Raw genomic sequence first — 144,179 nt, forward strand, 5'->3', positions numbered from 1 at the left:
TCAAGGAACTCTGTTGATTCTTCCTCCAAATATATATTTGTCTTACCGCTGTATTTACCTTATCATAATCTTAATTTTAGGATTGATTATAGTCAACCTGGATTTCCATGCAAGTTTCTTTTACCAACTTAAACTTCAGAAGCCACTGCCTACTTTCCAGTCTCCTCTGTATATTCATTGCCAGAACAACCTTGCAATAAAACACAAGAATGAATTATGTTGTCCTCGTGCTTAAAAATCTACAATGGCTTTCCAGTGCCTAAAATATCAAGTTTTATTCCTGTTCTTTACACTCTAGTTGCAGTTTATCTATCCAGATAGCTCTTTTCTCTACAGCACACATCATTTACAACAGACAGGACCAGGTTAACATTATTCTACTCTGTGTGACACGTTAATTTCTGTTACCAAAAATAGTAACGGCTACCATTTGTTGACAATTTATCATATGCCAACCATGAAACTAAGTTCTTTTTACCTAAGTTCTATTTTCCTTAATGCACAGAAAATCAATGTAAAGTATGAATTCTCATCTCTGTGTTAATAAGTGAATACCTGGATATTAGAGTGTTAAGTAACTTGCTTAGGGTTAACCAGCTAGTAAAAGAGTGAAGATTTAGATCCCTTTTGGTATAAACCCAAAACCTGGGCTGTTTTTTCTCTGTGACACCGAAGTCGGTGCTCACATTCTTACTTTCCACCAATATTTTAAGCTTTTCCATACTTCTTTGCACCTACCAAAATTTATACTTCTGGTCACTATACACTTCTCTCACTCCACCATCAAGGTAATCACTAACCTGACTTCTAAAAATGCAGATTAGTTTTTTAAACTCTATATTAATAAAATAACACAATATGTAATCTTTTGTGCCTAGATTCTTTTACATAGTATTATGTTTATAAGATTCAACCATATTTTTGTGTGTAGTTGCAATTTGTTCATTCTCCTTGCTTGATAACATTCCGTTTTGTGAACATACTATAATCCATTTATCTACTGCTTGCTTATTATGAATGCTATCGAGACACATTTCAAGAGCTACTAGAACTCTCATAAACTGTGGGAAGGCAAGTTGGTATGAACACTGGAAAACAGTTTGGAAATTTATACAAAAAATAACATATGTGTACTTTTGAGACAGTCTTTACACTAATAAGTGTATACCCAACAGATAAATTGTGTATTTCCACCAAATTAGTAGAATAAGAATGTTTACAACACCATCATTTTTATTTTTCAATTTAGCCATTCCACAGGGTATGTAGTGTTATAAAGTTCTGGTTTTAATTTTAATTTCTCTTGATGACTAATGAAGCTCAGCACCCACTCCCAATTTAAATATTTCTATAAGGTACTTATTTGAGTTGTTTGCTCATTTAAAAAAATTTTTTTTTCTTTTCCTATTTATTTGATAAAAGCTCTTTATATATTCTGGATCTAAACCTTTTTTGAGGGGAATATGTTTTGTGAATACCTATTCCCACTTTGTGGGTTGTCTATTCATTCTTCTTATTGGCATCTTCTGATGAACAGAAGTTTTAAGTCATAATATAGTCCAATTTATCAATTTTCTATTTATCATTGGTAATCTTAGTGTCTTGTTTGAAAATATGTGTCTACTTCAAGGTCATAAAGGTGTCTTTTTTCTATTTTTATGGAAATTCTTTGATATTTAGGTCTTCTGTTTATCTGGCCTTCTTATGATGTCATGTAAGAGCAAAAATTAATCCCTATGTTGGATATCATATTGACCCTGTAAATCATTAACTGAAAAACCATACTTTCCACAGTGCTATGTAGTTTCAACTTTATCATATACTAGATGATCGATACAGGTATGCATCTATTTGTGGACCCTCTTAGATTGTCCGTTGTTCTATTTGTTTATTCTTGTGTCAATATTAAACTTTATTAAATTTCGATAAGAGGCCATGACTTTTGTAGTATAAATTCTCCAGCTTTGTTCTTTCAGATTGTCTTGGTTATTCTTTGCCATTTGAATTTCTATATAAATTTTAAAATCAGCTTACTGGACACAATAAAAAGCCTGTTGAGATTTTGATTGGACTCTATAGATAAATTTTTGGAGAACTGACATTATAACAATATCAAGTCCTCTTATTCATGACCTTGGATTTATTCAGGTTGTTATCAGTTTTTCTTGGTGATATTTTGTAGTTTTTAGTGTAGAATTCTTGTGTATCTTTCTGTAGAACTATTAACAAGACATTTAATATTTTATATTTTAAATGGCATTTTAAAAATATAATTTCCTATTTATTTTGCCAATATATGGAAAAACTGATATTTTGTATTAATCTTGTACTCTTTGACTTGACTTTATTATTTTATTAATTCTAATAATTTCCAGATTTTTAAAGATTTCATACGTATACTGACAAGTTATCTGTGATTCTTTTATTACTTTTTTCAATATCGTATTGCATTGACTACAATCTCTATTCAATAATAAATAGAAGGGATAATGGTTGGCATCGTTGATTAGTAGTAACCTCAAGTAGTTTTAACATTTTACCACTAAAATGGATAATATCTTTAAATTTTATTGTACATTACTTACCACATTAAAAAAAATGTCTTTCTTCTAATTTTCTGAGGATTTTACCATAAATAGCTGTCCAATGTTCTCAATATTTTATCTGCATCTATGGAGATAATCTTATGTTTTCTCCTTTATTATGTTAATGTGCAGAATTACAGTGATTGATTTTCAAATGTTAAACCAACCTAGCATTCTCTGAATAAATTTTACTTGGTCATGATGCACTATGCTGTACATGTACTGCTGGATTATATTTGCTAATATTTTGAATTTTTACATCCAAGTTTAATATGGCCAATAGTCTTCCTTTCTTGAAATATCTTTGTCAGGTTTTCATATTATGGTTATACTAGCTTCATACAAACTGTTGGAAAGTATTTATTTTTAATTTCTATTGTCTGTAAGAATTTGTGTAAGATTCTTATTATTCTTTCTTGCATGTTTGGAAGAGTTTACTAGTGAAACCATTCAGGATTAGAATTTTCTTTGTCTAACTGCAGATTTAATTTCTTTAGTAAATCATCTTACTATTTAAACTATTTCTTTTTGTATTCATTTTAGCAAATTATCTCTTTAATTTTTTTCATTTTATTTAATGTGTCAACTTTATTAACGTAAAGTTGCTTATAATGTGCTCTTTTTATCCTTTAATGTATTCAGGATCCTATAGATGAATCTTATTTCATTTCCGCTTTGGTGATCCATGCATTGCCTTTTTTGTGGTCAATCTTTCTTTTGATTTATTAATTTTATTAATATTATAAAATAATAAATGTTTGCTTTTGTTGAATTTTCTCTATTGTATATCTGTTTTACATTTCTGATATTACAATTACATTACTTTTTCCTTTCTTTTTCTTTTTTTTAATTATTTATTATTATTATTATACTTTAAGTTCTAGGGTACATGTGCATAACGTGCAGGTTTGTTACATATGTCTACTTGTGCCATGTTGGTGTGCTGCACCCATCAACTCGTCAGCACCCATCAACTCGTCATTTACATCAGGTATCACTCCCAATGCAATCACTCCCCCCTCCCCCCTCCCCCCTCCCCATGATAGGCCCTGGTGTATAATGTTCCCCTTCCCGAGTCAAAGTGATCTCATTGTGCAGTTCCCACCTATGAGTGAGAACATGCGGTGTTTGGTTTTCAGTTCTTGTGATAGTTTGCTGAGAATGATGGTTTCCAGCTGCATCCATGTCCCTACAAAGGACACAAACTCATCCTTTTTTATGGCTGCATAGTATTCCATGGTGTATATGTGCCACATTTTCTTAATCCAGTCTGTCACTGATGGACATTTGGGTTGATTCCAAGTCTTTGCTATTGTGAATAGTGTTGCAATAAACATACGTGTGCATGTGTCTTTATAGCAGCATGATTTATAATCCTTTGGGTATATACCCAGTAATGGGATGGCTGGGTCACATGGTACTTCTAGTTCCAGATCCTTGAGGAATCACCATACTGTTTTCCATAATGGTTGAACTAGTTTACAATCCCACCAACAGTGTAAAAGTGTTCCTATTTCTCCACATCCTCTCCAGCACCTGTTGTTTCCTGATTTTTTAATGATTGCCATTCTAACTGGTGTGAGATGGTATCTCATTGTGGTTTTGATTTTCATTTCTCTGATGGCCAGTGATGATGAGCATTTTTTCATGTGTCTGCTGGCTGTATGAATGTCTTCTTTTGAGAAATGTCTGTTCATATCCTTTGCCCATTTTTTGATGGGGTGGTTTTTTTTTCTTATAAATTTGTTTGAGTTCTTTGTAGGTTCTGGATATTAGCCCTTTGTCAGATGAGTAGACTGCAAAAATTTTCTCCCATTCCCTAGGTTGCCTGTTCACTCTGATGGTAGTTTCTTTTGCTGTGCAGAAGCTCTATAGTTTAATTAGATCCCATTTGTCAATTTTGGCTTTTGTTGCCATTGCTTTTGGTGTTTTAGACATGAAGTCCTTGCCCATGCCTATGTCCTGAATGGTATTACCTAGGTTTTCTTCTAAGGTTTTTATGGTATTAGGTCTAACATTTAAGTCTCTAATCCATCTTGAATTAATTTATGTATAAGGAGTAAGGAAGGGATCCAGTTTCAGCTTTCTACTTGTGGCTAGCCAATTTTCCCAGGACCATTTATTAAATAGGGAATCCTTTCCCCATTTCTTGTTTCTCTCAGGTTTGTCAAAGATCAGATGGCTGTAGATGTGTGGTATTATTTCTGAGGACTCTGTTCTGTTCCATTGGTCTATATCTCTGTTTTGGTACCAGTACCATGCTGTTTTGGTTACTGTAGCCTTGTAGTATAGTTTGAAGTCAGGTAGCGTGATGCCTCCAGCTTTGTTCTTTTGACTTAGGATTGTCTTGGCAATGCAGGCTCTTTTTTGGTTCCATATGAACTTTAAAACAGTTTTTTCCAATTCTGTGAAGAAACTCATTGGTAGCTTGATGGGGATGGCATTGAATCTATAAATTACCTTGGGCAGTATGGCCATTTTCACGATATTGATTCTTCCTATCCATGAGCATGGTATGTTCTTCCATTTGTTTGTGTCCTCTTTTACTTCACTGAGCAGTGGTTTGTAGTTCTCCTTGAAGAAGTCCTTTACATCCCTTGTAAGTTGGATTCCTAGTATTTTATTCTCTTTGCAGCAATTGTGAATGGAAGTTCATTCATGATTTGGCTCTCTGTTTGTCTGTTACTGGTGTATAAGAATGCTTGTGATTTTTGCACATTAATTTTGTATCCTGAGACTTTGCTGAAGTTGCTTATCAGCTTAAGGAGATTTTGGGCTGAGACAATGGGGTTTTCTAAGTATGCAATCATGTCATCTGCAAACAGGGACAATTTGACTTCTTCTTTTCCTAACTGAATACCCTTGATTTCTTTCTCTTGCCTGATTGCCCTAGCCAGAACTTCCAACACTATGTTGAATAGGAGTGGTGAGAGAGGGCATCCCTGTCTTGTGCCAGTTTTCAAAGGGAATTTTTCCAGTTTTTGCCCATTCAGTATGATATTGGCTGTGGGTTTGTCATAAATAGCTCTTATTATTTTGAGATACGTTCCATCAATACCGAATTTATTGAGCGTTTTTAGCATGAAGGACTGTTGAATTTTGTCAAAGGCCTTTTCTGCATCTATTGAGATAATCATATGGTTTTTGTCTTTGGTTTTGTTTATATGCTGGATTACCTTCATTGATTTGTGTATGTTGAACCAGCCTTGCATCCCAGGGATGAAGCCCCACTTGATCATGGTGGATAAGCTTTCTGATGTGCTGCTGGATCCGGTTTGCCAGTATTTTATTGAGGATTTTTGCATCGATGTTCATCAGGGATATTGGTCTAAAATTCTCATTTTTGTTGTGTCTCTGCCAGGCTTTGTTATCAGGATGATGTTGGCCTCATAAAATGAGTTAGGGAGGATTCCCTCTTTTTCTATTGATTGGAATAGTTTCAGAAGGAATGGTACCAGCTCCTCCTTGTACCTCTGGTGGAATTCAGCTGTGAATCCATCTGGTCCTGGCCTTTTTTTGGTTGGTAGGCTATTAATTATTGCCTCAATTTCAGAGCCTGCTATTGGTCTATTCAGGGATTCAACTTCTTCCTGGTTTAGTCTTGGAAGAGTGTAAGTGTCCAGGAAATTATCCATTTCTTCTAGATTTTCTAGTTTGTTTGCATAGAGGTGTTTATAGTATTCTCTGATGGTAGTTTGTATTTCTGTGGGGTCGGTGGTGATATCCCCTTTATCATTTTTTATTGCATCTATTTGATTCTTCTCTCTTTTCTTGTTTATTAGTCTTGCTAGCAGTCTATCAATTTTGTTGATCTTTTGAAAAAAACAACTCCTGGATTCATTGATTTTTTGGAGGGTGTTTTGTGTCTCTATCTCCTTCAGTTCTGCTCTGATCTTAGTTATTTCTTACCTTCTGCTAGCTTTTGAATGTGTTTGCTCTTGCTTCTCTAGTTCTTTTAATTGTGATTTTATAGTGTCAATTTTAGATCTTTGCAGCTTTCTCTTGTGGGCATTTAGTGCTATAAATTTCCCTCTACACATTGCTTTAAATGTGTCCCAGAGGTTCTGGTATGTTGTATCTTTGTTCTTATTGGTTCCAAAGAACATCTTTATTTCTGCCTTCATTTTGTTATGTACCCAGTAGTCATTCAGGAGCAGGTTGTTCAGTTTCCATGTAGTTGAGCGGTTTTGATTGAGTTTCTTAGTCTCCTTTATTTTTCTTAAGTTTTATTTGCCGTGCTTTTTCTGCTGTTTTTAGTTTGGAAACAGAGATAATTTTTTTTTTCTAAACTATACATTAAAAGCTATAAATAATCTCTCAGCTTTTGTTACATCTCACACATTGTGACCTGTCATATTTTTATAATCATTTACTTTAAAATATTTTAAGATTTATGTTAATTTATTGATTAACTTATGAATTGACTAGAATTGTGTTGCTTAATTTCCATAAATTTGGACACTCTTTAGCTAATTTTTTAATTGAATTCTTATTTAATCACGCTGTGTCATGCTCTGTGCAATATCAAATCTGCAGTTATGTTTTGTTATTGTTAAAATACACATAACATAAAATTAACAATTTTTACTATTTTAAGTGTGGTGTTCAATGAATGGCATTAAGTACATTCACATTTTTGTGCAACCATGAACACCATATAGTAGGGTTCTCTAGAGGGACAGAACTAATAGGATATATGTATATATGAACGGGACCTTATTAAGGATAGCTGAGTCACATGATCACAAGGTAAAGTCCCACAGTAGGCCATCTGCAAGTTGAGGAAGAAGGAAGCCAGTGGTGGATCAGTCCAAGCCCTAAAACCTCAAAAGTAGCGAACCCAACAGTGCAGCCTTCAGTCTGTGGCCAAAGGCCCAAGAGCCACTGGCAAACCACTGGCGTAAGTCCAAGAGTCCACAAGCTGGAGGACTTGGAATCTGATGTTTGACAGTAGAAAGCAAATAGTATGGGAGAATGATGAAGGCCAGAAGACAGCAAGTCTGCTCTTTTTCAACTTCTTCTGCTTGCTTTATTCTAGCTGCACTAGCAGATGATTAGATGGTGCCCACCCTGATAGAGGGTGGGTCTGCCTCTCCCAGTAAACTGACTCAAATGTTAATCCCTTTGGCAACACCCTCACAGACACACCTAGAAACAATGCTTTGTATCCTTCAATCCAATCAAGTTAACACTTTATATTAACCATTACACCATCCAACTCTAGAACCTTTTCATCTTCTCAAACTGAAACTCTGTGCCAATTAAACAATAACTTTTCATTCCCCCTTCTTGGCTCTTGGGAACACCATTCTGTTTTCTGGTTCTATGAATTTGCCTACTTTGGGAACTTTATATTAAACTAGAATCATAAAATATATATCCTTTTTTGTCTGGTTTATTTCACTTTGCATAATGTCTTCAAGATCCATCCATGTAGTAGCAATTGTCCAGATTTCCTTCCTTGTTAAGGTTCAATAATGTTCTATTGTATGGATAGGCCATAATTTGCTTATCCAATCATCCATTTATAGGCATTTGGGTTGATTCCCTTTCTTTACTATTGTGAATAATACTGTCATAAACATAAGTGTGCCAGTATTTACTCAAGTCACTGCTTTTATGTCTTTTGCTTATATAGACAGAAGTGAAATTACTGTTGTCTATGTTAATTTTATGTTTAATTATTTGAGGAACTGTTTTCCACAGTAACAGTACCATTTAACATCCCCACAAGCATTTCATGAGTTCCAGTTTCTCCTCATCTTTGCCAACACTTATTATTTTCTTTGGTTTTGATAATAGACATTCTAATGGATGCAAAGTGCTATATCATTGTAGTTTTAATTTGTATTTTGCTGATAGGTAGTTATGTAGAGCATCTTTCCATATGCTTATTGGTCATCTGTATATCTTATTTAGAGAAATGTCTATTAAAGTCATTTGCCCATTTTTGAATTGGGTTGCTTGCTTTATTACTGTTGACTTGTAGGAGTCCTTTATATATCCTGAATGTTAAGCCTTTACCAGATATATGATTTGCAAATATTGTCTTCTATTCTGTGCATTGACATTTTACTCTCTTGATAGTATCATTTGATGCACAAATGTATTTTATTTTGATGAAATCCAACTTACCTGTTTTTGTTGTGTTATTGCTTATGCTTTTGGTGTCATAGCCAAGAAATTGTTGCCAAACACAATGTCATGAAGGTTTCCCATATTATTTCCTTCTAGGAGTTTCATAGTTTTTGCTTTTAAATGTAGGTCTTTGATCAATTTTCTTTGTCTGTGGTGTAAGTTAAGGGTCTAACTTAATTATTTTTAATGTGGATATCCAGTTTTCCCACACACAATTTGTTGAAAAACTTATTATTTCCCCATTGAACGGTCTTAGAATTATTGTCAAAAATCATGTGACTATATATGCAAGGGTGTATGTCTGGGCTCTCTATATTATTCTGGTGTTTTGTATATCTGTTTTTATGCTGGTAACACACTGTTTTGATTACTGTCATTTATAGTAATATTTGAAATCAGGAAGTATGAGACCTCCAACTTTGTTCTTTTTCAACATTGTTTCGGCTATTCCAGGTCCCTTAAGCATCCATATGAATTTTAGGATTATTTTTCTATTTCTGCAACAATGTCTTTGGGATTTTGAGAAGGATTACATTGATTACTCACCTCTCTTTGGATGGTATCAACATCTTTACAAGAATATACCCTCAAATTAATAAACTTGAATTTTTAAATTTTTTTATGTTTTTATTTTTTTCCACAATATTTTCTGGTTTTCAGTGTACAAGACCTTCATGTCTGTTGTTAAATTTATTCCTAAGAATATTATTATTTTTGATGCTGTTGTAAATGGAATTGTTTTTATAACTTTCTAATCAGATTATTTTTAATGTATGGAAAAGCAACTAATTTTGTGTACTACAAATTTGCCTAATTGTTTTATTAGTGCAAAACATTTTTGTGGAATGTTTAGGGTATGTAGACATAGAGGATCATGTCATTTTTAATCAGAGATTACACAACTTTTTGTATGCCTTTTATTTTCTTGCCTAATTACTCTGCCTAGAAATCTCAATACTACGTTGAATAGAAGTGACAAAATCAGGCTTGTCTTTTTCCTGATCTTAGAAGAAAGGCTTCCAGTCTTTTACATTTGAGCAAAATGTTAGCTGTGGAGTTTTCATATATGACCTTTATTGTGTCAATGTAGTTTCTTTCAATTTCAAGTATGTTGAGTGTTTTTATCATGAAAATGTGTTAAATTTTGTCAAATTTTTTTATATATTAATTAAGATGACCATTTTGTTTTTCTTCATTCTGTTAATGTGGTATAAGATTTATGTATGTTGAACCATCATTGCATTACAGTAATAAATTACTTGAATGTGCTGTTGAATTTGGTTTACAAAATTTTTTTAGAGTTTTTGAATAAACATTCATAAGGATTGTTGGTCTGTGGTTTTCTTTTACAGTCTTTGCCTTGATTTGGTATCAGGTAAGGTTGCCCTCATAGAATGAGTTAAGAAGTATTCTTTCTTGTTCAATTTTGAGGAAGATTTTACGACATATTGGTGTTAATTCTTTAAATGTTTGATAAAATTGACCAGTGAAGCCATCAGATTTTAGACTTTTTTTTGTTAGAAGGTTTTTCTTTGTCACTGATTTGATCTCATTATTAGTTACAGGTGCATTCAGATTTCCTATCTTTTACAAAAATATGTAGTTTTGGTAGGCCATGTTTATCTAGAAATTTGTCGCTTTCATTTAGGTAATCCAATTTGTTGATATACAATTCTTCATAACACTCTTTTATAATCATTTTTATTTATGTAAAATTAGTAGTAATGACCCAAGTTTCATTTCTGATTTTAGTTATTTGACAATTGTTTCTTTTTATCACTTAATCTGTCTATAGATTTGTCATATTATTATTTTTTCTCAAAGAACATAGTGATTAATTTACTCTATTGGCTTCATATTGTCTATTTTATTTATATAAGTTTTTTATGTTCTGTGTTCTCTTAACCTTGTGTTTAATTTGTCCTCTTTTTCTAGTACCTTGGGGAACTAGAGGTTGTTTATTTGAGATATTTCTTCTTTTTTAATCTAAGTATTTACAGCCATAAATATTTTCATAGCACTGCTTTTACTGCATCCAATAAATTTTGATATGATGTGTTTTCATTTTTAATTTTCTCAATGTATTTTCCAATTTCCCTTGTGAATTTTTCTTTTATCCATTTGCTATTTAAGACTGTGCTGCTTAACTTTCACATATTTGTGAATTTCTCAGTTTTCTTTCTGTTATGGGTTTCTGGTTTTAATTCATAGTGATTGGGAAAAATACTTTGTATGATTTAAATCTTTTAAAATTTAGAAAGACTTGTTTTGTGGCCTAACATGATCTATACTAGAGAGTTTTTCATGTACAGTTGAGAAAAATCTGTACTCTGTTGCCATTGCATGAAGTGTTCTGTATAAGTTTGTTAGATCTAAGTGGTCTATAGTGCTGTTCAAGTCCTGTATTCTCTTACTGATTTTCTCTCCACTTGTTCTACCTATTATTGAAGGTGAGAATTAAAGGATTTTACCATTATTGCAGAGCTATCTGTTTCTTGCTTCAATTTTGTTAATTTCACTTTATTTTTTGAGCTTTAATGTTTGATGCCTATGTATTTATATTCTTATATCTTCTTAAAAATGAACACTTTTATTAATGTTCTTTATCTTGTAAAAGTTTTTGACATAAAGTCTATTTTGTCTGATATTAGTGTAGCCATCTCTTTTGTTTATAATTTGCATGGAATATCTTTGTTTTCACTTTTAACCTATTTGTGTCTTTATATTTTAGCTAGGTTTCCCCTAAAACCTGTCAGAGACACAATGAAAGAAGAAAATTTCAGATCAATACACCTGTTGAACATAGATGCAAAATTTCGCAACAAAATACTAGAAACCAAATCCAGCAGCACATCAAAAAGCTAATCTACCACAATCAGATAGGCATTATTTCTGGGAAGCAAGGTTGGTTAAACATATGCAAATCAATAAATGTGATTCATCAAATGAGCAGAACTAAAAACAATAGCCATGTGACCATCTCAACAGATGCAGAAAAGGCATTTGATAAAAATTCAAAATTTCTTCATGTTAAAAGCTCTCAAAAAACTAGGAATTGAAGGATCATATCTCAAAATAATAAGAGATGTCCTTGACAAACCCACATCCAATGTCATACTGAACAGGTGAAACGTGGAAGCATTTCCCTTAAGTACTGGGACAAGACAAGGATGCCAATTCTCACCACTCCTATTCAACATAGTACCAGAAGTCATAACCAAATCAATCAAGCAAGAGAATGAAATAAAAGTCATCAAAATAGAAAGTAAAAATATGTCTTCACAGATGGTATGATTCTATACCTAGAATACGCCATTCTCTGCCCAAATGATCCTTGAATTGATAAAATTCAGTAAAGTTTCAGGATACAAATCAATGTACAAAAATCAGTGAATTTCTATACACCAATATAGTTCAAGCTGAGGGCCAAATCAGGAATGCAGTCCCATTCACAATTGCTACAAAAACATAAAAATCAAAAAACAAAAAAAAAAAACAAAAACAAAAAATCAGGAATACAACTAACCCAGGAGGTGAAAGGTCCCTACAAGGAGAGTTACAAAACATTACTTGAAGAAATCAAAGATGACAAAAATAAAATGGAAAAACATTTCATGCTAACGGATAGGAAGAATCAATATTGTTAAAATGGCCATGCTGCTATTCCTTTCTAACTACCAATGTCATTTTTCACAGAATTAGAAAAAACTATTCTAATATTTACATGAAACCCAGTAAAAGCCTGAATAGACAGAGCAATTCTAAGCAAAAAGAACAAAGTGTAGGCATCACATTACCCAACTTCAAACTATTCGTCAAGGCTACAGTTATCAAAATGGCATAATACTCATACAAAAACAGACTTATAAACCAATGGAGCAGGTTAGAGAAACATAGAAGTAAAGCCACACACCTGTAGCCTTCCGATCTTTGACAAAGTTGACAATAATAAGCAATGGGAACAGGATTCTGATATGGTTTGGTTTTGTGTCCCCACCAAAATCTCATGTTGAATTGTAAACCCCAGGTGTTGGAGTAGTGGCCTACTGTGAGGTGGTTGAAAAATGGGGCAGACTTCCCCCTTGCTGTTCTTATGACAGTGACTGAGATCTTATGAAATCTGGTTGTTTAAAAGTGTGTAGCACTTCCTCCTTCACTCTCTCTCTCTCCTGCCACCATCTGAGGATTTGTCCCCAGCCATACCTCCTGTACAGTCTATGAAACTTTGAGTCAATTAAACCTCTTTTCTTTATAAATTACCCAGTCTCAGGTAGCTCTTTATAGCAGTGTGAAAACCGACTAATACAGAAAAGTGATACCAGAGAAGTGGGACATTACTATAAAGATATCTGAAAATGTGGAAGTGATTTTGGAATTGTGTAGTGGGCAGAGTTTGGAACAGTTTGGAGGGCTCATAAGAAGAAGGAAGATGGGGGAAAGTTTGGAGCTTCCTAGAGACTTGTTGAAAGGTTGTGACAAAAATGCTGTTAGTGACATGGACAGCAAAGTCCAGGATGAGTTGGTCTTAGATGGAGATGAAGAACTTATTGGGAACTGGAATAAAGGTCACTCTTGCTATGCTTTATCAAAGAGCCTGGGGGCATTATGTCTCTTCTCTAAAGATCTGTAGAACTTTGAACTTGAGAGAGATGATTTAGGGTATCTGTCAGAAGAAATTTCTAAGCTGCAAAGCATTCAAGGTGTGACCAGGCTGCTTCTCACGGTCATATACATGAACAGAGATTATCTGAAACTGGAACTTGTATTTAAATGGAGAGGAGAGCATAAAAGTTTGGAAAGTTTGAAGCCTGACCATGTGGTAAAAAAGGAAAAAAACAAAAACAAAAAACAAAAAAAAAACACAACATTTTCCAGGGAGAAATTCAAGCCGGCTGCAGAAGTTTGCATAAGTAAAGAGGAGTCAAATGTTAATGGCCAAGATAATGAGAAAAATGCATCCAGGACATTTCAGATAGCCCCTTCCATCACAGACCCAGTGGTCTAAGAGGAAAAAGTGGTTTCATGGGCCCTGCTGCTCTGTGCACCCTTGGGACGTGGCATCCTGTGTCCCAGCAACTCCAGCTCCAGCTGTGGCTAAAAGGGGCCAAGGTACAGCTTGGATCATTGCTTCAGAGGGTGCAAGCCCCAAGTCTTCATGGCTTCCATGTGGTGCTGAGCCTGCAGGTGCACAGAAAGCAGGAGTTGAGGTTTGGGAGCCTCCACCTGGATTTCAGAGAATGTACGAAAACATCTGGATGTCCAGGCAGAGGTCTGCTGCAGGGCTCAAGCCCTCATGGAGAACCTTCACTAGGGCAGTGCCGAATGGAAATGTGTGGTTGGAGCTCCCACATAGAGTCCTCACTGAGGCACTGCCTAGTGAAGCTGTGAGAAGAAGAATGGTAGATCCACAAACAGCTTGCACTTTGCACCTGGTAAAGCCACTAGCACTCAACGCCAGTCAATGAAGGTAGCCACAGGGGCTGTATGCTGCAGAGCCACAGGGACTATGCTCCCCATGACCTTGGGAGCCCACCCCTCGCATCAGTGTGACCTGGATGTGAGACATGGGATCAAAGGAGATTATTTTGGGACTTTAAGATTTAATGACTGCCCTGCTGGCTTCAGACTTGCATGTGGCCTGTAACCCCTTTGTGTTGGAAAATTTCTCCCTTTTGGAATAGGACCATTTCCCAGTGCCCGTATCCCCATTGTATCTTGAAAGTAACTAACTTGTTTTTTATTTTACAGTCTCATAGGCAGAAAGGACTTGCCTTGTCTCAGATAAGACTTTGGACATGGATTTTTGAGTTAATGCCGGAATGAGTTAAGACTTTGGGGGTTTGATGGGAAGGCATAATTGTGTTTCAAAGTGTAAGAAAGACATGAGATTTGTGATAGGCCAGTGCTGGAATAATATGGTTTGGCTTTGTGTCCCCACTCAAATTACATGTTGAGTTGCAACCCCATGCTTTGGAGGAGGGGCCTGAAAGAAGCTGATTGAATCATGGGGCAGACTTCCCCCTCCCTATTCTTGTGATAGTGAATGAATTCTCATAAGATCATGTAGTTTAAAAGTGCGTAGTGCTTTCCCCTTCTATCTCTCTCTCTCCTGTCACCATGTGAAGATATGGTTGCTTCCCATTTGCCCTTCTTCCATGACTGTAAGTTTCCTGAGGCCCCGACAACCATTCCTCCTTTATAGCCTGTGGAACTGTGAATCAATTTAACCTCTTTATAAATTACCCATATCGCGTTCTATAAAACTTCTACTAGAATCAATTTGTCCATGTGTACAAAATAGCTTGGGATTTTGATTTGTATTGCACTAAATCTGTATATACAGTTGGGAAAAGGTGACATTTAACAATATCAAATTTCTCACTCTTATAACAATAAATAGTTTTCTATTTATGTAGACCTTCTTTAATTTCCTTCATCAAAGATGAAATCATGAGTAAGTGTTGGATTTTGTCATATGTGTTTTCTACATTTATTTATATGATCATATGACTTTTATTCCTTTGGCCTATTGATATGGTAGAATATATTGATTTACTTTTGGATGTTTAACCAGTCTTGCATACTTAAAATAAGTCCCAGTCTCGCATACTTAAAATAAATCCCAGTCTTGCATATTTAAAATAAATCCCACTTACTCATGATGTCTAATTATTTTGATACATTGTGGGATTTAATTCACTAATACTTTGTTGGGGATTTTTGCTTTTATGTATTTATGTTCATGAGAAATTCATCTTATAATTTTTCTTTCCTGTAATATCATTATCTGGTTTTGGTATTACAGTAATGATAGCAAAGAATAAATTAGAAATGTTCCCTCTGCTTCTACTATCTGAAAGACATACTAGAGAATTATTATAATTATTTCCGTAGCTGAATAGTATTTCCCTTTTTACATCCTTGAGGAATCACCACACTGTCTTCCACAATGGTTGAATTCATTTACACTTCCACCAGCAGTGTATAAGTGTTCCTTTTTCTCCACTGCCTCAACAGTTATTTTTTGACTTTTTAATAAAAGCCTTTCTGACTGGTGTGAGATGGTATCTCATTGTGGTATTGATTTGAATTTCTCTAATGGTCAGTGATGTTGAGCATTTTTTCATATGATTGTTAGCCACATTTATGTCTTCTTTTGAAAAGTGTTTGTTCATGTCCTTTGGCCAATTTTTAATTTTTTTTTGTTTTGTTTTCTTGTAAATTTGTTTAAGTTCCTTATAGATGCTGAATATTAGATCTTTTTCAGATGCATAGTTTGCAAACATTTTCTCCCTCCTGTAGGTTCTCTATTTAATCTGTTGATAGCTTCCTTTGCTGTGCAGTAGCTCCTTAATTTAATGATACCTAATTTGTCAATCTTTGTTTTTGTTGCAATTGCCTTTTGTGTCTTCATCATGAAATCTGCACCAATTCTTATGTCCAGAATGGCATTACCTAGATTTTCCTCCAGGGTTTTTTTTTTAATTTATTTATTATTATTATTATACTTTAAGTTCTAGGGTACATGTGCATAACGTGCAGGTTTGTTACATATGTCTACTTGTGCCATGTTGGTGTGCTGCACCCATCAACTCGTCAGCACCCATCAACTCGTCATTTACATCAGGTATCACTCCCAATGCAATCCCTCCCCCCTCCCCCCTCCCCATGATAGGCCCCGGTGTGTGATGTTCCCCTTCCCGAGTCCAAGTGATCTCATTGTTCAGTTCCCACCTATGAGTGAGAACATGTGGTGTTTGGTTTTCTGTTCTTGTGATAGTTTGCTAAGAATGATGGTTTCCAGCTGCATCCATGTCCCTACAAAGGACACAAACTCATCCTTTTTTATGGCTGCATAGTATTCCATGGTGTATATGTGCCACATTTTCTTAATCCAGTCTGTCACTGATGGACATTTGGGTTGATTCCAAGTCTTTGCTATTGTGAATAGTGCCGCAATAAACATACATGTGCTGCATGTGTCTTTATAGCAGCATGATTTATAATCCTTTGGGTATATACCCAGTAATGGGATGGCTGGGTCATATGGTACATCTAGTTCTAGATCCTTGAGGAATCGCCATACTGTCTTCCATAATGGTTGAACTAGTTTACAATCCCACCAACAGTGTAAAAGTGTTCCTATTTCTCCACATCCTCTCCAGCACCTATTGTTTCCTGACTTTTTAATGATTGCCATTCTAACTGGTGTGAGATGGTATCTCATTGTGGTTTTGATTTGCATTTCTCTGATGGCCATTGATGATGAGCATTTTTTCATGTGTCTGTTGGCTGTATGAATGTCTTCTTTTGAGAAATGTCTGTTCATATCCTTTGCCCACTTTTTGATGGGGTTGTTTGTTTTTTTTCTTGTAAATTTGTTTGAATTCTTTGTAGGTTCTGGATATTAGCCCTTTGTCAGATGAGTAGATTGCAAAAATTTTCTCCCATTCTGTAGGTTGCCTGTTCACTCTGATGGTAGTTTCTTTTGCTGTGCAGAAGCTCTTTAGTTTAATTGATCCCATTTGTCAATTTTGGCTTTTGCTGCCGTTGCTTTTGGTGTTTTAGACATGAAGTCTTTGCCCATGCCTATGTCCTGAATGGTACTACCTAGGTTTTCTTCTAGGGTTTTTATGGTATTAGGTCTAACATTTAAGTCTCTAATCTATCTTGAATTAATTTATGTATAAGGAGTAAGGAAGGGATCCAGTTTCAGCTTTCTACTTGTGGCTAGCCAATTTTCCCAGCACCATTTATTAAATAGGGAATCCTTTCCCCATTTCTTGTTTCTCTCAGGTTTGTCAAAGATAAGATGGCTGTAGATGTGTGGTATTATTTCTGAGGACTCTGTTCTGTTCCATTGGTCTATATCTCTGTTTTGGTACCAGTACCATGCTGTTTTGGTTACTGTAGCCTTGTAGTATAGTTTGAAGTCAGGTAGCGTGATGCCTCCAGCTTTGTTCTTTTGACTTAGGATTGTCTTGGCAATGCAGGCTCTTTTTTGGTTCCATATGAACTTTAAAGCAGTTTTTCCCAATTCTGTGAAGAAACTCATTGGTAACTTGATGGGGATGGCATTGAATCTATAAATAACCTTGGGCAGTATGGCCATTTTCACAATATTGATTCTTCCTATCCATGAGCATGGTATGTTCTTCCATTTAAGTCTTTCATCCATCTTGAGTTAGTCTTTGTATATGGCTTAAGGAAGGGATCTAGTTTCAGTCTTCCACATATGGCTAGCCAGTTTTCCCAGCATCATTTATTACACAGAGATTCCTTTCCCCAGTGCTTGGTTTTGTCAGGTTTGTTGAAGATCAGATAGCTCTAGGTGTTTGGTCTTCTTTCTGGGTTCTCTATTGTGTTCCATTGGTCTATGTGTCTGTTCTTGTGCCAGCACCATGCTGTTTTGGTTACTGCCCTGTAGTATAGTTTGAAGTTGGGTAGTGGGATAGCATGATGCCTCCAGCTTCCCCCCCCACCACCGCCTTCAGCCTTTCTTTGGTTCCACATAAATTTTAAAATAATTTTCTTTTTCTAGTTCTGTGAAGAATATCAGTGGTAATTTAATAGGCATAGCATTGAATCTATACATTGCTTTGGGCAGTATAGCCATTTTAACAATATTGATTTCTTCTATCCATGAGCATGGAATGTTTTTCCATTCATTTATGTCATCTCTTATTTCTTTGAGAAATGATTTGTAGTTCTCCTTGTAGAAATCTTTCACGTCCCTCGTTAGCTGTATTCCTAGTTATTTTATTTTATTCTGTGTGTGGCAATTTTGAATAGGATTGAATTTGTGATTTGGCTCTTGGCTTGACTGTTGTTGGTATATATGAATGTTTGTGATTTTTGTACATTCATCTTGTATTCTGAGATTTTGCTGAAGTTGTTTATCAGATTAAGGAGCTTTTGGACTGAGACTATGAAATTTCCTAGATATAGGATCATGTGGTCTGAAAACAGGGATAATTTGACTTCCTCTTGAGTTTTCTAAGGTGGAAGCTTAGATTATTGATTCTATATCTTTCTTCTTTTCTATTATATCAATTTAGTGACATACACTTCCATTTAAGCAGTATTTTTACTTCATCTCTCAAATTTTGTTAGTCTATAATTTTATGTTAATGTCACTCAAAATATTTTATTTTCTTCTTCAGTTTTCTTCTTTGGTCTTTGTGTTATTTAGAAATGTGTTGTTAAATCTCCAGATACTTGCAGATTTTTCAGCTATCTTTATGGTATTTATTTCTAGCTTAATTCCATTGTGGTCTGAAAACATAATTTTATGATTTTTATTTTAAAAAAATTGTTAAGAGGTGTTTTATTACCAAGAATGTTGTGTTTTTTGGTGAGTGTTCTGTGCAAACCTGAGAAGAATGTGCTTTCTACTGTTGTTGGATGGAGTATGTCTTTGTGTCTATTATGTCAAATTGTTTGATACTTCCGTTTAGGTCAATTCCTGTTTTCTTTCTGTTTGATGTATCAATTACTGAGAGAGGATGTTGATGTTTCCAAGCAACTATAATAGTACATTTATTTATTTCTTCTTGCATTTCTAACAGTTTTTTGGCATCACATATTTTGACACTGTTTTTAGGTGCATACACATAGCATGTTTAGACTTTTTGGATAATTGGCCCCTTTTTCATTATAAAATGGCACTTTGTATTCCTGTTTATCATCCTTGTTCTCATGTCTGCTTTATATGAAATTAATATAGCTATCCAGGCTTTCCTTTGATTAGTATTAACATAGTATATAGTTCTCCATTTCTTCACTTTCAACCTATTTGTGGCTTTATATTAAGCTGAGATTCTTGTGGACGATATATACATGATCCTTGTTTTTTATTCACCCTGATTGTGTCTGTCTTTTAATTGGTATATTTTAGTCTGTTCACATTTAAAGTTATCATTGATAGATTCGTATTAATAAGTACTATATGTATAACTATTTTCTATTTATTGCATTTTTTTTCTTATTTTCTGCCTTCTATGGTTCAAATTAAAAATCTTAGATGAACTCATTTTATCTCCCTGTTCGCATATCAGTTTCAACTTTAAAAAAAAACTGTTTTCAGTGGTTGCCCTAGAGTTAGCAATATGTAGTTTTAACTAAATTCAATATCACATAACACTTTATCATTTTATAAGTACTTTAGATACTTTCTAACAGAGTATCGCCAAGTCCTCCCTCCCATCCCTTGCAATGTTGCTGTCATTCATTTCACTTATCCATATACTATAATCATCCAGTACATTATTATTACTGCTTTCAAGAAAGTTGTGTTATATATTATTCTCCTTCATTCATTTTCTGATGTTTTCCTTTCTTTTGTGGATTAACCTTTCTGATCTATATCATTTTCATGCTCTCTGAATAGCTACTTTTAACATTTATTGCTGGACAGATCTGTTAGTGATGAAGTTCCTCATTTTTGTTTGCCTGAAGAAGTTTTTATTTCTCCTTCACTTTGGAAGAACAACTTCACTGAGTAAATAATTCTGGGTTGCTGTTTCTTTTTTTTTCATTATATTAAATATTTTATTTCACTCTTTCATTGCTTGCATGATTTCAGATGAGAAATCCATTGGATTAGCTTTATTTGTCCATCTATTGGCAAGGCATTTTATTTATTTTGCTTTCATCAAGATTTTCTCTTTTTTGTGTGTGTGTGTGTGTGTGTGTGTTTGAATATGATTTCCCTTTTTTTGCTATTTATTTTTTCTGTTTTATATTCTCTGGCCTCCTGGATCTGTGGTTTGGTGTCTGGAAAATTCTCAGTTATTATTAATTATTATTTTCCTTTCTGCTTTTGATATTCCCATTATAGAAAAATTATATCTATTGTTATTGTCCCATAGTTAATGTTCTGAGTTTTTTTTTGTTTTTTTTTTTTTGAGATGGAGTCTCGCCCTGTTGCCTAGGCTAGAGTGCAGTGGTGCGATCTCGGCTAACTGCCAGTTCTGCCTCCCGGATTCAGGCCATTCTCCTGCCTCAGCCTCCTGAGTAGCTGGGACTACAGGAGCTCGCCACCATGCCGAGCTAATTTTTTGTATTTTTAGTAGAGATGGGGTTTCACCTTGTTAGCCAGGATGGTCTGGATCTCCTGATCTCGTGATCTGCCCACCTCGGCCTCCCAAAGTGCTGGGATTACAGGCCTGAGCCACCGTGCCCGGCCCTGAGTTTGTTTTTAGTTATTTTTTCTCTTTGAGTTTAAGTTTTGGGAGTTTTTATTGACCTGTTTCAACTCACTGATTCTATCCTCAGCAGTGTCTATTCTACTAACTAGTTTATCCAATACGTTCTTCATTTCTGTAACAGTGTTTATTTTCAATACTTCCTTAAGATTATTTTGTAGAGTTTTAATCTCTCTGCTTATGGTACCCATCTGTTCTTCCAAATTATCTACTTTTTCCATTATAATTTTTAACTTATTAATCATTGTTAATTTAAACTGTCTGATAATCCCATCTTTGCAATATTTGAGTTTATTTCTAATGAATCCTTTGTGTCTTCAGACTTTGTTTTGTGCTTGTATTTTGGCGTGCCTTGAAATTTTCTGTTTAAAGCCAGACATGTGTCAGGTAATAGGATCTGAGATAAATGCCTTCTAGTGTTTGGATTTATGTTAACCTGGCTAGTAGCTGAACTTTTTAGAATGTTTGCTGTAGCTGTAGGTGGCAAAGTCTTCAAAATCCTCTGGTGTCTTTGTTTTTATATACCTTCTTACTTTGGACTTCCCTAGGTACTTCTCCTCAGACAATCTGTATCTTGCAGTTCTTTCAGCTATAATCCATTGTTACTATACTGGATCCCTGTTGTGTGGTAGTAAGACGTAGAGTAGCAGAAGTATTCTATAATATTATGGTTAAATCTCAGTCTCTTAGTAAGCCTGTGACTTTAGGCTGTGACTTTCCAAATATTCCTTGGCTTTTTCTTCCTTTAGATAAAACAGGAAGACTAGGTGGTTCTGGATTGAAAGAAATACCCTTCTCCCAGGTGGCCTAATGCTCTGCTAAAGTTTGGTAGGATTTTATCATGAAAAAATTCATAAATTGTTACCTATGTGACAAACCTGCACGTTCTGCACATGTATCCCAGAACTTAAAGCATAAGTTAAAAAAAATTATATGGGTGTATTTCAAGGTGGTTACTCTTTCCCTCTTTTACCAGAATGAAGATTAGTCTTTCTTGTCTTCTGGCTATGAAAACCTCATCAAATTCCTGGAGGCAAAATCTACAATAGTCTGGATGCACCCTAAAGATTACATCCCCAGGAGTTTGTCACTCTTAATGGTGGTCCACACTCAGCCTCTTGCAGTTCATCAAAATTACTTTTTTTTTCAATGTGTTCAGCTTTTTCTTGTAAGGACAAGAGTGACAACTTCTAAGTATTTCATATGTCAGAGTTTAAAGCAAAATTTATTTATTTTTACATAGTTCTTAATGAGCTACATTTTTCCTAAGATAAGTTTATTTAGAAAACCTGCATGAGGGTGGGAGAAATATGATAATCTATACTCTCAGATATTTTCCTGATGCCAAAGGGTTATGAGTGTGATATCTTCAGAGTCAATAAACTAGAATCAGGGTAGGCAGAATCTTTCCTTTTGTTCCCTGAATTATTGGTAGTCAATTTCCTGTAAATGTTGCATATTTACATTATATCTTCACAGCTTCTCAAGACTTTATGTTTAATGTGGCCCAGAAAAGCTTCAGTTACTACCATCACCCAATCTTTCTGATGTGACAAACAAGTGAACATTGATTTTGTATTTCAGGCTATGCCATTGACTTGCCAGATTTTACTAAGGTCTGCATTCTGTCTCCTTGAATCCCCTCAATTTTGCTTGCCCATTAATACTTTTGCAGACTTTCTCTTATTTTTGCCTTTGAAATTTGAGGTACCTTTTAGTTACTTTGCAGATATAGTTTGTATTTTTTTCTTCCATACTGTTTGCTTTTCAGTGATTTATGAGAAAAAATAGAGAAAATGCCAAGTTAACTTCATCATTTTCAACTATAAATCTTTCCATACACTTTTCATTGAAACCTGAGAATGTTATGGGAACCTGTGTTAGAATTAAAGGGTTGAAGAGGATGTAGTGATAATTGTGTGTGTGTGTGTGTGTGTGTGTGTGTGTGTGTGTGTGTGTGTGTTTCTATTTGGGTTTCAGTTGAAGTAATTATAAATGCTCAACACACAGAAGGATAAAATGTTTCTGCTACATCAATAAGTTTCTTTACATCAATAACCTCACTTAAATCATGAGGCAATGTACAGTAATTTAGTAACTTGAAAAGGTCTATGTATTTCTGGATTCATATATCCTTCTGACAATTAAACATCAAAGCAGTAAGAGTGAGTAAGTAGAGAAGTAGCACAGAGCAATGCTCAGATGTAAACAGGTAAGGGAAGCAGCATATTTGTAAGTTAGTCTCCATTATAGCCTTATATTGATGTTCACAAGAGTCAAAAGTGTAAAATAATCAAATGGGGCATATCCAAGATGCTTAGATTGCTTTTTCTAGGTGTTTTTGTTATAAGGTTGCATTTGATTTCCTGTACCCTTTGAATTCATTATGAATTACTAAGATGTATAAAATATATTTAAAAGTAAATTTTGAAAAATCAAGTAATTGAGTTTTCTGTTGTCCACTTTTAGAGAAAAATAACGAGGTAATACATTTTAGCTTTAAAGAAGAATTTATTGCATTTAAAGGTAAATTTTCATGAGAGAATTCTGAGAAGTATGTTTGTCAGACTAAAATTATTTAAACAATTGCAAATGTCATACTACCCTTCTTGAGTACCAGACGTTTTTCCTAATGAAATAAATTATTCAAAGTTGTAACTTAGTTTTTCCTATAAAAACCTTCAAGATGAAATAATTTAAGCACAATATTGTTTTCTCTGAGAAACAATTTCATACTAGGCGATTACAGTTAGTAAAGGGCACAGTAACAGTACATTTAAAAATGAAAATGATTACCAACATATTAAATCAATTATCAATGATGTTTGTATAATGTAGAGTTTAAACTTTTTGAATAATTTATATATCCATTCAGTAGTTCATTATAATATATATTACATTTATTTTTGTTTATGTGATCCCCCTAAATATAATGATTATTTTAGAATGTTCATGTACTTTTCATCTATCAGAAGTTTTTCATACAATTTACTACTCTTTATGTGAACTACTTTATTTTGTTCTATGACATTTTATTTTTCTGCTTTTTCTCCTGTCCCCTTGGCTACTTCTTCTAAGTCTACTTTTCTAGTCCTACTTTCTCTGTAAAATCATAGAATATTAAAGTCATTTAGGGTTTCTTGTCATTTAGCACATTCATTCCATTGTCCTCTGATCCATTCTACCACCCAAATATATGCATCAAAATTTGTCTCAATTTTTCTCCAATTTATTCATCTAACTGCATGTTTTTCTTCAGTTTCACCTTGGTTGACTGCTCCAGCTAGCTATTGCTATTTAGCAAACTATTCCAAAGTTTATTGCCGTAAAACACACCAAATTACTATTACTTAAAAACTAGTGAGCTGACTATTCTGGTTTTTTTTCATCCATCTTATTTGTATGGTTAGGTGGCAGCTATAATGGCTGTAGGGGTCAAGGTGGTATCACTCATACATTTTGCAGTTGGTGCCAGCATTGGCTGTGCCAACTCAGTTCTTCATGTGGTCTCTCATTCTCCAATAGCCTAAGCCAGCTTCTTCACATGGAAGTCTCAGAAGAGCATTCTAAGTGGGCAAGAGCAAAATTGCAATGCCTCAAACTAGCACCATGGCATTATGAAGTTCAACCATTTTAGAAGCCATCGATATTCTGATAAATTTATATCCCTATTCCTGACCTCTTCCTGACCTTCATACCTGTAGATCCACTGCCTACTCATGATCTCTACTTAAATGTGTAATAGCTCAAACTTCAAATAATGAAAACTTTGATTTTCTTCTAACTTATACCTCCATTAGTATTCTATATATTCAGAAAATGTATCCACTCAGCAAAACTTTATTGTACATATATTATGCCAGATATCATTTTAGGTGATGGGTATAACATTGAATGAAATGGACAATGTTCATGATTTTATGGAGTATGTCTACTACTGATGAAAGTGTCAACAAATAAAAAACAAAATGTCAGGTTATAAATGGTAAGAAGGAAAATGAAAAGGGTAAGGAGATAAAGAGTGATGGAAATTGTTAATATTATAGATAGAGAAGTCAAGAACAGACTCTCTGATTAGGTGACATCTGAATAGATACCTAAATGAAGTAAGAGAGTGATCCAGTTATATATAGGTGAGAATTACATAATGGGCACCATCCAGCTATTTAAGTACCAAACAAGTGTCAATCAAAGATGACTGATTCCCTCACCACTTTTTAAGATGGGAACTAATTCAGTTCACTTTAACTTTAAAATATATTCCATATTAATCTACTTATTTTTTATGTTTAAATATTTAATCTTTGTGGGTACATAGTGTATATATTTATGGTGTATATGAGATTTTTTGATACAGACATGCAATGTGAAATACTCACATCATGGAGAATGGGGTTTCTATCCCCTCAATCATTTATCCTTGTGTTACAAACAATCCAATTAGACCCTTTTAGTCATTTAAAAATGTACATAATTTATTATTGACTATAGTCACCTTGTTGTGCTATCAAGCAGTAGGTCTTATTCATTTTTTCAACTACTTGTTGTATTTATTAACCATCCCCACCTCCCCCCAGTTTCCCACTATCAATTTCAGCCTCTGGTAACCATTTTCCCAGTCCAATTGCTATCATTTTGTCCCAAGTTATCATCTATCCTGGTGAACTACAATAGTGTAACCGCTATCTAGCTATGTATTGTTTTCACCTTGCAGCCAGAATGATATTTTAAGACTGTAAATTATATTTTGTGACCCCTGTTCTTAAAATTTGGTTTTCCATTGCACTTAGAATAAAATACAAGTTCGTGAACTAGGTCCCCAAGGCCTAATGATAGGGTTCTTGATGACCACTGTACCCCATTCTGCTGTATTTTCCCCTTGGTCTTCAAGTTTCAGTGATTCTCTTTAAACTTAGCTTCAGAGTTTCAGAGAATTAAATTTGTTTAGAAACATACACATCTTTCTCTATTCTCTATCTAACTACTACCTCGTGCTTCAGATCTCAGCTCGTATTCTTCTTTTCTGCAGTCTCCAGACTAGCATAGTGCACTTTATTTTAGAGTGTATACCTTTATCACATTTTGTTGAAATTAGCAGTTTAATGGTCTAGTTTTTCTAGTGAACAATAAACTCAGTGAAGTTAGGCACCATATTTGTCATGTTTATTATAACACTGATATTTTATTATTTTATTATGTAAATACTTATTGTCTGCTTGTCTATTTTCTCTAAATAAAAGGTAAGCTCTCTGAGAGCAGGAACCACATCAGATTGTTCATCTTTATGTGCCTCTACAATTTAAAAAATCCTAGAGCATAGGAGGTGCTCAAAACAACATTTTCAAATTTTTGTTTACATTTTAAATATACATACAGAAAACTGAACATAATGTAAGTATATGGGTTAATAAATAATCGCTGACTTATCACTATAATGTAAACCAGTATCCAGATAAAACATAAAAGAGTACCAGCACTCTAGAAACTAACTTATGCTTCCTTTTCATCATTACTCATGGCCTAAGGGTAACCACTATCATAAGATCTACTAATATAGATGAATTTTGTCTGTTTTACTACATTATATTATTGAAAAATACAGTAGGGTTTTTTTGTTTTGTTCCTGGGTATTTTCACTCAGCATTATGTTAGTAAGATTTATCTATGTTACTTGATACAGTTGCAGTTTTTCTTTATGATTACTATATACTATTTCCTTTTGTAAAATATACCAATATTTATCCATTATATTATTAATAGAAAACTTCCAGTTTGAGGATCTTACAAACAGTGCTGCCATAAGCATTCTAAATCATGTCTCTTGGTGAACAAAATGTAGGCATTTGTGCTGGTTGTATGCAAAAATGTCGAAGTGAAATTGGTGGGTCATGGGGTAGGCATATGTTCAGCTTTAGTAGATACTACTTAACAGTATTCCAAAGTTGTTGCACCAATTTACACTCCCACCTACAAGGTAAGAGAGTTATAGTTGCTCTATATCCTTGCCAAAATATGGTATTTTTATTTCAGTCATTCTGGTGGATTTATAGGATATTTCATGGTGGTTTCATTTGCATTTTCTTGATAACTAATAATGTTTATCAACTTTTCATGTATTTCTTAATCATGTGCATACTGTTTTGTGAATTATTCTCAAATAGTTTTCCTGATATTTCCATTTGATTGACATAAATCACATTTCAGAAAAATGTATGATTTATTTTTCTGTGCAGAAGCTCTTTAGTTTAATTAGATCCCATTTGTCTGTTTTGGCTTTTGTTCTAATTGCTTTGGGTGTTTTAGTCATGAAGTCTTTGCCCATGCCTATGTCCTGAAGGGTATTGCCTAGGTTTTCATGCTTTGGGGTTTTACATTTAAGTCTTTAATCCATCTTGAGTGAATTTTTGTATAAGGTGTAAGGAAGGAGTCCAGTTTCAGTTTTCTGCATATGGCTAGCCAGTTTTCCCAGCAACATGTATTAAATAGGAAATCCTTTCCCCACTGCTTGTTTTTATCAGGTTTGCTGAAGATCAAATAGTTGTAGATGTATGGTGTTATTTCTGAGGCCTCTGTTCTGTTTCATTGGTCTATATATCTGTTTGGCACCAGTACCAAGCTGTTTTGGTTACTGTAACCTTGTAGTATAGTTTGAAGTCAGGTAGTGTGATGCCTCCAGCTTTGTTCTTTTTGCTTAGGTTTGTCTTGGCTATATGGGCTCTTTTTTGGTTCCATATGAAATTTAAAGTAGTTTTTCCTAATTCAATGAATAAAGCCAATGGTAGCTTGATGGGAATAGCATTGAATCTGTAAATTACTTTGGGCAGTCTGGCCATTTTCATGATACTGGGTCTTCCTATCCTTGAGCGGAAATTATTTTTTTCCATTTGTCTGTGCCCTCTCTTATTTCTTTGACCAGTGGTTTGTAGTTCTCCTTGAAGAGGTCAGAAACTATCATCAGAGTGAACAGGCAACCTACAGAATGGGAGAAAATTTTTGCAATCTACCCATCTGAAAAAGGTCTAATATCCAGAATCTACAAGGAACTTAAACAAATTTATAAGAAATAAAGAAACAACACCATCAAAAATTGGGCTAAGGATGTGAACAGACACTTCTCTAAGAAGACATTTATGTGGCCAACAAACACATGAAAAACCCCATTACTGGTCATTAGAGAAACGCAAATCAAAACCAGAATGAGATACCATCTCACGCAAGTCAGAATGGTGATTATTAAAAAGTCAGCAAGCAACAGATCCTGGCAAGGCTGTGGAGAAATAGGAACTATTTTACACTGTTGGTGGGCGTGTAAATTAGTTCAACCATTGTGGAAGACAGTGTGGTAGAAAATTTTTGCAATCTACCCATCTGAAAAAGGTCTAATATCCAGAATCTACAAGGAACTTAAACAAATTTATAAGAAATAAAGAAACAACACCATCAAAAATTGGGCTACGGATATGAACAGACACTTCTCTAAGAAGACATTTATGTGGCCAACAAACACATGAAAAACCTCATTACTGGTCATTAGAGAAACGCAAATCAAAACCAGAATGAGATACCATCTCATTTCAAGCATAAGAAAACAGCTATTGCCAAATACTTCATTTATTCAAATAATAGTAATAAAACCAGTGCCACTGGATTATGGTAAGTGAATATGAAAGTGATATGAGATGAACACATGGACATGGGCAGGGAAGAAGATCATATTGGCCCTCGTAAGCCAAAGGAAGGACTTTGGATTTTATTTTAACTTTGATTGCCAGTCCTTAGAAAACATTAAGCTAGAAGGTGACCAGCAGACAGAACAGAAATGGATGCTCCTGTTGGACACACATGAGCTAGTTCTGAAAAGATTTAAAAAAAAATGGTGTAGTCCACTTGTGCTTGAGAAAGATGTTTAAAGCTTAACACTGTTCACAGAATACAGTGTGAGAGAGCCAAATATGACAGAGTCAGAAGAGAGTTTCCCCATGCAACTATTTCTGCCTGCAACCTAATCTCTGAAATCTATTTCCCACACTGCTGCAGGAGTAGTGTATTGGTCCATTCTCACATTGTTACAAAGAACTACCTGAGACTGGATAATTTGTAAAGAAAAGAGGTTTAATTGACTCACAGTTCCACAAGTTGTACAGGAAGCATGGCTGTGGGGGCCTCAGGAAGCTTACAATTATGGTGGAATGCAAAGAGGAAGCAATGGTGGGAGTAGGAGAAAGACAGAGAAAGGGAGTTGTTACACACTTTTAAACAACCAGATTTCATGAGAACTCACTCGTAATCAAGAGAATAGCAAGGGGTAAGTCCACCCTTATGATCCAATCATCTTGCACCAGGCCCCGTCTCCAACACTGGAAGTTACAATTTGATGTGAGATTTGGGTGGAGACACAAATCCAAATCGTATCAAGTAGTTTCTGAAATACTAGTCTGAACAGGCAATTTCCTAACTTTAGTCCCTTCTTTACTTTCATGATTTTTAAGGCTCTTAGTAATCGGACTCTAGTATTTCTTTCAAGCATACTTTCTCAATTCCATACCCTCTCTTTACCCCAAGCATACTGGCACTCTTGCAATTTCCCAAATTTGCTGTTTTATTAGGTCCCGTTGCCCCTTGGCATGTCACTTCCTCTGCCTGAAATGTTATTTAATCCTCATGCTTCTAACTCAGCATAGATGAAAACCTCTCTGACCACTTCTGCTCCCCAGAATGATATTCACTGCACAGGTATTTAACAAGCAGTATGACACTGGCACCAACCAATCAAAATAGATGCTGTGTATAGAGGTCATATTTTTAAAGATGTTAGAATAGGGCATGAAACCTGATAAGAACTGTCTTAATCAGTTCAGGCCTCTATAACAGAATGTCATCAGTTAGATGACTTGAACAACAGAAATTTGTTTATCATAGCACTGGAGATTGAGAAGTACAGCATTAAGGCACTCGCAGATCCAGTGTCTCATGAGGGCATGCTTCCTGTTTTGCAACTGGCATCTTGTATCCTCACGTGGCAGAGAGCAGAGACAAAAAGCAAGCTTTCATGCCTTTTCTTAAAAGGCACTAATCTCATTAATGAGGCCTTCAACTTCATGATCTAATTATCTCCCAAAGGCCCCACTTACTAAGACTATCACACTGGACATTAAGATTTCAATGTATAAAATTTAGGGGGACACAAACATTCAATCCATAGCAAACACTATATCACTATTACTATTTCTTATGTTTATATGGACAAAAGAAAAAATATTTGTTATGAAATTGTGAGAATTCTGTTGTATTTTCTATTATTGTAATATAATATTCAATTTGCAGCTTAAAAAATTGTTAAATTATAAAAAATGTATCATGACTTTTGTGGGAATTGAAATAGCATGACAAGAGGAGTCACCTGGCCAGAACTGAAGGTCAATATTGTTGGCTAGTGAGAGGGAGCGTTGTGTTAGATTATAGGGGGTTTGCTTTGTCAATTGATGAGTTTAGATTTGATCCAGTAGACAACAGGGTACCTTTCCAGTAGCTTGTAATTATAAGACTACAAGTTGCAAGTGATCCTTGAAAATGGTGAGTCTGGCAGTGGTGCAGAAAATGGATTTGAGAGCAAAGAGACTTGAGACTAGGAAATTAGTTTAGAAATTGTTGTGGTATTGTGAATAAGGAGGTTTAGATAAGAGTAGTGGCAGCCAGAGTTGAGACAAAGTGCCAAACTTGAATACTGTTAGATACCATGTTTCCTTAGTGGTGAATGAGAAATAATAATGTTAAAAGGGACATAGGGATGGGGTCAAATAGCGTATATAATTATCAAGAATGTATCTATACTGAAGAGTTAACCACTCAGAAGCCTCATTTCCCCTGCCCATAGCCAAATAATTGTATTGGTGATGAGGTAAAAATTAAGGGGAAAAAGCTGACATAATCATCTAAACAAAGCTACAAGGATCATCACTGTGGAAGGGACTATAGTTTTCCATATACATATGTATAAAATAGAGTCCAATCACCTTTGATCACATACAGACATCTACAAGATAGGTGCTGTGTCATAAGATGAGTTCTGCAATTGAGAAGGTGAATTTGAGGGTTTGATAAAACCAGAAATATATTCTTCCTGGGTAAGTACTAGAAGCTCCTGAATATTGTCAGAACTGCACTTAGGTTAATAATAAATCCAGTCAGGTTTCCAGTTTTATATCTGGTTGTTCTAAATAAAGCTTAATTAACCACCAGGAAGTAGTATCACCTTTTAAAATACTGGATGTTCAGCTAATGTTGTCACCAAATAATTGCATAAAATAGTTTATTTGGACCAGGTTCATAAAGCAGTAAACAGACTTAGTGAACCAACTCTTGAACATTTTTCAAGGCTAAAATATAGATTGAAGAGTGGTGGACTCACCAAAGTGACAGAATCTCAGCTGCCAGTATTTCTCAGATTTGATGTTGAAATTCAATCTCAATTGTCAATTAAAAAAAAAATCAAGTTGAGTATTTAGCTTCTCCACGAGTTTATCAAATACTGTATGTGTTTGTCTATTCCTGTTTGTTTTGTTTTTAGAAGTTGATGATTTCCTTCCTAGTAAACATTCCTAGTAAACACTCTTGGCCAGTTGGTGGTGATATGATGCCAACATGTAAATGTTGCTTTCCGTCTTCTTTAGAAAACAACTGGGGAATGTAGCAATATAATTATCAACCATTATAACTTGATGAATATTCTATTTCTAAGCAGTCTGTTTTTCCTTTGAGGCCCCTCTGTTTAACAGTGAACATTGGCACTAGCCATGAAACAGTACTCTTTGATATACTTAAACATTCTGAATGAAGCTTTTTTTTTTTTTTCATTTTTAAGGCCTGAAAAGACATTTTCATATGGTGGAATTAACAGTCTGAAATGACTGTCTAGATTTAGCATAGGCAGTTCAGTTTTACCCCCATTGTAGGCAATTCTATGCTTCTGGGAAAGATTCCAGCACCACCAATTATGCCAAAATATGTTTTGCTAAGATATAGTGAGGCATGTAGTGCAGAATCCTGTGATGTGTATTAAATTCTTGCCCTCTTTTCTCCTAAGTGCTTCTTCAAATAAATCACCTTAAACCTATAAAAATGGAAAGGAGATAAAAGACTTTCCAGGTTTGGGATGCTGAAATGGCCTTTTTCCTTATGATGCCAAGGAAGTAAGACAGTGAAGTATTGTCTTGCTGATGTTTGCTTACTAGTCAAACTAGAAAGCTCAAGAGATTCTTTGTACACAGATATAAACAACCAATATAGAAGCCCATTATATTGGAAATGTTTAGAGTGAAGCAAGGAATGATTATCCCCTCTACACTGGAGCAGACCTTAGGAAAAGAAATGGAATGAGATGTGGGCAACAAACATCCATATGGAAAGGAAAACCGTCTGAAATTTCAAAGAAAACCCAATTCCATTTTCAGAGGTATTATTTTAAGTCTGTTAATATTCTGAAGAACCTTTTTAAACTGATGGTAAAAATGTTAGTAAAGTAGAATGAGAAGTGATTTATAATGAGTGGGTGCCTAAAGACTGTCTTTTTATGCAACTGAATTTGTTCCAAGCAGAGGAAAAGAAAAATTCAAGCTAGAATCAAATAATAATAATAATAAAAGGTCATTGATCTATCCTTTGAAATAGACAAAAGTAATACAAAGTATCACATTTCAGTGTCAAGAACTCCAGGGAACTAATATTTATAGAAGCTGAAAATTTATATTAGACTGTGGGAAGAGATATTCTTGATTTTTCTCCTTTATTCATTTTCTGATGTTTTCCTTTCTTTTGTGGATTAACCTTTCTGATCTACATCATTTTCATGCTCTCTGAATAACTACTTTTAACACTTATTGCTAGACAGATCTGTTAGTAATGAAGTTCCTCATTTTGTTTGTCTGAAATTTTTGTTTTTCTCCCTTGTAATTTCCATTTCTAAATGCTTTAAAATAATCTAAGTAGAAATAAATTGATAGAAAACAGACAACTGTCTTTGTTTCAGTTTTTAGTTTAGAAGAAGAATTTTTCAATCATGGGAAGAAAGCATATTGCATAACATATAATTCAAGTTTTCTTCTTAACTGCAATTCAATGTTGTGCTCAGTACCATGTTTATTATTCTACAATTCTATGACTATTAAGCTACCATGATTTTCAAATTTAGGCAGGAGTTTGTAAAACAAAATTTGCCAGGGAAAAATATGCTAATTAGTGAGATTTGATGTTTAAATTAGGCTTGTTCTGAAAGCACTGCTAACTTTAGCATTGGTGCCTGCACTTAGAGTTTTCTTTTTTGATTAATTTTTTTTATCATACTTTAAGTTCTAGGGTACATGTGCACAACGTGCAGGTTTTTTACATATGTATACATGTGCCGTGTTGGTGTGTTGCACCCATTAACTCGTCATTTACATTAGGTATATCTCCTAATGCTATCCCTCCCTCCTCCCCCAACCCCACAACAGGCCCTGGTGTGTGATGTTCCCCTTCCTGTGTCCAAGTGTTCTCATTGTTCAATTCCCACCTATGAGTGAGAACATGCGGTGTTTGTTTTTTTGTCCTTGCAATAGTTTGCTAAGAATGATGGTTTCCAACTGTATCCATGTCCCTACAAAGGACATGAACTCGTCCTTTTTTATGGCTGCATAGTATTCCATGGTGTATATGTGCCACATTTTTCTTAATCCAGTCTATCATTGATGGACATTTGGGTTGGTTCCAAGTCTTTGCTATTGTGAATAGTGCTGCAATAAACATATGTATGCATGTGTCTTTATAGCAGCATGATTTATAATCCTTTTGGTATATGCCCAGTAATGGGATGGCTGGGTCAAATGTTATTTCTAGTTCTAGATCCTTGAGGAATCGCCACACTGTCTTCCACAATGGTTGAACTAGTTTACAGTCCCACCAACAGTGTAAAAGTGTTCCTATTTCTCCACATCCTCTCCAGCACCTATTGTTTCCTGACTTTTTAATGATTGCCATTCTAACTGGTGTGAGATGGTATCTCATTGTGGTTTTGGTTTGCATTTCTCTGATGGCGAGTGATGATGAGCATTTTTTCATGTGTCTGTTGGCTGCATAAATGTCTTCTTTTGAGAAGTGTCTGTTCATATCCTTTGCCCACTTTTTGATGGGGTTGTTTGTTTTTTTCTTTTAAATTTGTTTGAGTTCTTTGTAGATTCTGGACATTAGCCCTTTGTCAGATGAGTAGATTGCAAAAATTTTCTCCCATTCTATAGGTTGCCTGTTCACTCTGATGGTAGTTTATTTTGCTGGCCTGCACTTAGAGTTTTATATCACACCATTGGGATTATACTGTATTTATTAACTGACACACATAGCATGTGACATGAAGGAACTTTGAAAATGCAGTGCTTTTCCCTTTGCATCATAGTTTTATTCATGAACATTGTTTCTTGTGTATAGTGGATGGGATATGCCCCAGAAGAAAAATAAGTTATTGGTCAAGTGTTTCTATGGTGCTCACACTAAGGCATCTCTGACTATAGACACATGACTTGTTAACTCGTCTTTATAAGCATTGTATCGGAGGAGACTAGGAATAAACTCTATGTTCAGGTTTTCTTTAATTGGATTTTCATTAGGTATGTGACCTAAAGGATGCTAGGTGAGAGACTTTGCTTTCCACTGGTAAGGTGACCACTGTACCAATTTGCCTAGGATTTTCCCTCGGGTTGTGGAACTTTCAGTGCTAAAACCAGAACATACTGAAGAAAATTGAGATGGCTGATGTGTTAGACTGACATCTGTGATGGTCATTAAAACTTTGATGTACATATCTGTATGATTCCGTATAACTGTATCTGTATGATTCTGTATATCTGTATGATTCTCATCCCTTGAGTGTGAGCAGGAATTGTGAATTGGGTACCACTCTTGTGATTAGGCTACTAATCTATGGATTGAGACTTATCACGAAGTCGATTATTCCATGTCAGTGTGACCTAGTTGGGTGATGCTTTATAAAAGGCACCAAGCCATTCCTAAAAAGAGATTCTCTTGCTGACTTAAGTTTTATAGCATTGGCTTAAAAATTACACAATTTATAAAGTTAGAAAGAAGAGCTTTATTTCTTATAAAGGGCTACAGACTGCAAGGTAGCCATTCTGACACATTGAGAAATGTAGCCTCTGGCAGAGCCTGAAAGGCAGGCACTTTGAGGGAGTGAGGAGTAAATCAGGCATTTAAGCTGAATGGCCATATTTAACAGTATATAGGAGAAACTATGAATATTCATGAAAAGGGGTTGTGCCTATGTGTCATAAGTAAACATGCATGTTACATGTGATCCATGTTCATTTTGGGATGGAGACTTAAGATTTAAATGTATTACTGTTTGGACCTACACATAAAATGGTGAAGTAGGGATACAGAGGCACTCCAGTGTGTAGCCTCTGTAAACTGGCCAGAATCAATCCATGGCCAGTGATCTTTTATCAGGAAAAGTTACAGAACTCAGTCTCTTGTCCAGTTAAAGCTATAGTTATGGCTTGTGGAATAGGGGGGCTCAGTTAGTCAGTGACTGGTGGTGGATGTGCTGCAACTGCTTACACACTGCTTATCTCAAGGCCAGTGATTGTTTAGCTGCTCGAGAGAAATAAATTAAGAAAATCTTATAACAATTAAAACACAGCTGATTCTTAACTGCAGGGTGTGTGACTTAACCTCTGCCTGGTGTGGCCTTAGGTCTTGTATATAATTTGATATCTTACTGCTATAAAGAATCTGTTCTGTTAGTTGTATGATTTCTATTTTAACATTAATATTCGTCGGTTTTTGTGTCTAAACCACAAAATGGAGGGATTATAATAAGGTATGTCTGACCTCCCTTCCTGTCATGACCAGAAACACAGTTTCCAAAGTTTCTCTGGGATCCATTTGGTCAAGAGAGGGTCTAGTCAAGTCAGTTTGGGGTGCTTTACGGTTTTATTTTAGTTTTCAATAGCCACAAAGAACTGAACTCCGCCAACAACCAGTGAGTTGAGAAAAGTATCCCAAGCCTCAGTTGAGATCACAGCCCCAGTCAACACCTTGATTTCAGCCTGGTGAGACCCTGAGCAGAGGGCCAAGCCATCCTGTTCCTGGCTATCTGACCCATGGACACTGTGTTGTTTCAAGCCACTAAAGTTGTGGTAATTTGTTACACAGCAATAAAACACTACAAATGCAATTGGTCATTCTACTTCAGAATGGAATAAAATATATCGACTTGTCACCCTTTCTTGGACCTAAAATGGGTCATATTTCTTGAACCATAGTACTATTTGTTTTAAGAATCATATATTTGAAGAAAGTATGTCAGAACAGTTGTCATGCATACGTATTCAGCTGTAGGAAGAGGATATAGAGTGAGCAGAGCGTTGCCAAGGAGGGAGTGGAGTGGAATGATCTCTCAGCACTCGGGAATAGATGGTCTCCAATTTGAGAGAAGGCTAAAATAGAATATATATCAGGAAAGGTAGGGAAATGGAGCATATTTTTATTAAGCATTGTACGGAGCAGGGATTTTCCTTTCTTTTCTTTTGTTTTCATTTTTAAGGAAAGGTCACCTAGGCTGGAGTTCAGTGGTGCAGTCACACTCACTGCAGCTTTGACTTCCCAGGCTCAAGCTGTCCTCCCACATCAGCCCACTAAGTAGCTGGGTAGCTGGGACTACAAGTGTATGCCATCACACTTGGCTAATTTTTGTATTTCTTGTAGAGCCAGGGTTTTGTCATGTTGCCCAGGCTGGTCTTGAACTCTTGGGCTCAAGTGAGCCACCTGCCTCTGTCTTCCAAATTGCTGGGATTACAGGCGTGAGCCACCACACTCGGCCCTGAGCAGTGATTTTCAAACTGTGCTTGGTAACCAACCAATGGGTTATGAAATCAATTGAGAAGGTTGCAATTAGCAATAAAAGATATAGTATATAATAGAATAGAAGATAAATTAACGGAATGCTTGCAGGTAGTAAGTGCATTGTTTTGTAAAACTTTTGTTTCAGTTTGATATTTATATGTATACTGGTTGATGATGTTAAATGTTTTTTACTGAAGATTTCATTCACACAATTTTGGAAAACACTGATACAGTGTAATGGAAAGGCTTCTCAAATTTGCACAGTAGAAAAAGTTGAGAATAATTTTTTAAATTATGTATTACTGGTTCCTTGACTCCACCAAAAATTAATTGAAATTTCTGGTGATCGGATCTGATTATATTTTTGAAAAGTCCACAGGTGATTCTGATTACAGTGAAGTTTGAGAACTACTAGAGTAGAGCAGTAATTTTCTTTTCTTTTTTTTATTAAGGAAAGAGCTTGCCCTGTGCAAAGTCTGCACTCTGATAAAGTGCATAATCTTAAAAAGCCCCAGTTTCCATATTTGTCAAATATGGCTTAAAATTGCAACCACTTCATAAGCGTGTTCAGAGAATGAAACTGAGAAGAAAACACATTGCCCAATTTATGGCAGAGTAACAGAGGAGTAAACAGTTTTTTGTCATTAATCTATACAGTGTTTTAAGAATGGTTGCAAGTTGGTGAGAAGACACCGTATGACCACACCCACACAGTTTCTTAGGTGGAATACAAAATTTTGTCAGAAGCAGGGAACCCCACAAGGCAAAACAAGATGCAACATATCTTGGCATAGCTTTCTCATGATTCCAGTTCCCTGAGGAAATGTGTGCTTATAGGTTACGTTGTTCACACACGATGGGCCCTGCTAGAGCTGAGAAATAACTGGATCTGACACAATAGTAAAGTTTGTTGTATAGCCCACTTATTTTATATTTGGGACCTAATTCGCCTGTTGAAAGAATTTACACTGGAAATCTTTATATTTTGCTTTAAAGAGAGTGTTTAAAACCTTGTGCTCTCTTTGTTCTTGAACAAAACAAAGAACTGAAATCAGCCATTTCCTCATCTGGGGAAATAGTCAGTGCCTCCTGTTTTTAGTTACTCTATGATGCTCGTTTCCGAGAGCTTCCTAGGTGGGTGCCAAATAGTCTGCTAGGCACTTTGTAGACTTTAACTCACTTAATTCTCCCAACAATCAAAAGAGGGTAGGCATTGCTATTTCTAATGGGTAGATGAAGAAAAGAGTCTCAGAGTGGTTAAGCAACTCGTACAAGGTCACCTAAGTACTAAGTTGTAGAGCTGTGATACTGTGTAGTCAGGGTTCTCTAGAGAAATAAAACCAATAGGAAGCATATATTTATAGACAAATATTTATTATACGGAGTTGGTTCACATGATTATGAAGCCTATCAAGTCCAAATTTGTAGTGTAGGCTTGAGACCCAGGAGATCCAAATGGTGCAAATCCAGTCCAAAGCCAGGCTTCCTGGAGATGCAGAAGAGCTAATGTGCAGATAAAGTCTAAAGGCAGTCTTTTGGAGAATAACCTATTGTTCAAAGAGGCTCTTCTTTTCTGTTCTATCCAGGATAAAGCCCATCCACATTGTGGAGGGCAACTGCTTATTCAAAGTTCACCAATTTAAATGTTAATATCACCCGGAAACACACACCTTCGAGTTAACACATAAAATTAACCATCACAGATGTAAACCCAGAAAGTCTGACTGAAGATCTCTGAACAATTTTGAGTATATAATATGTGACTGTCTGGCATTAGATAAGTATTTCCAATGTGCTATTTAATGCTCACAACAAATTTATGAGGTTAGTACTATTTTATCCTTATTTTACAAATAAAGACTCAGAGAAGGTAAGAAACTTGTCTATGATCATGCAACAAGTAAAGGTTACAGTTGTAATTTCAATACAGGTTTTCTAAATCAAAAGCCTGCTCTTTTTCTTTTACCATACTGCCTTCTCATTGTATCATAATGCCTCAATCGTAGCTTGAAGTGATTGGGGTAATTTTCCGTGTAATGAGAAATAGTTGTAAACAATGCCAGTTATGTAAACAATTTATAGATTACTTTATTAAAATTTTATTTAAAGTCAATTATCATATATATATATCATGTATATAACCAATTTCCTTTGAGAAATCGATATTTGTTGCCTACTCTGAAGATCATAATAAAAAGTGAATGAGCATGTATGTGTTAAATATTTTTCTATGGACTTTATATATGCTATGATTGTTACAGATAAAGAAATTGAGATACAGAAATGCAAGTGGCAAAGTTGGGACTCAAACCCAAGTAGATTGATTCTGGAACCTGAACTTTTGTTTTTTTTACCTCTACAGCAAACTCCCTCTTCTGATAACACACAGCTCTGCAGAATTACTATTGATATTAAGCATAAAACATTGGAATATAGTATTTTCATCACATCTATGAAAGGTACAGAAAAATAAGCAAGAGAAAAGTAAAAGCAGTTAGGAAGGCTTCAAAATATAAGTAAGACTCAAAGGGAACAAAAGGGGGATTTTAGGATGGATATGATTTTAAATAAAGATTTCATAATTGTGAAAAAGTGGATGTCTCAGTTCTGGAGACATTTAAAATTAGATAATTTGTTAAAAAATGTACCATAGGGGAAAAAATCCTTAACAGAAGAGATTCAAGGAAGAATGCTGTTCACAAAATTGAAAGATCTGAGTTCCCTTTTATAATTTTATTTGGACATTTATATGATTAAAAAATAGTGATTCTTTTATATTGTCTCAGGTTCTAAGACCTGTCAATGGAAGAATGTGAAACCCTTTTCATTTAATGCTATTCTGAAGATTATTATTTTTATTGATATTTTAGTTCAGGTCAGAGATTTGGTTAAATATGAGAATGTTTAATCCTAGAAAAGAGAATAAGGAAACATTGAAATTATGAAGTCTACCACAAGCACATTCTGTGTCTCTATGCACTTCTTGACTTTTGTGATTTCCAATGATAGCATTATAGTATCCGTAGTCAACATTGTTCTCCTCTGTTTATAGGTTTTGTGAAGAATAAATGTACCTTGGAACTATGGAGAACTGCCTGTCTCCTAGTTTGAATATCTCAGTTGATAGATTTCTCCTTCACATATTATTTACATATTGGTTTTGAATCTATGTACCCTGATCTCTCTCCTCCCCTGACATGCACACATATTTAAAAGATGTATCTGGTGTGGTAAATAGAGATTAACGGTAAAGAAAAGATAACTTTAACTTTTTGGAATAAAGTTGTTGTTATTGTTGTTGTTGTTGTTTTCTTTTTTTCAGTGTAGGCTGCTTTGCTTGTAAGAAATTGGCTTCAGGTATTTGTATCAACTTCCACCCCCATTGGGCTTTCAAAGACTTTCCTTTCAGTGATTCTTATAAAATGGAAAGGATCAAAATGGTTAAATAACACTGCACCCTTAATAAACAATACCACCAACAGCATTCCACTGAGGAAAGAAAAATATTGAACTACAAAATAAAACAAGAGGCGTAAATCAGATGCTGTAGGAAGAAAGGGCAGAGAGCCATATTATTAGTGAAAATCCTGGAGTAACAGAACCAGTAGTAGTTGATTTTGTATTCTCTTTCAAGGTTTCAGCTCTTAGAAAAATGAGACATTTACCCTCTTCCACAGTCCTAAACTCTAACATTTCTTGCTGCTCCAATTCTTTAGGACTCATGTAATTTATTAATGCAAGCATGCACTTATGTATCTGCTATTATTTTTGATTTCCTTCATTATTAGCTTCATGGCTTTTTAAACAGGGAGAAAATAGACAAAAGATAGAAAGGAAAGGACTGACGGAAGGAAGGGAGGGAGGGAGGGAGGGAGGGAGGAAGGAAGGAAGGAAGGAAGGAAGGAAGGAAGGGAGGGAGGGAGGGAGGGAGGGAGGGAGGGAGGGAGGGAGGGAGGGAGGGAGGGAGGGAGGGAGGGAAAAGAAGAACCTAATAAGGAATGTTACTGAAAAATAGTGGAACATAGCAGTGCCTTCCCTGAGAAAACTTTTCAGCGCCTCCAGAAGTGACAGCAGGATGTTTTGTAATGCTAAGAAGATGCTTTTAATGTATATAGAATGACTTAGGACTCAGATATTTCATGAAGAACCACTAATGTGGCTTCTTGTTTTTAACAAGGTCTGAGCATTTTCTGTATTCTTTGCAAGTTGAAAGTTTTTTTAGTGCCTGTCCCTTCCCTTTGGCAAAACAGAGGGGGAATTGACAGTAAAAGGCCTTTCATAGTCTGGATTCACATTCTCACTCTTGCTTTTCACCCTCTCTGGGCACTTCTAAGGAGGGGTTTCTTGTGGTTGGCACTACTGCCTCAGGCATTTGTACCACACTACTGGAGGTTCCCAATTATTCTTATGATCAGACCTTTGCAGCTTGAGGGAAAAGGGACAGTTAATTGGACGTCTTCCATCCTTCCAAATCTAGTGCAAAGTTCTCATATATTATTTAGTAAAGCATGTATAATTGGTCAACCAACACAGTCTCAACTACTTTTTATCTTCCACATTAGGAAATGGATAAATGTATGTATTAACTCTACAAAACACCCTATAGTTATTAACTTATAGTTATAGTGGAATTTATTAAAGTCTAAACAATATAATGCCATAGTAAGTATGCACCCCTACTATAAAGATAAATTGTTGTCTATGTTCTTGTTCTCTTTGTCTATGTACTGTTGACATTTATAATCTGCATCACAGTTAAAATATATGAACAGTATTGGAAGATTTTGTCAGCCACTAGAGAAGTTTGTTTATATTAAGGCAATTGTCTGTGAAAGAAGGAGATACACTAGTAGAAGCAATGATCCAGTGTCATAAATACAAAAGTAAGAGAAAGTAAACATTAAAAATCAAGTTTCAAAGTAAGCAAAGACCATAGCTCACTCCTTCATCTCCTTCTCCACCATTCTTAAATGTATTGTCCAGGAAATCACCCTATGTTATACTTTGAAAAGAGAGAAATTGCATTAAGAACTTTCTAAGAAACCCAACACATTTTCAAAAGGAAACTGTTAATTTTAGATAGGATCAGACTGGATCCCAAACACTGCAGTATGCAGCTGGATGAAGGAGAAACATGGTGGTTTCCTTACACACATCCTGCATGAGAAATAAATCCATTAATTAGAGCATTAGAGAAATTCTTTTAAAGCCTGTGTGTAGGCCACATATTTTAGTTTTATAAAAATAACGTATTTTTTCCTTGGCCAGGCGCAGTGGCTCACGCCTGTAATCCCAGCACTTTGGGAGGCCGAGACAGGTGGATCACGAAGTCAAGAGATCGGGACCATCCTGGCAAACATGGTGAAACCTCATCTCTACTAAAAATACAAAAAGTAGCTGGGCGTGGTGGCATGCACTGTAGTCCCAGCTACTCGGGAGGCTGAGGCAGGAGAATGGCTTGAAACCGGGAGGCGGAGGTTGCAGTGAGCTGAGATGCGCCACTGCACTCCAGCTTGGCGACAGAGCGAGACTCTGTCTCCAAAACAAAAAACAAAAACAGAAACAAAAAAGCATTTTTTTTTCTTTTATCAAAAGGGAGATTGTTTAAATTTAACATAAAATTGGAAGTTTATGCTCAGTTGAAACGCCATCTATTTGTGAGCGTGTCCAGTGAGCTCTGATGAACATAGCAGACACTTGTTTTCATAGTACCCTGGGCTGGGAAAAATGAAGGCTTGGAATCTGGGCAAGCTTACAAAAATGAACACCTGAGACTTCAGAAGAACTTTAATCTTCTTGAGATTTCAGGGAGATAAAGTTATTAGTAAGTGGCCAGATGCTGGTATTGAATACCAGATTGTCTTTGCTATCCAAGTAATCTGTCTTTATTTGAATAGCTGGCAAATACTTTTCTGACAACTATTAAGACACTTCTGGAAGTGTTTATGAGTGACACATTTGATTCATCAAGAAATTAATGGATGATATCATGATTGCCAAACTATGATTTTACACAGAAAACCACAAAGAAGGAGAGAAAATTTTTTTCCTCTGTAAACATTTTATTTTCTGTTCTTCCTTTTTTTTTTCCCCCTACATGGCTTTCTTTTGTTGTCATAATGCAGAACTCTACATCCCTTGTAAAAAGAGTTGTGAAGGGGGTTGGGGATTAGTTCTCATAAAGAAAAAAATGTAGAGAATTCTGCAGGTGACAAAGTACATAATGAAACATGCTAGGATTTATTATATCTCCTTCAAAATCCTTAAACTATATATTGCGCACACAATAGCAAGTCTAGACAATCCCCTATGTAGGAAAAAATAACTTTTGAACAGTGCATGTATTCTTTGCTGATTAGAAACTTACATGCTTATACAGTTTTGTAAGAAGAAACAATGTGATTATTAAAATTAGTTCAAAGCGATTGGACTCTACAATATTATATTTTTTGATCTAATGAAAAGAAAGTGTTGGGAAAATTGAGGAGTATAATGGATTATTATTAAAGTGGTCATTTTGTTAATTTTCCTTGTATACCAGTTGTCAGAAGAAGGTGTGGGCTCTTTGCTAATAGTAGTATTGGATGGTTTATTTTTCATTTGTACAAACTTAAGGTTACCTGTGAAATTTTGTTACGTGTATATGATGCACAGTGATCAAGTCAGGGTATTTAGGGTGTCCACAATCCAAGTATGATACAATTTTAAGTAAATTAACCCTATCCTGCTATCAAACTTTGAATTTATTCCTTCTGTCTTACTGTATGTTTGTACCCTTTAACCCACTTCTTTTTATCCTCCCCTCTCCCCTCTTCTTCACTACAAGGAAGCAATATTCCTTGGAGAAATAGTTGATTCCAGGATTAGGTCATGAAAGGTACAAAATAAGCCTGGAACATATTGCTGTGTAAGAAATTAAGAAAATGTTAAAAAATATATACGGGAACTTATTCAAATGACATAGGGTCCAACTTGAAGGATCTTCAAATGGCCAGTGTTTGAAAAGCTTAAGTAACAAAGTAACCAATGAGAGTAATGTGTTATATCTTGTAGAATGAAATACATATGCAGCAAGACTTAACATAAGTTCTGAAGTAACTCACAACAGTTAGCAATAGCGATCAAGAACACCTGTACTTGTTACTCTGGAGTGTTTGTGAAACCTCAAAATTAGAAGCATATTTTGGTATGGTATCTGTACATATTTTACTTGGTGATACTCTATAACTTTAAAGAGATTTTTAAAGTTGTAACTTCAGGAGTACTAAGAACAGTTGAAAATTTGAGTTTCCTTTGATATTAAAATCCAGTAGTTTTAATTTTATGTATTTACTGTACTTTCCAGAGGGTTACCTATATGGCTGCAATAAAATACAGTATATAATTTTGTTGTAATAATAGTGTACTTAGTAGTTTTATTTATTTATTTATTTGAGACAGAGTCTTGCTTTGTCGCCCAAGCTGGAGTGCAGTGGCACGAACTCTGCTCACTGGAACCTCTGCCTCCTGGGTTCAAGCAATTCTCTTGCCTGAGCCTCCTGAGTAGCTGGGATTACAGCCTAGTAAATCTAATATAACTGTGGGAAAACCTGCTCATTCATAGCAATGCCTTTAGTTTATCTTCAGATTAGAATAGAAAAAAAGTCTAAGTAAGGAAGGCCAAATGTTGCCTACATCTGAATTATCCCACTCCTCCTTTTGTATTATGACATTATCATGCATACAAATAGTTATGTTTAAACAATATTTTAACCTCATCTAATAATTACACCATATATAAATCTAACAATTATGTCACATTGATTGTCATTATTACTGTAGCTTACAGAAAACTTATAACAGGGTAGGTTAAATGTCTCTCTCTTTATATATAATATAAAGAGGTACTTGCCTATAAGAGAAATCGAAATCATGTATTTATCTGCAAAATATAACATAGATGGATAAATCAGAAACCATGAAATTGGTTACCTACAAATCATGTGTGTGTTGGGGTGGACAGCATGGAAGGGATGGGAAAGTAAGTAATAATTATTGTGATGCTCTATATACACAGGGAATAAAATGAAGTAAACCAGAATGGGGAAAAAACTCTCTAAAACTACATGCAGATAGAAACAAATGTACCCAAATGTATTTCAAATAGATTACATAATCAAACTTAAGGAGGGAAAAAGGGAACTATCCATGCAACGTTTAAAAACAGTGCATTGACTATATACCTTCAATTTTGGGGGCAAAAAAAAAAAGGATTGCAAATGGAACTGTAACTAATTCTTGAACTCCTTTTGATTGATGATATATAGAAACACGTATAGACATAGAGAGATGATGGATATTCTGACAAGTTTTTATATATTGCAGGATCAAGAAAATACGTGAATATGTGCTTTTTTTTTGGAGGAAGAGCTTGAGTTCTTATGGAAGATGGGGAATATGACTATCGAATAGAGTAGTGCAAACTATATGGGGGTAAACTGGAATTGGAGATATTAGTATAAACTTATGATTTTCCAGCCCTGTCAGAGGAAAAGTCCTACAAGTAAATACATCCCACTTATATCTCAGATTATGGTTTTTAAATATCAATCCACACTATAGAAGCACAGCTTCTTAGATAAATGTCTAATGCCAGCACTAATTAGCATAGGTAAAGCACAAAATGAGCCTGGAACATCTTTTGCCAAAATGTAAGAAAGTATTCAAAAGGTGGCATGAAGCATATCCAAAATACAGCTTGAAGGGGTCCCCACTGGTCAAATCTTAGACAATTATAGCATCAAAATAAAAAATAAGAGCAATGTATTATAACCCATTGATTTATTTTTAAAAAGTGGAATCCATGAGTTTATGCTGATCATAAAAATATTGGAGAACAAGAATCAGAATTAATAAGGAAAAACTATAAGCAGCAGAGACTGTTGCAAGTAAATAGGTACATAGGAAGAAATTTGTCTTCAAACATTTGACACACATATTTTTTTTTTTCGGTCTTTGCGTTTGAAAAGTTCCCATATGACCTGCCAGGGAAAGATTTCTGTACTAACCTTTACCTTTGATCTGCTCTCCTACTTTTCTTGAGACTATTACCAACTGCTTGCATTTCTCTGGATCATAATACAACTCATGAGTAGGAAGAGCTGAGTCCCTTTATTGCCCCTGTACTTGCAATCCTCTATAACCAATTTTTTCTTTCTCCAATCACTCATTCTACCTATAATTTTGAGAAATACGTAATCTTTTTTTAAAAAAAAATTCCATAGGTTTTTGGGGAACAGGTGCTATTTGGTTACATGAGTAAGTTCTTTAGTTGTCATTTGTGAGATTTTTGTGCACCCATCACCCAAACAGTATACACCGAACCCAATTTGTAGTCTTTTATCCCTCACCCACCACCCACACTTTCCCTCAAGTCCCCAAAGTCCATTGTATCATTCTTATGCCATTTCATCCTCATAGCTTAGCTCCCACTTACGAGCGAGAACACACGATGTTTCATTTTCCATTCCTGAGTTATTTCACTTAGAATAATAGTTCCTAGTTCCATCCAGGTTGCTGTGAATGCCATAAATTCATTAATTTTTATGGCTGAGTGGTACTCGATCATATATATATATATATATATATATATATATATATATATGTCACAATTTATCCACTCGTCGATGGGCATTTAGGCTGGTTCCATATTTTTGCAGTTGCGAATTGTGCTGCTGTAAACATGAGTGTGCAAGTATCTTTTTTGTATAATGACTTATTTTCCTTTGGGTAGATACCCAGTAGTGGGATTGCTGGATCAAATGGTAATTATATGTTTAGTTATTTAAGGAAACTCCACACTGCTTTCCATCGTGGTTGTACTAGTTTATATTCCCAACAGCAGTACAGTGTCATCCATCCACGTCAACATCCATTATTTTATAATTTTTTGATTATGGCCATTCTTGCAGGAGTAAGGTGGTATTGCATTGTGGTTCTGATTTGCATTTACCTGATCATTAGTGATGTCAAGCATTTTTTCATATGTTTGTTGACCATTTGTGTATCTTCTTTGGAAAATTGTCTATTCATGTCCTTAGCCCACTTTTTGATGGGATTGTTTGTTCTTTTCTTGATAATTTGTTTGAGTTCCTTGTAGATTCTGGATATCAGTCCCTTGTCGGATGTAGAGGTTATGACGCTATTCTCCCACTCTGTGGGTTCTCCTTTTACTCTGCTGACTGTTTTTTTTTTCTGTGCAGTAGCTCTTTGGTTTAATAAAGTCCTACATATTTATCTTTGTTATTGTTGCATTTCCTTTTGGGTTCTTGGTTATGAAATCATTGCCTAAGCCAATGTCTAGAAGGGTTGTATCAATGTTATATTCTAGAATTTTTATAGTTTCAGATCTTAGATTTAAGTCTTGGATCCACCTGGATTTGATTTTTGTGTAAGGTGAGAGATGAACATCCAGTTTGATTCTCCTACATGTGGCTAGCCAATTATCCCAGCATCATTTGTTGAACAGGGTGTCCTTTTCCCACTTCATGTTTTTGTTTGCTTTGTCAAAGATCAGTCGGCTGTAAGTATTTGGGTGTATTTCTGGGTTCTCTGTTCTGTTCCATTGGTCTGTGTGCCTATTTTTATATCAATACCATGCAACTTTGGTGACTATGGCCTTCTAGTATAGTTTGAAGCCAGGTAATGTGATGCCTCCACATTTGTTCTTTTTGCTTGATCTTGCTTTGGCTTTCTGGGCTCTTTTTTGGTTCCATATGAATTTTACAATTGTTTTTTCTAGTTCTGGGAAGAATGATGATGGTGTTTTGATGGGAACTGCATTGAATTTGTAGATTGCTTCTAACAGTATGGTCATTTTCAAAATATTGATTCTACCCATCCATGATCATGGGACGTGTTTCCATTTGTTTGTGTCATCTATGATTTCCTTCAGCAGTGTTTTGTAGTTTTCCTGGTAGAGCTTTTTTACCTTTTTGGTTAGGTACATTCCTAAGTATTTTGTTTATTTATTTTTTGCAGCTATCATAAAAGAGTAGAGTTCTTGATTTGATTCTCAGCTTGGTTGCTGCTGGTGTATAGCAGAACTACTGATTTGTATACATTATTTTTGTATCCAGAAGCTTTGCTGAATTTATTTATCAGTTCTAGGAGCTTTTTGGAGGAGTCTTTAGGGTTTTCTAGGTACACGATCATATCATCAGGAAACAGTGACAGTTTGACTTCCCCTTCACTGATTGGGATGCCCTTATTTCTTTCTCTTGTCTGATTGCTGTGGCTGGAACTTCTAGTACTATGCTGAAGAGCAGTAGTGAGAGTGGGCATCCTTTTCTTGTTCCAGTTCTCAGAGAGAATGCTCACAACTTTTTCCCATTCAGTATTATGTTGGCTTTGGGTTTGCCATAGATGGCTTTTATTACGTTGAGTATGTTCCTTGCATGCTGATTTTGCTGAGTGTTTTAATCACACAGAGATGCTGGACTTTGTCCAATGCCTTTTCTGCATCTATTGAGATGATCATGTGATTTTTGTTTTTAATTCTGTTTATGTGGTGTGTCATATTATTGACTTGTGTATGTTAAACCATCCCTGCATTTCTGATATGAGGAGTCTTCAAAACCATGCAAATATGTGGAAATTAAATAACCTGTTCCTATATGATCATTGGGTCAACAATGAAATCAAGATGGAAATTTAAAAATTATTTGACCTGAATGGCAATAGTGACAAAACTTATCAAAACCTCTGGGATACAGCAAAGACGGTGCTAGGAGGAAAGTTTATAGCCTTAAATGTCTACATAAAAAAATTTGAAAGAGCACAAATGGACAATCTAAGGTCCTCAAGGAACTAGAGAAACAAGAACAAACCAAACCCAAACCCAGCAGAGGAAAAGAAATACCCAAGATCAGAGCAGAACTAAATAAGATGGAAAAAAAAAATGTTTAAAAGGTAATGAAACAAAAAGCTGATTCTTTGAAAAGATAAATAAAATTGATAGATCATTTGCAAAACTAACCAAAAAAATAAGAAAGAAGATCCAAATAAGCTCAATTAGAAACAAAATGGCAGATATTTCAACTGACACCACAGAAATACAAACAATTATTCAAGGATTATATGAATATCTTTACGTGCATAAGCTAGAAAACCTCGAGGACATGAATAAAATCCTGGAAATATGCAACCCTCCCAGATTAAGTCAGGAAGAATTAGAAACCCTGAAAGGACCAATAACATGCAGCAAGATTGAAATGGTAAGAAAAATTTGCCAAACAAAAGAAAAGTCCAGGACCAGAGAGATTCACAGCTGAATTCTATCAGACATTCAAAGAAGAAATGGTACCAATCCTATTGACACTATTCCTCAAGAAAGAGAAAGAGGAAATCCTCCCTAAATCATTATATGAATCCAGTGTCACCCTAATACCAAAACTAGGAACAGACGTAACAAAAAAAGAAAACTACAGGCCAATATTCCTGGTGAACACAGATGCAAAATTTATTAACAACATACCAACTAGCCAAATCCAACAGCATATCAAAATGATAATGCACCATGATCAATTGGGATATATATAATATTTAGCACTTATGTAGAGAACTGTTTCACCTCTGCCAGCTTCATCCCTGATCTTCTTTGTTTCTGGCCTGAATCTCTAAGATTGTGTATGACTAAGAATGGCCTTTCTGAATATTCATTGGTTACTTTGACAAGTCTCTCATTTCCTGAAACCCCTGTGATTTCATTCTTTATTCATATTTCTGGAGTTTTTTTTTTTATTTTTTCTACCTCCTTGAGGGAAAAATGATGCATACTTTTAGATCCCTGAGTTCCATTTCTCTTTTTTTTTTTTGTTTTAAATTTGTCTTGTATCTCAATAAATACTTATGTTTCTCTAAGGAGTCATTAAGAAATTCCACCACATTTCCATGATTAAAGCATTAATCTCCTCTATCAGGTCTTTTGAGATTGTAGTTGGTTGTAACGCATAAGTCAGATAATATTATCCACTGTGGATTTTTTGGATTCTAGCCACCTTCATTACCCTCCGCTTCCTTTTGTTCTTTTATACTCTTCATTTTTCTAATAACCTCCATTTCTTCTTTTCTCTTTGCACACTTTCTTTATCATGTCTTAGATATTAGATTGTATCTGGAGTGGAACGCTTTCTCCTTTTTCTATTTTTTTCCCTTGACAACGTTTTTGGTACTGATTGGGAAGTAGATTAAGCCAAGTGTCAATTCATCTAATTGCTACTTAAATCTTATGGATTCTTAAGTTTCACTCTATTTCTGCCTGCAACTTTAAGTCTTAGTAATTTTTATTATGTGGCACAGTTTTATTTTCTACAGTAGCTGTCATACAAGGCAGACCACAAGGAACTATAAAGAATGAAATAACACCATGTGATTTATCATCTCAAACTAGTTCTTATCAAACTATGGACTTGTCAACTCTCATAATCTGGAGCAATTAGAGACATAGGTAAAAGAAATTAAATGAAAACAACATGATGTAACCACACTCCAAAAGTGTTGCTGTGACAGGAAGTGAAGAAACTTCTTCCTTGGCATCTTTACTGCCCAACTAGGCCACCATGTTCTTGGCTTCCCAGAGTTACAGAAAAGGCTTACAGATGAAATATGAAATTACTGAATGTGGCCACTTTCCATAGTGCTTTAGATAGGTGGGAAATTTCAATTGCTATATCCAAATTTCAAGTTGCTTCACACAGCAATGTAGAATTATTCAGCCTGAAGTATCTGTGGCTCAAAAACTTGGCTCTAACTTGCATCTCAACTGGCCAGCCTGTGATATCAGCAGCTGAGAGCCAAGGGTGCCTGCCAATTCTGCCTCTATGTATGCACACTGAAGCTGATTGGACCGACCCAAATTTTTGTGAATGCTATATTGCTGTTGAGTGTGTAGGCTCATTCCAAATGTCCATGGCAGATACTCATATCTACAATTCAGAGGAGTCCTGTTCCTTGAGCATTAAAAAGGCAAAAGCTAATGAATTTAAATGAGGGTGAAAAAACATGGTATTATTCTAATGGTTCAAATGTTTTTTGTGCCTTAATTGAAGCCTCTAGTAAATTACCACTTTGCTTTGATGTCATTATCTTAATATCCTGGGAAGAATTCTTATAAGAATATTCCTCAAATGTTCCTGGTAAGGATAAATACCAACAGGGAAAATAAGAATATTATTACATTAGAAAAATAGTTTGTATATTTTTTTTCCTAGTTTCACTCTGGGGTGACATTTCGATGGCATTACAATAACCAATTTGTTATCTTTATTATACAAGAGGTGAACAGATTTAAAAAGCTACCTTGCTATCTACCAAATAACAGAGAAATATATTTTCATTTTTTCCTGATTACTATCTATGCAGGTAATTATGCTTCTTCTTTACACACAATTAAAGTGAAAGTTGTTTTCAGTCCATTCTTCTCTGTGGTGAAATTATCAAGTTTGTTCTCAACTAATTATTGTCTATAACATAGCACTGTTTTAGATCCCTGTCACATTCCATTTAGTAAATACAAAATAGCTCTGAATTAGAGTCATCACAGCCTAAGACTTTTATAGTATTAATTTATAGGAGAAAAAAATCTTTAGATGGATGTTATCCAAGCTGAAAATGAATTCTTTTGAAAGAATCCAATTGATTTTTGGTTTTTCTTCATCTAGTTCTAAAATATTTTGCCCTTTTACAATCTCTGTTGTTGGGTTTCTATTTTTTTAATTTAAGGTTGCTTAGTTTGTTCTAGTCTAACACAGCCTTTTTGCACCAAACAGTGAGGCTGAACAATTTATGATTACTCTGTGTGTGCACCGCATAGTTTTTCAAGCTTATAGCTGCAAGATGCTTATTTTGGGGAATAAGAGAAGCTTCTGCTAATATTGCACATTACAAATAGGTACATAGTTAAAAAACAGTTTCTAATCATGGAGAATTAGTGAACTCTCTCTGAAGAGAAGCTTTATACTCTTATTATGTCCATAAGGCAGGGGACCCATTATACAAGATTATTTGTCTTTCAGAATGAGCCAGTCCCACTGAAGTTCCCTTAAGAGATACTTTTCCATGATGCACCATGAATAAGCTTTTGATGGTAACAATTTAGCATTCACACTCTTTTTTAGTATTGGTTCACACTGCAACACTTGATGCCCTATACTCTTGGGAAACTCTGATTGCTTTATTTAGTGGTCCATAGTGCCTTGTTTCTGGTAGTTGCTGAAAAATGTTTGCTAAAATTAATCATGGATATTCAATTTTCTCTGTGAGAGATGAACTATTAATGTTTGTTTATTTATTTATTTAGCATTATTGGGCTATGAATCTGTAAAGGATGTAGAGTGATGTGACCTTCCTAACTTCCTTATAGCTCCTATACCACATGGTGGCCAACTTGTTTTCCCATCCCATTCTCATTTCCTAAGCTTTTTAAAAAGTCTGTTTAATATATTCCATTCTCTTATTTTCTACTACCACTATAAATAGTCTTTTGCTTCCTCTTACTCTTTTTTCCTTTATCCAAGACTAAGCTTACCAGCAAACTTTGCTACTACAACTTTAGAGTATCTCTCATTGTCATTTATTTTTAACAATTGATTTAATGTTTTACTATAAAGATAATTCATGCACATGGTAAAGAGTTCAAGCAGAAACATCCTTATGTTTCCTTCCACCTTGTTTGATACTAAAAGGCAAATGCTGCTTACAGTCACTTATCCCAGAGATAGTTCATCATAAATGGCCATTTACGAACATATGTGTCATTTTTATTGAGGAGAAATTCACATGACATTAAATTAATTATTTTAAAGTGAACAATTTTTGTTTGCTGCAACAGCGAATATAATGAAATAAAATATTCAGTGGCATATAGTACACTCACAATGCTATTAGACGGTTAACTAATCTTCCAAAGAAAATGTCATATTCATTGAAGAGTTATTACTTATTATCCTCTCCCCCCAACCGTGGCAACTATCAATCTGCCTTTTGTTATGGTTTTACCTATTCTGGATAATTTATATAAATCAAATCATAAAAAGTATGCTCATTTGTGTATGGATTCTTTCAAATAGCATAATGTTTTTGAGTTTCATCCATGTTGTGGTAAGTGCCAGTAATTCATTCCTTTTTATGACAAAATATTTCATTGCATAAATATGCTACAAGTTGTTTATCCATTCACTCATTGATGGATGGATTGTTTTCACCTCTTTGCTTTTGTGCAGAGTTCTCTTGAACATTTACGTATAAGCATTTCTTTCAGTATTTGTTTTCAGTTCTTAGAGATATACATTCAAAAGGAGAGCGGTTGGGTCATATGATAACTCTATGTTTAACTTTTTGAAGAATCACCATAAAATAAAGCACACCGTATTTGTCCATTTTCATACTGCCATGAAGAAATACCTAAGACTGGGTAATTTATAAAGAAAAAAGAAGTTTAATGGACTAACAGCTCCACATGCTTTGGGAGGTCTCATAATCATGGCGGAATGCAAAGGAGGGGAAAAGGTATGACTTGCATGGTGGCAGGCAAGGGAGCTTGTGCAGGGGAGCTACCCTTTATAAAATCATCAGATCTCATGAAACGTATTCACTATCATGGGAAAAGCATGAGAAAAACCTGTCCCCATGATTCAATTACCTCCAACCGCATCCCTTTTACAACACGTGTGAAAGATGGGATTTTTTGTGGGGATACAGCCATATCACACACAAAATTGCTTCACAGCATGTGAAACATTTTACATTCCCATCATCTTATACAAAGACTAACATTTCTCTAATTCTCATAAATACTTGTGATTTTCTGGATTAGAAAAATCAAAATTGTTAAAATGTCCATGTTGCAAAAGCAATTTACAGATTCCTTGCAACCCCTATCAAAATACCAATGACATTCATCACAGAAATAGAAAAAATAACCTCAAAATTTATGTAGAACCACATAAGACCCAGAGTAGTCAAAGGAATCCTAAGCAAATAGAACAAACCTGGACACATGACACTAACTGACTTCAAATTATATTCAATTTCTTACTGTTATCTGATTGTTCTGGCTAGGACTTACAGTAATACGTTGAATAGAAATGGTGAGAGTGCGCATCACTGTCTTGTTGCAGTTATCAAAGGGAATGCTTTCAATGTTTTCCTGCTCAGTTTTATGTTGGCTGTGGGTTTGTCATAGACGGCTTTTATTATATTAATGTATGTCCCTTGTATGCCGATTTTGCTGACTGTTTTAATCACAGAGAGATACTGGACTTTGTCAAAGCTTTTTCTGCATCTGTTGGGATGATCAGGTGATTTTTGTTTTTATTTCTGTTTACGGGGTGTATCACATTTATCGACGGGCATATGTTTAACCATCTTTGCTTGCGTGGTATGAAACCCACTCAATCATGAGGATTATTGTCTTGATATGCTGTTATATTTGGCTAGTTGGTATTTTGTTAAGAAATTTTGCATCTGTGTTCACCAGGAATATTGGCCTGTAGTTTTCTATTTTTTTTTTGTTGTTGTTGTTGTTACGTCCGATCCTACTTTTGGTATTAGGGTGATAGTGGATTCATAGAATGATTTAGGGAGGATTTCCTCTTTCTCTTTCTTGAGGAACAGTGTCAATAGGATTGGTACCATTTCTTCTTTGAATATCTGGATACAAAAATAATGTACACAGATCAGTAGTTCTACTATACATCAGCAGCAACCAAGCTGAGAATCAAATCAAGAACTCTACCTCTTTTATGATAGCTGCAAAAAGTAAATAAATAAAATACTTAGGAATGTACCTAACCAAAGAGGTGAAAGAGCTCTACCAGGAAAACTACAAAACACTGCTGAAGGAAATCATAGATGACACAAACAAATGGAAACACGTCCCATGATCATGGATGGGTAGAATCAATATTTTGAAAATGACCATACTGTCAAAAGCAATCTACAAATTCAATGCAGTTCCCATCAAAACACCATCATCATTCTTCCCAGAACTAGAAAAAAAATCATAAAATTCATATGGAACCAAAAAAGAGCCCAGAAAGCCAAAGCAAGATCAAGCAAAAAGAACAAATATGGAGGCATCACATTACCTGGCTTCAAACTATACTAGCAAGAAAAGAACAAACAATCCCATCAAAAAGTGGGCTAAGGACCTGAATAGACAATTCTCCAAAGAAGATATACAAATGGCCAACAAACATATGAAAAAATGCTTGACATCACTAATGATCAGATAAATGCAAATCAGAACCACAATGCAATACCACCTTACTCCTGCAAGAATGGTCATAATCAAAAAATTAAAAAAATAATAGATATCGACATGGATGGATGTGGTGAAAAGGGAATACTTCTACACTGCACTGCTGTTGGGAATGTAAACTAGTACAACCACAATGGAAAGCAGTGTGGCGATTCCTTAAACAACTAAATATATAACTACCATTTGATCCAGCAATCCCACTACTGGGTACTCATCCAAAGGAAAATAAGTCATTATACAAAAAAGATACTTGCATACCCATGTTTATAGCAGCACAATTCACAACTGCAAAAATATGGAACTAGCTCATATGCCCATCCATCAATGAGTGGATAAAGAAATTATGGCGTAGATGATAGGTAGATAGATAGATAGATAGATAGATAGATAGATAGATAGATAGATGATAGATAGATAGATAGATAGATAATAGATATGATCAAGTACTACTCAGTCATAAAAATTAATGAATTAATGGCATTCACAGCAACCTGGATCAAATTGGAAACTATTATTCTAAGTGAAGTAACTCAGGAATGGAAAATGAAACATCGTATGTTCTCACTCATAATTGGGAGCTAAGCTATGAGGATGAAAGGCATAAGAATGATACAATGGACTTTGGAGACTTGAGGGAAAGGGTGGGAGGGGGGTGAGGGATAAAAGACTACAATTGGGTTTAGTGTATACTGTTCAGGTGTTGGGTACACCAAAATCTCACAAATCACCACTAAAGAACTTATTCATGTAACCAAATAGCACCTGTTCCCCAAAACCCTATGGAAAAAAAATAAAAACCAAATTGTAGTACAAAATGATAGTAACTAAAACATCATGTTACTGCCATTAAAAACAGACATATAATCCAACGGAAGAAAACAGAGAATACAGAAATAAATTCACACATTTAGAATCGAATCATTCTTGACAAAGATGCCAAAACCACATATTCAGGAAGGAATAGACTTTTCAATAAATTGTCATAGGAACCTGGTTATATTTGCCAAAGAATGAAACTAGATGCCTATCTCTCACCACATGCAAAAATCAAAGAAATACTTGATTAAGTACTTAACTGTAAGACCTGAAACTATGAAACTAGTAGGAGAATACATAGGGGAAGTACATGGGGACATAGGTCTGGGCAAAGATTGCTTGAGTAAGGCTGCAAAAGCATAGGCAACCAAACTTAAAATGGACAAATGGGATCACATCAAGCTAATAAGCTTTTGCATAGCCACGGAAATAATTAACAAATGAAGAGATAATCTACAGAATAAGAAAAATACTTGCTGACTGTTCAAGTTACAAAGGAATAATGACCAGAATATAGGAGAAACTCAATATCAAAACAAAAACAAAAAAAAACATAGCAAAAAACAAATAATCCTGGTATCAAATTAACAAAATATCTGAATAAACATTTATCAAAAGAAAATATACAAATTGCTAACAGGGTCTGAAAAATGTTGAAAATCACAAATCATCAGAGAAATGTACAATAAAATTTCGTGTCACCCCAGTTAAAATATCTTTTATCAAAAAGAAACAAAAATAACAAATGGTGGTGAGGATATGGAGAAAAGGCAGTCCTTTTACACTGTAGATGGTGATGTAAAGTAATATAGACACCAGGAGTATATATGTAAAAGAAAGGAAATAAGCATATTGAATAGTTACCTATACTCCCATGTTTTTTACAGCACTATTCACAATAGCCAAGATATAGAACTACCTGTGTCTATCAACAGATGAATGGATTTAAAAAATGTGCTACCCCATGAAATATTCAGCCATAAAAATAATACAATCATGTCATTTGCAACAACACAGATTGAACTGGAGGACATAAGTGAAATAAGCCAGGCACAAAAAGAAAAATATCACATTTTCTCACTCATATATAGGAGCTAAAGAAAAATTGAACTCGTGGAGGTAGAGAATAGAATGATCGTTGCTAGAGTTTGTGAAGGGTAGCAAGGAGGTGGGGGGATAAAGTGGGGAATGGTTAACGAGTAAACAAATACAGTTAGATAGGTTAAATAGGATCTACTATTTGCACAATAGGGTGACTGTAGTTAACAATAATTTGGTGTATATTTCAAAATAACTAGAGGAGTGGAATTGGAGTATTCCTACCACAAAAAGATATATTTTTGAGGTAAAGAATATCCCAGTCACCCTGATTTGATCACAGACATTATGTGTTTGTATCAAAACATCATATGTGTCCCACAAATATGTAAAACTATTATGTATCTATACAAATTAAAAATGTAAAAAGTATTATTATAGCCATTCTTATAGATGCAAAGTGACTAATTGTGGTTTGGCTTTATAGTCCTCTAATGTCTAGTGATGTTACACATCTTTCTGTGTGCTTATTGCCCATTTATCTATCATTTTTGGAAAAATTTCTATTCAAGTGCTTTTCTAATTTTTTAATTGGGTCGTTTGGTTTTTCTTGCTGAGTTGCAAAAGTTCTTTATATATTCTGGATACTGGAACATTATCAGACATAAAATTTGGAAATATTTCCTTTCATTCTGTATATTATATTTTTACTTTCTTGATAACATCTTCTGATGCACAAATGTATTTAATTTTGATGGGTTCAAATTTATCTATTTTTCCTTGTTTTTCATACTTTTGGTGTTATATCTGAGTCCAATGCAAAATTCAAAATCATAAATATTTATCCCTATGGTTTCTTCTAAGAGTTTTATAAAATCATAGCTGTAATATTTATGTTATTGATTCATTTTGAGGCATTTTGTGTATATTGTGTGATATAGGTATCCAAATTTATGTTTTTGTGTAGATATAGAATTTTCTCAGTGTAATCTGTTGAAGATAAAATTCTTTCCTCACTGGATGGTCTTGGTACCCTTGATGAAAGTCAATTGACCATAGATTTATGGGTTTACTTCTGGCGATTCAGTTCTATCGCATTGTACTATATGTGTATCCTTATAGAACTGCACAATACTTGATTATTGTAACTCTACAGTAAGTTTTGGAATAAGGAAGTATACATTCTCCAACTTTGTTCTTCTTTGCAATATTGATTTGACTGTTTGGGGCTCTTGAAATTCCATATGAATTTGAGAATCATCTTTTTCATTTCTACTAAAATGGTCATTAAGATTTTGATATAGATTGCATTGAATCTGTAGATCATTTCTGGTAGTATTTACACCTTGACAATACCACATCTGTCATTTTATGATACATAATACTTTTCTATTTATTTATAGTTCATTAATTTTATTTAGCAATTTTTTGAAATTTTTAATAAATGAGTCTTTGAACATCTTGATTAAATTTATTGCTAGCTATTTTATTCTGCTTCATGCTATTGTAATAGAATTTTCTTAATTTTCATTTGGAATGTTTATTTTTAGTATATAGAAACACAAATGTTTTTCATGTGTTGATTTTGTACCCTGTAACTTTGCATAATGTGTTTATTAGGGCCAGTAGATTTTTGGTGGATTTTTTTTGTTTTTATTTAATACGTGAAAACATGCCACCTGTGAATAGAGATAGTTATATTTCATCTTATCCTATTTGGATATATTTTATTTCCTTTTCTTGCCTAATTAGCTCTAGTTAAATTGTACAGTACTATGATGAATAGAAGTAGTAAAAATGGATATTCTTGTCTTTCTTTTAGTCTTAGGAAGAAAGCATTCATTCTTTAACCTTTGAGTATACTGTCAGCTATGGGTTTTTCATAAATGTCTTTTGTCACGTTGAGCCAGTTTTTTTTTCTTTTTACTAGTTTAATGAGTGTTTATGTCATGAAAGCATGTTGGATTTTGTCAAATACTCTTTAGGTGTCAACTGAGATGTCAAGTGTTTCTTCCTTCATTTTATTAATGTAGTGTATCACATGCACTGATTTTATTACGATTTGTACAGTGCTTAATTAAAATGTTCTCCATTTCCTTTTCCCTTCCTGCCTGAGATAAATCCTGATTAGTCAAGTGAAAGGAAAATATATTTTGGGACCCAAAAATCACTAAGCTAAAATTAAAAAGGTCAATCTGGGAAGTATTTAGTGCAATCATGCCTCCTATTCTATTCAAAGTCATCCCTCTGCTCACTGAGATAAATGCCTATCTGATTGCCTCCTTTGGAAAGGCTAATCAGAAACTTAAAAGACTACAACCATCTGTCTCTTATCTATCCATGACCTGGAACCCCCGCCCCAACTTCCTGTCTTTCTGAAACAAATCAATTTACATCTTACATATATTGATTGATATCTCATATATCCCTAAAATGTATAAAACCAAGCTGTGTCCCAACCACCTTGGGCACGTATCATCAGGACCTCCTGAGGCTGTGTCATGTGTGCATATTTTTAACTTTGGCAACATAAACTTTCTAAATTGACTGAGACCTCTCTCAGATATTTGGGGTTCACATTTGGTAACTATGGAAGGATTCTGGGTGGAGGTGCCCCTGAACTTTGGCTAATATCCTATCAGTGCTTGATACCAGCTTGAACTATATTATGGATCCAACCAGTAGGGCAGTATGCTGAGGCCTGGACACACTCCCTGCAGAGAATACCTGATCTCCCCAAATTTGGTAAAGATCTAAAGTTTATTTTGCTCTATAGCTCCTTTTTTTGGAGTTTTACCTGCTTCCAGTAAGAAAAGCAAGTTTTTCTGCTTCCATGACGATAGAAGGCAGGGAACCCCTTCCTGGAATTTCAACTTCCTTCCAACAGGGAAGGTGAATTTGAGTATTTTCCTGCTTCTAGAATGGTAGAGAACACTCTTCAGCCTGAGACCCATCCCCATGTAAGTAGCTACAATAACGTTTTGTCTTGGCTAAAGTTATGATTAACAATCAGTCTATCTTAATTTCTCCTTACCAGTAGAGTGCCCAGTAATCATATTTTTGGGTTTGTTGTTGTTGTTTGTTCCAGTCTTTCTCTGTCAGATTTGACCAAATCTGAATGACTTGGTCAAATCAGAATGAGAATTCCAAATTATTCCCCCCATGGTTACCAAATGTGAACCACAAATATCTGAGACAGATCTCAGTCAATTTAGGAAGTTTACTTTGCCAAAGTTAAGGATATTCACCCATGATACAGCCTCAGGAAGTCCTGATGACATGTGCATATGGTGGTCAGGACACAGCTCAGTCCCAACCAAGCTGTGAGACATGAGACATCAATCAATATATGTAAGATGTAAATTGATTTTGTTCAGAAAGGCAGGACAACTTGAACAAGGCCTCTCTAAATTGGCTAAAATTCCTTGAGCTGCAAAAGTGGGAAAAACAACAGCAACAAACAGCAACAACAACAACAAAAAGCATGTGCTTTGTTTCTGTGTTTCCTTCCCATCTTAAAAAAATGTTATTTGGTTAATTTTTCTTCCACCCTATACCTCTGTGTTAGTCTGTTCTCACACTGCTACAAAGAAATACCCAATACTGGGTAATTTATAAAGAAAATAGTTTTTATTGACTCACAGTTTCACATGGCTGGGGAGGCCTCAGAAAACTTACAATCATGGCAGAAGGCACCTCTTCACAAAGGTGGCAGGAGAGAAAATGAGTGCCAGCATAAGAAATGCCAGATGCTTATAAAACCATCAGATCTTGTGAGAACTCACTCACTATTATAAGAACAACATGAAGGAAACTGCCTCCATGATTCAATTACTTCCCACTGAGTCCTTCCCATGACACATGGAAATTGTGGGAACTACAATTCAAGATGAGATCTGGGTGGGGAAACAGCCAAACCATATCATTCTATCCCTGGCCCCTCCCAAATCTCATGCTTTTACATTTCAAAACAGAATCATGCCTTACTAACAGTCCCCCAAAGTTTTAACTTATTCCAACATTAACACAAAAATCCAAGTCCAAAGTCTCATCTGAGACAAGGCAAGTCCCTTTTACCTATGAACCTATAAAATCAAAGGCAAGTTAGTTACTTCCTACATACAATGGGGTTACAGACATTTGGTAAATATACCCATTTCAAATGGGAGAAATTGACCAAAACAAAGGGGCTACAGCCCCATGCAAGTATGAAATCCAATAGGCAGTCACTAAACCTTAAAGTTTCAAAATGATCTCCTTTGACTCCATGTCTCACATCCAGGTCATGTTGATGCAAGAGGTGGGCTTCCATGGCCTTGAGCAGCTCTACCCCTGTGGCTTTGCAGGGTAAAGCCCCCTTCCTGGCTGCTTTCACAGGCTGGCATTAAGTGTCTGTGGTTTTCCAGGCACTTGGTGCCATCTGTCGGTTGATCTACCATTCTGGAGTCTGGAAGACAGTGGCCCTCTTTTCACAGCTCCACTAGGCAGTGCCTCAGTGGGGACTCTGTGTGGGGGCCCCAACTCCAAATTTCCCTTCTATACTGCCCTAGCACAGGTTCTCCATATGGGCTCCACCCCTGCAGCAAACTTCTGCCTGGACATCTAAGCATTCTCATACATCCTCTGAAATCTAGGCAGAGGTTCTCAAACCTCAATTCTTGACCTCTGTGTACCCACATGCTCAACACCACATGGAAAACACGAAGGCCTGGGACTTGCACCCTCTGAAGTACTGTCCCAAGCTGTACCTTAGCCTCTTTTAGCCACTGATGGAGCTGAAGCACCTGGCCACCATGCCTAAGGCTGCACAGAGCAGGAGGGCCCTGGACACAGCCCAGGAAACAATTTTTCCCTTTAGGTCACTGTGCCTGTGATGGGAGGGGCTGCTGTGAAGTTCTCTGACATGCCCTGGAGATATTTTTCCCATTGTCTTGGTGATTAACTTTTGGCTTCTTGTTACTTACGAAAATTTATGCAGCAGGCTTGAACTCTTCACCAGAAAATGGGTTGTTTTTCTTTTCTATTGCATTGTCAGGCTTCAAATTTTCAAAACTTTTATGCTTTGCTTCCTCTGAATGCTTTGCCCTTTAGAAATTTCTTCCACCAGATATCCTAAATCATCTCTCCCATTCTAAGTTCCACAGATCTCTAAAGCAGTGGCAAAATACCAGAAGTCTTTTGGCTAAATCATAGCGAGAGTCACCTTTGCTCCAGTTCCCAAGAAGTTCCTTATCTCTTTTGGAGACCACCTCAGCCTGCACTTCATTGTTTATATCACTATCAGCATTTTGCTCAAAACCATTCAACAAGTCTTTAAGAAGTTACAAACTTTCCCACATCTTTCTGTCTTCTGAGCCCTCCAAAGTGTTCCAACCTATGTCTGTTACCCAGTTCCAAAGTTGTTTTCACTTTTTTTGTTATCTCTACAGCAGCACCCCACAACCTCAATACAAATTTACCGCATTAGTCTATTCTCACGCTGCTATGAAGAAATACCTGGGACTGGGTAATGTATAAAGAAAAGATGTTTAATTGACTCATGGTTCCACATGGCTGGGGAGGCCTCAGGAAACTTATAATCGTGGCAGAAGGCACCTCTTCACAGGGAAGCAGGAGAGAGAATGTGTGCCAGTGATGTAAATGCCAGACACTTATAAAACCATCAGATCTCATGATAAATCACTCATGTTCATGAGAACAGCATGGGGAACACCAAGAGGTTTTCTCCTACCAGGTCCCTCTCACAATACATGGGGATTGTGGAAACTACAATTCAAGATGAGATAAGGACATAGGAAAACCATATCAACCTCCTTCCGCCTTTGCCAACTTCAGTATCAAGAAAAATCTAGAGATAAGTCTTCTAATAACTCAAACCCCTTAAATAACTCAGAGCAAAGGCACCACTCACCCCCTTCGGGTGTTCTGTTTTCTTTGTGTGTTTCAAGCGCAAAACTGGGTGGCTGTTTGGACAGACACCCAGCTAGTTGCAGGAGTTTTTTGTCTGTTTGTTTGTTTTTTGTTTTTTGTTTTTCATACCACAGTGGTGTCTGGAAACCCACTGAGACAGAACCTTTCACTCTCCTGTAAAGGGAGCTGAAGCCAGGGAGCCAAGTGGTCTCACTCAGCGTGTCCCACTCCCATGGAGCCTAGCAAGCTAAGAACCACTGGCTTGAAATTCTCGCTGCCAGCACAGCAGTCTGAAGTCTACTGGGGATGAGATTGAGCTTGGTGGGGGGATGGCTATCTGCCATTACTGAAGCTTGAGTAGGTGGTTTTTCCCTGACAGTGCTAAGGAGCCTGGAAATTCGGACTGGGCAGAATTCGCCACAGCATGGCAAAGCTGCTGTGGCCAGACTGCCTCTCTAGATTCCTCCTCATTGTGTAGGGCATCTCTGAAAAAAGGCAGCATCCCTTGCCAGGAACTTATAGATAAAACTCCCATCTTCCTGGGAGAGAAGCTGAGTTGGCTCTTGGCAGAGTGTCAGCAGACTTAAAAGTTCCTGCCTGCCATCTCTGAAGAGAGCAGTGGATCCTGACAAGGATGATTATCCTGGCATAGCACTTGAGCTCTACTAAGGGACAGACTGCCTCCTCAAGTGGGTCCTTGACCCCCATGCCTCCTGATTAGGAGAGACCTCCCAGCAGGGATTGACAGACACCTCATACAGGAGAGCTCCAGCTGGCATCAGGCTGGTACCCCTCTGGGATGAAGCTTCCAGTGGAAGGAGCAGACAGTAATCTCTGCTGTTCTGCAGCATCTGCTGGTGATGACCGGACAAACAGGATCTGGACTGGACCTCCAGAAAACTACAGCAGACCTGCAGAAGAGGAGTCTGACTGTTAGAAGAAAAACTAACAAACAGAAAGCAATAACATCAACATCAACAAAAGGGACCCCCACACAGAAACCCCATGTAACAGTCATCAGCCTCAAAAACCAAAGGTAGATAAATCCTCGAAAACAAAGTAACACAACTGCATAAATGCTAAAAATTACAAAAACCAGAATGCTTCTTCTGCAAATGAGTGCAACTCCTCTCCAGCAAGGGCACAAAACTGGATAAATACTTAGTTTGATGAATTAACAGAAGTAGGTTTCGGAAAGTGGGTAGTAACAAACTCCTCTGAAATAAAGCAGAATGTTCCAACCTAATGCAAGGAAGCTAAGAATCTTGATAAAAGGTTATGGAAACTGTTAACTAGAATACCCAATTTAGAGAAGAATATAAATGACCCGATGGAGCTAAAAAACACAGCATAAAAACTTTGTGAAGCATACACAAGTATCAACAGCAGAATCAATCAAGTGGAAAAAAGTTTATCAGAGATTAAAGAACAACTTACTGAAATAAGATATAAAGACAAGATTAGAGAAAAAAGAATGAAAGACAATGAACAAAGCCTCCAAGAAATGTGGGACTATGTGAAAAGACCAAACCTATGATTGATTGGGGTCCCTGAAAGTGAAAAAGAGAATGGAACCAAGTTGGAAAACACTCTTCAGGATATTATCCAGGAGAACTTTCCCAACCTAGCAAGACAGGCCAACATTCAAATTCAGGAAATACAGAGAATCTCACTAAGATAATCTTTGTGAAGAGCAACACCAAGACACATAATTGTCAGATTCTCTAAGGTTGAAACAAAGGAAAAAGTGTTAAGGGTAGCCAGAGAGAAAGGTCAGGTTACCTATAAAGGGAAGCCCATCAGACTAACAGTGGATCCCTCTGCAGAAACCCTACAAGCAAGAAGAGAGTGAGGGCCAATATTCAACAATCTTAAAGAAATGAATTTTCAAGCCAGAATTTTATATCCAGCCAAACTAAACTTCATAAGCGAATGACAAATAAAATTCTTTCCAGACAAGCAAAAACTGAGGTATTTTGTCACCACCAGGCCTGCCTTACAAGACTTCCTGAAGGAAACATGAAATATGGAAAGGAAATCTGGTACCAAACACTGCAAAAACATACCAAATTATAAAGACCATCAACACAATGAAGAAACTGCATCAACTAACAGGCAAAATAACCAGCTAGCATCATAATGACAGGATCAAATTAACATATAACAATATCAACCTTAAATGTAAGTGGGCTAAATGCCCCACTTAAAAGACATAGACTGGCAAATTGGATAAAGAACCATGACCCATTGGTGTGCTGTATTCAGGAGACCCATCTCACGTGCAAAGACACACATAGGTTCAAAATAAAGAGATGTAAGAATATTTACCAAGCAAATGAAAAGCAAAACAAGCAGCAATTGCAATCCTAGTCTCTGATAAAACCGGCTTTAAATGAACAATGATCAAAAAACACAAAGAAAGGCATTACATAAAGGTAAAGCGATCAATGCAATAAGAAGAGCTAACTACCCTAAATATATTGCACCCAAAACATTAGCATCCAGATTCATAAAGCAAGTTCTTAGACACCTACAAAGAGACTTAGACTCCCACACAATAATAGTGGGAGACTTTAACACCCCATTGTCAATATTAGACAAATTGACAAGACAGGATTAACGAAGATATTCAGGACTTGAACTCAGCTTTGGACCAAGAGGACCTAATAGACATCTACAGAACTCTCCACCCCAAATCAACAGAATGTAGATTTTCCCCATCAAGCTACCATGGACTTTCTTCAAAGAATTGGAAAAAAATACTTTGAATTTCATACAGTACCAAAAAAGAGCCTGAATAGCTAAGACAATACTAAGCAAACAGAACAAAGCTGGAGGCATCATGCAACCTAACTTCAAACTGTACTACAAGGCTACAGTAACTAAAACAGTATGGTACTGGTACCAAAACAGATATATAGACCAATGGAACAGAACAGAGGCCTCAGAAATAACACCACACATCTACAACCATCTGATCTTTGAAAAACCTGACAAAAACAAGCAATGAGGAAAGGATTTTCTGTTTAATAAAGGGTGCTGGAAAAACTGGCTAGCCATATGCAGAAAGCTGAAACTGGATCCCTTCCTTACATCTTATACAAAACTTAACTGAAGATGGAATAAAGAGTTAAACGTAAGGCCCCAAACCATAAAAACCCTAGAAGAAAACTTAGGCAATACCATTCAGGACATAGGCATGGGCAAAGACTTCATGACTTAAACACCAAAAGCAATGACAACAAAAACCAAAATTGACAAATGGGATCTAATTAAACTAAAGAGCTTCTGCACAGCAAAAGAAACTATTATCAGAGTGAACAGGCAACCTACAGAATGGGAGAAAATATTTGCAATTTATCCATCTGACTAAGGGCTAATATCCAGAACCTAAACAGAATGTAAACAAAATTAAAAGAAATAAACAAAAAACCCCATCAAAAAGTGGGCAAAAGATATGAACAGACACTTCTCAAAAGAAGACATTTATGCAACCAACAAACATATGAAAAAAAGCTCATCATTACTGGTCACTAGAGAAATGCAAATCAAAACCACAATGAGCTACCATCTCATGCCAGTTGGAATGGTTATCATTAAAAATTCTGGAAACAGCAGATGCTGGAGAGGATGTGGATAAATAGGAATGCTTTCACACTGTTGGTGGGAGCGTAAATTAGTTCAAACATTGTGGAAGACAGTGTGGAGATTCCTCAAGGATGGAGAACTAGAAATACTATTTGACCCAGCAATTTCATTACTGGGTATATACCCAAAGGATTTTAAATCATTCTACTATAAGGACACATGCACATGTATGTTTATTGCAGCACTGCTCACAATAGCAAAGACTTGGAATGAACCCAAATGCCCATCAATGATAGACTGGATAAAGAAAATGTGGCACATATACACCATGGAATACTATGCAGCCATGGAAAAGGATGAGTGCATGTCCTTTGCAGAGACATGGATGATGGTAGAAACCATCATTCTCAGCAAGCTAACACAAGAAGAGAAAACCAAACACCGCATGTTCTCACTCATAGGTGAGAGTTGAACAATGAGAACACATGGACACAGGGAAGAGGGGAACATCACACACTGGGGCCTGTTGGGAGGTGCAGGGTAGGGGAGCAATAGCATTTGGAGATATGCCTAATGTAGATGATGGGTCAATGAGTGCAGCAAACCACCATGGCTTGTGTATACCTATGTAGCAAACCTGCACATTCTGTACATGTACCCCAGAACTTAAGGTATAATAATAATAATAATAAACAATATCTTATATACTGTTCATCGCAGACCAACTTTCCTTACACTCATCAGTATTTAAAACTTCTGCTTCTTAGGAATTTCTTCTCGTATGAAACTATGTCTTCTCAAACTTCCATTTGGCAATTCTTTGAAGAAATAATAGCTGGTACCTACAATTACCAAATTCTTCTTGTTTCTAAATTCTGCTTTGCAGTTTAATAAAAACAGTCATATTCTCTCCTGCAAAAAAACAACAAAAAAAAGACAAAGAAGGGTATTACATAATGGTAAAGGGATCAATGCAGCTAGAAGAACTGACTATCCTAAACATATATGCACCCAATACAAGAGCACTCAGATTCATAAAGCAAGTCCTTAGAGACCTACAAAGAGACTTAGACACCCACACAATAATAGTGGGAGAGTTTAACACTCTACTATCAATAGTAGACAGATCAACAGGACAGAAAATTAACAAGGGTATTCAGGGATTGAACTCAGCTCTGCACCAAGCAGACCTAATAGACATCCACACAACTCTCCACTCCAAATCAACAGAATATACATTCTTCTGAGCACCACATCACACTAATACAGAAATCGGCCACATAATTGGAAGTAAAACACTCCTCAGCATATGCAAAAGAATGGAAATTATAACAGTCTCTCAGACCACAGTGCAATCAAATAAGAACCTAGGATTAAGAAACTCACTCAAAACTGCAAAACTACATGGAAAATGAACAACCTGCTCCTGAATGACTACTGGGTAAATAACGAAATTAAGGCAGAAATAAATAAGTTCTTTGAAACCAATGAGAACAAAGACACAATGTACCAGAATCTCTGGGACACAGCTAAAGCAGTGTTTAGAGGGAAATTTATAGCATTAAATGCCCACAGGAGAAAGTGGGAAAGATCTAAAATGAACACTCTAACATGACAACTAAAAGAACTAGAGAAGCAAGAGCAAACAAATTCAAAAGCTAGCAGAAGACAAGAAATGACGAAGATCAAAGCAGAACTGAAGGAGAGAGAGACACGAAAAACCCTTCAAAAATTAATAAATCCAGGAGCTTTTTTTTAAAAAAAAGATTAATAAAATAGATGGACCACTAGCCAGACTAATAAAGAAGAAAAGAAAGAAGAATCAAATAGACACAATAGAAAATGATGAAGGGGATATCACCACTGATCTCACAGAAATACAAACTACCATTAGAGAATACTGTTAACACTTCGCAAATAAACTATAAAATCTAGAAGAAATGGATAAATTCCTGGGCACATAAACCCTCCCAAAACCAAACCAGGAAGAAGTTGAATCCCTGAATAGACTAATAACAAGTTCTGAAATTGATGCAGCACCTAGTAGCCTACCAACCAAATAAAGATGGTTTCACAGCTGAATTCTACCAGAGGTACAAAGAGGAGCTGGTACCATTGCTTCTGAAACTATTCCAAACAATAGAAAAAGAGGTACTCCTGCCTAACTCATTTTATGAGCCCAGCATCATTCCCATATCAAATCCTGGCAGAGGCACAACAAAAAAAGAAAATTTCTAGCCAATATCCCTGATGAACATTGATGCTAAAAACCTTAATAAAATACTGGCAAACTGAATCCAGCAGCACATCAAAAAGCTTATCCATGACCATCAGGTCGACTTTATATATGGGATGCAAGGCTGCTTCAACATACACAAATTAATAAATGTAATGCATCACATAAACAGAAACAATGACAAAAACCACATGATTATCTCAATAGATGCAGAAAAGGCCTTCAATAAAATTCAATACCCCTTCATGCAAAAAACTCTCAATATACTAGGTATTGATGGAACACATCTCAAAATAATAAGAGCTGTTTATGACAAACCTACAGCCAGTATCATACTGAATGGGCAAAAACTGGAAGCATTCCCTTTGAAAACCAGCACAAGAAAAGGATATCCTCTCTCACCACTTCTATTCAACATAGTATTGGAAATTCTGGCCAGGGCAATCAGGCAAGAGAAAGAAATAAAGGTATTCAAATAGGAAGAGAGAAAGTCAAATTTTCTCTGTTTGCAGATGACATGGTGGTTTATTTAGAAAACCCCATCATCTCAGCCAAAACTGTTTAAGCTGATAAGCATCTTCAGCAAAGTCTCAGGATACAAAATAAATGTGCAAAAATTACAAGCGTTTCTTTAAACCAATAATAGACAAACAGAGAGCCAAATCACAAGTGAACTCCCACTCACAAATGCTACAAAGAGAATAAAATACCTAAGAATACAGCTTAACAAGGGACGTGAATGACCTCTTCAAGGATAACTACAAACCACTGCTCAAGGAAATAAGAGAAGACACAAAGAAATGGGAAAATGTGGAAGACAGTGTGGCGATTCCTCAAGGATCTAGAACCAGAAATACCATTTGACCCAGCAATCCCGTTACTGGGTATATACCAAAAGGATTATAAATCATTCTACAATAAAGACATGCACACATATGGTTATTGCAGCACTGTTCACGATAGCAAAGACTTGGACCAACCCAAATGCTCATCACTGATAGACTGGATAAAGAAAATGTGGCACTTATACACCATGGAATACTATGTAGCCATAAAAACGGATGAGTTCATGTCTTTTGCAGGGACATGGATGACACTAGAAACCATCATTCTCAGCAAACGAACACAGGAACAGAAAACCAAACACTGTATGTTCTCACTCTTAAGTGGGAGTTGAACAATGAGAACACATGGACACAGTGAGTAGAACATTACACACCAGGGCCTCTCTGGGAGTGGGAGGCTAGAGGAGAGAGAGCATTAGGAGAAATACCTGATGTAGATTACAGGTTGGTGGGTGCAGCAAACAACCATTGCACGTGTATACCTATGTAACAAACCTGCACATTCTGCACATGTTTCCCAGAACTTAAAGTGTAATAAAAAAAAAAAAATCTTAGTCTAGTATATTTAATTTATAGTCTTCTTTGTGGATTATTTCTGTCAGTTTTGTTTTCTTTTCCAGGTTAATAAATCATACTTTCCATACTTTACATACCATACTTGTATGCCTTGTATTTTTGCTTATAAGCTGCATATATTAAATATTAGAATGTAGTACCTCTAGAAATCAGATTATGCCCCCTTCCCAGGGTTTATTGTCATTGATTGTTGAGGGCTGTGACCCTCCAGTTCTTTAGTAGCTTTTACTAAGTAGGTTTGCAAAATTTATATTATTTTTTAGATGTGATCACTGAAGTCTTTTTTTATATATCTCACTGGTCAGCCAGTGATCTGTCAGAGATATGTGTGAGAGCCTGGAGCTAACAGAGAGAAAAAGCTCTCTCAGTCTTTCCAAATTGACTTTTATCTGGGTACACCATCAATGCTAAGCCAGTTCACATGTAACCCTGTGTTAACCTCTACCTCCTGTTAGTTCAGTCCTTAAAGATCAACCAGAAATATGAGCTTAGATTCCTCTCACGTCTTTTCTGAGCATATATCTGTCCCTAGGTATATGAATTGCACTCCACATTCCCTAGTATATATGGTAGCCTTTCTAAACCTTATTGCCCCAAGAATCTTTCTTCTGAGCCTTTTTCTTTACAGAGTTTTTAGTCTGTCTAATGCTTGCTTTTTCTTCCATCAGTTGTCCAAGTCATCTATAAGTAGCATATGTCTTTAAATGCTTTCATCAGACACTTAGCGAGCACTCTAGCCTGAGGTGGTGTGTGAAACTAAGATCAGATTTTGCACTCATTCTTCAATGACTCTCCAGACAAGTCAAAATGCACATCCACAGTATTTTGAGAAAAAGATCCGTATTATCTCATGGCACCAGTAAGTCACACAGGAACAGAAGCCTGCTGAGCTAGGGAATAGAGAGTGGTAGGTAGGTAAATAAGCAAAATTAGCACACTTTCTTACCACAATTTAGCTACTTCTTTCTTCATTAAGCACTCCCCTGTTTGCTGTATCTATTTAGATTCCAGAGTTATAAAAACGATTATTTTGTCACTTGTTGCCAGCTGAATATTTTTTTCAGTGGAGTGACCATTTATTGATGTTTCCTATTCTGTCATGTTGATGATGCCATCTCTCTATACCTCTTCTTACATATACATTATTAGTTACATAAAAAGCATTTTAATTCATTATAATTAATGAAATAGTAAAATATTACAATCAATTTTAAATACCTTGTTCTACAACACTAACCTTGGTCTCTTTCATCACCATACTGACCTTTCCTAAAAGATGCCATTGTCATTATTACAAGTGTTTCATAGACACTTAAAATATATAAATATGTTGGCTTTACATAAATGGTATCATATTGCAGGCAGTACTCTACAAGTTGCTTTTTTATTTAATAATATGATTTGAAAATCTACTCCTAGTGTCACTTATAAATCTAGTTCATCATACCTAGCCTTCAATTAGATTACCAATTGAAAAGCAACTTAAATCTTTTCACTACATGTTTTTGAAATACTGGGGGGAGGAAAGATAATGAGACCTAGGATTAGCCACTAGGAATGAAGAGATTGATATTAGGAAGAGAAGGTTGAAAAGATCCAAGACAGAAAGTTCTTAAATAATCCACTTTTCCTGCTGGAAAAAGAGTGACACCAAGTAATCCTCTTAATTGGTGCTTTTTTATTTTGAGTTTAGCTTTCTAAATGTTCTCCTAGCTAGAACAAATCTACTTTTTCTGAATCAACATAGCACTATTTTTATTTCTCATTTATATAAATGAATGAAAGGAATCACACGCAAAATATATTGAAAAAAGCTCTACATGTAAAAAGTAAAAAGACAAACCACGAATACAAAAATGGCACAAGATTGAAAAGACACTCCATAAAAGAAGATATTCAAATTTTCAATGAGCACAGAAAAAATATAATTTGTATCATTAGTCAAAAAACCAGTACTATGTGATATTACAACTCACTAAATAAAAAAACAACTCATAGATTTATACTAATAAGTGGATAAAGAAATACAGTCATGCACTGCATAGCAATATTTTGGTCATTGACAGACCACATATAAGATGATGGTATCATAAGATTATAATGAAGTGAAAATATTTCTATTGCTTAGTACTTACTGTAATATACTTTTTATCATTATTTTGGAGTATACTTCTTCTACTTATATTAGAAAAACGAAGTTAACTCTAAGACTCCCTCAGGCAGGTTCTTCATGAAGTATTCCAGAAGGCGTTGTTATCATTGGAGATCACAGCTCCATGTGTTCTATTGTCCGTGAAGACCTTCCAGTGGAAAATGATGTAGAGATGAAAGTTGGTGATATTGATGGTCCTGACCCTCTGTAGGCCTAGGCTAATGGTTGTGGTTGTATCTTAGTTCTTAGCAAAAAGGTGTAAAAGTAGAAAGATAAAAGTTTAAAACTAATAAAAAAAAAAAGCTTATAGAATAAGGATATAAAGAAAAATGTTTTGTACATCTATAAAATGTGTGTGTTTTTTAAACTAAGTGCTATTACAACATCCAATAATTAAAAAAATAAAATTTTATAAAGTAAAAAATAGTTAAATTAAGCTAAGGTTAACTTATTATTGAAGAAATTTTTTAAAGTTTACTGTAACCTAAGTGTATAGTGTTTATGAAGTCTACAGTAGTGCACAGTAATGTACTAGGCCTTCAGTTTCATCCACTAACTCACTGAGTCACCCAGAGCAACTTCCAATCCTGCAAGCTTCATTGATGGTAAGTGCCATATACAGGTGTACTGTTTTTTATCTTTTATGTCATATTTCTACTGTAACTTTTCTAGGTTTTCATATGTTTAGATACACAAACGCTGACCATTGTGTTACAATTGCCTACAGTATTCAATAATGTAACATGCCATACAGGTTTGCATCCTGGGAGCAATAGGTTGTACCACCTGGCCTAGGTGTGTAGTAGGCTGTACCATCCAGGTTTGTATAAATACATTCTATGATGTTTACACCACAAAATTGCTTAAGGGCACATTTCTCAAAATTTATCCCTGTTAAGTGATGCATAACTGTACATAAATAAAGGAGAAAGGAAATGTATTCTGTATAGTAAATTGTTAACTAAATATACATTAACTTGTATATAATCACTATATGTAATTATACCACTCCTTTCTCAACCTATAAGCTTTGACTGAAATGTTTTTTTTATACTTAATTTTGAATTTACAATCGAAAGCAGTGGCCAGCTACTGTGTTCTGAAAATATAAAGGATATGAACAGATAATATTAGTAAGAATGAATATGTATATGAATTTAAAATGTACATTTCTGTTTTCTTAGATGTAATTATTTAGAATCATTTGCAGAATCCAGTTAGAATTGACTGTACTTTCTTTTAAAGGCTTCTTAGTTAATGAGAAGATAATTTTTTTTTCTTGCTTATAAATATAATAACATGAGATTCACTATTTAGCTAAAACATTTTTTAAAATTTTATGTTAGGTTCAGGGGTACATATAAAGGATGGTTGTATAGATGAATTGCCTGTCACAAGGATTTGGTATACACATTATTTCATCATATGTATATTGCTAGTAGTATGCTTCTCATATGCTTATTACCAGTAGTATGCTTATTGCTAGTATAGTATTTACTAATAAGCATAGTATTTGATAGGTACTATACTAGCAATAAGCATACTATGGCTAATAAGCATACTACTCAATAGGTTTTTCAATCCTCTCCCTTCTCCCACCCTCCACCTTCAAGAAGGCCTCAGTATCTGATTCTCCCTTCTTTGTGTTCATGTGTACTCAATGTTTAGCTTCCACTTATAAGTGAGAAGATGTAGTATTTGATTTTCTGTTCCTGAATTAGTTTGCTTAGGATCTTGACCACCAGGACCATCCATGATGCTGCAAAGGATATGATCTGTTTTTTTCTATGGCTGCATAGTATTCCATGGTGTATATATCACATTTTTTTTTCCAATCTCCTGTTGATGGTCACTTATGTTGGTTCCATGATTTTGCCTTTGTGAATAATGCTGTGATGAACATACGCATGCATGTGTCCTAATGGTAGAAAGATTTATATTCTTTTGGATAAATACCCAATAATGGGATTGCTGGGTCATATGGTACTTCAGTTTTAAGTTGTTTTAGAAATCATCAGGCTGCTTTCCACAATGGCCTAATGAATTTACATTCCTACCAGCAGAGTATAAGCATTCCCATTTCTCTGCAATGTTGCCATCATCTGTTATTTTTTGGCATTTTAATAATCACGAATCTGACTGGTGTTAGATAATATCTAATTGTGGTTTTGATTTTCACTTCTGTAATGATTAGTAATCTTGAGCGTTTTTTCCCTATGCTTCTTGTCCACATATACATCTTCTTTTCAAAAATGTCTGTTGATGTCCTTTGCCCATTTTGTAATGTGGTATTTTTTTGCATGTTGATTGGTTTAAGTTCCTCAGGGATTCTGGATAGTAGACTTTAATAAGACGTAAAGTTTGTAAATATTTTCTTCCATTTAGTAGGCTGTCTCTATGCTCTGTTGATAGTTTCTTTTACTGTGCAGAAGCTCTATAGTTTAGTTAGGTCCCACTTGTCAAATTTGCTTTTGTTGCAATTGTTTTTCAAGTCTTTGTCATACAATTTTTGCCAGGGCCTATATCCAGAATGGTATTTCCTAGATTTTCTGCTAGGGTTTCTGTAGTTTTAAATTTTACATTTAAGTCTTTCATTAATATTGATGTGATTTTTAGATATAATGAAAGGAAGGATCCTGGTTTCAAGCTTTGGCATTTTGGCAGCCATTTATTCCAGTACTATTTATTAAATAGAGAGGCCCTTCCCCGTTGCTTGTTGTTGTCAACTTTGTCTAAGATCAGGTGGTTGTAGGTGTGTGGCATTGTTTTTGGGCTCTCTATTTTGTTCCGTTGGTCTCTACATGTCTGTTTTCGTAGTAATACCATACTGTTTTGATTACTATAACCTTGAAGTACAGTTTGATATTGGGTAGTGTGATGTCTCTGGGTTTTGTTTGTTTGTTTGTTTGTTTTGCTGAGGATTGTTTTGACTATTTAGGTTTTTTGTTGTTGTTGTTCCATATGAATTTTACAATAGTTTTTCTTATTACATGAAAATATCTCATTGGCATTTTGATAAAAATAGCATTGTAGCCAATTGCTTTGGGCTGTATAGCCATTTTAATGATATTAATTCTTTTTATTCATGAACACAAAATGTTTTTCTATTTATTTGTGTAACCTCTGAGTTCTTTCAGCAGTATTTTGTAATTTTTGTGGTAGAGATCTTTCATCTCCCTGGTTAGCTGTATCCCTAGATATTTTATTCTTTTTTGGCTATTATGAATTGGATAACATTCTTTTTTTTTTTTTTTTGGAAATGGAGTTTTGCTCTTGTTGCCCAGGCTGGAGTACAATGGTGCAATCTCAGCTAACTGCAGCCTCTGCCTCCCAGGTTCTAGCGATTCTCCTGCCTCAGCCTCCCAAGTAACTGGGATTACAGGAGCCTGCCACCATGCCTGGTTAAATTTTTATATTTTTAGTAGAAACAGAGTTTCACCATATTAGCGAGGCTGATCTTGAACTCCTGCCTCAGGTGATCTGCCTGCCTTGGGCTCCCAAACTGCTGGGATTACAGGTATGAGCCACCACATCTGGCCTGGATAATGTTCTTGATTTGGATATCAGCTTGGATGTCATTGGCTTATAGAAATGCTAGTGATTTTTGTATGTTGATTTTGTATCCAGAAGCATTGCTGAAATTGTTTATAATTTCTAGGAGCCTTTGGATAGACACTATTGAGTTTCCTAGATATAGAATCATATATCTAAAAAGGGAAATAATTTGACTTCCCCTCTTCCTAAGTTGATGCCTTTTATTTTTTCTCTTGCCTGATTGCTCTGGCTAGGACTTCCAGAACTATACTGAGTAGGTGTGGTGAGAGTGGTCATCATTGTCTTGTTCCAACTCTTAAAGAGAATGTTTCCAGCCTGTTCAGTGTGACATTGACTGTGGGTTTGCTACAGAAGGCTCCTATTATTTTGAGGTATGTTCCTTGAATACATAGTTGGTTGAGGGTTTTTAACATGAATGGATATGGAATTTTATCAAAAGCTTTTTGTGCATCTATTGAGAGGATCATGTGTATTTTGTTTTTAGTTCTGCTTAAATTTGGTTCTACTAGTATTTTGTTATGAATTTTTGCCTTTATGTTCATCAGAGATACTGACTTGACGTTTTCCTTTCTCACTGTGTCTCTGCCAGATTTTGTTATCAGAATGATGCTGGCCTTGTAGAATGAGTAAGGGAGGAGTCCCTTCTCCTTAATCTTTTGGAATAGTTTCAGAAGGATTGGTACCAGCTCTTTGTTATACATCTGGTAGAATTGGGCTGTGAATCTGTCTGGTCCTCGGCTTTTTTCTGGTTGATAGGTTTTTATCACTCACTCAATTTTGGAACCCATTGGTCTTTTGGGGGTTTCCTTTTCTTTCTGATTCAATCTTAGGAGTTTGTATGTTTCCAGGAATTTATCCATTTCTTCTAGATTTCCTATTTTATCTGGATGGAGGTGTTCATAATTGTCGTTGAGGGTATTTTGTGTTTCTGTAGGGTTGGTGGTAATGACTCCTTTGCCTTTTCTGATTGCTTTTATTTGAATCTTCTCTCTTTTTTCTTTATTAGTCTAGCTAGTGGTCTATCCATCTTATTTATTCCTTACAATAGTAAACTTTTGGTTTCATTGATCTTTTGCAGTTTTTGATGTCTCAATTTCATTCAGTTTGGCTCTGATTATGGTTATTTATTTCCATCTGGTAGCTTTATGGTTGATATTCTCTTGTTTTTCTGATTCTGCTAGGTCTAATGTTAGGTTGTTAATTTTAGATCTTTCTATCTTTTTGATGCAGGGATTTAGAACTATAAAATTTCCTATTACTGCTTTAGCAGTGTCCCAGAAATTCAGACATGTTGTTTGTTTTGTTTCATTAGTTTTAACAATTTCTTGATTTTTTCCCCTTAATTTCATTGATTACCCAAAAGTCATTCAGTCACTGACTATGTCATTTCCATGTAATTGTATAGTTTTGAGAGATATTCTTCATATTGATCTCTATTTTTATTGCACTGTTGTCTGAGAGTGGTGTTACATCAGAACAATTGTTCTCAGCTGAGGACAATTTTTATTTTCCTTACAGAGAACATTTGGCAAATTGTCATTATTTTATTTCTATGTCTTGTGGGAGGGTGCTACAGGCATGTAGTGAGTGTAGGCCAGGAATGCTGCTAAATACCCTAAAATGAACAGAAAATTTCCCCCCCTAGTTGAAAATGATCATAATGCTGAGGTTGTAATACTCTGCCTCAGAATCAGAGGGTAAAATTCTAGGTATATATTTCCTGCATCATTCTATAACTCTTCTGTGTACATGGAAATCCATGCCTTTGTATGCTATTTTTTCATTCTGTACTTTTTTTATGCCATAATTTCTCTAGAAAAAGAATAATAAGAAAGAATAAGAATACAGCTGCAGAGGGAATAAATTGAGAGAGTAGCTACTTAAACTGATTCAGAGGAGGCTTAGGCACTTAATTTAAAAATGTATAGCTAGCAATATCAACGATATGATGCAGCATAAGATAGAAGCCTTCATTCTCACACAAAGAAGAGCAATTAGACAGCTATCCACCAAAAAATAATAGCCTTGGGAGGGATGAAGGATTCAATTAAGGATCAGCAACAACACAATGGATCAATAAAATAGAGAGTACTTCACAGAAAGGATCACTGGGGAGATCAGCATATGTGAGAAATATGGAGATGGCCAATATGGGGACTATCAGTATCAATTATGTGGCATGTGCCAAGAGCAGCTTTCTCTGCTGAGGTAACCAGCAGCCATTACCACTATGGAACTCACAGAGAAATAGACACAGTGTTATGCCACCTAAGCAGGAGACATTATTGTGCTACCCCAGAACCAAGGCCACCACCAATGAATGGTGCACACCCTAATGCATGTCCCAACAACATGCATTACCCAGACCATGGGACCGCAGCTGCTGTATGTGTGTGTACTCCAGAATCCAAGTCCATAAGTACACCACACATTCCTATGGCTCAGAAACTGATGCTAGTGCCATCGTGAAATAGCATTGTCCCAGGCCTTAGAGTCGTGGTTATTCTGTGTTCTCCCATGCTATAGTCCCTGTCTCTGCTGCTGCCCTGTGAGCACATGTGCCTTGGACAGCTATGCCAGCTGCAGAGTGACTTAGCATGTGTCCCTGACCCCATTATTGATGTATAAGTTCCTACATTTTAGACACTGGCTCTGAAACCACTCTGTAACTACTTGCACCACAGACATCAGAGACACTACTACAGCAGGTGTCTTCTTACTCTGGTTCCCAGAGCAGCAGTAGCTCTGCACCAACTTGTACTCCAGACCCTGGCTCCATGTCCACAATGCAAGCACCCATGCATCACATACTATTAAAAACATGGAAATGGGGTGCCACTGCTTCCTCAGACCCCAAAGCCACATCCTTCTATGTATGCCCACACTTCATACCTTAGCTCTGTTGCTATTCCACAGGCATTGCACATCAGACACTGGTGCCATCATCACTGAAGTACACCTGCAAGCCAGATTTGGCGGGCAAAAGGGATCCCCTCAGTCACAACATTCCCTGTGGGAGAAAATGTTATTAGGAGAATCTCAGAAGCGATTACCATTGAAGACATCGTCAGCCCATGTTGCTGCTGCAGACACCCATAGGCTTGGCTGCTGAGGACTCCCACAATCTTCTTTGATGCCAGTCTCAGATAACAGAGCTCCTTGGTGATTATGCTATTGTGGTTTCACCAGAGCCATGGCCACCACACCTCATCCAACCAGTTCCCTTGCACCCACCTATAGGGGAAGATCTTTCCCACTGAAATCAGTCCACGAAGTCAAGAAGAAGTAACGGATGAATCAAAAGCACAGATATCAATCAAGGCAACACAAAACATGAAAATCAAGGAAACATGACACCACCACAGGAACACAATTTTCCAGTAACTGACCACAGGGACAAGGAGATCTATGAACTGTCTGACAAAGAATTCAGAATAATTGCTTTAAGGAAGTTCAGCAAGTTCCAAAAAACAAAAACAAAAACACAGATGTACAAATGAACAAAATCAGAAATATAATACACACAAAAATTGAGAAGTTCAATATATATAAATAATTTTTTAAAAAGTGAAATTCTGTAGTTGAAGAATACAGTATAAGAAATGAAAAATGCAAAAAAGCATCAATAGCAGAATTGACTAAGGAGAGGGAAGAATCTATGAACTCTTAACACATGTAATTGTAAAATATCTAGGCAAAGGATAAAAAAGAAAAAAGAATAAAAATAAAGAAGGCCTAGGGGTTTTATGGGGCACCATCAAAAGAGCTAACTTTGCATTATAGGGGTTTCAGAAGGAGAATAGATTTAAGGCAAAGATTTAAAGAATATTGGCTGAAAACTCCCCAAATCTGGAAGAAGATACAAACATGTATGTATATCAAGCTCAAAGGAATGTAATAAGATTCAAACCAAATGAAAGGACACCACAATATATTATAACCAAACTTTAAAAAAAGAAAAAATACAGTCTTCAAAGAGTATTGAAAAAAATAAGAGAAAAGTGGTTCTTCACGTACAAGGAAATGACTATAAGTCTATCTGGACTTCTCGGCAGAAATTTGCAGGTCAGGAGATAGGAAAAACATGCTGAAACAAAAAACTGCTAAATAAGATTACTTTCTCAGCAAAGCTATTGTTCAGAAATGAAGGAAAGAAAAAGACTTCCAGACAAACAAGAGCTGATGCAGTTCATCATTACTAGACCTGCCTTACAAGAAATGCTAAAGGAAATTTTCCAAGCTGAAATGAAAGGATGCTAATTGGTAACATGAAATCTTATAAAAGTATAAAAGTCACTGGCGAAAGTAAATAAATATTCAAATACAGGTAAATAGTCAAAACCAGAATATTCTAATACTTTAATGGTGGTATGTAAATCACTTAGATGTCTAGTATAAAGTTAAAAGACAAAACAAATTAAATAACTATAGCTACCATAATTTGTTAATAAATATGCAATATAAAAATATATGCATTGTACCATCAAAAACATAAAATTAGGAAAAGTAAGAGTCTAGAATGTTTATATGCCACTGGAATTAAAATGTTATCAGCTTCAATGACTGTTATAATATTGTATATGTAAACTTCACAGTAACCATAAAGCAAAAACCTATGGTACATGCAAAAAAGATAACAAAAATGAAATTAAAACACACTATTACAGAAATATAGAGGCAGAAAGAAAAAGAAGGAATAAAATGTCAACAAAACAGCCAAACACAATTATCAAAATAGCAATAATTAGTCCTTATCTAACAAAACTTACATTGAATTCACATAGATTACATTCTCCAATAAAAATGCAGAGTGGCTAAATGGATTAACAAGGTGACCTCTCTATATACTGCCTACAAGAGACTCACACCAGATTTAGAGACATACATGTGAAAGCATAGAAAAAAAGATATTCTATTCAAATAGAAACAAAAAGGGAGCAGAAATAGCTATATTTACATCAGATAAAACAGAATTTATGTCAAAAACTGTACAAAAAGACAAAAGTTATAATGATAAAATGGTCAATTCATCAACAGGAAATAAAATTGTAAATATGTATACACCCAATATCACAGCACCTAAATACATATTAAAAAATTTGTTGATCTGAAGGGAGAGATAGACAACAATGCAAAAATGCCTAATTTTCAACAATGTATAGATAATCCAGAAAAAGAATCAATTAAAAACTATTGGGTTTGAACTACACTGTAGTCCAAATGGTCCTAACAGACATACACAGAACATTCCATTCAATAGCCATAGAATATACATTCTCAAGCTTACCTGAAACTTTCTCCAATATAAATCAAATATTAGGCAAAAGACAAGCTTTAATAAACTTAAGAAGACTGAAATTATATCAAGTATCTTTTCTGACCACAATGGCATGAAACTAGAAATCAATAATAAGAGGAATTTTTAAAAATCTAAAAATATGTGGCAATTAAACAACACACTCCTGAACAACCAATGGATCAAAGATGAAATTTAAAAAAATAAACATATATTGACATGAAGTGATGGAAATACAATATATCAAAACTTATGGGATGCAGCAAAACCAGTTATAAGAGGGAAGTTTATAGTAATAAACACCTACATGAAGAAAACAGAAATATCTCAAATAAAAACCTAGCTATGATAGTTAAAGAAGCATAAAATATTAGAACAAACTAAGCTCAAAGTTAGTATAAGAAATAAAATAACAAAGAATCAGAGCAGAAAAAATAAAATGAAGACTAGAAAAAAAAAATAGAAAAGTTCAAAAAATTAAGAGTTGGTTTTTAAAGATAAACAAAATAGAAAAACCTTAGCTTTCTATTTAAACATAAACAAAATAGAAAAACCTTCCTTAGCTAGACTAAGAAAGAAAAAGAGAAAATTAAAATAAATAAAATTAGAAACAAAAAATGGTAAATTAAAACCAATACTACAGAAATATGGAGGATGATAGACTTCCAAAAACAATTGTACGCAGCAAATTGGATAACCTAGAAGAAATGGATAACCTAGAAGAAATGTTTGCTAGAAACATACCACCTACCAAGACTGAATCTTTAAAAAATGGAAAATGTGAACAGATTCTAAATGAGAAAGGACATTGAATTAAAAATGAACTAATCTCCCATCAAAGAAAAGCTCAGGAGCTGTGGCTTTACTTTTGAATTCTACCAAGCATTTAAAAAAACAATAGCAAAGACATGAAATGCTGGAAGCCATTATCCTAAAAGAATTAATGCAGGAACAGAAAGCTAAATACAACATGTTTTTACTTATAAGTGAGGGCTAAACATTGAGCACACATGGACTCAAAGAAGGAAACAACAGACACTGAGGCCTAGTTGAGGGTGGAGGTTGGAAGGAGGGTGAGGATTGAACTACCTACCAGGTATTATGCTGTTCACCTGGGTACAAATTTATCTGTATATCAAACCTCCACAATATGCAATTTACCAATGTAACAAACCTGCACATGTACCGCTTGAACCTAAAATTAAAGTTCAAAAGAAAAAAAAATTATGCCAACCCTATCAAACTCTTTTGAAAAACTACAGAGGCAGTAACACTTCCAAACTCATCTTATGAGGACAGCATTATCCTGATACCAAAGCCAAACAAAAACACTACAGAAAAGAAAATTACAGGTCATTATCCCTGATGAATATAGATTCAAAAGTCCTAAACATCATACTAGCAAAGCAAATTCAATGACACATTAAAAGGATCATTCACCACTAACAAATGATATATATCCCTGGAATCCAAAGATGGTTCAGCATACACAAATCCATAAATGTGATACACCACATTACATGGTTCCTTCATTTTTTTTTTTTTTTTTTTTTTGAGACAGAGTCTCACTCTGTTGCCCAGGCTGGAGTGCAGTGACACAATCTTGGCTCACTGCAATCTCCACCTCCCGGGTTCAAGCAATTCTGTCTCAACCTCCTGAATAGCTGGGACTACAGGTGCCCACCACCATGCCTTGCTAATTTCTTTCTTTTCTTTTCTTTTCTTTTTTTTGTTAGTAGAGACTGGATTTACCATATTGGTCAGGCTTGTCGTCTCAAGCTCCTGACCTCAGGTGATCCACCCGTCTTGGCCTCCCAAAGTGCTGGGGTTACAGGCATGAGCCACCGTGCCGGGCCAGTTCCCTTAACTTTTTTAAAATAAAATACACTTGAGGTGATGTTTCTTTAAATACAAATGTCGAACTTATTGTATAATTATTAATGGCAAACTTAATACTTGCTAGTCCTTAGGTACTGGGAAAACAGCGACAAGGCAACCCTCATGAAGCTAATAGGAAATATATACATATTAGGCAAATAATAAAACGTTAAAAATTCATTGTAAGGGGGTTGTATAATGATGTAATATTAAACAAAACGGGCACTTGATAAAGGGGGAAGAGCTGAAGTTTCATACTTTTAAAGGTAAATTTAAAACATGGGGGAAATTCATAATAAATTCAATAAACATGAAATATTAAACCCATATGTACAGTATGATCAAATTTTTGTTATATGTTTTTATGATTATGATCTAAATTTAGAGTTGATTTGCACACACAAATGTATATATGTGTATATATAAACAAATATGTTTATATGTATATACGTGTGTGTGTGTGTATGTAAGGAGAGAGAGCGAGAGAGGAAATGAGAAGGATAAAGCAAGAGGAGGAGGGAGAGGAAGGAGAGATAAAAGGAGAGACTGAGAATGAATGAATGGAAATTCACCAAAATACTAATAGTTATCTCTGGATATGGGTACAGTTTTTATCTCTGGATATGGTCACAGAAAGATTTTCTTTTCTCCTTTTCATATATATATGTGTGTGTGTGTGTGTGTGTGTGTGTGTGTGTGTGTGTGTGTGTGTGTGTGTGTATTCTTATGTTTTCCAAATTTCCAACAAAGAAGATGCATTACATTTACTTAGTAAAACAATTTGGCAGTTTCATATGAAGTTATATATTAACTTACCATACAATCCAATAATTTCACTTCTAGGCATTTACCCAAGAGATATAAAAGCATACTATCCACTAAAATACCTGTATACAAATGTTCCTAGCAGTTTTATTGATAATCATCCCCAACTGGAAACAATCCAAATGTATATTAGCAGGTGAATGGATAAACATACTATAGTATAACCACACAATGCAATCATAAATGCTTTACTCTCAGCAATTAAAAACACACAACTTGTTGAATTAAATATCTTGTAAATTCTGGATATTAGGTCTTTGTTCGATGCATTGTTTGCAAATATTTTCTCACTTTCTATAAGTTGTTTACTCTCTTAGTAATTTCTGTTGCTGTGCAGTAGCTCTTTAGTTTGATTAGGTCCACTCGTTAATTTTTTATTTTGGTGCAATTGATTAAACAAATCAACAAGCATAAAGCAAGTAATTCAGTTTAAATATCGACAAAGGACATGAACAGACGCTTCTCAAAAGAAGATGTGTAAGCATCCAAAATATGAAAAAAAATGCTCCATATCACTAATACTCAGATAAATGCAAATCAAAATGAGAATGAGACACCATTTCACACCTGTCAGAATGGCGTTTGTTAAAAAGTCAAAATTTAACAGATGCTGGTAAGGCTGTGGAGGAAAGGGAATGCTTATACACTGTTGGTGAGAATGTAAATTAGTTCAACCATTGTGAAAAACAGTTTAGAGATCTGTCAAAGAACATAAAACTACATTTTGACCCAGCAATTCCATTGCTAGGATATACCCAAAGGAAAATAAATTATTTGGCCGAAAAGACATGTGCATTTGTAGGTTTGTTGCAGCACTGTTCACAATAACAAAGTCAAGGAATCAACCTAGGTGCACATCAAAGGTGAATTGGATAAATAAAATATGGTATATGTACACCATGGTATACTATACAGCCATATAAAAGAATAAAATTATGTCCTTTGCAGCCACATAGATGCAGCTGAAAGCCATTATCCTAAGCAAATTATTGTGGTAACAGAAAACCAAATATTGCATATTCTCGCTTGTAAGTGGGAGCTAAACATTGAATACTCCTGGACATGAAGATGGAAATAATAGCCACTGGAGACTACTAGAGGGGGAAGCAAGAGAAGGGGGCATGGGCTGAATAACTACCTATTGGGTACTATGCTCAATACTTGGGTGAGAGGACCATCCACCACAAACTTCAGCGTCAAGCAGTGTAACAAACCTGCGCACGTACTCCCTGACTCCAATTTTTTTTTTTAAAGAAATTCTTTAAAAAGGAAATAAATAGCATTTAAACTTAAAACATGCAACGGATACATACAACAACATCAGTGAATTTCACAGACATTGTTTGGAAAAGAAAACTGACTCAAAAAGTACATATTCCCCTCCCTGTGCCCATGTGTTCTTGTTCAATTCCCACTTACGAGTGAGAACATACTGTGTTTGGTTTTCTGTTCTTGTGGTAGTTTGCTGAGAATGATGGTTTTCAGCTTCATCCATGTCCCTGCATAGGACATGAACTCATCCTTTTTATGACTGCATATTACACCACACACCAGGGCCTGTCGGGGGGTGGGGGGCTAGGGGAGGGATAGCATTAGGAGAAATACCTAATGTAGGTGACGGGTTGATGGGTGCAGCAAAACACCATAGCACGTGTTATACCCATGTGACAAATGTGCACATTCTGCACATGTACCCCAGAACTTAAAAGAATAATAATAATAATAATAATGAATATTATCTGATAACACACATGTGAAGTCAAAGAACGTGTAAAATTCATCTATGATGTTAGAAATCAGAACCACTGTTGTTTGTCCAAGAATATGACAGAGTGACTGAGAAGGAGCATGATGGAACATTTTGCCATAGTGGAAATGTTGTATATTATGATTGTAGTGGTGGTTACATGAATGTATATAACTATCAAAACTCATTTACCTGAACATTTAAAATCTGTGCATTTTATTGTTGATACTTTCTACCTGAATAATATTCATCTAAATATATCTATATCAACACCAAGAATAATGCCTGGCACATGGTAGGTGCTCAATGGATATTTGAGAAATGAATATATTAGTAAATTTTCTATCAGCACCACTTTTACCATAACTCATAGCTTTTGGTATGAGTCCCTTTGTTGTTGATGTCCCAAGAAAATGTGAGTTCAGGTTTCAATTCCCTTTTATTGAATGAGCCATGCAAAATAATCTTTCTGTCCTTAATTTTCCATTGGATTATTTTAGGACATGTTCACATTGTCTTTGGGGAAAGATTCATGTGAACTTGAGAAGAATGTGCATTCTGCTACTGTTCTGTGTGATATTATTTATGTGTCTGTTAGGTCCACTTGTTTTATAGTGTTATTCAAGTCCTCTGTTTCCATATGGATCATCTGTCTGGATTTTTTTTTCCATTTTTGAAATGGAGTATTGAAATCTCCTCCTATTATTGTATTGCTATTTCTCTTGTCAGTTCCATCAATGTTTGCTTTATATATTTATGTTCTCTGATGCTTGGTGCATATTTATTTATAATTGTCAACTATTTCTGGTGAACTGATCCATTTTTTATTATTTAATGTTCTTCTTTGTCTATTGTTAACGTTTTGGACTTGCAATATATTTTTTCAGATGTTAATATAGCCACCCTCATTCTCTTTTGGTTTTTATTTGCATGTAATATCTTTTCTCATTCCTTTATTTTCAGCCTATGTGTCTTCTTAAATCCAAAGTAAATCTCTTGTAGACAGTATATAGTTAAATCTTATTTTTAAAAATTCTGTTCAGCCATCCTATATCTTTTGATTGGGAAGTTACTTTAGTATATCTTGTAAGGCAGGTTTAGTTGTGGTGAGCACACTTAACTTTTTTTTGGTCAGGGAAATTCTCTTCCTTCGTTTTTGAGGGATAGTTCTGCCAAGTACAGTATTCTTGATATGCAGGGTTGTTTTTTTCACTTTTTATATCATTCCACTCTCTTCTGGACTATAAGGTTTCTGCAGAAAATCCTTCTTATAAACTTATAGAGGTATATGATAAGTCACTTTTCTCTTGCTTCTTTCAAAACTCTTTTGATGTCTTTAATTTTGGGCAATTTGATTATATATCTGGGTATAAATTTCACTGTATTCTTTTTATTTCAATCTTCTGGCTTCCTGGATTTGTATGTCCATTTTCTTCCCCAGATTTGGGAAGTTATCAACCATTATTTGTTTGAATAAAATTTCTGGTCCTTTCTCCTTCTGGGTCTCCATATTGTATATATTAGTCCACTTTATAGGGTCTCATACATCCTGTAAGCTTTCTTTACTCATATTTAAATTTTCATTTCTCTGACTTAATTATTTCCAATAAACTGTCTTTGAGTTTGCTAATTTTTTCTTGTGCTTAATCTAGTCTGTTGTTGCACACCTCTAGTGAAATTTTCAGTTCAGTTCAGTTAGGCTTCATGATTTTTGTTTGGTACCTTTTAAAATGTTTTTTTTAAATCTCTTCATTTATGTTCTCATGCCATGTCTTACTGCTTTAAATTTGTGCACGCATTTTTTACCTGACTTCAGTGAGCATCTTGTCATTGATGTCTAATTGTATTTCATTGTAGTCTAAGAGGAGCTATTGTATAATATCTCATATTTTAACTGTTTAAATATGTGTTTCATTGTCCAGAATCTTATCTCTCCTGGTGAATGTTTCATGTGAGGTTGAGAAGAATGTGTATTCTGATGTTGGATGAAGTAGCTTAGATATTTACATTTTGTTCTGTTGATTGATAGAGTTTTTGAGTTTAACTATGCTGTTTCCAATTTTCTGCTGGTTTGGCTTGTTCATTTCTGAAAGATGGGTGTTAAAATTTCCAATAATAGTAGATTCACCCGTTTTTCCTTGAAGTCCTATTAGATTTTGTCTTGTGTATTTTGATGCTCTGTTTTAGACTCACACATGTTAAAGACTGTTACATCTCTTTGGAGCACTGATCTCTTTACCATTATGTAATGTCTTATTTTATTAATTTATTTTATTTTTAAATTATGTTGGTGCATATTAGATGTATATATTTATGGGATACATGAGATGTTTTGTTCCAGGCATACAATGCATAATTATCACATCATGGAAAATTGGGTATCCACCCCAAGTATTTATCCTTTGTGTTACAAACAATTCCATTATACTCTTTTAGTTATTTTTAAATGTACAATTAAATAATTATTGACAAGAATACCCTTTTAGTGCTCTCAAATACTAGGGCTTATTTACCATTTCACCCAGCAATTGCATTACTGGGTATATACCCATATTGGGCATCTACTCATGTCTTTATGGTAATTCTACCATGAAGACACATGCACACATATGTCCATCACAATATTATTCACCGTGGCAAAGACACAGAATCAAACTAAATGCCCATCCACAGCAGACTGGATTTAAAAATGTGGTGTATAAACTAAGCCATCATAAAAACACAAGATTATGTCCTTCGCAGCAACATGAATGGAGCTGGAGGCCATTACTCCAATTAAACTCACACAGGAACAGAAAAGAAAATACTGCATGCTCTCATTTATACATGGAAGCTAAAATATGAGAACACATGGACACAAAATTGGGTAAATAGACCCCAGGGATAACTTGAGAGTAGAGGATTGGGAGAAAGGAGAGGATCAAAAAACTGCCTGTTGGGTACTATGCTTATTACCTGGGTGAAGATACATTGTGTACACCAAACCCTTGAGACATGCAGTTTATGTATATAACAAATCTGCATGCATAACCCAGAACCTAAAATAAAAGTTTTAAAAAAATGTAATGTCCCTGTTTTCCCTGATAACTTTCCTTACTCTAAAGTCTGCTCTTCCTGAAATTAACATAGCTACTCCCAATTTATTTTATTTAATGTTGGCATAGCATATCTTTCTCCATTCACTTTCTTTGACTCTATATGTATCTTTATATTTAAAGTGGTCTCCTTATACACAACCCATATTTAGCTCCTGATTTATGTTATATTTTGACAATCTCTGTGTATGAATTGGTGCATTTAGACCATTGACATCCAATGTGATTACTAGTATAGTTGTATTAATATCTGTACTAAACTTGGGGGAAAAGGTGTGGCAAGTTCTCCTATGCTAGTTTAAACCAACCATTTGTTCTTTCTAGCCCCCAGGAGACTAGAATATGTCAAGCCCCATATTTGTTACTGTTTTTTCTATTTGTTGCCCTTGTTCTTAGTTCCTATTTTTCTCATTAAGTCTTTTACGGTTTTAGTTGAAAAATTAATATGATCCTATTTTCTCTTCTTTATCAGCATATTAGCTATACTTCTTTAAACATAGTGTTTTCCATTTGTGAACAGTTTTATAATGGTCATTTTCAATTCTGTCAGGTGTATCATATATCCTCATTTCATTATGACTGGTTTTTTGAAATTTATCTTTTTCCTTTGTTTGGAACATATTTTCTTATTTCCCCATTTCTTTGATTCTCTGTGTTGCTGTTAACACATTAGACAAAAGAGTTACCTCTCTCAGTCTTCAAGCACTGGCCTTGCACAGGAGAAAACTCTTAGCAATTAGTCTGTTCAGACATTCTGGAGGTCTCTCAAACCTTTACGCTAGGCCACACCACTTTCTTTGTTCCTAACATCTAGAGTATTGCAGGTCCCCTTAGTACTTCAAGACAAGCAAGAATGAAGCCAGTTTCTCAGGAAGCCTTCAGAGAAGGTGCATCATTAGACACTCTGCTGCAATCTTTCTATATCCAGGAAGAAGCTGAGAATTGGGAAATTGTGCCTTTTATCTCTATGTTGATCTGGGGGAAGGGGATTGCAGCCGTTTTATTCTAGTTCAAACTGCCCTCTTTGTTCTCATTGGCCCTCAGATGACTAGAGTATAATGGGTCACATTAGCGCACACACACACACAAAGGAATAAACCAGTTATTTTGGCAGTCTTCAGAAAATTTAGGGCATTTGAGTGCATGGTCAATCTTTTTCCTCCCCCTGGTTGAAGCTGGAATCTTGGGTGATTTTATTACCCACTCCCTCTGTGCGAAGTTTAAGGGAAGAGTTGTGGTGAATGCTTAATATGCCAGCTCAAACTACTAATTTTTTCTTTGTAGTCCCCAGGGTATTTGAATATGTCAGGCCTCATAAACTCTCACAGATAGGTAGGATAGAAGCCAGCCTCTCATATAGCGCTTGGAAAAGTTGAAACATAACATATGCAATACAACTCTTTCCCTCCTCAGGGAGATGCGGAGAGTTGGTACTTTTCACACTCTGATTCTATGCTGAGCCAAGTAGAAGAGCTGTGGCAAGTGCCCACACACTAGTTCAAACCACTTCTTCGTTCTCTGTAGCCCCCGGAAGACACACATATGTCTGGCTCCATCAGCTTTCCAAAACAGGTGAGAGAGAAGCCAGATCCTCAGGTAGCGCCTGGAAGTGTTAGTATGCTAGATATACAGTCTATCTCTTTCACTCTCACGGAGAAGCTGGGAGCTGAGTGTTCCATTCTGAACATATGCTACTGTGCCAGGTAGTGGGGATTATGGCTAGAGGATGTATTTATTTTTCTGACTGGTTTCAATGTGGATAGTTTCATACTCACCCATGAAGATGAAGCTGCAGGAACCTATCATCTAGTTCCTGGATTTCTCACAAAGGGAAATAATTTGTGTGTTGCTTTTCAATTGGTGTGTCCATGTGGGAGAGTCCAAATGTTCCTATTCAGTCATCTTGCTTATGTTGCCTGTCTGCTATTTGTTTTCTGTGTGTCATAACTCTTTTTTATTTCATTTCCTCCATTACTGCCTTATTTGTCTTTAAGTCATTTTTTTGATTCTCTTCTAATTTCTTTTTATGTATGTAGTTTTAGATATTTTCTTAATAGTTACTATAGAAGTTACAGTTAGCATCCTAAGTATATAACAATTTAATTTATTTGATATTAACTTAGTTTAAATAACCTACAAAACCCTGATCTTATAGAGCCCTACCACCCTTTTAAGTTGTTGTCATAAATTACATTTTTGTACATTGTTTTCTTATTAATATATATTTATAATAATATTTTAACATATTACTTTTTAAAATCACATGTAAGATAAAAAGTTACAAACCAGAAATATAATAATAATGGCTTTTATATTTTCTTACATATTTACTTTTACCAAATTTCTTCATTTCTCTGTATTCTTTTGATTTACTATCCAGTGTTTCTTTCAGTCTTAAGAACTCAAATATATAATTCTTGTAAGGCAGGTACTCAAGTAACAAACTTTCTCAGCTTTTGTTTATAGGGAATGTTCTAATATCTCTTATTTTTGACAAACTACTGTGCAAGATACAGAATTTTTAATTGACAGGTTTTTTTCCTTACCTCACTTTGAATATGTCATTCCATTGCCTTCTGGCTTCCATATTTTCTGATGAGAAATGTGCTGTTAATATTTCTGACAATTCTTTGTACATAAGGAGTCAATTCTGGTGCTCAAGATTCTCTCCTTCTTCTTGGCTTATGACAATTTGATTATAATGTGCCTTTGTGTTGATCACTTTGAATTTATTCTATTTGAAGTTAATTGAACTTCTTGGATGTGTAGATGCACGTCTTTAATAAAATTTAAAATGTTTTTGACTTTTAGGTTCTCAAACCTGTTTTATTCCCCTTTCTTTATCTCTTCTGTTTCTGAGACTTCCATGTGTATGTTGGTATTTTTAATGGTGTCCCACAAAAGCCTTAGGCTATGTTCACTTCTCTTCCTTCTTTTTACTTTCTGCTTATCAGAGTGGATAATTTCCATTTTTTACCTTTAAGTTCACAGATATTTTCCACTACCTACTTAAATTTCTTGAATCCTTCAGTGATATTTACATTGGAGTTACTGTACTTTACATCTTCAGAATTTTACTTTGATACCTTTTTATAGTCTCTATTTCTATTAATATTCTTATTTGTTCATACATAATTTTCCTGCTTTTCTTTAGTTATTTGTCCACAGTTTCCTTAAGCTCTTTGAGCATATTTTAGAAAGTTAATTTATAATCTTTGTGTAGTTAATTTAATATCTAGGTTCCCCAAAGAACAGCTTAAGTCATTTTTCTTTTTTTACCTCTGGATGGGATTTATTTTTCTGTTTGTATGTCTTGAAATTTTCTACTTTAACCTCGACATTCTGAAGAGTATTTTGGAACTTAAATCTCCTTTCCTCAGGGTTTGCTATTGTTGATTGTTGAGGCCTGCAGTTATCCATTTTTGTAGCAACTTTTTAAAACTTTTTGTGATGACTATTTTTTGTGTATATTAACTAAATTCTGTGTTTTCACAGATTGATCATTGTGTCAGTGATCAATCAGTGACCTAAAAGGTTTTCTTAAGTGACTTAATACTCGTATTTTCAGTCTGAGCCTTCTTAGCCTTCTCTTTTCCAGGATTTTGGATTTGTCATCTTGCTTGCCCCATCATAATATTTTAGAACATACATTTCCATAACTACCAGAGAAGTGTCACCCACTTCTCTGGTAGTTATGGAAATGTATGTTCTAAAATATTTTGACAGATAGCTCTGCAACCTGGAAATTTACTCGAACCCTGAGATTGGGGCAAAACAAATTTGAGTCTCTGTGTGATCCCTCAGGGAACCACCAGACAGGTCGAAACACATGAACACAGTATTTTTAGAACAAGTTGCTTATTATTAGTCTATTGTCTCCAGCAAGCCACATCTAAAATGTAGGCCATCATATTCATAGCCACTGCCACCATGCTGAAGAATGGGGGTTATAAGATGGTTGTAAAAAATGTCACAGTGTTGTCTTACTGAAATTCAGTTATCCTTTTCTTTATTAAGCAGATTCCTATTTGTTGTGTTTTGAATTAGATTTCAGAGTTCTGAAAGTGTCCAGTCTTTGACAGCTCATTGTTAATTTGCTCTCCTATTTTTTTTAATATATTCTCTTTATCCTTTGAATTCTGAAATTTTACCATAACTATGTAAGTAAAAATGCACACTATTTTTAATGAATTGCTTTAAAATCTTAGTGGATCCTTTCAAATGCAATAGTACAAATATTCATTTAGCAAATATAGTAAACACTTATCTTGTTCTAGACTAGACACTATAAGAATGATGGAAATGCAATGGGGAACTGGATAGAAAAGACCTCTATTCTCTTGGAAATTATATTTCATTGTGTTAGACAACAAGTATGCAGCAATTTTTAACCTACATATCCTGATAAATTTATAAAGAAGATACACAGTAAGCTATGATAAAGAATAGCCAAAGAAATTAAATACTTATTGCTATGTGTGTAAATATCCCTAAGAAGTTGGTATATAATATTAGTCTGAAGAATACCTAGGAGGAAGATTTGTGAAAAGCTTGGATATGAGTTGGGGAGAGTAGTCTAGGCAAAAGGAACAGTAAGACCAAAGGCCAAGAGACAGAAAGCATCTTGAGATTTTTCTGGGAAATAACAAGTGGTCATTGTAATGGATATATTGTAAGGAAAGGAAGAGTGGGATAATGGGAGACTTGGAGCAGATTATTTTTCCTACATGCAATAAAAAGCAATGGATGACTAAAAGAAGGATAAAGTGCTCTCATTTACACTTTAAAAGTCCACTATGATTACTAGTTGGAAATAAGATAAGGTATTCATTGATAAACTGAATGTGAGAGATGAGTAGAACATATGACTTGTATATATCCATAGTAATGGCAGATTGCTAGTCATCATTTAAGTTATTTCCTTTTATTCTATCTTTACGGAAGTCTGATTAGATATGTGTTGGAATAGGAGCTCTCCTCTTATATGAACCCTGTCCATTTGTACTGCGTTCTTGGAGAATACCCCTGTTATATCTTTTAGATAACTTTATACATCCTTAGCTGAGTCTATTCTGTTATTCATCTACATGTATTGAAGTGTTTTTATAATTTCAGTGTCTATAATTTTATAATTTCTGTACTTATATATATGAAATTTCATAATTTCAGTAATTTCATATAGCTGATTTTTTACCATTAATTTTTATGCTTTTTTATAGTATCCTGTTTAAATGGATAAAATATATTAAATTTTTTCTATGGATATAAAATGGACTTACTGTAAGCTTTCTTCCATTTCCTGTATTAATTTTATTTCCTGGAGGTTAATTCTTTAGTTTTCTATGTGAGGTCACTACTTCTCTTTCATAGTGTTCATTTTCCTCAACTGCTGGCTGATTTATTGTTTTCTGGTTATATTCATTAACCTCTATATATCTCTCAGTGAATTCTGGTTGTAATAACTGGACACTTCCTCTGATCATTGCAAAGAAATGTCTGCAAATAAAAATCTGTATTTTTTTATATTATTGTGAGAGAAAAATTGTTGAGATTTAGCTTTCCTTTTAGAATTTTAAAAACTCAGACTCTTGAAAATGTGTAGGATTTTATTTATATAATATATGAATATAGATACAGTTAATATAGGAATATAAATGGAACTATAGGTAAGCCTGGAAGTAAGGAACCTCAAGATGTCAGAACAACAGGACTGAAGGGTCCCAGGTGCCTGAGTTCCTCACCTGAAAGACAGTTGAGCAGAACATCCAAACCATCCAGCACCCACTGCATCAGACTTTGTGTGAGTGGAAAATCAACTTTGATTGTGGTAAGCCTCTGAGATTTGGGGGTAGTTTAATATAAGTTGGCTTATCCTGACAAATGCAGAAGCATGATTAATTATTTTCTATTTTTATGCTTTGAGCCCTTAATGCTTCTCTTATACCTAACAAATTGTGGTTTGTGACTATTCTAGTGTTGAAGTCCTCACATACCAAACATGTATGAGAAAACCCCATAAACCTAAGGAGCCCTAATGCCGGTGCAATATAGCACCAGTCACATATAAGACATTTATATTGCACTGGCATTAGGGCTCCTTATGTTTATGGAGTTTTCTCATACATGTTTGGTATCTTGTCACTAACATGTATTTGTTTGATTTGTTGTTGGTAGGTGCATCATTCCCTCCTAATTTGAAGCCCTCTATTCTGCTGCCATGAACCTTTTAGCCAAATTATCTTCCTTTATATTTCTTAGGTATGAATCAAGCATCAGTCCCCTGTGTTTCCCTAAGTGACAGATAATTCGTATTGGGTACCCTGGTGACGTTGAAGACTCTTCCATTGACATCAAAGTGAGAATAGAGCATCCCCTATACAAGATCACCTCTTCAAAACACTTTAGAAGGCACTATTCACATATGGTGAGACACAGTGTGCCAGAGTCATCTCCCTACTCACACCTTTTCACACTGATAAAACTCTGATTTCAGGTTTTGAAAAGTATCTAAGCATATTCTATGAAAAGGCAGAATCTCTAACAGAAAATAAATAGATAGAAATAAATACAAAAATAGAATAAATAGAAAATAAATAAAATAATAAATAGAAATAATAAATAGAAAATAAAAAATAAACAGAAAGATAAATAGAAAAATAAATAGAAAATAATTTATTAGGTATATATTATAAACATCTAAACGTTTAAAGTAATCTTAAGTAAATATAAGAGGCAAGGGCAAGTTTGGATAAATTTTATAACACATAACATGAAAAAAATTAGTATTTTAGTCTATGAAGAGCATTTACAAATTAAAGCAAAAATCAACACCAAGATTTAAAAAATTGGTGCATTAGAATGAGAGAAAAAAGTCAGAAACTAGAGAGCACACAGAGTATGATCCCAGTATACAAAGTTCAAGAAGAGGCAAAAGAAATGGATAGTGATATAAGATCAATGATTGCTGGGGCTGGGGTGAAGGAAATAAGTGCGAAGGGATATGAGGGAATTTTATAGGGTGGTAGATATATTCTATATTTTAAGTGTTGTGATGATCATATGTGTAAATACATTTATCAAAACTCATAGAACTGTAAACTGAAATAAGGCAATTCCTTAAACATAAAGCAAACCTCAATAAATAAAGTTTACAAACTATATACACTTACAACTTACAAAATAAAATATACAAGTGACATCTGTTAAAACAAACACATCAAAAATTACCAGAAGTCAAAGTAACATAAAAATATAAATTGATAAAAACTTTGAGGTTTCATCTGCATTAATTAAATTATGAAATCTAAACATAATGGTAATACCATTATGGTTAAGAGTAAATAAAACCATCTCTCTCATCCACTGTTATTGAAAATGTAAGTTGATGCAAACTTCAGGATGGCAATTTGAAAATGTGTATCCAAAGTCTTAAATATATTCATCAGTTTTGACTCAGCTATAATAATTATAGAAATTTTGATTAAGGATTAATATGAGAAACATTTATGTGATATGATAATTTAAAATATGAAGAAAAATAAATGAACACATATGGAATCGACACATAGCCTTAACAAATCTCAACATTTCACCACACTTGCTACAAACTTTTTAATATGGGAAAAATAAAGATGGTTTTCATTCAGTATCTGTGCCTTTATAATTTCATTCCCTTCCTTCTTTCCTCACATGTTAGCCACTGTCTGGAATTTACTGTTTACCATTTCAATTTGTTTTTGCTTGTGTGACGCTTTGCATGTTTCTCTGCTTTATATAAATGATGTAATAATGTAAAAGTTATTTTGCACATTATAGTTTTACTCAATATTATCTACATGCAGACATTTTAATATATGTAGTGCCATTTCATTTATTATAATTTCTGCATACTTTTCAAAAGTACGAATATGCTACAAGTAATTATTTTATTCTCTTTTAGATAGACTTTGTATAGATGCCAAATTTCATAAATAATGATGCAACAAACATTCTTACATGTTAGTATTAATTTACTAAGGACTGCTTGTAATTTACTTTGTCACCATTTCTGACAAAATACCAAACTAGGTGGTGTATTATCTTACCATTAGTCTATCAAGAGCATTTACAAATTAAAGCAAACTAATTTCAAAATTATTTAAAATTTTTTTACTTTTCAAAATTTGGAGTCTAAAAGTCCAAAATAAAGGTGTTGGTAGACTTGGTCCCTTTTGAGGGCTGTGAGAGAAAGATCCATTCGGTCCCCTGTTTTTGGATTGTAGATGGCCATTTTTTCCCCTTTGTCTCATGACATTGTCTTCTGTTTATGCCTATCTCTCTCCAAATTTTCCCTTCTTGTAACAACACCAGTCATATTGGACTACAGCCTACACTAATGACCTCATATTATGTAATTGCATCTGCAATGACCCTATTTCCACATGAGGTCACATGCTGATGTACTGAACATTAGGACTTTAACCTGTAAATTGGTGGGAGACACAATTCAACACATAATGGTATATCTCCCTGTGTACGTAAATTTTTCAAGTTTCCCTAGTTCAGTGCTTCTCAGAGATTATTTTTCCCCCTCCCTCTTGAGGACATTTGGCAACATCTAGGGCTATTTAGGGTTGTCAAAATTGGTGGTGGCAGGTGCTAATGGCATCAAGTGCGTAGTGTTCAGGGATTCTGCTAAATATACCTGTGTACAAAAAGTCCCCACAACAAGCACTTTTCTAGCCGAAAATCTCAATAGTGCTTAGGGTGAAAAACTTTGATATAAATTATATTCCTAGAACTGTAATTGTTAAGTATACCATCTGAAGTAAATTTACTTGCTGATTTGCTTTCTAATATGTTGTTATAATTTATATACCCACAAGCAGTGTATGAGTCTGTTTCTTTTTGTTTTTTCTTTCCATCGACTTTTATTTTAAGTTCCAGTGTAACATGTGCAGGAAGGGCAGGTTTGTTACATAGGTATACATGTGCCATGGTGGTTTGCTGCACAGATTAATCCATTACTTAGATAGTAAGCCCGGCATTCACTAGCTATCCTTCCTGATGCTCTCTCTCCCCCCACTCAGTGTGTGTTGTTCCGCATCTTGGGTCCATGTGTTCTCATCATTCAGCTCCCATTTATAAGTGAGAACAGGCAGTGTTTGTTTTTCTGTTCCTGCATAGTTTACTGAGGATAATGGTTTTCAACTCCATCCATATCTCTGCAAGGGACATGATCTCATTCCTTTTAATGGCTGTGTAGTATTCTGTGACGAACATGTACCACATTTTCTTTAACCAGTCTATCATTGATGGGAATTTAGGTTGCTTCCATATCATTGCGATTGTGAATAGTGCTGCAGTTGACATACGCATGCACATATCTTTGTAACAGAATGATTTATATTCTTTTGGGTATAATAGTAATGGGATTGCTGGGTCAAATGGTATTTCTGCTTCTAGATCTTTGAGGAATCACCACACTGTCTTCCACAATGGTTGAACTAAATTACATTCCCACCAACAGTGTAAAAGTGTTCCTTCTTCTCTGCAACCTTGCCAGCATCTGCTGTTCCTTCACTTTTTAATAGATGCCATTTTCATTGTGGTTTTGATTTGCATTTCTTGAATAATCAGTGATGTTGAGCTTTTTTTTTCATATGTTTTTTCATATGTTTGTTGGCTGCATGAATTTCTTCTTTTGAGAAGTGTCTGTTCCTGTCCTTTGCCCCCTTTTTAATGGGGCTGTTTGTTTTTTTCTTGTACATTTGCTTAAGTTTATTGTAGACTCTGGATATTAGACCATTGCCAGATGCATAGGTTGCAAACATTTTGTTTCACTCTGCTGGGTGTCTCTACACTCTGATGATAGTTTCTTTTGGTGTGCAGAAACTTTTTAATTAGATCCCATTTGTCAATTTTTGCTTTTGTTGCAGTTGTTTTTGGTGCTTTCATCATGAAATCTTTGCCCATGCTATGTCCTGAATGGTAGTGCCTAGATTTTTTTTAGGGTTTTTATAGATTTGGGTTTTACATTTAAGTTTTTAATCCATCTTAAGTTAATTTTTGTATAAGGTGTAAGAAAAAGGTCCAATTTTAATTTTCTGCTTATGGCTAGTCAGTTCACCTAACACCAATTATTAACTCAATGTGTCTGTTTTTGTAGCAGTATTGGGCTGTTTTGGTTATCATAGTCTTGTAGTATAGTTTGAACTCTGATAGCATGATGCCTCCAGCTTTGTTCTTTTTGCTTAGGATTTTCTTGGCTATATGTGCTCTTTTTTGGCTCCATATGAATTTTAAAATAGTTTTCATTCTAATTCTGTGAAGGATGTCAATAGTAGTTTAATGGGAATGACATTGAATTTATAAATTACTTTGGGCAGTATGGCCATTTTCATAATACAACAAAAATAGAAAACTTCAGGACAATATCCCTGATGAACATACATGCGAACAACTTCAATAAAATCCTGGCAAACTGAATCTAGCAGCACATCAAAAAGCTTATCTGCCACAATACAGTTGGCTTCAACCCCGGGATGCAAGGTTTGTTCAACATGTACAAATCAATAAATGTCATTCATCACATAAACAGAACTAAAGACAAAAACCACATCTCAATAGATGCAGAAAATGCCTTCAATAAAATTCAATATCTCTTCGTGTTAAAAATTCTCAATAAACTAGGTATTGAGGGAACATACCTCAAAATAATAAGATCCATATATGACAAACCCACAGTCAATATCATACTGAACAGGCAAAAGCTGGAAGCATTTCCCTCGAAAACTAGTACAAGACAAGGTTACCTTCTCTCACCACTCCTATTTAACATAGTACTGTCTGTTCCGGCCAGAGTCTGTTTTTTTTATGTTTGTCAACACTTGTGATGATGTCCATAACATTTGCCAAATTATTTAAGATGAGATCTCATTATTTTTAACATATATTTCCTTGACTAATAGTTAGAAATAGCATCTTTCCATATGTTTGTAAGACATTCAGGAATATTTTTTAATTAATTATTATTCATATTCATTTTGCATGTTATTCTAGGGTTGTCTATCTTTAGGAATTAGATATAGATTTTTATACTAAGATCTTATAAATCATATGAATTTAGAGATAATTTCTCAAAGTTTCTGGCATGATTTTTAACTTTTTTTATTTCTTATTTTATTATTTATTTATTTTATTTTATTTATTTATTTTTTAAGGTAAAAACCTTCTTTTATTCACTAAACTCAACTGGCCTGACCACTGCCAGATGGAAATGATGAATTTTCTTTCACTTTTTTTCTTATGTAGGTGGCTGCTGCCCAGCCATCCCACCCGCAGTCCTGTGCCCGCTTTGCCCTGAACCCTCAGACACTGGCCACACGTGAGGGTACTGTGCCAGGTGGCCTCTCATCCATGCTGGGTGGTCATTTGTGGGTTCAGGTGCAGGTCAGAAAATGCTAAGGCCCTCCTCAGGCAGGTCAGGCTTTTCCGCTCCCCAGTTAGCAGCCCTCAGCGGCAAAGCATTCTCTGCGTGGTCCCCACAGCATTTGTGGGTTTACCATGGAGCTTTCCGTGGACACACACACTTCCCAATGCCAGCAGGGCCAAATATTTAAACCACTGATTTGCTCTAACCCAATGACTGGTTATGAAATCCGTGCACAGGGAGGTTCTCCCCATTGCTCTGTAATGGTGGCTATGAAGCTGAAGTGCTGTCAGGGGATAATTCTCAAACCTTCTGTTGACCCACAGGCTGTCAGCTGGTGGGTGAGGGAACTTCAGTTGGGAGGGGTCTGGGGTCAGGAGGCTTGGTCTCGAGCCAACTGGACCTGGCACCCTTTCCAGCAGAAGAGTCCCTGGCACACTAATAACAGCAGCCTCCACCTTCCAGGAGGGGAGGGTCCTGTGCCACTGCCTGCCCAGGGTCTCAGGTGAGCAAAGGCTGTTTGTGGGAGAAAATGGGGCTGGGTCCATGGAAGGAGAGGTGTGAGGCTTTTGATGAAGTAACAGTTGTCTGTGGGCCTTCTGCACAGAGTGCACTGGGTGGAGAAAGCCCCTTGTCACCCCATGTACTCCTACCTCCCAGCCCTGCTCAGCCAGAGGTGGAGAAAGGATGACTCTGGACAGTGACAGGAGAGGAAGGGGTTCCCTGCAGGGGGATGACCTGGCTTTGTGCCTTTGAGGCAAGTGAATGTGTCCACAAGAGGTGCGCCCAAGCAGAGGCAAGTGGAGTGGAGACCCTGGGTCTGATGTAGCCTGGTCTGGTCTGGTCTAGTCTATTCTGGAAGGATCTGGTCTGGTCTAGTCTGCTCTGGTCTGATCTGGTTTAGTCCAGTCTGGTCTGGTCTAATCTGGTCTGTTTTGCTTAGGTCTGGTCTGGTATAGTCTGGTCTGGTCCGGTTTGGTCCACTTTGGTCCGGTTTGGTCTGGTCTTGTCTGGTTTGGTCCGCTTTGGTCTGGCTGGTCTGGTCCGGTTTGGTCCGCTTTGGTCTGGTCTGGTCCGCTTTGGTCTGGTCTGGTCCGGTTTGATCCAGTTTGGTCCCGTCTAGTCTGGTTTCATCTGGTCTGCTCCGGTCTGATCCGGTCTGGTCTGGTCTAGTCCAGTCTGATCTGGTCTGGTCCGGTCTGATCTGGTCTGGTCCGGTGTGGTCCGGTCTGGTCCGGTTTGATCCAGTTTGATCCGGTTTGGTCCTGTTTGGTCTGGTATGATCCGGTTTGATCCGGTTTGGTCTGGTTTGATCCAGTTTTATCCGGTTTGGTCTGGTCTGATCCGGTTTGATACGGTTTGGTCTGGTCTGGTCCGGTTTGGTCTAGTCTGGTTTGGTCTGGTCTGGTCCGGTATGATCCGGTCTGGTCCGGTTTGATGCGGTATGATCCGGTCTGGTCCGGTTTGATCCGGTTTGATCCGGTCTGGTCTGGTTTGGTCGGGTTTGGTCTGGTCTGGTGCAGTTTGATCCAGTTTGATCCGGTCTGGTCCAGTTTGGTCTGGTTTGGTCTGGTCTGGTCCGGTTTGATCCAGTCGGGCCTGGTCTGATCCGGTGTGATCCGGTTTAATCGGGTTTGATCCAGTCTGGTCTGGTCTGATCCGGATTGATCTGGTTTGAGCCGGTTTGATCCGGTCGGGCCCGGTCTGATCCGGTTTGATCCGGTTTGCTCCGGTCTGATCTGGTCTGGTCCGGTCTGATCCGGTCTTATCTGGTTTGGTCCGGTCTGATCCGGTTTGATCCGGTCTCATCCGGTCTGATCCGGTCTGATCCTGTTTCATCCGGTTTGATCTGGTTTGATCCGGTCTGGTGCGTTCTGATCCGGATTGATCTGGTTTGATCCGGTTTGATCCGGTCGGGCCCGGTCTGATCCGGTTTGATTCGGTCTGGTCCGGTTTGATCCGGTTTGATCCGGCCTGGTCCGGTCTGATCCGGTTTCATCCGGTTTGATCCGGTCTGGTCTGGTCTGGACCGGTTTGATCCGGTTTGATCCGGTCTGGTCTGGTCTGGACCGGTTTGATCCGGTTTGATCCGGTCTGGTCTGGTCTGGTCCGGTCTGATCCGGTTTGAACCGGTCTGGTCCGGTCTGATCCGGATTGATCTGGTTTGATCCAGTCTGGTCCGGTCGGGCCCGGTCTGATCCGCTTTGATCCGGTCTGGTCCAGTCTGATCCGGTCAGATCCGGTTTGATCTGGTTTGATCCGGTCTGGTCCGGTCTGATCCTGTTTCATCCGGTTTGATCTGGTCTGGTCCGGCCTGATCCGGTTTGATCCGGTCTAATCCGGTTTGATCCGGTCGGGCCTGGTCTGATCCGGTTTGAACCGGTTTGGTCCGGTGTGAACCGGTTTGATCCGGTCTGGTCTGGTCTGATCCGGTCTGGTCCGGTTTGATCCGGTTTGATCTGGTCTGGTCCGGTCTGATCCGGTCTGGTCCGGTTTGATCCGGTTTGATCTGGTCTGGTGCGGTCTGATCTGATCTGGTCCGGTTTTGTCCATTCTGATCCGGTTTGATCCGGTCGGGCCCGGTTTGATCCGGTTTGATCTGGTCTGGTCCGGTCTGATCCGGTCTGGTCCGGTTTGATCCGGTTTGATCTGGTCTGGTGCGGTCTGATCTGATCTGGTCCGGTTTTGTCCATTCTGATCCGGTTTGATCCGGTCGGGCCCGGTTTGATCCGGTTTGATCTGTTCTGGTCCGGTTTGATCTGGTTTGATCCGGACTGGTCCGGTCTGATCCGGATTGATCTGGTATGATCCAGTTTGATCCGGTCGGGACCAGTCTGATCCGGTCTGATCCGGATTGATCTGGTTTGATCCGGTTTGATCCGGTCTGGTCCGGTCTGATCCAGTCTGATCCGGTTTGTTCCAGTTTGATCTGGTCTGATCCAGTCTGGTCCAGTCTGATCCAGTCTGGTCCGGTTTGGTCCGGTTTGATCCGGTCTGGTCCAGTTTGATCCCGTTTGATCCAGTCTGGTCCACCTTGATCCGGTTTGATCCCGTCTGGTCCAGTTTGATCTGGTTTGATCCGGTCTCGTCCGGTCTGATCCGGTCTGGTCCGGTTTGATCTGGTTAGATCCGGTCTGGTCCGGTTTGGTCCGGTTTGATCCGGTTTGATCTGGTCTGGTCCGGTCTGCTCCGGTTTGATCTGGTCTGATCCGGTCTGCTCCGGTTTCATCCGGTTTGATCCAGTCTCGTCCGGTTTGGTCCACTCTGATCCGGTCTGGTCCACTCTGATCCGGTCTGGTCTGGTCTGATCCTGTTTCATCTGCTGTGATCCGGTTTGATCCGGTCTGGTCCAGTCTGATCCGGTTTGATCCAGTCTGGTCCGGTCTGATCCGGATTGATCCGGTCTGGTCCGGTCTGATCCTGTTTCATCCGGTGTGATCCGGTTTGATCCGGTCTGGTCCGGTCTGATCCGGTTTGATCCAGTCTGGTCCGGTGTTATCCGGTCTGGACCGGTCTGATCCTGTTTCATCCGGTGTGATCCGGTTTGATCCGGTCTCATCCGGTCTGATCTAGTCTGAACCGGTTTGATCCGGTTTGATCCGTTTTGATCCGGTCTGGTCCGGTCTGATCTGGTTTGATCTGGTCTGGTCCGGTCTGATCCGGTTTGATCCGATCTGGTCCGGTGTGATCCGGTCTGGACCGGTCTGATCCTGTTTCATCCGGTATGATCCGGTTTGATCCGGTCTCATCCGGTCTGATCTAGTCTGATCCGGTTTGATCCGGTTTGATCTGTTTTGATCCGGTCTGGTCCGGTCTGATCTGGTTTGATCTGGTCTTATCCAGTTTGGTCCACTCTGATCTGGTTTGATCCGGTCTGGTCCGGTCTGATCCGGTCTGATCCGGTTTGATCCGGTCTGGTCTGGTCTGATCCGGTCTGGTCTGGTGTGATCCGGTCTGGTCCGGTCTGATCCTGTTTCATCTGGTGTGATCCGGTTTGATCCGGTCTCATCCGGTCTGATCCAGTCTGATCCGGTTTGATCCAGTTTGATCCAGTTTGATCTGGTCTGATCCGGTTTGGTCCACTCTGATCTGGTTTGATCCGGTCTGGTCCGGTCTGATCCGGTCTGTTCCGGTTTGATCCGGTTTGATCCGGTTTGTTCCGGTCTGGTCCGGTCTGATCAAGATTGATCTGGTTTGATCCGGTTTGATCCGGTCTGGTCCGGTTTGGCCCACTCTGATCCGGTCTGGTCCGGTCTGATCCGGTTTGATCTGGTCTGATCCGGTTTGGTCCACTCTGATCTGGTTTAATCTGGTCCGGTCCGGTCTGATCCGGTCTGATCCGGTTTGATCTGGTTTGATCCGGTCTGGTCCGGTCTGATCCGGTTTGATCCGGTCTGGTCCGGTCTGATCCGGTCTGATCCGGTTTGATCCGGTCTGGTCCGGTCTGATCCGGATTGATCTGGTTTGATCCCGTTTGATCCGGTCTGGTCCGGTTTGGCCCACTCTGATCCGGTCTGGTCCGGTCTGATCCGGTTTGATCCGGTTTGATCTGTTTTGATCTGGTCTGGTCCGGTCTGATCTGGTTTGATCTGGTCTGATCCGGTTTGGTCCACTCTGATCTGGTTTGACCGGTCTGGTCCGGTCTGATCCGGTCTGTTCCGGTCTGATCCGGTTTGATCCGGTCTGATCCAGTCTGATCCGGTTTGATCCAGTTTGATCTGGTCTGATCCGGTTTGGTTCACTCTGATCTGGTTTCATCCGTTCTGGTCCGGTCTGATCCAGTCTGATCCGGTTTGATCTGGTTTGATCCGGTCTGGTCCGGTCTGGTCCGGTCTGATCCGGTTTGATCCAGTCTGGTCCGGTCTGATCCGGATTGATCTGGTTGGATCCGGTTTGATCCGGTCTGGTCCGGTCTGATCCGGTCTGATCCGATTTGATCCGGTCTGGTCCGGTCTGATCCGGATTGATCTGGTTTGATCCGGTTTGATCCAGTCTGATCCGGTTTGGCCCGCTCTGATCCGGTCTGGTCCAGTCTGATCCGGTTTGATCCGGTCTGATCCAGTCTGATCCGGTTTGATCCAGTTTGATCTGGTCTGATCCGGTTTGGTCCACTCTGATCTGGTTTCATCCGGTCTGGTCCGGTCTGATCCAGTCTGATCCGGTTTGATCTGGTTTGATCCGGTCTGGTCCGGTCTGGTCCGGTCTGATCCGGTTTGATCCAGTCTGGTCCGGTCTGATCCGGATTGATCTGGTTTGATCCGGTTTGATCCGGTCTGGTACGGTCTGATCCGGTCTGATCCGGTTTGATCTGGTCTGGTCCGGTCTGATCCGGATTGATCTGGTTTGATCCGGTTTGATCCGGTCTGATCCGGTTTGGCCCGCTCTGATCCGGTCTGGTCCGGTCTGATCCTGTTTCATCTGGTGTGATCCGGTTTGATCCGGTCTGGTCCGGTCTGATCCGGTCTGGTCCGGTCTGATCCGGTCTGGTCCGGTCTGATCCGGTTTGATCCGGTTTGATCCGGGCGGGCCCGGTCTGATCCGGTTTGATCCGGTTTCATCCGGTCTGGTCCGGTCTGATCCGATTTGATCCGGTTTGATCTGTTTTGATCCGGTCTGATCCGGTCTGATCTGGTTTGATCTGGTCTGATCCGGTTTGGTCCACTCTGATCTGGTTTGATCCGGTCTGGTCCGGTCTGATCCGGTCTGATCCGGTCTGGTCCGGTGTGGTCCGGTCTGGTCCGGTCTGATCCTGTTTCATCCGGTGTGATCCGGTTTGATCCGGTCTCATCCGGTCTGATCCAGTGTGATCCGGTTTGATCCAGTTTGATCTGGTCTGATCCGGTCTGGTCCGGTCTGATCCGATCTGATCCGGTCTGGTCTGGTCTGATCCGGTTTGATCCGGTTTGATCCGGGCGGGCCTGGTCTGATCCGGTTTGATCCGGTTTCATCTGGTCTGGTCCGGTCTGATCCGGTTTGATCCGGTTTGATCCGGTCGGGCCCAGTTTGATCCGGTTTCATCTGGTCTGGTCCGGTCGGGCCCGGTCTCATCCGGTTTGATCCGGTCTAGTCCGGTTTTATCCGGTCGGGCCCTGTCTGATCCGGTTTGATCTGGTCTGGTCCAGTTTGATCTGGTCTGGTCTGGTCTGATCTGGTTTGATCCGGTCTGATCCGGTTTGGTCCACTCTGATCCGGCTTGATCCGGTCTGGTCCGGTCTGATCCTGTTTCATCCGGTGTGATCCGGTTTGATCCGGTCTGGTCCAGTCTGATCTGGTCTCGTTCGGTTTGTTCCGGTTTGATCCAGTCTTGTCCGGTCTGATCCGGTCTGGTCCGGTTTGATCCGGTTTGATCCAGTCTGGTCCGGTCTGATCCTGTTTGATCCAGTCGGGCCCAGTCTGATCCGGTTTGATCCAGTCTGGTCCGGTTTGATCCAGTTTGATCTGGTCTGGTCCGGTCTGATCCGGGTTGATCTGGTCTGATCCGGTCTGATCCAGTTTCATCCGGTTTGATCCAGTCTCGTCCGGTTTGGTCCACTCTGATCCGGTCTGGTCCGGTCTGATCCTGTTTCATCCGGTGTGATCCGGTTTGATCCGGTCTCATCCGGTCTGATCCAGTCTGATCCGGTTTGATCCAGTTTGATCTGGTCTGATCCGGTCTGGTCCGGTCTGATCCGGTCTGATCCGGTCTGGTCCGGTCTGATCCGGTTTGATCCGGTTTGATCCGGTTGGGCCCGGTTTGATCCGGTTTCATCTGGTCTGGTCCAGTTGGGCCCGGTCTCATCCGGTTTGATCTGGTCTAGTCCGGTTTGATCCGGTCGGGCCCAGTCTGATCCGGTTTGATCCTGTCTGATCCAGTTTGATCTGGTCTGGTCTGGTCTGATCTGGTTTGATCCGGTCTGATCCGGTTTGGTCCACTCTGATCCGGTTTGATCCGGTCTGGTCTGGTCTGATCCTGTTTCATCCGGTGTGATCCGGTTTGATCCGGTCTGGTCCAGTCTGATCCGGTCTCATTCGGTTTGATCCGGTTTGATCCAGTCTGGTCCAGTCTGATCCGGTTTCATCCGGTCTGATCTGGTTTGATCCGGTCTTGTCCGGTCTGAGACAGTCGGGCCCGGTCTGATCCGGTTTGTTCCGGTCTGTTCTGGTCTGATCCGGTCTGATCCGGTTTGGTCCACTCTGATCCGGTCTGGTCTGGTTTGATCCGGTCTGATCCGGTTTGGTCCACTCTGATCCGGTTTGATCCGGTCTGGTCCGGTCTGATCCTGTTTCATCCGGTGTGATCCGGTTTGATCCGGTCTGGTCCGGTCTGATCCGGTCTGGTCCTTTTTGATCCGGTTTGATCCAGTCTTGTCCGGTCTGATCCGGTCTGGTCCGGTTTGATCCGGTTTGATCCGGTCTGGTCCGATCTGATCCTGTTTGATCCGGTCGGGCCCAGTCTGATCCGGTTTGATCCGGTCTGGTCCGGTTTGATCTGGTTTGATCCGGTCTGGTCTGATCTGATCCGGTCTTGTCCAGTTTGATCTGGTTAGATCCGGTCTGGTCCAGTTTGGTCCGGTTTGATCTGGTTTGATCTGGTCTGGTCCGGTCTGATCCGGTTTGATCTGGTCTGGTCCGGTCTGATCCGGTTTGATCCGGTTTGATCCGGTCTGGTCCGGTTTGATCCGTTCTGGTCCGGTCTGATCTGGTTTGATCCGGTCTGATCCGGTTTGGTCCACTCTGATCCGGTGTGATCCGGTCTGGTCCGGTCTGATCCGGTTTGATCCGGTTTGATCCGGTCTGATCCGGTTTGCTTTGTTCTTTTGACTTAGGATTGTCTTGGCAATGCGGGCTCTTTTTTGGTTCCATATGAACTTTAAAGCAGTTTTTTCCAGTTCTGTGAAGAAAGTCATTGGTAGCTTTATGGGAACAGTATTGAATCTATAAATTACCTTGGGCAGTATGGCCATTTTCACGATATTGATTCTTCCTATCACCAGTGGTGGTGGAGGTGATAGATAAAATATTACCCATTTGGAACAATGGATAATATTCTGATGATGTACACTGAAACGTCAGAATTCACTACTAGGCAACATAGCCATGTAATACAACTGCACTTTTACCCTGAAATCTAAAAAAAAATAATTGAGTAAAACATCAAATTATGAAAATAAATATGATTAGTTATGTAAATATTGTGGTTATCTATACCAATTATGAATATGCATATACTGTTTATGAGTTCATATTTATGTAGAAAATTATAAAAATGTGAACAGGAAGAACACACCACCTTAAGTTTCTTGATTACTTCTAAAGGAAGTGATTTGGAATCAGTAACACAAAAGAGCATTAGTCCACCTGTAATGATTTATATATCTTTAGATAGACCTGAAACAAAAATAGTGAAACATGTGTTTAATATGGGTGATGTAAAATTGGATACTTTATATATGATTATCTAGTTCATGTATTTTTGATATATCTTATGATTATTTTAAAAATTCAATTAAGCCAAGGATCAAGGATTTTCTTTATTAGAAGCAAACTCTTCCTTGTCTTGGGAATCTGGACTCCTACCAATTATACACTATCTGTGTGTCTTTGAGAAGGTAGAAAATATTTACTTTATCTTTGCAGGTCCCAAAATGCCTAGTACAGTGTCTCACACAGAATAAATATTTCAAACTTTAATAGTCACTGGTGATTTTTTCTCATGCTTGTGACTGGAATGATTGATTATAGGTACAGAATGGAACAAAATAATATAAATGTATTGTTTGAAGGTATTGACTGTATGTTTATAAATGTTAAATTCGTCTTTAGTTAGAAACAAACAAAACTCAGGCAGCCAAACTTTCCTGAGTATAGGAAAGTGTATGTGGCCTGAAATGATTGACACCTGACTTTAAACATAAATAGAAGCATTTGTATTGGCTTGTAAACAAAGGCTCACTACTCCAGAATAGACAAGAAGATAAGGAAGGTGCTCCAGGTCAGTACTTCTAAGACACAATACAGTAATAAGCTAAAGAAATGAAAGTGTTGCTGGAAGATTGCTAATTTACCTGACATGTTAATAATTTTTAATATTAATAAAAGTCATCTGTCACCTGCACAGAGAAAGTGTGTGCCATCCTGTGTGCATTTGAATATGTACATATTTGATTTTAATAGCCTGCAATGTGGTTAACTGGATAATAAAAGTTATGAGGTTATCTTTATTTCAAATCACTGATTTACAAAATATAAAAGGCAATTCAAAATACATAATATTCAGCTCTTGGAAAGCGATGTTTTATATGAAATGCAGACTTTATTTTTCAATTACTTAAACTCAAAAAAATGCGGTGGGTTCTGCACATAGAAAATTCTGCTTTTATTTATGCACAAGTAAGTGAATGCATCTATAAAAGCATATGCACATATGAGATTAGATTCTTAACGTATTCAATCTTTCTGTGGGCTACTCCCATGGTTTTTCTGAATATTCAGATTTTCAGTTCTTAAAGAACATGAAGTGAAAATGTTTATTGCAATTGCATATGTACAGTATACCTATTGTATATATGTGTATTACATAATACTGTTTATGTGAAAGTGGGGGTACTCATTACAATGTTATTATAGTAATCAAATATTTTTATTTCATGTATCAATCATTACAAGAGTGCCCTATACAAATGCACTTAGTGAAAACATTCCACTGACAAGAACAAGGACAATCTGAAAAAGATGTGCGCACTGGGGCATGCTTTGAGAAACTACTAAGATTGAGCTATTTGAGTCAAATCTTCTGAACGTTTGATAACTTCCTGCACAAACCTACCTGGCACTATGCTGAAGAAATTAGTACTACATTGCTTAGACCAGAGTCAATGAACTTTTCTCTTGAGGGAATATGAAGTTGGGTCATGGAGATACTGAGTCATTGTGGAGTCCCACTTTACTTATGGGAATGCAGACTAAGAGATCTTAATTAACTTACCAAAGAATTTATAGGCAGTAAGAGTGGAGATAATAAATAGTGGAAGAAACCATCATTCATAGAAATTAAATCTTTATGGAATGGTTTAGAAATTTTCTCCTGTGGGATACAGAAGCAGATGTATATAGACTTAACATGGTTAACTCAAAGTTGCACTATCTTCCTGGATTTAATATATATATGAGGCCTAGAGAACAACCTTCCAAGGGTTTTGTAATCCATTTGGAAAATAAATAATAAATCTTGTAGAAACATAGAATCTTTAGCCTTTAAGTAATTTATAAATTATAGAGAGAAAATTAAGACCTGGGGATGTTAACTTCTTTCTTTCATTCATGTTTTAGCTTTCGAAGAGAGAGTGAATTTTAAGTTGACAGTCAAGCTTTCAGATTTGTTAAAGACCTATTTCTTTTAAAACTGTGCCTTAAGATGAACTCTCATAAAGGAAGTGCATATGAGAAAAGAAGTATATCATTTTAGACAAGATACTGGCTGGCTTGGCAGAAAGAATTTTAAAATGAAATTTATGAGTTAAGAAGATGGTAGTGATGGAAAGTGAAAATTCACTTAATACCTTCACATGAACAAAAACTTTCCCCTATATTGCCCTAATGCTTTTTATGTCTTTTATTCTAACGCAATAATTTATAATTGATTAAATTAATTGGTGTGACTGTTTTTAATGTCAGTCTGTTTTGTCCATTTGTTATCAGTCATTTGTTCTCTTTCTTTCACTGAGTTTATTAGGATTATATCAGTTCTTTTAGAATAATTCATCTACTCTCAGGACCACTCTTAGTTCTAAGGTACTATAAAACCACTATAGACATGTGCTGATTACTTACAATTACATATCCCATATTGGAAAATCTAAAACAGGGAATGAAGGAGAAATCACTTATATTAAACTTTGAGAAGTGATTATGTTCTCCTACTTGAACATAGATATGTTTGATGTTCTATGAATTCAGACAAATTAAAATAAAATAACGGAATACCAATATTTGCTGCACTTAAGCTGAAAAATATTATTTCTTCAATCTTTAACTTATGTTCAATCTCCTTTTATGTTCCTTCTTCAATATCAGTAACAAGTGGTAGGAAAAGATAACTGGTTTGTTATTATTCCATAGTAATCACATTCCTAATTGACAAATATTTAGCAGGATCTTTAATATGCTTTGGAGGCAAGAGCCCGTATGTATGATTTACTTATACTGAAACACATATGTTTTGTTTATCTGATATTTAAATTTAATTGGGCATACTGTATTTTATCTGGCAACTCTAAATTAATAGACTTCTTATCTCTTGCATTCAAGATTTTAAAAAGGTATGACATGACATTTAATCTCACATCTTTTTTCAGATCTTTTCATTGTGTTTTACTGAGTAGATTTCTTTTTGGCCATTTATTGGTAATGTTAATATCCTCTTATATTTAAACAATACTTAACAAAGTTATTCTGTGTTTGTTATTTCATTTGATCCTCATAAAACCCTGTGAAGTTGGTCAATATATGCACTTTATAAATAATAAAACTGAACACGTAGACGTTTTCTGACTTGCCTGAGGTCACATGTTCTGTTAGTAGCAAATATCAGATTTGGGGACCCCTTCAGAGCACACTTTATAAAATATATTACAGTTTTCTAACTATTCTAAAATAGAAAGCATCGACAAAACCGATCCTTTTACTTGAGCAATTTTCAGATATATTTCTTAAGTATGTAATATACCATACATATTTTCTTCACACAAATTGAAACATTTTCCCTTTTCTTTTCCCATTTCCAATACTAAAGTACTACTTATCAATTCCAATAGGAACATATAATTATAAATTTATCTTTCCTGAAATATTATTTTAATTATAGAGAAAATGCCACTTGACTAATGATATTAATCTATCTTTATAGGAGGTAAATGAATAAAGAGGTTAGGTATAGGTTACTTCTCATAAATACATAATATGAAAAGTCTTGGGCTGGGTGCGGTGGCTCAAGCCTGTAATTCCAGCACTTTGGGAGGCCGAGACGGGTGGATCACGAGGTCAGGAGATGGAGACCATCCTGGCTAACACGGTGAAACCCCGTCTCTACTAAAAAAATACAAAAAACTAGCCGGGCGAGGTGGCGGTCGCCTGTAGTCCCAGCCACTCGGGAGGCTGAGGCAGGAGAATGGCGTGGACCCGGGAGGCGGAGCTTCCAGTGAGCTGAGGTCCGGCCACTGCACTCCAGCCTGGGCGACAGCGCGAGACTCCGTCTCAAAAAAAAAAAAAAAAAAAGAAAGAAAAAAAAGAAAAGTCTTCAGATTCTATGACAGAGGCATTCATTCAATCAATCAATAACTATCCATATAGTTAACAAGCACTTGTTGACAACTCCGTATAAGAATTACATTATGACATGTCTTTAAGATAAAAATGAGCATAAGACACATCATTTTAGGCTTTGGAAAATAAAACAGCATCAAAAGGAAAAAAAGAACAAGTTATGCACAGTACCTGCTTTCCTGAAGCTTGCTGACTACAAAGCATAGAGTGTGGAAATTAAGTGTTAGGCTTTTCAAAGACAGAGTCCTTCCAACAATGATAGGCTTTGTTACTTGACTTGAAAATTCAAGGGTAGGCAGAGAGAAAGGAGAGGAGCAGTACAAGCAAAAGTGCTGAGATGGGTATGAATTGTTCTTATTCAGGTGACCTGTGAATGTCAAACCAAGAGAATTAGATTTTATCTTGTAAGTATTTGAATAGGGTACAATATGGTGAAAGCAATGTTTTAGAAAAATCATTCTGTTAGCTACATTAGGTCTGTATCAATAACACACCATAACTTTGATGCATACTGTCTTTGAAGAAGCCACATTTTTGTTTCCTGTGAATCTGCCATCAAAATTCATTGACTGAAATAAAACAATTGAGCTGTTAGTAAAGGGAGAAAGTAATCAGGCATCTTGCATCTTAGATTCTCAGATGATATATGCCAACCGATGTTGGAGGTGTGGTGTGAAAAAGGCACAATGACAAGAAAAGCCAGGAGAAAGATGTGTACCGGGGACAGTATTTTTGATTAGAGTCATTTTTTAGGGTATCAGAGACCCAGTCAATGGAGGCATAAATTTTTCTTTTCAGTACAATACATCAATCCTAGATGAATGACTAAAAATTGCATGAGAAGTTGGGCACATCTAACTTATTTCCTAATACAGATCTAAAAAAGGTATTTTCCTACTGCTAAGCAAAATGAGTGTGCAACCAAGTAATGTCATAGGACTATATAATAGTAGTTTTATTTGGGAATGAATAGAGAAGAAAATAGCATCACAACAATACCAAAACAACATGAAACCTATGAAAAAAATCTTCACTTTTCTAAGGACGTAAAGGATAAAAAATGAGTTTTGTAAATAACTTCTTAAATTTAAGAACCAGAAAAAAAGCAGGAGAATGTTACAGTCTCCACCAAAATGAAATACATTCAAGGCCCCTGAATAGGGAGTAGAAACCCAAATGGTAAGAAAAATCTGAGATGAATAGACAACTGATTAAGATGAAAATAGGAAGGAATTTAAGAAAACCAAATGAGTACTAAGATGTGTATTGAAGGCCTTAAAAGTTATAATTGTGTAGAAAATTAAATCAATGATATTGAGACTTAATTCGAGAAGCTCAAGGATTCAGTCTTTAATAATAAATAAATACATATGATATTAGTGGCATGTTAATATGGAAGAAAAAGAATGATATGCAGTACAAGAAAAATGGGAATGTTTTATCAAGATTGTAATCATGAAAAAAAAGCTTTCCTAATTAAAAATTTAAAAGAGCTGGGAAATTTAGAAAAGATAGAAATATAGGAATGTGCATTCAACATCTAACCTCTGAATTTTGCAAAAAGAAACCAACAATAAAAGAAAAAAATTACAACAGAATAAGGTGATGACCCCAAATTTATACTATAAACAAGGAAGTATATTTCCTTAATGTAATACAACTTTAATAAAATTCAAAGAGGGCGCAGGGAGTTAAACTACAATTCCATTACCTCAGAGAATGAGAAAACTTGTGAGGGCATGTAGGTGGAGAATATTTTTAGGGATACAGTTAAATTCCTCTAGCTTGGCAAAGAGCTGAGATGGTGCATGAACCATTTCAGAATGGTACACATAAATAGCTTTGGTTTAAGAAAATTAGGGAAATTCTTGTGTTGCATATTCAATTTTTTCTCTGAAACAAATAAAAAGGTATGTGTTGAAAGCCATAAGGTAATTAAAAGGTTAGAATTTGCTGCATCCATGTCCGTTTAGCAAACTATCACAAGAACAGAAAACCAAACACCGCATGTTCTCACTCATAGGTGGGAACTGAACAATGAGATCACTTGGACTCGGGAAGGGGGACATCACACACCGGAGCCTATCATGGGGAGGGGAGAGGGGGGAGGGATAGCATTGGGAGTTATACCTGATGTAAATGACGAGTTGATGGGTGCTGACGAGTTGATGGGTGCAGCACACCACATGGCACAAGTATACATATGTAACAAACCTGCACGTTATGCACATGTACCCTAGAACTTAAAGTATAATAATAATAAAAAAATAAATTAAAAAAAAAAAGAAAAAAAAAGGTTAGAATTTGGAGAAAAAAATACTTTGAATGAGTCATTGTAAGGAAGGGAAAGTCCAAGATAAGTTTGCTGTCTATGGGTTTATAATGGTTCTAACCTTCATAGTTATCCAATTTTCTCTATTCCTGATAAGCAGCCTGGAGGTAGGCGCTGAGAGTTCAGGAGTTGAATTGAAAATAATCTTGATGGAATATGAAAATAAACGAGAATGGATGGTCAACAGATGGGAGGAATGCAGAGGATTTGAGTGACCTGGATTAAAGGAACAGGTATATCGAAAGTGACTGAATGATAAAATATATGAGTAGAACATTGTAATCACACAATGGAACATCTGAGTTTAAAATTTTAGAAGCAATGCCATTATTGAAGCCTACTAGGTGCACAGTATATCCATTGGGTTTGGAGAGTGTATGGCTAAAATAGTGTAGTGAAGTTGTTTGAAGATGAAGATTTCGAGGAAACCATGCAAAACCCGGCTTGGAGATAAAGATTATAAAACATGGCGGCCGGGCGCGGTGGCTCATGCGTGTAATCCCAGCACTTTGGGAGGCCGAGGTGGGTGGATCACCTGAGGTCAGCAGTTCAAGATCAGCCTGGCCAACATGGCGAAACCCCAACTCTACTGAAAATACAAAAATTAACCGGGCGTGTTGGCACGTGCCTGTAGTCTCAGCTACTTGGGAGGCTGAGGCAGGAGAATCGCTTGAACCTAGGAGGTGGAGGTTGCAGTGAGCCAAGATTGAGCCACTGCACTCCAGCCTAGGTGACAGAGCCAGACTCCGTCTCAAAACAAACAAACAAACAAACAAAATGGCAAAGGCTTCAATAATTGTGGATAAATTATCAGAAGCTGTGTATATGACAGTGAAGTGGCTATTTGTCAGTTAATACAGCCAGCCATATGGCATAAACCTCAAAAGAGCAGAAATTTTATATGTTGGTGGAAAACTATGGATTTGAAAGTGTTAAGATGGAACTGGACAGTACAGCATTGGAGTTAAGAATGTGGAATCTAATGCCAAATTGCATATTATCAAATGGTGGTTCACTCCGTAACTGTGTAACCTTGGAAAATTTACATATATTCCCTGTGCCTCTGTTTCTTCATTTCTAAAATGGGGATAATTTTACTCACGTTACCCTGTTTTGTATTTATGTATTTAATGTAAAGTATACAATATTAGGTTAAAACAGGACTAGCTACATGTAATGCAAAACCTAATTTAAAGAAACATAATTCGATTAGTGTTTGTTATTCTTTATCTTTTCTATAACTTTTATTTTAGGTTCAGAGGTACATGTGATGGTTTGTTATATAGTTAAAGTGCGTGTTGTGGGGTTAGATTGTTTCACCACACAGGTAATAAGCATAGTACCCAACTGGTAGGTTATTTTTTATACATCCATCCTCTGAAACATTTATCCTTTTAGTTACAAACAATCCAATTACACTCTTTAAGTATTTTAAAATGTACAATTAAGTTATTTTTAACTATATTCATTCTGATAGGTAGTTTTTTGACCCTCTGCCTCCTCCCACCCTCTGCCTTCAAGTCAGCCCCAATGTCTTGTTTTTCCCCACTTTGTGTCCATGTTTACTCATTGTTTGGCTCTCACTTATAAGTAAGGACATGCGATATTTGGTTTTCTCTTCCTGCATTAGTTTACTTAGGATAATAGTCTTCAGTTCCATTCATGTGGCTGAAAAGGACATAATCTCGTTCTTTTTATGCCTGTGTAGTATTCCCTGTTGTATATATACTATATTTTCTTTATCCAGTCTATCATTGATGAACATGTAGGTAGATTTCATGTCTCTGCTATTGTGAATACTGCTGCAATGAACATACACATGCACGTGTTTTTATGGGAAAATGACTTATATTCCTTTCGGTACATACTCAGTGATGGGATTACAGAGTCACATAGTAATCCTGTCTTAATTTCTTTGTGAAATTACCACACTGCTTTTCACAATGGCTGAACTAATTTAAATTACTACTGACTGTGTATAGGCATTCCCTTTTCTCCACAACCTTGCCAGCATTTGTAATTTTTGACTTGTAAATAATAGCCATTCTTATTATATGGACTGGTATATCATTATGGTTTTGATTTGCATTTCTCGAATGATCAGTGATTTTGTGCATTTTTTCATATGCTTGTGGGCTGCATGTATGTCTTCTTTTGAAAAGTGTCTGTTAATGTGCTTTGTCCACTTTTTAGTGGGGCTGTTGGGTTTTTAATTATAAATTTGCTTAAGTCCCTGAAAATTTCTGAATATTAGACCTTTGTTGGATGCATAATTTGCAAATGTTTTCTCTCATTCTGTAGGTTGTCTATTTACTCTGTTGATCATTACTTTGACTGTGCAGAAGCTCTTTAGTTTAATTAGTTGACACTTGTCAAGTTTTGTTTTTGTTGCAATTGCTTTTGGCATCTTCATCATAAAATGTTTTCCAGGGCCTGTGTCCACAATGATATTTCCTAGGTTATCTTCTAGGATTGTTATAGTTTTAGGTTTTACATTTAATCTTGAATTCATTTTTGAATATGGTGTAAGAAAGGAGTCCAAGTTCAATCTTCTGTATATGGCTAGCCAGTTATATTAGCATTATTTTTGAGTAGCTAGTCATTTCCCCATTGCTTATTTTTGTAGACTTTGTTGAAGATTAGATGGTTGTAGTTGTCTGGAATTATTTCTGGGACCTCTATTCTTTTCAATTGGTCTATGTGTCTGTTTTTGTACCAATACCATGCTGTTTGAGTTACTGTATCGTTATAGTAAAGTTTGAAGTTGGGTATTGTGATTACTCCAGTTCTGTTCATTTTGCTTAGGATTGTCTTGGCTATTTGGGTTCTTTTTGGTTCCATATACATTAAAAAAAATTTTTTTTTTCTAATTATGTGAAAAATGTCATTGGTAGTTTGATAGGAATATCTTTGAGTCTGTAAATTGCTTTGGGCAGCACGGCTATTTTAACAATATAGATTATTCCTATTCAGGAGCATTGACTGTTTTTCCATTTGTTGGTGTCATCTCGGATTTCTTGGAGCAGTGTTTTTTAGTTCTCATTGGAGAGATCTTTCACCTCCCTGGTTAGCTGTATTCCTAGGTATTTTATTCTTTTGGTGACTATTGTGGATGAGATTGCATTGTTGATTTGGCTCTCAGCTTGGATGTTGTTGATGTATAGGAAAGCTACTGATTTTCGTACATTGATTTTGTATCCTGAAACTTTACTGTAGTTGTTTACCAGTTTGATGAGCTTTTGGACAGAGACTCTGAGTTTTCATACATATATAATCATACTATCTGCAAACAGGGATGGTTTCAATTCCTCCCTTTCTATTTGGATATCTTTTATTTCTTTCCCTTGCCTGATTGCTCTGGCTAGGCCTTCCAGAATTATGTTAAAGAGGAGTTGTCAGAGAGAACATCCTTGTCTTGTTCTGGTTTTCAAGGAAAAGTCTTCCAGGATTTATCCATTCAGTATGATGTTGGTTGTGAGTTTGTCACAGATGAGTCTTATTATTTTGAAGTATATTCCTCCATTGCCTAGTCTGCTGAGAGTTTTTAATGTGAGTAAATGTGGAATTTTATTAAAAGGCCTTTCTGCATCTATTGAGAAAATGATGTGCTTTTTGTTTTTTGTTTGTTCATGTGATGAATCACATTTATTGATTTGGGTATGGTGAACCAACCTCACATCATAGGGATAAAACCTACTTGATTGTGGTGTATTAGCTTTTTTCATATGCTGCTAGTATTTTACATTCAATGTGCTAGTATTTTGTTGAGAATTTTTGCATCTATATTCATCAAGGATATTGGCCTTAAGTTTTCTTTTTTTGTTGTTTCAGCCATGTTTTGGTTTCAGGATGATGTTGGCTTCATAGAATAAGTTAGGGGGGAGTTTCTCCTCCTTAATATTTTGGAGTAGTTTTAATATGAATGGTGTCAACTCTTGTTTATACATCTAGTAGAATTTGGGTGTTAGTTCTTCTGGTCCTGGGCTTCTTTTAGTTGGCAGGTGCTTATTACCAGTTCAATTTCAGAACTCATTATTGGGTTGTTCAGGGATTCAATTTCCTTCTCATTCAGGCTTGAGGAGTTGTTTGTGTACAGGAATTTATCTATTTCTTCTTGGTTTCTAGTTTGTGTGCATAGAGGTGCTCACAGGAGTCTCTTAGAGTTTTTTGTACTTTTCTGGGGACAGTTGTACTGTCCCCTTTGTCACTTCTGATTGTGTTTAATTGGGTCTTCTCATTTTTTTAGTAGTCTAGCCAGCAGTCTATCTATTTTACTAATTTTTTCAAAGAACCAATTCATGGATTCGTTGATCTTTTGTATGATTTTTCACATCTCAATTGCATTCAGTTTAGCTCTGATTTTGGTTATTTTTTTTTCTTCTGGTAGCTTTAGGGTTGATTTACTCTTGTTTCTATAGTTCTTCTAGTTGTGATATTAGGTTGTTAATTTGATATTTTTCTAACTTTTTGATGTGGGTCTATAGCGCTATAAATTTCCTTCTTAAAACTACCTTAGCTGTGTCCCAGAGATGCTGGTATGTTGTATCACTTTTCTCATTAGTCTCAAGGAATTTCTTCATTTTTACCTTAATTTCATTATTTACCCAAAAGTTATTTAGGAGCAGGTTGATTAATTTCTGTCTAATTTTATAATCTTGAGTGATTTTTAGTACTGATTTCTATTTTTGTTGCACTGTGGTCTGAGAGTGTGGTTGGTATATTTTAGATTGAATTTGCTGAGAATTGTTTTATGTCCAATTGTAGGTTGATTTTAGAGTCTGTGTCATGTGGTGATAAAAAGAATGTATATTTTGTTGTTTTGGGGTAGAGAGTTCTGTAGATATCTATCAAGCCCTGTTGATACAGTGCTGACTTCAGATCTTGACTCTTTTTGTTCTTTTCTGCCTCAATAATCTGTCTAATATTGTCAGTGGAGTATTTAAGTCTCCCACTATTACTGTGTGGTTATCAAAGTATCTTCTTAGGTCTCTAAGAACCTGTTTTATGAATCTGAGTGCTCCTGTGTTGGGTGCATATATATTTAGGATAGTTAGGACTTCTTGTTTGATTGAACCTTTTACTACTATATAATGCCTTTCTTTGTATTGTTTGATCTTTGTTGACTTAAAGTCTGTTGTGCCTGAAATTTGGATAGCACCCCTTGCTTTTTCTGTTTTCCATTTGCTTGGTAGGTTTTTCTCTCTCTCTTTATTTTGAGCCTATGAGTGTTATTGCATGTGAGCTGGGTTCCTTGAAGACAGTTGAGTCTTGCTTCTTTATGCAGCTTGCCACTCTGAGCCTTTTAATTGGGACAATCAGTCTGTTTCTATTCAAGGTTGATATTCATATGTGCTGGTTTGATCCTGTCATCATGTTGCTGGCTGGTTAGTATGCAGACTTGTTTGAGTGGTTGTTTTATAGTGTCAATGGTCTGCTTACTTAAGTATGTTTTACTAGTGGTTAGTAACTGTCTTTACTTTCCATATTTAGCATTTCCTTCAGGGCTTCTTGTAAGGTAGGTCTGGTGGTAACAAATTCCCTCAGCATTTGCTTGTCTGAAAAGACCTTATTTCTTGTTCACTTATGAAGTTTAGTTCTGCTGGATATGAAAATCTTGGTTGAAAATTATTTTCTTTAAGAATGCTGAGGCCAGATGTAGTGGCTCATACCTGTAATCCCAGCACTTTGGGAGGCCAAGCCAGACAGATCACCTGAAATCAGGAGTTGGAGACAAGCCTGGCCAACATGGTGAAACCCCATCTCTACTAAAAGTACAAAAACATTTAGCTGGGTCTGGTGGCACATGCCTGTAATCCCAGCTGCTCAGGAGGCAGAGGTTGCAGTGAGCCGAGATTGTGCCACTGCACTCCAGCCTGGGCAGCAGAGCGAGACTCTGTTTCAAAAACAAAAAAGAAAGAAAGACAGAAAAGAATACTGAATATAGGCCCTCAGTCTCTTCTGGCCTGTAGGATTTCTGCTGAATGGTCCACTGTTAGCCTGATGGGATCCCCTTTGTAGTTGATCTGCTCCTTCCATCTACCTTTAACATTTTTTTGTTTCATTTCCACATTGAAGAGTCTGATAATTGTGTGTCTTGGGGAAGGTCTTCTTGTGTAGTATCTCACTGGGGTTATGCATTTCCGGAATTTGAATGTTAGAATCTCTAGTGAGGTTAAGGATATTTTTATGAATGATATCCTGAAGTATATTTTCCAAGTTGCTTGCTTTCTTGCAGTTATTATTTTTATGCTTTTTCCTTTTTTTGGTCTGAGTTAGTTAAGAGAGTCAGTATTAGATGTCTGAGATTTGTTCCTCAGCTGGTTCTATTCTGCTGCTAATACTTAACGATTGCATTGTGAAATTCTTATAGTGTGTTGTTTAGTTCTATCAGAGGAGCTTGGTTCTTTCTCTTAATGAGCATGTTGTCTATCTATCGTCTCCTGTATTGTTTTACTGTAATTCCTAGATTCCTTGGATTGGGTTTTGACTTTGTGCTGAACCTCAGAGATTTCATACCTATCCATATTCTAAATTTGATTTATGTTATTTCAGCCATTTCAGCTCACATAAGAATGCTTGCTGGAGAAGTCATACAGTCATTTGGAGGAAAGAAGACATTCTGGCTTTTGAGCTGCCAGAGTTCTTCCGTTGGTGTTTTCTCATCTATGTGGGCTGATGTTCCTTTAACTTTAATGTAATTTGAATACAGTCAGTAGACTTCTTTTCTGAATGTTTTCAGAGGTCTGAGGCTTTGTGTAAGGTCTTTATTTGTAGATGAGTTCTTGTTCTTGGTTTCACAAGGGAGTATACTAGCAAAGTATTTTTTGGTGTTGAAGTTTGGGCTGTTACCCAGTAGATGGCATTTAAGTGTTATGGTCAGTAGGTAGGCTCTTGCTCAGCCACATGACTCCTCTGTATTTCCTCAAGATTGCAACCAGGCGCCCTCTCAGTGGTCTGAAAATGTGGGCTCCTCTCCTGCTCTAGTACTGGCTATAGATCTTGGCTTGGCACTCATAGGCTGCACTCCACAGCTCTGGGCTGAGCTCAGGCGTTATGCTCCCTCCACAGCTTGGGGGCAGCAGAGGAAGGGATCATGGCAGTGGTTGTGGCAAAGGGCCTTTTACTTGTCACTTGGGGCTCCACCCCAGAGAGACGCAGAGCCACTATCAATCAGTGCAATTATCTCAGACTGGGGTGGTTCTGTTGTGTACCCAAGCCACAGGGGCCCTACCTGGTGGTGAGCAGGGAGGGTGAGGATATGATGAGGGAGACAGCCTGGTTTCTTTTCCTTAGGGCAACTGCAGCTTGCTAGAGGTGTGGTTAAAACACTCAGGGTCTTCGCTCCTTCCCCAGTTCAAGGGCAGCAAGGGTAGAACAACCGGAAGAGCAGTGGCAGAGAGACTTTTGGTTGCTTCTGGGAGCTCCACCTCAAAGAAATGTGGATCCACTGCGAACGGGAATGTTCAGCCATAGTATGGGGTACTGCACTCTCTGGCTCAAGTTTGGGGCTCTGGTTGGTGAAGAGCAGGGAGTTGAGGGCTCACAGAGAGGAAAGACTGGGCGCCTCTCTGTATGGTGACTGTGGAGTGCTAGAAGTGTGTGTGAAGTCTCAGCCCTTTGTTTCTTTCCCAGACTGAGGGCAGCAGGGATAGATCCACTGCTGTGGCAGTGGCAGAGGGGCTTTCAGTTGCCTCTGGGAGCCACTGCCAGTGGGTATGCTGAAGTAGGGGTGGGGCAGCTGTTCCAACATTATGAGCCAGGGGCCTTGCTTGGTGAAGATTGGGGGATGAAGAGTTACAGGGAAGAGAGACTGGACTCCTCTCTGTATGGTGGCTGCAGTGTGCTGGAGGTGCCAGCATAATGACCAGGTCCTTTGTTATTTTCCCTAGCCCAAGGACAATTAGGATGGTACCACTGCAGCTGCAATGGCTGAGGGGCTGTGGTTTGTCTCTAAGATTTCCTCCTCAGAGAAACACAAAGCCACCTCCAACTGAAGTGTTCAGGCAGGGGCAGGGGAGTTGAGCTGGAGTCCCAGGTTGGGAGACCCTGCCCAGTGAGGAGAAGCAGGAACAGAAATCTTCATGGAAAACAGTCTGGTCACCTTTCTGTGGAACAGTTACACTGTACCTGGGATCTACACAAGTCCCTAATCACAGCACACCTTCTGGAGTCTCAGGGTAACAGTGGCGAGGGCTGCAGGGCGATAAAAAGTGGTGGCCTGCTGATAAGGTTTGGATCTGTGTTTGCACCCAACTCTCATGTTGAAATGTAGTCTCTAGTGCTGGAGGTGGAACCTGGTGAAAGGTGATTGGATCAGGGGTGTGTTTGGTTGTTGTTGGTTCTTTTGCGACAGGTCCTTACTCTGTGCCCCAGGCTAGAGTACAGTGGCACAATCTCGGCTCACTGCAACCTCCACCTCCTGGGCTCAAACAATCATCCTGCCTCAGCTTCCCAAACAGCTGAAACGACAGGCACATGCCATCATATTCAGGTGTTTTTTTTTTTTCTTGTAAAGATGAGGTTTTGCTATGTTGCCCAGGCTGATCTCAAACTCCTGGGCTCAAATAATTCACTAACCTTGGCCTCCTAAAGTGTTGGGATTTCAAGCATGAGCTACTATGCCCAGCTGATAGACATGGTTTCTATTGGTTGAGCACCATTTCCCTCTTGCTGTTCTTATGACTCTGGGAGTGGTGTTCTCAATCTCCATCTGTTTGTGGGGTCCACCACCTGTCTTTTAAAGTGCCTCTAGTCTTCAGAGTTGCCAGATGGCTCTTTCCTTCCAAACCTCCTGTGCAAAAGGCATTGCAACTAGGCTTAAGCTGTCAAGAAAGAAGAACAAACAGCAAAACTTCATTCCAATTGAATTCTTTTTGTTTCTAAAGAGCTGTCCAGGAAGTCCAAACCATTTTTTTTTTTTTTTTTTTTTTTTTTACATCTCATTGACCAGAACCCTGTTGCATAGGTATCTATCTGCAAGGTGGGCTGGGAAATGCAGTTCTTAGTTGGGAACTTAGTTCTTTGTACATTGAGGTTCAGTTCATAAGGGGGAAAGAGAGAGTGCTATGAAGTAGGTATCATTTGCTGGCACACATCCTTATGCATAATTTTTTTTTTTTGTAAAACAAAAGATGTGTGTAAAGGCACACATCCTTACACATGCATATTTGTGTAAAGATATGTGCCAGCACATATTTGTGGCACACAGTACCCAACACATGAATATTCAGCAAATGTTCTCTGTTAGTACCATTATCCTCAACTCCTGACCCTGAGGTTCATAGTATATGATAAAATGAATACCCTCGCTTTGATAAGGTTATAGGCAAAACTTGCCCTTGGAGAAGAACCTGTTTCAGTTAAGGTAAAGATATAGAAAAAGTAATTCAGTGAATATATTTAAAACAGAGATGACTATCAACTTTACACAGTGTAAAGTTCTGGAAGGGAAGGAAGGATTATGAATTTTGATCAGGAAATGAAATCGTGGAGCAAGAGAGAAGGATATGTGAGAGGATAAATAGCTAGAATGCCTTACATTTAGAGTGTGTACTAGTTTTTTATTGCTGTGTAACAAAATACCACAAACTTAGCAGCTTAAAACCACATATGTCTCTTATCTTAATTTCTGTAGGCCTGAGGTTTTAGAATGGGTGGATTTTCTTCTTAAGGTCTCACCAGGCTAAAACCAAAGTATCAGCTAGGGCTGCGGTTCTTATCTTGACTCAGAGTCCTCTCTCAGGCTCACTATTGGCAGAATTCTGTTCTTTGTGGTACAAGGACTGAGGCTCTGCTTTCTTTCTAGCTGTCAGCAGGGACTACTCTAGGCTTCTACAGCACCCTTATGGTTCCTTGTCATGTGGCCTTCATAAACAGATAGCAAAATGGATGTTTGTTTTATTTCCAGAAGACAAGAGTGCATGCTCTTTTGTCATCAAATGGAGTCTTGCTTTCCCATCACTAGCTGTAGAACACTCCATCTTTAAGGTGCTGATGTTATTAGCTTAGGCCCACTTGGATAATCTCCCTATCTTAAAATCAACTGATTTGTGTCCTTAATAACATCTACAAAATCTCTTCACAATAGTTCTTAGATTAGTGTTTTACTGAACAACAAGGAGAAGGTGTGTGTATGCCAGATGCTGGGAATTTTTAGGGCCATCTTACGATTCTGTCTACCACAGAAGGTGACCAAGAAAAGTAGAATGTGCAGCATAATGTGTTTAGATGGCCACAAAATTGCCAAAAGAGTGGAGTAACTTCTGCTTTGAATTTGGCATGGACATTTAGAATTTTTAGGATTCATCTGTAGTACAGATTGATTTTGTATTTTCTTGGAATGTGAGTTATTTTAACTAAAATATTCCTCCAAACACATTTAGAATCTCTTCACATGCTTTGACCTTTGAAGGCAATAAGTAGTACTCTGCTCTAATATTTGTTAACAACGATTACTACACTTTGAATGTACTTTGTTAAAAAACATTTTAAAAAATAGTTTTTAGTAAAACACAAAAGCAAAATTGCTTAACAATACAGTAACCATTTCACCAAAGCAACATGGTATTACTATAACTACAGACACATAAGTCAATGGAACAGAATAAATAACTCAGAAAGAAATCTACATATTTACCACCAACTGATTTTTGACAAAACTACCACAATCATACATTGAAGAAAAGATACCCTATTCAATAAATGATGCTGAAAAATAGTATATCCATATGCAGAAGAATGAAACTGGACTGCTATCTCTTATTATTTGCAAATGTCAACTCAAGATGGATTAAAAACTTAAATGTAAGGCTTAAAACTATAAAACTAGTAAAAGAAAACATAGGAAAATCACTTTAGGAACTTTGTCAAGGCAAGTATTTTATGGCTAAGAACTGAAAAGCACAGGAAACAAAAAGAAAATTAAAAAATAGAAGTATATTAAACTAAAAAGCTTCTACACAGCCAAGGAAACAATCAATAAATTAAAGAGAAAATCTTTTGAAAGGCAGAACACATTTATGTACTGTTGATCTAACTAGCGAGTAATATCCTGAATATGCAAGAATCTCAAACAACCCAAAAGTGAATAATCTAATAATCCCATTAAAAGTGAAGAAAGTGGATAAATCAAAATTTCTCAAAAATATACAAAAGGCCAACAAGTATTTTGAGAAAATGCTCAACTTGACTAATCAAATACAAATTAAAACCACAGTGAGATATTAACTTACCCCAGTTAGAATGGCTATTACTACATAGACAAAAATTAAGAGACATGGGTGAAGATGCAGAGAAAAGGGGCATTTTACATACTATTACTGGGAATGTAAATTAGTACAGCCACGGTGAAAAACGGTATGCAGATTTCTCAAAAAACTAGAAATAGAACTACCATACTGTACAGCAACCCACTAATGGGTATTTATCTAAAGAAAATAAAATCAGTGTATAAAAGGGATACCTATGCCTACACAATTATTGCCATACTATTTACAATAGTAAGGACATGAAACCTAAGTGTCCATCAACAGATGAATTGATAAATAAAATGTGGTATATACAGACAATAAAGTACTATATGGCCATAAAAAATGAAATTCTGTCATTAGCAGCAACATGGATGTAACTGGAGGTCAGTATGTTAAGTAAAATAAGCCAGATACAGAAAGTTAAATGTTTTATATTATCACTCACAGGAGCTAAAAACTTTGATCTAATGGAAGTAGAGAGTAAAGTGATAAATACCAGAGGCTAGGAAAGGTGTCTGTGTGGTGGTGGGGGGAGTGGGGAAGAGAAGTTAATGGGCAACTTATAGTTAGATGGAAGAAACAAGTTCCAATATTTGATAGCAGAGTAGGGTGCCTATAGTTAACAACAATGTATTGTATATTTCAAAATAGCTAGAAGACTTGAAATGTTCTCAACACATAGAAATGATAAACACTGAAGGTAATAGGTACCCTTAATACCCTGAATTGATCATTACACGTTCTGTGCATGGAGCAAAATATCACATGTACTCCATAAATACATAAAATATAATGTATCAATTAAAAATAGTTGTGTTTTTGGCATTTTATAAATTACATTAAATGATGTTTTATTCAATTAAACAAAGCAAATAATTTCCTATTTGTAATAAGCCTCTTCTTACAATTTTTTAAATCAAATACTTGTAAATGTTCATGTTTACCATGCTTAAATATTTGTATGTACAATTTAGTCTTAATTATGTTAATGCATTTTGATGGTATACATTTTTTAAAGATAAAAATAATTGCCACCCAAATATAAACATTGTTAACATTTTGGTGCATTATCCTAAAATCTTTGTAATGTAATTAACATAATTTAAGTTATAATTTGTGTTTTTTCTTCTTTTTAAATACACTTCTATTTAATGTACTTTTCTTTCTTTTCTGCACTAATAATCAACATTTATAATGTGAATGAATCTAAAAATATCTGTACATAAGGGCATATGTCTTACATAAGTGTGTTATGAAATATGTCATATGACCATAAGTATATTAAACACAAATATAATGCATAGACAGAAATAAAAGTTTAAAAAGAAAGACAAAAGAAACCTAGAGCAAAATTTGGAAGGAAACAATTTGAAATAGTCACAATTGTTGTCTTTGTGGGTGAAGACTGAATGATTTATTTTCTTTCTGCTTTTCTCTATGTTCCAATGTTTTTATAATGAACATGGTGTTAAATTTACATCACAGCAGCATTTCTTTCTTTCTTTTAAGAGAGAGACAATGTTGTTATTTTCCTGAAATATAATAAAATTCTTAAGAATTAAAACTTAAATTTTCTCTGACGGAAAAGTTAAACAACTAACATTTCATATTATTCTACATTTTTAATTGCTCCCTTATTTTGCACATCTCAGGTTTTTAGTTAATGTACATAAATAAGGTAGTTTGGTCAATTGTTCAATGCTTCTTTTATTACTTGTAAATGTTTGTTCTCCTGAAGTTGCTTAGTAACATCAGAGAATGAAAATCCAGACTGCATTATCTTGTCATACATCTACATACATTGCTATTATACTGTGAATTACGTGGACTAATGACTCATGATTGTTTTTCCTCATCAACCAACTGATCCATTTTCTGATCACAAATAAGCTGTTACATGCAGAGCTCAGAATTTTTAATCCATCTGAGACCTTCTGGGTGTCATATGATTGAGTTGCCCAGGCATAGGCAGTGATATCCTGCTAAAGCAGCTCTCTAACAGTGGAAAAGGAACTCTAATCTGTAGCATTTTCTAATATAAATAATTCCACAGTGAAGACAATTTCGTTATGAATGATGTAAAAACCAACTTGCAAAATTTCTGAAAGTTTAAAAATCAGATCTCATGAGCCAGTATGAGCCAGCTCCAAAACACATCTATTGAATTGAGAACTTGGTATCTGCGTAACTCGACAGTGCTCTTGGTGCACTGCTATGAAAAGAAAAGTTTGATTCCATGTTATTTTGAGCATAACCATTTATCTGTTACTGCAGCCCACGCTAAGTTGGAACTACTACAAGTATTATAACAACTAATGAAGATAATACTTAAAGTAGTAGACTAAGACTGCACAACTAGTAATTGTCTGGTTTTACAGCCTCTATTTTTTTCTGTAGATTTGTTAACAAAGTCAAGAAATCAGGATGCACACACTTGCTAGCAACATGAAGAAATAAAACTGGGTTTTTGTTTTGTTTTGTAGACAGCACTAAAATTATGACATTACAAGCAACCTTTAGTAAACTAACATTCTAGACTGTAGTAAACTTATTTGCATTTATATTCTATTTCCAAAATGGTCATAATTGAGATAAAAATGGAAAAAAAATGTATTTTAGGGTACACAATATACATATGGTATATTTTCTTTTTTAAATGTTGAAACATAAATAAATTTGGGAATATGGGTACTTACATGGAAATGAAAATATTGTTTTGTTTTTGAGGTTGCTGCTGTCTGAATCAATGTTGACATTCAGAGAGAAAACATATATATAAGTCTTATTGATAACTGCTACCTGAGAAACAAGAAGAGGTATTTGAGCATAAGGATAAGCCTAATCACATCTGATTGAACTTTCTAATCTTAAGAATAAAAATGAATGAATGATAATTCTGGTTTTACTTGGAAATGAAGAAAGTTGGAAAGAGCACTTCTCCAGATCTTACAGCTCTATAAAGTGCTGGACCAACAGCAAGTTCATAACTTTTCTGGAACCCATCATATTACTGACATCTCAAAATGAGAAAATGACTAGAATCTTGGGAGAGACAGACACTTACTGGGAGAGATGAGACTTGAGCCCTGGATTGTATGGGTAAGATTCAACTGGACATCAATAAGAGGAGTTCAGCCAGGGTTATTGGCAAATTGGTGAAGGTCAGTAAACGGCATATTCTGGTAGAGGGTTAAGTCCCTGGTGGTTGCATGTACATAGGAAGTCTACATCCTTTTTCTTGCTTTTTCTTCTAAGATCCCACTTTGTGATCACAGAGAGCTTGGAAAAGTCTTGAGAAAGTCGCCCTCATGTTCATAAATGAAGGATGGGAACAGTAGATACAGTAGGATGGACAAAAATCTTCATCTGGTCTCCTCTTCCTTATTTACTCCAGCAAACAATAACTTAAATTTGTGGTAGGAGGGACAACAAACACTGTCATATTTAGAGTACTCGTGAAATCTGATTACAGCTGTAGGAAGGGGACATGTCAGTTGGGCATTAAAGTGGGACAGAAATAAATTCTATGTTCAGAGCTATGCAAGAAGAGAATCAGCACTGACAGTGGTCTCCATGGGTTCTAAGGACAAAGTACCAGCCTAAAACTGAGGGATACTCAAAACAACAGAGAACAATGCAAAGGAAAGACTTAAGGCTAAGGGTAGAGCTGACATTGGAAAATAAAATCCACTGCCAAACAAACTCTTATTATAAATGTAGGCTATCACTAAACAATCAAATGGAAATATTATTTAAAGACTTTGATAAAGAATAATTTTATTTCACATCAAGTTAAAAAGCTTCTGAATAACAAAGTAAACAATAAACAATGTGAAGAGATAACCCACAGAATGGAAGAAAACATTTGCACACTACCTATCTGATAAGGGATTAGTAACCAGAATATAAAATGAACTCACACAACTTATTAAAAAGCAAATAATCTTATTTAAAATGTGCAAATATCTTAATAAACATTTCTCAAAAGAAAATATACAAATGGTTGACAGATCTATAAAATGCTCAACATCACTATTCATCAGAGAAAGACTAATTGAAACTACAGTGTAATATTACCTCACCCAAATTAAAATGGGTTTTATTGAAAAGACTGGGAATAACAGATGCTAGGGAGAATGTGGAGTAAAGAGAATCCTCTTACGCTGTTGAGGGGAATGTGAATCAATACGGCCACCATGGAAAACTATATGGAGGTTTCTCAAAAACCTAAAGCTAGAACTACCATGAGATCTAGCAGTTCCACTACTGGCTACATATTCAAAAGAAAGAAAGCCATTTTATAAAAGTGACATCTGCACTCTGATGCTTCTTGCAGCACTATTCACAACAGCTGAGATATGGAAGCAATGTAAGTTTCCATCAGCAGATGAATGGGTAAGGAAAACATGGTACATACACACATTGGAATATTATTCAGTCATAAAAATGGAATAAAATTCTGTCATTTACAACAAAATAGATGGAACTGGTGGACATTATGTTAAGGGAAATAAGCCAGGCACAAAAATAAAAAGGTTGTATAATATGTTCTCACTCATATGGAGGAGCTTAAAGAAACTAAACTCATGAAGCCAGAGGGTGGAATGATGGTTACTAGAGGTTGGGAAGGGTAGCACGGATGGGGGGATAAAGCTGGAATGGTTAATCAGTACAGAAATATAGTAAGATGTAATAAATAAGATCCAATACTTGGTAGCACAATAAGGGCACTATAATTAATAATCTGTTGTATATTTTAAAATAACTAGGAGAGGAATTGGAATGTTCCCAACACAAAGGAATGATAAGGGCTTGAAGTGATGGATACCCTAATTACATACCCAATAAATATGTATAAATACTATGTATCCTTAATAATAAAAATAAAAGTGTAAAAAAATTAATTGAAAAACAATGATTTCTAGAAATACATTAGTAAGCTCAATACAGCTAAGGAAAGAATTAGTGAACTTGAGTATAGGTCTATAGAAGTAATCAACACTGAAACACAGAGGAGAAAATATTTAAAAAATGAAAACCAGATTATCCAATAACTGTGAAACAATAAACAACTGTCTGATATAAGGGCAATTAGGGTCCTAGAAGGAGGGGCGAGAAAGAGGAGAGAGAGAGATAGAGAAAAAGAAACAAAAGAAGCGTTTGAAGAATTATGTAATGGGTGATAGTTTTTGTAAATGACAAACATCAAATCACATATCCAAGAAATTCAGAAAATACCAAGCAGTATAAATAGCAACATACACACACACACACACACACATACACACATCCCTAGACATATCATACTCAAACTGCTTAAAAACTATAGAGACAATTGTTAAAGCAGCCAGACAAAAAAGAAATATCACATATAGGAGCAAACAAACATTACATAGAGGTATAAAGATCAAACAAACAAAAATTTGGGGAATATATCTGCAGTAGATTTACTCTATAAAAAATGTTAATAGAAGTTCTTCAGGCAGAAAAGATACCATACTGAAATTTCATTGTACAAAAAGAAGTAAAGCGAAAAAAATAATGGTAAAATAATATTTTTCTAACTTTAACTGCTCTAAAATATAACTGCCTAAAGCAAAAACAGTAGCAATGTATTATGTTTTTAAATATATATGTGAAAATAGAAGTATAATAATAATAGTATTCAGGTTGGGAAAGAAGATTGGGAAATACAATGTTTTAAGGTTCTTTTATTTTACAGGAAGTGTTAAAATATTATTTGGAGGTAGACTGAATAATTGAAAGTAATCTGCAGTGCAATCATGAATAGAATTTTAAGAGGAGGTATAGTTGATTAATAGAGAGATAAAATGTAATCCTGATAATTATCAGTTAACCTGAGACAGGAAAATAAAAAACAGCAAACACATGGAATATATAGGAAAACCTAAAATGATGAAATTTAACAATCTCAATCACTATAAATGTGAATGCTCTAAGACCATGAGTTAAAAGATGTAAAATGTCAAATTTAATACAATAACCATGACTCAACAATATGCTCTCTACAACAAAGAGAAAGACGCAAAATATTATAAGTTAAATGATAAACAAAGATATTGTAAACACTAACAGAAAGATAAAATAACTGTATTAACATCATATAAGTTAGACTTAACAGGAATAAATATTTGCTGGAATAAAGAGGAACATTATATTATAATAAAGGGACAATTCTCAAAGTAAACGTAATGATCCTGAATGTGTGTCCAGCTAACAGAAGAGCTTCAAAACACATAGGTCAAAGGTTAATTGAACTCAAAGGTGAAACAAGCAAATTCACGAATAGAGTTGACAGTTTAATGCTCCTTCCTCAAAAACTGACAGAAAAGCAGGCAGAAAATCAGTAAGAATACAGATGACTTGAACAGCAACACTATCCACTAACTTTACCTAATAGATATTTAGAAAGCAATCCATGCAACAACGGCAGAATAACATTCTTCTTTAGTGGACAGGAAACAGTCACCAACATAAAGGTAAAAATTATTTTACCTTTAAAAAATTATAAATAAATATTTGATATATTGCATTTTCATTTTAATTCAGTTCAAAATATTTGTTTAACTTTGTCCTTGAAACTTCCATTTTGATAGATGTGTTATTTGGAAGAATATTTTCTTAAATTCAAAATTATTGTCAATTTTCCTGACACCTTCATACTATTGATTTCTCTACAGTTCTGTTATGATACAAAATTATACATTTAAGGACTCACATTTTCTTGAAAAAATGTTTTCTCATCCAGAAAATTTATAACATAAGTGATAAAATTTATAATTTAAGAAAATGAGTCCTTCACGAGTCCTTAAATGTATAATTTTGAATCATAGCACAACTGTACAGAAATAAATACTATAAAGATATCAGGAAAATTTACAATTATTTCTAATTTAAGAAAACATTCTTCCAAATAACACATGTGTCAAAATGGAAGTTTCAAGAGCAAAGTTAAATAAATATGTTGGACTGAATTAAAATGAAAACACAATATATCAAGTTTTCAGAGTACATTTAAAGCAATCCTTAAAGGGAAATTAACAGGATAAAATGCTTAACATTAGAAAAGTAGAAAGACATAAAATCAGATTTCTAAACTTCCATTACAAGAAACTAGGAAAAAAAAGAGTCAATTATATAAAAGGAAAGCAGAAGAAAGAAAATAAGAAAAATAAGCAACAAAATAAACAATGAAATTAAAAACACAAAAACAAAATCAGTGAAGTCAAATGTAGCCCTTTGAAATGATTAATAAAACTCATAAACCTCTAATCAGACTGAGCAAGAAAAAATAAGTAGATACATATTACCAATGTCAGGTATGTAAGAAGAGACTTCACTACTAACCATTAATTTATAAAATATTAAGGGAACACTACTCTCTGACCTTAAATTTGACAACTTGAATTAAATGGATTAATTCCTTGAAAAACAAACTATCAAAATCTCACTCAAGAAGAAATAATATGAATATACATATGAAATTGAATCTGGTATTCAATTCCACAAACAAAAGTCCAGGTCCATGTAGTTTCACTTTCAAATTCTACCAAACAAGTACCAGATAATCTCTTACAGGAAAAGAAAAGGGACTACTTCTCAACTAATTTTAGCAGACAAAGACAATAGAAAAATAGAAAACTACAAATCAATATCTCATATTAAACTAGTCAGAAAATCCTCAGCAACATATTAGTAAATTAAATTCAGCAATATATAACAGGATAAAATATCCAACTAAGTCAGATTAATCTAAAGGATGAGAAGTTGGTTCAACATTTGAAAATTAATACCATTTACTAGGTTAACAAATTGAAGAAAATAATGTGATCATCTCATTAGATGCAGAGAAAGCATAAATTTAATATTCATTAATAATAATTGAAAAAAACTCTCAAAAGCTAGGATAGAAGGGGACTTTATTTTTTTTAACATGATAAGAGGTATCTACCAACTACTCAAAGCCTACAGCTAACTTCATACTTACTATTGAAAGACAGAATATTGTACCCTTATGGCAGGAAATAGGAAAGTTTCTTCTATCTTATTACTCCTATTCAATACATACTGGATATTTTTGCCAGTGAAATAGGCAACAAAAAGTAATAAAGGCACACCAATGGGAAAGGAAGGAGGTAAACTGTATTCACAGATGACATAATTGTCTTCATAGAAAATTCCCAAGAATCAGCAAAGATGTTCCTAGAACTACAGAGTTCAGTCTTTTCAGAATGCAATATCAATACAGAAAATAAATGTTAAATTATATGTACTTGTAATCAACTTTACATAAAAATGCCATTTGCAATAGCATGAAAATTGAAATACTGGGATAGAAATGTAGCAAAATGTGTGCATGATCTGTATGCTGGGAGCCACAAAACACTGATGAAGGAAATCATTAGAAACCAAAATTATTGTGGACCTATTTCAGACGCATGAATGTAAGACTCAATATTATTAATATGTCACTTCTTCATGATATAGTGCTAAATTCAATGCAATAAAAATCAAAATACCAGCATGTTTTCATGCATATCAAAAATCTGATTCTAAAATGTATATGGAAAGGTAAAGAAATTAGAAGAGCCAAAACAATTTTGAAAAGGAGCAGAGTTAGAGGACTTGCATTACCTGATTGCAAGTTTTTCTCCAAAACTACAATAATCAAGAAAATCTGCTATGGGCAAAAGGATAGAAATATGGAAGAGACTAACAGCAGCATAAAGATTTCAGTAGTAGATTCACACAAATATAAACAACTTACTTTTGATGAAAGCAATTGCAAAGATAATTCAATGGAGAATGGTTAATCTTTTCGACAAATAGTACTGGGACCATTACTTGGATGTACATACACAAAATAATGAAGCTAAACACATGCCAGATACTATATTGTACATAAAACACATTCAAAATATATCATAGACATAAATATAAAATATAAACTTACAAACTTTCTAGAAGAAAACATGAGAAAATCTCCATGACCTTCTTTTAGCAAGTAATGTTTAGACATGACAGCAAAACTTCAATTCATTACAAAACAGACAAATTGAATTTCATCAAAATTAAAATTTTTTTCTGGAAAGACACTATTAGAATAATAAAAATCCCAAACACTGACTTGTAAAAATATTTGCAAAACTCATTTCTGAAAAAGAACTTGTATCCAGAATATATGAATAACTCTTATAACTCTTCCAGAAAGGAAACGACCCAATTTGAAAATATTTAAAGAGATGTTTTATCAAGGAAAGTATATAAGTGGCAAATAAATGTAGGAAGATATGTTCAACATCATTAATTACTGAGGAAATGCAAAGTAAAACTGGAATAAGAGAGCACTGAATGTCTGTTGAGACAGATAAAAACTGGTAATACCAAGGGAGGATGGGAATAACTGGAACTCTTCCTTGCTGTAGCAGTAAAAAAAATGGTACAGCCACTTGGAGAAATAGTTCGTCAATCTCTTAGAAAGTTACCAGGAGTCACAGTAACCCCACTCTTAAGTGTTAACCAGGTAAATTGAAAACTATGCTCACACTAAAAACCTGTATGCTAATGTTCACAGCAGTTTCATTAACAATAGTAAAAAACAACAACAACAACAACAACAAAAAAAAAACCAGGAAGCAACTCTTTTCTTAAAAAAACCTGATGAATGAATAAGCAAAACATCATACATACTAATTTGCTGAGTAGTATGTTGTGAAAAGAAATAAACCATGGATTCATTGAACATAAATGAATCCTAAATGCATTTTTCTAAGCAAAAAAAATAAAATAAAACTTAAATGATATGCATTGTTTCATTCTACTTATATGGCATTCTTAAAAAAGGCAAAATATAAGGATATAGAACAGGCCACTGTTTGCGAGATATCAATGGGGAAGAGAAATTGAGTACAAAGAAGCAGTTAATGAGGAATCTTTGAGTGATGAAACTGTTCTGCTTCCTACCGTGGAAGTATGGTTCTATGCATTTGTTAGATTCCATATAATTGTACCTTACAAAGAATAAATTTTGCTAAATGCAATTTTAAACACCTAAATTAGGATATCAGCAGAACTTAAGATAAATGCAGACTATTTCAAATAAATCTAACTATAATAAACATTTATGGCATTACCCTACTGAAGGGAATAAGGAATAAGAAAAATGAACGAAATCACTTTGGAACAACATTTTGCCCTGATACTGTAAGATAAAAGACAAGAAAAACTGCACGCAAACACTCTACTATAGTAGGTAAATTTGTTTCTCATAGGAGTAGGGATGGGCAATTCTCAAACTCCTTACCTGTATCAAAACAAACAAACAAAAAAATACACTAGGGTTTAACAAGTAAGTACATTGATAGGGTTCAACTAAGGTTGAAGAAATAAGTAAGTACATTGAAAATAATGAGAGCCAGGTTTCTCACTGTTAGAGAAGAAAGTTACAAATAAACAAGAAGGCAGATAGAAGAAACTCTGTTGTGCTGAAATTTAAGATGGATATATCAGTATCAAATCATATTTTTAAAATATAAACATAGAAATTAATATAAATATGTTTGCATACTTGGCTTAGTATACACATTAGTTCTGCTTGCTAAGACAGCCTATAACCTGTGAATATCCTAGTGACAATGAGCACACCTAGCATTCAGCTCATAGCTTCCAAATGCCATTCTCCAGTAAAGGAAACCAGCACTCTCTGGAGAACTGTTTATTCACAGGACTGGGGTATGGGAAATACAAGGTAAACACGGGACACCCTGTGGTGCCAGAAAGTAAGAAAGTGTTAGGGAATAAAACAGATGGGGGCATGTCGAAATGACATAGGAGCCTACTCAAAAGATGGCCCAAGGGCAGAACTTGGAACAATCTGATCAACAAAGTAAATAATAACATCAATAAAATTATAACCCAAATAATGAAATATACATTTATGATTCATGCTGATATATTTATTGAATAAATAGGTGATAAATGGAGAAAGTATGAAAACTCATACAGAAGAATATCAATTAATTAAATGTAGAAAGAAAGAAAAAAATAGAAAATCACCAATAGTTCACAGGAGTAATAATTGCTGCATGAAAGATCCACTGATAAATGCTAAAATTAATAGGCAAAAGTTTAGATAGAATAATTTTGGCATACACTCAAATTATCTGCCCCAAAGTATTTATTAATTACACATTGGAAAGCAGAAACTTTTCAGTGGGTAACTTTGGCTGACACTATTTTAACTAAGGTTAACCTTACTAGTAATAAGACATATTGATATAATGTATGATGTACTGAGAAGGGCACAAAACCTCTTTGGTATTTTCCCCATAATGAATGATGTCAGTCTAATCACATGAAAATATCAGGCAAACTCAAATCAAAGGACATTCTACAACATAACTGACTAGTGCTCTTTAAAACGTCAAGATCATGAAAGACAACAGAAGCCTGAAAATCTATCACAGATTGCAGGAGATTAAGAATATATTACCACAGAAAGCAATACAGGATCCTGGATTGGACCCTGCAACAGAAAACAAGAAACAAACAGAAAATTAGGGGAAAAACTGGTGATATCTGAATCCAATCTGACATTTCATTAATAGTATTTTGCAAATTTCTTAATTTTGATAATTGTACTATGAATATGTAAGATGCTAATTTAGAGGGAGTTGGATGAAAAGTATATGGGGACTTTATGTACTATCTTGGCAATTTTTCTGAATGTCTAAAATTATGAGGGAGCTCTATTTTTAATTTTTTGGGGAGCCTCTATAATTTTTTTCCATTATGACTGTAGTAATTTACATTTCCACCAACAGCGTATGAGTTCCCTTGTCTCCTCGTGCTTGCTAGCATTTTTTGTTTTTATTTATTCAGTAACAGTCATTCTAACTGTGATGAGGTAATGTCTTATTATGGTTTGGATTTGTGTCTGACGATTGGTGATGTTGAACATTTTAAAATATACATGTTAGCCATTTTTACATCATTGTTGGAGGAATGTCTATTAGGATCTTTTGCCCGTTTTAAAAATGGGATTATTTGGTTTTCTTCCTATTGAGTTGTTTTGGCTCCTTCTATATTTTGGATATTATCCCCTTGCCAGATGCATAGTTTGCAAATACTTTTTCTCACTCAAGTTTGTCTCTTCACTCTTTTGATTGTTTCATTAGCGGTGTAGAAGCTTTTTAGTTTGATGTAATTCCATTGCACTACTTTTGTTTTTGTTGAATGTGCTTTGGGGTCTTATTTTAAAACTTTCTGCCAAGTTCAATTTGATTAAGTGTCTCTGTTATGCTTTCATCTGATATTCAGAGTTTCAGGTGTCATATGTAAGTCCTTGATCCATTTACAGTTGTTTTTTGTATATGGTGAGACATAAGGGTCTAGTTTCATTCTCATGCATATGGATATCCATTTTCTTCAGCACCATTTTTTTAGTAGAGACTTTGAAAAAATCTCCAGTGTGTATTCTTGTTCCCTTTGTCAAAAATCAGTTTGTTGTAAGTGTGTGGATTTTTTTTCTGGTTTCTATTTTCTCTTCCATTGGTCTATATGTCTGTTTTTATGCCAATATCATGGTGTTTTGGTTACGATAGCTTTATAGTATACATTAAAAATAGGTAATGTGATGCCACCAGCCTTTTTTTTTTTTTTTTTTTTTTTTTTTTTTTTTTTTTTTTTTTGGTGCTCAAGATTGCTTTGGCTATATGGGGTCTTTCACATTTCCATATGAATTTTAGAATTGTGTTCCCTATTTCTGTGGAGAATGTCATTGATATTTTGATAGGGATTGCATTGAATCAATAGCTTGCTTTGGGTAATATAGACATCTTAACAATATTAATTCTTCCAACTCATGAGTATGGAACATTTTTACCATTTATTTGTGTCTTTTTCAATTTCTTTCATCAATGATTTACAGTTTTTTATAGCGATATTTTACCTCCTTTGTTAAGTTTATTTTTAGGTATTTTTTTTGCAGCTATTGGAAATGAAATTGCTTTTTTGATTTGTTTTTCAGATAGTTTGCTCTTGAAACATAAAAATGCTACTGGTTTTTGTATGTTGATTTTGTATCTTTCAACTTTACTAAATATATTTATTAGTTGTAACAGGTTTTGTGGAGCCTTTAGGGTTCTCAATATATGTAATCGTGTCATTTGTAAATAGGGACAATTTGACTTTCTCTTTTCTCATATGATGTCCTTTATATCTTTCTCTTGCTTAGTAGCTCTGGTTGCATGCATACCCAAAGGAAATAAAATCAGTATGTCAGAGAGACATCTGTACTCCCATGTTTATTGGAGCACTATTCACCATAGCTATGATATGGAATTGACCTAAATGCCCATCTACAGATAAATGGATAAAGAAAATGTTATATATATGTGAGATCTATCACAATGGAATACTATTCATCTATAAAACTGAATGAAATTCTGTCATTTGCGGCAACATGGATGAACCCGGAGGACAATATGTGAAGTGAAATAAGTCAGTAACAGAAAGACAAACTCTGTATGGTCTCACTTATGTGTGGAATCTAAAAAGTTTATTTCATAAAAGTAGATAATAGAATAGTTACCAGAGGCTGGAGAAACTCAGACGAGCAGGAATGGGAAGAAGTTGGTCAATGGATGGACACAAAGTTACAGTAAGACAGGAAAAATAAGTTATGGTGTTTGGTGTTTTATTACATAGTTAGGTAACTATAGCAAATAGTAACGTAGTATATATTTCAAGATAGCTAAAACAAAGAGTTTTGAATGTTGTCACCACAAAGAAATGATAAATGTTTAACATGATGAATATGGTAATTACCCCAGTTCGATCATTATACAATGCATATGTGCATTAAAATATTACACTATATTCCGTATGTCCCATTATTATGTAATGTATAAATAAAAATAATTAATTGTAAGAAATGAATTTAAAAAGTAAACATTAACAATCATTTCAATAAAATATGTTAAAACCAATAAAATAAAAAAACACATAGAGTTTATTATTCTGAAGAGCAACCACAGTTACAAATAATATCATAGTCACTTTGGACAAATTTCCATGCTTGAAACCTGTGTTGTAAATCTCAATGCTTAAAGAGTGAAAATGGAAACATTTTCTGAAAGAATAGAAAGTAAAATAGGAATACAGCTTATCTGTATATTGCCTTATAGTTTTCAAACACTAATTACTTGTTCTTGAATTAAATTATCTCTCACAAAAACCTTTTGAGAATGGTATCTGTTTTATTACACAATTAGGGTAATTAAGGTTAACAGAGAGAAAGTTTATTCTATCTTCAGAACTTACTCATCTTATAACTAAAAGTTTGTAATTTTTGACAAACATTTCCTCATTTTTCCTACCTTCACCTTTTGCAACCACCATTATCATCTCTGTTTCTATGATTTTGACTTATTTTTATAAGTATATCACATTTTCACACTGTACACTTTAAATAGAAACAATCTTATTTGTCAATTGTACCTTAAGAAAACTGAAAACAAATGTTTAAAGTTATTGAGATCCCCCAAAAAAGAGAAAGTTCATTTCTCCAAATCGCTTGGCTAATTAGTCACAGAATCAAGACTTTAACACAAACATTCCAACTTTATGTTTTGTGCATGCTACACAAACCAAAAATACCCTGACATCAATTTATTCTGTTATTGGTGCAATTTACTTCATGTATTGAGGAGTAATAGTTATTGGTTAATGTCTCCTTACTCAATACAGTTATTCTGTATGTTCACAAGTTTTAAAAATAACTTTCTTCCAACTAAAGAAATAATTAACATTGATGAAAATCAACTACTAAATGATATCTCTGAAATCATTTTTTGAGAAATAACTTTGAGTTAAATTTTGATAACATTATTTGCAGTGAGTACTTGATATATATTTAATTCATAGTATTTGTGTTCTATATGAAGATTCAAATTTTTATATTGAGCCTTATAGACTTCATCATGGTTGTGTACTGGGCCATAGATCTGTTTATATTTATTCATTAATGCATTGCTAATTAAAAATGTGTTTCATTAAACTTGTAAAAAAAAAAAAAAGACAGGGAGAATGAACATGTTGAAATTAAGGACCCTTAGGCTATAAGACAACTTCAACAGTTGAGCTGTTAAGACTAATGTGGGCAGCAAGAGTGTCAAAAGTATCTATCACTTACTCCAGTGTATAAAATACAAAATAAAGAATACATGTCAGGTATGACAGGTAACATTAAATAGTATTTTCCTAACTCAGACTAGATAATAAGGCTTTAAGTCACTTTGCTTGTGGTTAATTCCTTGGACCTTACTATCATAACTACACACTTTTGATAACCTAGCAGTGTTTTTAATTATACAATTGGGTCAACTTTTCCATTGTTAATGGAAACATGATGATTTCCAATTATTTAGTACTAAGTGCCAAAATTACTAATGATTAGATCATGTTCATTTCTTGAGCCACTATGCTTTAAGAATATGTTAAATATAATATATATTATCTGTTAGCTAGCAATGGGGTTAAATTGTGCAACAGGCAGATTTTCGCTTTGGCATCCTTGTGTATTTTTATGCAATCTGGAGCATTTATCCTTACATTACTTCTATGCTTTTCAGTGCTCTCATGCTGCTTTTGCCTTCACTAATTCCCCAGTAGTAGTGCCCCATTGATGAGTACATATGCCTGGCATGATCCATGCTTCAAAACTGCATACCCACTCTTTTTATATCTGCCATTTGAAGCTCTTATTCTTCAGTTTATGAGAACTAAACTAGGTTCTTGTCTGTAACCCTTACAATTATTATGTTCACAACAGGACAAATTATTGTCCTTTATAATTCTATAAGTAAAGAAAAATTTCTAACCCAAAATTAGGTTTAGGAAAGTAAAAAACATAGTATAAGAATCTGTAATTCAAACATGTTTAAAAGTAGGCTGCTGAAAACTTAAGAATCAATATTTCATAATAGAGGAACTATAAGATCTTGTAAAGATCAGGCCAGAAAAACAAGTGGAGCAAAATTCAAGAGACTTGAAGTATCATCAAAAGATAAGTAGAGAAAACAAAAAAGGAAACAAAAATTAATGTCAATCCAATTCAGAGGTGAAATATACTATAGTGCTTAATTTACATATTAATTTATGTTATTTTATCAAATATATAATGATTACCTAGTATATAAAAGTTTTGTGTGAGATACCAGAGATAAAACTGTGAGTGAAACCAAACACAGTTCCTGTCCTTATAAAATTTACTGTTTGTGGGGAAGAAAGACATTAATCAAATAACTATACATATTTCTATGACATCAAGATGCATGGGTTAAGAGAGAACAAAAGAAAATAATTTTACTTCTTAACAATGTTGAAAAAAGTGTTTTCTGGGGAAGTAATGTTTTACCTGAGATTGTAAAGATGAGTAAAGGCAAACATGAAATCACATGGATGTTAAAGGAGACAACGTGTTAAAAAATGATGGGGGAGCACATAGCTGGTTCAAAAATTGGCAAGTAGGCTAGTGTGTTAGTCTATTCTCATACAACTATAAAAAACTATCTGAGAGTGGGTAATTTATAAAGAAAAGGGGTTTGCTTGACCCACAGTTCTGCATGCTTAACAAAAAGCATGACTGGGAGGCCTCAGGAAACTTATAATCACGGCTGAAGGCTGCGCAAGCAGCAGGGTCCTGGCCTGGCCGCGAAACCATTTTCCCTCATAGGCTTCTGGGCTCGTGATGTGAGGCAGATCTCTGTAATGCCCTGGAGACATTTTCCCCATTGTCTTGGCTATTAACATTTGGCTCCTCATTACTTATGAAATGTTTTTGCAATTGGCTTGAATTTCTCCCCAGAAAATTGTTTTTTCTTTTCTACCACATGGTCAGGCTGTAAATTTTCCAAATTTTATGCTCTGTTTCCCTTTTAAATGTAAGTTCCTATTTTAGACCATCTCTTTGTGAACGCATATGACTGTATGCTATTAGCAGCAGTCAGGTCATATTTTGAATGCCTTGCTGCTTGGAAATTTCTTTCACCAGATATCTTGAATCATCTCTCTCTAGTTCAAAGTTCCACAGATCCCTAGAGCCAGAGCAAAATGCCACCAGTATCTTTGCTAAAGCATAGCAAGAGTGACTTTTACTCCAATTCCCAATAAGTTTTTCATCTCCACCTGAGAACACCTCAGCCTGTACTTCATTGTCCATATCACTATCAGCATTTTGGTCAAAACCATTTCACAAATCTCTAGGAAGTTCCAAACTTTCTCTCATCTTCCTGTCTTTTTCTGAGCCCTCCAAACTGTTCCAACCTCTGCCCATTACCTAGTTCCAAAGTCATTTCCACATTTTCAAGTAACTTTATAGAAATGTCCCATTCCTGGGACCAGTTTTCTGTATTATTCGATTCTCATGTTGCTATAAAGAACTACCCAAGAATGCGTAATTTATAAATAAAATAGGTTTAATTGACTAACAGTTCCATAGGCTTAACAGGAAGCATGACTGAGAGGCCGCAGGAAACTTACAGTCATGGCAGAAGGTGAAGGGGAAGCACACACATCTTCACAATGGTGGAGCAAGAGATTAAGAGAGCAAAGGGGGAAGTGCCACATACTTTTAAGCAACCAGGTCTCATGAGAACTCACTCACTATCATAAGAATAACCAGGGGGAAGTTCGTACCCATGATTCAATCACCTCCCACCAGGCCCCTCCTCTGATGTGTGGGGATTACAATTCAAGATGAGATTTGGGTAGGGACACAGAGCCAAACCATATCAGCTAATACGGCTGCAATAAAGACAGCAAAAAGAACAGTATAGAAATAAAGCCCAATGAAAATTATACCACACAGGACTTCGCATATTGTTAAGAACTTCTGATTTTTTTAAGAGCAATGAGAAGTCACTTAAAGGATTCAAATGGGTAGATGGTATGACCCAAATTGTAGTATGCAAGGGAAAACATAAAACAGAACTCACAGAATGGCAGAGGAAGTAAAAGGTAGTGATAAATACAAAAGACATATTGGCAATAGCAAGAAATTAGACAAGTGGCTGAAGAAGGGTGAAGTCACTACATTGATTCTTAGGATTCTTTGTAGCATACATGGATAGATATCTTCTTTCAGCTGGGCATCTGCGAGTATGCTGGTACTCCTCTGCTCTCAAAGCCTGATGA

This window comes from Macaca nemestrina, chromosome X, assembly GCF_043159975.1.
Source record: "Macaca nemestrina isolate mMacNem1 chromosome X, mMacNem.hap1, whole genome shotgun sequence".
NCBI classification, from domain to species: Eukaryota; Metazoa; Chordata; class Mammalia; order Primates; family Cercopithecidae; genus Macaca; species Macaca nemestrina.